At 47.2% G+C, this 112592-nt stretch overlaps 2 protein-coding genes across 5 annotated transcripts; both read left to right on the top strand.

Annotated features, from left to right (window-relative positions):
- The first annotated feature begins 4009 nt into the window (after positions 1-4009).
- DYNC2I1 (dynein 2 intermediate chain 1) lies at positions 4010-41603 on the top strand. Of its 2 annotated transcripts, XM_033098990.1 has the most exons (25): positions 4010-4541; positions 5922-5975; positions 6686-7094; positions 7559-7650; positions 10117-10425; positions 13176-13231; positions 13424-13478; positions 15677-15742; positions 18011-18076; positions 19146-19365; positions 21907-22009; positions 24652-24781; positions 26263-26374; positions 27302-27390; positions 28568-28697; positions 30401-30573; positions 30912-31074; positions 32742-32855; positions 32954-33015; positions 33390-33441; positions 34710-34770; positions 35713-35812; positions 35981-36112; positions 37606-37829; positions 40756-41603. In XM_033098990.1, exons 1-25 carry the CDS (start codon positions 4527-4529, stop codon positions 40928-40930), a joined length of 3162 nt encoding a protein of 1053 aa, XP_032954881.1. In that variant the 5' UTR covers positions 4010-4526; the 3' UTR covers positions 40931-41603. The 2 variants fall into 2 exon arrangements, with proteins under 2 accessions (XP_032954881.1, XP_032954880.1); XM_033098989.1 differs by lacking the exons at positions 37606-37829; positions 40756-41603 and having other exon boundaries at positions 35931-36107.
- Positions 41604-44683: 3080 nt separating this feature from the next.
- On the top strand, positions 44684-109043 carry ESYT2 (extended synaptotagmin 2). Of its 3 annotated transcripts, XM_033098664.1 has the most exons (24): positions 57510-57616; positions 61996-62037; positions 62872-63006; positions 65973-66049; positions 69629-69701; positions 69935-70024; positions 77214-77269; positions 79583-79703; positions 80806-80982; positions 81946-82028; positions 83416-83464; positions 84578-84667; positions 85075-85170; positions 87069-87170; positions 90575-90637; positions 93676-93750; positions 94998-95084; positions 99111-99260; positions 100668-101053; positions 102247-102345; positions 103793-103924; positions 105374-105479; positions 106275-106324; positions 106436-109043. In XM_033098664.1, exons 3-24 carry the CDS (start codon positions 62884-62886, stop codon positions 106479-106481), a joined length of 2331 nt encoding a protein of 776 aa, XP_032954555.1. In that variant the 5' UTR covers positions 57510-57616; positions 61996-62037; positions 62872-62883; the 3' UTR covers positions 106482-109043. The 3 variants fall into 3 exon arrangements, with proteins under 3 accessions (XP_032954554.1, XP_032954553.1, XP_032954555.1); XM_033098662.1 differs by lacking the exons at positions 57510-57616; positions 87069-87170 and adding an exon at positions 44817-45150; XM_033098663.1 differs by lacking the exons at positions 57510-57616; positions 87069-87170; positions 90575-90637 and adding an exon at positions 44684-45150.
- The last annotated feature ends 3549 nt before the right edge of the window (positions 109044-112592 follow it).

Genomic DNA, 112592 nt, shown 5'->3' on the forward strand with positions numbered 1-112592 from the left:
CCAGGTGTCCCCACAGGTAAATCCCCAGAAATGGACACGTAGCTCTGGGCATTCATGAGGGACGCTGGGCAGGTGCCCCTCTCACCAAGGCGGGGTGGCCCCTCACCCGCAATCCTGAGGGGCGGTGAGTGATTCTTCATCACAGGAGAATTGTAGTTTACAGCTGAGCCCCACACCAACGCAGGTCCTGCTGCAATTTTACAAATTAACTTCTTTATTCTTGGGAAACTGGGACACAACTCAGCCGAGGCCACGGTGACGTGCACAGCAGCCGACCATGTGGCACTTTGAGAGAGGCACCACTCGCATATGGACGTTACAAAGGATCTGGGGCATCTTTTATACAGAAAAGTGTTCTTTGGAAGATGGAAAAAAAATAATTTTCTAAAGGTTTAATAAGGAAAGTGGGGCAGGTACAGCTGGTCGGCAGGTGGTCTCCTCGCCCATGAAAACAGCCCGGAGCCGCCCACCCAGGGGTGCAGCTTCCACGCCAACACTGACCAGCCCCCAGCAATTACTGTGATCTGTTTTGAACTACTTGTATTCAACACCTGGGACTGAAGAAACAGCAGGAAAACAAACTATTACAGTATAGTTAGAAAACAATGAGAGCAAGTCGGACCCCTGTCTCTTTGAAGGTTGTGGGTGATTAAGAAAGTAGCACGTGAACTCAATACTCCTTAAAAACACTCTCCCATGGTTTAAATAATTACAATTATGAGTTGAGCATATGCAAAGGTTGTGCTTTTCAAGTAATAATGTAAATAATTACAATCCTTTCAGATTTAAAGTCAGACGATACACTTAAGTCCCCATTATACAGTGACTTATAAAACTGCAGATCTTTTGCAGTTTTATTCACCTTTTTGCAAATCAAATTTTTCCACAAAACTGTTTTCTTAATTTTTGTAATAAAAATAAATCTAATGTTAAAATTAAACATTTTATTGCATGTACTTAATAAACATAAAATATTTAACATCAGAAATACTTACTGTAGCTTCATTTATAACGGTTCTGCCACTGCTCATGGTAATTTCACATACATATTCATAAACCAATTGTGACAATCTGTAGGAGTGTACAAGGGTGAATTTGATTTGCAAAAGGGTGAATTTGGAGTGCAAAACCTGTATCACCTTTAGGAGAGAAAGGAAGTATGCTTACACGTTTTTAAATTTTTGATTGACGTGTGTTTTTCAGGTCACACGGGTTCTTCCCTGCCATATCGTAGGGATTCTGGAATGACCGGGTAACTATGCAGTAGCTGACAAACCCCAGAGTCTTCATGACAAGATAGTGATATCCCAAAGACCCCTTTGCTAGCAGATAGGAGAGTAAAAGACTGTAAGATGAGGACTGCCAACTAAAGGCTAACCTGCAGTCAGCCCTCTGAGAGGCTAGGAATGACCTCCTGACGTGGACTTTGGGGCAGGAGAGAACATTTGCATGCACCGGGAACTTTGCCAAAGTCGCATAGCAATTCCACTAGGCTGTAAGTTCTGTGAGGGCAAGAACCATATTTATTAACGTTTATCAGCACATCCTCAGGCTAGCACAGTGTCTGGAACAGCACACACCAAAGGAATAAACAAACCTCTGTCCTCCCATCTGAGTCTGTACATAGCTATGTATGCATATATGGGTGTGTTGCTATGGAGATACATGAATATAAATACCTCTCATAAAAACCTTGCTCTAGGGTCTAGAACACTCAACTTTGCTCATGGTCACTGTGGGGACAGAGCCCCAGAGAGCAGGTTCCAGGCTCTCGGCCTCCCAGGGAAAGGTGCTGGCTCGGGTGGTAGATGGCCATCAGCTGTGACTAGTTGGCCATCTGCTGTTACCGGTTAGACATTAGCCACTGATACAACTGCCATGGCTAAGCTAGCAAGGGGCGGAGTGTGGATTGCGGATCGTGTGGCTCCTGCTTCCTGTGTCTCCAACCCAGCCGCCAGTGAGACTATAGTGGTATGACTCCCCTACCTATGGCTCCGTGGGTGTTCCCTTTTGGCCTCACCACGTCCTGTGTTCTTACATGGGGAGCGGGACCGGAGATCCCGCCTGACACCCTGCATGACAGGCACTAAACCTCAAACAAAGGAAGTGGTTTTCCCTTGCTCTTCACCAAATTACATTTTGAAAAGTTGTAAATACTTAAAATGGTGAGTCGCAACCCTCCTTCTATGCAACTGCTTAATGCTCTAATGCCACGCTTCACTCACCTCATAAATAATTGCCTGTGAACACATTAATGAGCATGAGCCTTTCTGTCTTGCAGGCTTTCCTCTAAAGAGTTGTAGAATCACATCCTATAAAGACTTCTGTGAACGCAAGCCCCATAAGAAACTCTGCACATCTGCGATAAAGTGACCTGGGGGTCTAGGGATGTAAAATATACTTAAGTGCCAGCCTTGTATGCCAATCAGCCCCGCCTCAGCTGCCTCTGTGACCCCACTGAATTTCCAGCCCCTTCCTTTTGTTTAACCAGGCCAAGGCAGAACACATCTCCTGCACCAAGTCTAACGGCCCAGCTCCATTTCTAGATTTTTGCTAGTATTTTAGTCTTTATAGATGCAGGGAGAGACATAAGAGTCACGTGTTAGATGGCTGACTGGCTGCAATGCAGGCTGAACTGGTAGGGGCTGGAGTGGAAAAAATAGAATCAAGACATGATTATGTGACAGGAGTTTGTGATTGCACTTGAGAGGTAAGGGAGAAGGGATCAAGGGCCATGCCCAGGTCACTCACGCAGTGTCATGTGGGCAACTTTGTCTAATATAGTATTGGGTGACTTTATCCTTCTATTCAACTAAGAGTCGAAGTTTTTCGAGTATCAGCTGTTTTCTCAGTTGATAGAATGACAGTGGTGAAGAGAATGGCCCTGGACGCTCAGATTGGCCACCAGCCGAGCTGTGTGACCTTAGGCAGGTGAATTAACTTTCTGGCCCTCCATCTCCTCACCTGGGAAGCCTATAATCATGCCTATCTCACGTGGGATGCTATGAGAATGAAGTGAATTACCAAATGGAGTTTTAGTTTGGTGGTTTGGCGCAGTCCCTAAATAAGTCCTAGCTATCATTGAAATTACCTTTCCTGCCTTCCTGTTCTTTATGTTCTTCCTAAGAGCGGATGAGTGGAAATGAAAAAGGCAGGAGTGATATGCTCAAAACCAGAGTATAATTAAATATAAAAAGCTTACTGGGTTTGTTAATTTCTCTACTGAGTAATTGGCCTGTGTAACTGGAGCCAAGTAGATGGATCCATAAAACTGTAAACTGGTTGAGAATAGTATGTGACTCACACATACAATGTCTGCAAAATGGATTTAGTATCTACAGAAAAACCATGATATCCAAGAGCACAGACTATTAGTGATTCAAGCGTTTACTCCTTTTTCTTGTGCAAACATTGAGAGGAATATTTTCTAAGGAGCATTTGCACACTGACTAATGCCAAAGTCTTTGGAACAGAGCTTAATGTCAGTTACAATGCGCCCACTGGAGAAGGACCCGCTTCGCTCCAGTCCTGCATGTTTAAGACCAGCCTTTACTGTAAGCTTCCAACAAGGTAATTCTGATAAAATTCACCAGAGATGCAGAATATCTGCCTTAACGATTCAGTTCTCGTCTCTTTATGTTGTGTAAAAACAGTCATCCTTTCAACAACTACTTTTCCAATTACGTTGATTCCTGTCATTCTCACAGGGCACTTTTATCAAATAACAACAGACGGGTAAATAATCTGTAAAGCGCAAAGCCTTATACAGACGAAAAGCTCTTTTCATGCCCGACGGTAAAGCTGCGAAGACCGACGCTGTTTTAAGGCCTGGACGCACCGCCTTTGCACGATGCTGGTTGGGAGCCTCTGATGATCCACATGGCAGGCGGCAAAGGTGGAGCCGATTAAGCGGCAGCTGATTCGGCCGCCCTGCCTCAATTTCCTCGCTCAGCTTCCTTCCCGCACCGAGCACTGCACAGCCGAACGCAAGACAGGAAGGAGACCGCGCCCCCTCCCTGTGTGCTCAGCGTCAGTCGTTCGGCCCTCCGCTGCTGCGCTAGGAGTCGGACACGCGCGAGCTTTCTGGGGGAGGCCGGGGGACACGCTGGGCAAGAGATCGTTCGGCTTTCCGCGCTCACACCTGCCGGTTGCTAGGAGAAAAACGCCAGTGCGTTGGGGACTGCCGCGGGGCATGCCGGACCAGCGATCGCTCGGCCCTCCGCTGCTCGCGCCTGCCGGTTGCTAGGAGTCGAGGTCGCGCAGGCACGGTGGGCCCGCCGCGGGGCATGCCGGTCCAACGATCGCTCGGCTCTCGGCTACTCATGCCTGCGAGAACGCGCAGGCGCGCTGGCCACTGCCGCGGGGCGTGCCAGGACTACGGTCTTTCGGCCCTCCGCAGCTCTCGCCTGCCGGTTGCTAGGAGTCGGAGACGCCGGCCCTGCTAAGGCTGCGTTGTCGCCGGGTGTCACCCCCGTGTCGTGCTTGGTGCGCGGAGCGCAGCTGGCCTCCCGGGCCTCCGAGTGGCGATGGAGCCCGGAAAGGTGGGTGCACACGGGCTATGCGTCGGTCCGGGCGCGTGGCGGACTCTGCGGGAAGTTTTCGGAACTTGGTTAGCTGGTCCTGTCCCACCAGTGTCTTGTCGCGGGTGGGTCCGGGCCCGACTCCCATCCGTGACGCGCCAAGGTCAGAGGGCGGACGTCGAGGCGTCCCGTTACTGCGGGACGCTGAGGCTCGGGGGCTCGGAGCGGCAGTGGATCGGTGTGCGTACGGTTTCAAAGGCCGTGGAAAATTTACACGCCTCCGCCCACCCTCCACTTAACTTTAAGGCCACCAGCTTCCAGACCTCTGTCATCTTCTTTACCGTTGTCTTCCATTTTCGTAAGTTAGTGTGCAACTTAAGATTTCTGTGATTTGTTGACAGGTTGATTTTTTAAAATTGAAAACCACCAAACACTATAATACGATTATATGAGCAGGACTCACTGCGGAAGTAAGCAATGTGATTGGACCAATAGTGTCTATTGTGGGTCTTTTTTCAGTCATTAATGTTGACATTTGATCATCTCTTCCAAAATGAAAACTCAAGTCTACCTTCACTTCTAGGACATTTTCTGTAGTTATTTCTGTATCTCCTCGTTCTTACTTCATTCTCTCTTTTTGGAACTCTGATTCAGTCTCCTGTTAGATGTTGAGCTCATGGCACATATTTTCCATCTGTCTTTTTCCTCTCTATATCTACATGTATAAAGTTCTCCAACTTTATGGTTTGCTTCATCTACTTAAATGTTTTACTTTGTTAATTTTAATTTTAAGAATTCTTGTTCTCATTGCTCCTTTTGTAGCATGTTTTTACTTGTGCTTATACTATTTAAAAAATCTTTTTGAGGGTATAGCATATGCCTTTTTTAAAATAAAATAACGATTTCTCTTTATTTTCTTGGGTCGTTTTCTTTTAGGGTTATTTTCACTATTTGTTTATCTTGATTCTTTTCTTTCTTATGCTGGTTTTTCTCAAATGCCTGATTGACGTTTCATGTTTATGACTGAAGTACAGGATTAACTAAAGTAAGTTTTTTGAGGAGCAAGGGGCTGGGCACTGACGGGCCACACAGATAGACATGGGGAAGTGAGGAGTGTGTGTTACCTGTGCTTAGCCTGAGCCTTGAAGCAACGTGTCCATTTACATTATGAAGTCGCCAAAGGAACCCATTCTATAATCATTTGTAGGTAACTTTAGAATAGTGAATACGTTTTTAAAATACGTATTTCTATTACTTTTTATTCTGATAGACAGTAATTTCTTGCATATCACGACCAGTTGCCATTGACTAAAATGGCCTGATGAAAAAGCAGCTTATTAGAGCTTACAAAATTGGTTATTTTAAACTTTGAAAATTCCAAATTTATACTTTTCTTTTCAGAGAAGAACCAAAGAGGACACTTGGAAAGCAGATGACCTCAGAAGACACCTTTGGGTAATGTATTTTAAAGGTGTGAGCTGGGTTCCAATTGGACCCTGGGAGGTTTTTTTTGGACAGTTTTACCTGGTTCTCAGCATTGTCCAACTTTGCTTCCATGTGACTCGTTTCAGAGGCATTTTTGACTCAGAGATTAAGCCATGTGGCCAGTAGCTCTGGGGCCGTCCTGAGATAGGGTTTCCTAGACCAGCCAGCATGTCACCACCAGCTCAGTTGAGTTTCTCCTGTGGTTCAGGGCTTGGCCTAGTACCCACTCGTGCACGGCGCGCTCATGTGTGTTTATATGTGTGCGTATGTGTGTGGTCTTTGGTGTTTGTATGTGCGTCTCTGTGTATGCGCATCTGTGTGTGTGGTCTGTACGCGGGTGTGGAGGGAAGTTTGGGGGTTGAGATGGAGACTTCCTGAGAGTTTTCTAACGAGGGTCCTTGTTCTTGGAGGGGACCCGGTGGTTAGTGTCTCTGGGACTTGATGACACAGCTGCAGACCCCCTTCCTAATCCGTGTGGTATGCTAGATTTGATCTGACAACGAACATGAATGTCTTGCAAGCAGATGCCCGTCTCCAGTCCTAAAAATGCTAAGTGTGGCTCCGTCTGCCGTCGGTTTGGAGACTTGGTCCAGGCCCGTCTTGCTGCGGAGGAAGCCAGTGTTTTAAGGTCCCTGTGAGGGCGGCTCTCACGGCCGGAAACCCGTTTCTTTGTCTTGCAGGCTGCACAGTCGGGAAGTCCCAAGGAAGAAAAGAAACACAGAGGAAAGAAGCTGCAGAAGGAGCTGGAAGTCGGTCTCCCTGAACCCCCAGAGCAGAAGCACAGGGACCCCGGCCCCACGTACAGAGAGAAAGTGGCTGAGGGGGACGGCAACACCTGCAGGGAGGCTGCTCGCGGGGAGAGAGACCAAGAGAAGCCACGGGAGAGGAGGCGGGACGCCAGGGACTGGGACAGAGGGAGGCTTCGCGACAAGTCCCGGGAACAGGATGCAGACAAGCCTCAGAATCGAGGCAAAGACCGGGAGAAGGACCGAGACCGCCAGGCGCGCAAGGAGCAGCCCCGGCCAGCGGGCGCACACCGCCACCTGCTGGGCGGGGCGGGGCAGGAGCGGGAGCGCAGCAGGCGCGCAGGTGCGTGTCCCCGCGGGGTCTGTGCCTCCATCTCCCAGGGCTGCATGTGCCGGCGCGTCTGCTGGGCGCGAGCCCCACTTTGTTTTCTCTTCTGCTTTTCATGCCGGGTTTAGCTCTGCATTTGGTTACACACCGTTGTCCGTGTGTGTGCTTTTCACCGTTGTCTCCTTTTGACATTTTTAAAACTCATTTCAGTGAATGGAAGGAGTAACAACTTTCTAGGTAGAGCTTTACTGCTGAAACATATTTCTTATTGCGCCATTGTGATGTCCTTTTTAGTTTAGTTTAGATTTTAGAACTTGCCAACCTTAGGATTGTAGAACGTGTTCTAATTGGAGAGTTTGTGTTCATATGTGTTAACGTATAATTCGTAACTCTGTACAGTAAAGACTGCAGCAAGATGGTAGAAGACCTTTTGATGTGCTCAAGTTTGGGAATGTTACAATTATGTTTTATTTTTGTAGTGAGTAAAGTAAGAACTGAAGACAAGGAAAGGCGAAATGAAGACTCTGAAAGAGGAGATGAAGAGAGAGAAAGAAGATACCGAGAAAGAAAGGTATGCAGACCACAGCCCCAAATCCTGAAAGCAGGGGCATTGTTGGAAAGTTTTGTAACAGTTCAGGGCCTGAGAAAGTTCTCAAGCTTCTGTGTAGTCAAGTATGCTTCCTCTCGCTGGCAAGTGTGTCTCATTCCAACAGTAATAGTCGATTATTTTGGAAAATTTCAAAAATACAAACAAATAAGGAGAAGGAAATAAAAACAAGTCCCCACCCAGAGTAATGTTCAGGTAGAAACCGTACTCAGGACAGAGCAGCGGCTGTTGACCCAGCTCTCCCATCGCGTGGGTACCTGTCCCCAGGAGGCACTGCGTGGGACTCGCGCATCTACAGGCCCTGGCACCTCCCCACATACTGAGGGACACCTGTAGTTATGCATGTGTGTGCATGTGTATGTACAGTAAGCTTTTTTCTTAAGTTAGGTATGCCTGTTCTGTAAACTGTTTACATTTTGAGTGTTTTTCTAAGTTACTTTCTCCATAATGTTATGTCAGTACATTCAGTGACATGGTGCCATGGTTTTTTGGACGCTTTAGTTGCTTCTAAGGTCTTTGATTATAAAACCCCGGGGAGGGGGTTGGGGGGTGCCGGCCCGGTGGCTCAGGTGGTTAGAGCTCCGTGCTCCTAACTCCGAAGGCTGCCGGTTCGATTCCCACATGGGCCAGTGGGCTCTCAACCACAAGGTTGCCAGTTCGATTCCTCGAGTCCCGCAAGGGATGGTGGGCAGCGCCCCCTGCAACTAAAAAAAAATTGAACACGGCATCTTGAGCTGAGCTGCCACTGAGCTCCCGGATGGCTCAGTTGGTTGGAGTGCATCCTCTTTACCACAAGGTTGCCAGTTCAACTCCCTCAAGGGATGGTGGGCTGTGCCCCCTGCAACTAGCAGCGGCAACTGGACCTGGAGCTGAGCTGCACCCTCCACAACTAAGACTGAAAGGACAACTTAAAGCTGAATTAAGATCGAAAGAACAACGACTTGACTTGGAAAAAAAAGTCCTGGAAGTACAAACTGTTCCCCAATAAAGTCCTGTTAAAAAAATAAAATAAAATAAAAATAAAACCCCGGGGGGAGTGAACGTGCCGTGTTTACACCTGCTTATTTCCTCGCGACCGGCTGTGGGGGTGGCCTGGCTTGGTCAGAGCCACTGTGCGCAGAGCTGTCATTGCGTGTTGTTGGGGGTGCTCACCTGTCCTCCATCAGTGTCCTCACCATCGTCACAGCTACTGCTCTTCGCTGACGTGATTCCGAAGGAGGGGTGCTGGGAGCATTTTGTGGGCGTTCACTGTCGGTCACCGCCGTGTGCGTTTGCATCCTTTCTCTCAGACTCTTAGTTACTTCAGAGGACTTTGAAGGTTGGCTCTGCTAGTCGTTGAGGTTGCTGCTGCTTGCTTGGTTTGATTTTTACTTGTGGAATCTCCATGTTCTCCATGTAAGGTTGAAATTATGAAGCAGTCCCATTTGTCCTTCATCTTTCCATTGATGTCATGCTCAGAAGCCCCTTCTCCACGCCAATATTCTGTAGTTTGTTCTGGGGCCTCAGAATTTCTTAACACTGAAATCTTTAATCCCGTGGAGTTTGTTGACAGGCGTCAGGGGTTTCTCAGCGTTTTTTTCCTGGGGAGATGAGCAGAGGGAGGGTCGGGCCATGCACAGGAGGCGTGGAGGGTGAAGCACAGGGTGCTGAGATGGGGAGGGTCCATGACATGCGAACCCTGCGTGGTAGAGGGTGTCTAGGCGTCACCGACAGGGTGTGAACTGAGGGGACCTTAAACGAAGGCAGAAGGCAGAGGACCGTGCAGTTATGGGGTTCTGTGAGGCTGCTGACGGCGCTCGGGAATGGAGGGTGGGCCCCACTGACCACCTGCCCTGCAGGTCAGCAGCCCGCCACTGTGAGACGGCGTCACCCGTTGTTACTGAACACAGAGGCTTGGGGTACAGACGTGACAAAACAATGGTGCCGGATTTAAGATTCTCCCTGTGGGTGGGTGCAGGCGTGTGAAACTCCAAGGGGCAGGAGGCCGCTGGGACATGTTAGGAGGTGCACAGTGCCCTGCCACGGATGTCACACAGGTGTCACGGCAGCGGCTTGCGTGTTGGTGGAGCTCAGGATGCATAGGAGTTGGGGAGAGGGTGACAATGACCAGGACAAGGCTGGAGCAGAGAGGAGGGGCCGGGCCTTGTTTGCCCTGCTGAGGAATGGGGATGTTGTCCTCAGCAGGTGAGGGCAGTGGCTCTTCTGTCACCCTGGTCGTTAGGGCTGGGTGGCCTGCAGCGTCTCCCGGTGGGGCAGTGGGGGTCCCTATCCAGAAGCACGTGATCAGAGTACGTATTTAGGACGGCACCCCAGCAGGATAGAGGACTGGGCGGCAGGGGCAGGTCTGCAGCTCTCCTCACCGTTGTCATAACGTGTAAAAGCCGCGTTCCGTGTGTCACATGCTCACGTTTTTTCAATGTCGCTTCACAGTTGCAGTATGGTGACAGCCAAGACAATCCTCTTAAGTATTGGCTTTATAAAGAAGAAGGTGAAAGGAGGCATGGGAAGCACAAAGAAGCAAACCGGGAAAAGAAACATCGAGAAGAAAGCAGCACAAGGGGAAAAAGAGAGAAGTATTCAAAAGGAAAAAGTAATTCGTACTCTGACAAGGCAGGGGAAGAAAGACGCAAAGAAAAACCACATAAAGAGGCTTTTCATTTTGATGACGAGAGGCACCGAGGGAGCCTGGATAAAAAAGAGAGGTCGTCGAAGGAAGAGCATAAGAAAAGGGAGCCCAAGGTACCGTTTCTGACGCTTGTTGCCTGTATAGCCGTCCCGAGGGCCACACTCCTGGAGTGGGTCTGTCTAAATGTAGCCAGATGGTAACCCTTGGTGCCTGAAATCAGCACCTTGGTAACGTGATTCAGGTCTGGGTTGTGTGCACAGAGATCGCCAATCTTCTGGGAAGTGTGAGCTGAATCTGATTATAGGGCGATTACTTTTATTTTTTTAAATTTTTTTATTTTTTCCCACTTCCCCCACCCTCTGGGTGATTACTTTTATTACAGACTGAGAAGTCTGCCATAAAACTTTCCAATTGAACGTTAAAGAGGAAGCTGACATTTTTTTTAAAGTGGAAGTTAAGTGAATTGTTTAGCAAAATGTTTCAACCAGAATTGGTAGTATAAGTTTGCAAAACAAAGCAAAACAGAACACCCACAAAAAGACTGCTGATTGCAAAGGGTCTACTTTCCTCCAACGCACGCAGGCGGAATTGCTGTGCCTGTTTAGTGTCCCCTGCCCTCATTTTAGTGCCTCCTGTTTTCCTGTGGAGCTTTTTGCTGCGCTGGTTTTCCACTCTGACGTGACTGCGACTTCCTCCTCCTGCCTCTTGGTGGCGCTCCCTCTTGAGGGGCGGGGCTGTGGCTGGTGCCTGCCCACCACCGCGTGGGGATGTCCTTAACACAAAAGCTCCTCAGTAAACACGTGCACACTTCTGCCCCAGGAAAGGTCTTCTGTCGGCTGACAAACTGCCTTTTTCAGATAATTGTTTCCTATTTACTGAGTGCCACTGGGCGAGCCGCTACTGTAGGTGATAAGGACACACTTGTGAAGAACAGGCTTTGTTTTCATGGTGCGTAGACTTTGTTGGGGAAGCTGTGCGATAAGGAAATAAACGAATGAGTACATAGTGCCACATCAGGAGTGGGTAGTGAGCATCATGGAATTCACGTCCTCTGCACTGACATCCAGGCCCTCAAAGTCTACTTTCCAGCTTAATGCTGTGTGAGCTGCTTAGTTGCTGTGGTGGCTGATGTCAGCGGGGCGCTGTTAGCTTCAGCCTGGGACAGCACCCAGGTCTGCCGGCCTCCTCAGTTACCGCTCCCTGCCCTGTCATTTTGGTTTTGTGTGTCTCACTGTGTGCCCCCTCCAGCTTTCGGTTAGATAGAGGGGTGACTCAGCATGGCACATGCAGCAGTGTCTCCTGAAGGCACTGACCAAAGGACTTGGTCAGAAAGACCCCGTGGTGACCCTACGTCTGCTGAGTGTGGGTCCTGCTCCTGGGGAAGTGACATGTCGCATCTCCCTGACGCCGTTTCCAGCCCAGGCCCCTCCAAACCCACCTACGAGGCTGAGAAACAAGGCACTGAGCTCAGGCCCCAGCTCTGCCAGACGCTGGGTGACCGCCTCCCCAGTGTGCTCAGAGGGTGTAATCAGTGGGCCTTACAGGGCGAGTCACGTGGCCGCCTGCAGCCTGAGCACATCCGCGGGCAAGGTCCCTCCAGCGCACGGTCTGCTGTTCCTCTTAGGATTGAGTCTTCTAATGAACTTGGTTACCTTTTCTCCTTCTTTATGTCCAGATAGCCACTAAATGGTAATCGTTTCCTACCCAGCACTCCAGGTTTCGTTCTTTTTCCATTCCAATCTGTTTTATAGACTGATGCCAGACCGTTCTTCCTGTTAAATGTGCGATTATACTTTTTTCTATTAATTTTAAATGATTTTTAAATACAGGAAGAATAAAAACAATTACGATCCCAGACTCAGGTAATCCATTTATATCACGTGTGTACATGCTTGCCATCTTTTTTCCCATCCGTAAATGAACTTTTTAAAGTGCAAAATTGGAAACAAGCTGGTTTTTTCTTTTTATTCTGGGAAATGTGTTTTCATGGCCATCTGGTGTCCTGCCCTGCCTTGTGTTCCTAACCTCATTTACTTCATCAGTAGCCTAATAGTGAGTGCTCAGGTCACTGGTATGTTTCTGGTACCACAAATTATTCTATGAGGAACGGAGTGAAAGTCTTAATACATGTCTTTGATCGTTCTCTAGGAATCATTTCCTAGGAGTAGGATTTATAGGTGAAAGAAAGTGAGTATTTTTGGCTCCTTTTTTGGCTTTTGGTCTGTGTGTGTCACCCTCCAGACTGACCTTTCCTGGTGGTGAGTGAAGCTGCATTCCTCTGCCCTGGGCTTCGGGGTAAATCCCGGGTCTGCAGCCTTTCTAGTGCTGGGCAGGCACCGCCCCTGCTGCTGGGGTCCTTGCAGTGGGGTGGGGGACACCGTCCTGGCCACACGCCCCCACGCCTGCTTCCTGCCAGCGCTCACTCAGCCCGTGTCTGTTTACACAACCTAAGGGTTTTTATTACTAAAAACCCACTTAATTTAAGAGCACATTGTTTAATTTCTTTTCTGCAGGTACATAGATCTGTGAAATAGCCATATTCCATATGTTTGAAAGTTTATAATTTTAAGACTGAAAAAAACTAGTCATATTTATCTGAAAACAATCTGAAATGGATGACTACAAATTTCTTTTATTACTGAGATAATATGTAATCACCCTGGAGTGTACCTTTATTCATCTCCCTTACATAAATTACCTAATTAACATAAATACCAGTAAAAACAGTCATTTCAAGACATGCCTGTAGCATCACTGCTGCTGCTAAGTTTTGAATCCATGCATGTTGTGCAGAGTTTACTAATACCGGTTGATTCATTATGGTATGCTGATGAATGGTTATGGAAATGTTTTTGTTTGACAGAATGGTGAGCACAGGAACCGAGGTGGAAGTTCAAAGAGAGACGGGACTGGCAGCCAGTAAGGAATATGCGTCCTTCGGTTGGCTGTTACGTATAACACTTCTTATAGAATGCTTTAAAGGGAATTTTTCTTGTTGCGCCTAATTATAGCCAGTAAATGAAAATGAATTATATGTCATTTACTCTATTGTTTTATTTTGTCAGTATTCATTTAAAACTAACTGTGCTTTTGATCGTATTTGCTTTGTAGGCATGTGGAGAGTTTAGTAAAGAATAATGGAAAAGATGAAGACTCAAGAAGGAAGGTAAGACACTTGACATTGACTTTCCTGTGCAATATGGTGACCCGTCATCTCAGTGTCGTTTTCCCTGAAAGGGGAGCCTGAGCCAGACTTTGTTTGCAAATGGTCTGTTTGAGTGGTAATTCCTGGAGGCACATAAGAGACACACTTTAGATTAAAAGACTCAAATAGCTTGAAAGAGAATAAATGGACCATCAAACCACAACTGTAACAGCCTGACTGGATGTCCTAGTGTCAGACAAAAATTGACTGAGACAGAAAGTACAGCGAGAGGTAGAGGGACGTGTTACAATGATAAAGTAATGAGCTTGGCAGGAAGAGGCAACACTGAGAAATGAATACGCCCTAACAAAAGAACCACAAAATACAAGAAGCAGAACCCGACAGAATAAAAGGGAGCAGTAGAAAATTCCGTAGTGAAGGAGACTTTAGCACCCCCTGTCACTAATGGAGCAACAGCAGCACTTCATGCTAACAAAGTAGACAGCTCAGATGAAGGGACAAGTTCCTGGAAGTTGTGAAGTGTTGAAACTGCCTCAAGAAGAAGTGCAACGTTTGAGCAGACCTCTGCTAAGTAAAGACATCTGCGTTAGTATTAAAAACCTTCCCACAAAGAGGCCCAGGCCGTATGTCCTCCCTGAGCCATACTCTCAAAGAGTTGTTGTTCATACTCACACACGCATAGTGCCCCCTCAGGGATTTGTGTTGTGTTCTGATTCTGGGTCTGTGTGCACGTGTGCACTGAGACTCACGCGTGCTGCTCTTTTCACCGAGTGGATCAACACTTCCAGCCTTTTCTCTTTGTGCCGTCTTCGTAATTACCCTCTGAACAGTCTCCATAATGATCATTTAATAACTATCAAATGGTGTACTGTGGTGTGGTAATTATCATCAAAGCGTTCTCCTCGTTTCTTGTTTTGTTATTATAGATGAGGTGGCCGGCAGATTTTGGCTTCTGTTATTTCTAAAGAATAATTTTTTTCTTTCTTTGATAGTTACCTGAAACCCATGTCCCTTTGACATTTTGTGCCATATTTTTATGTCTCTTTATTTCACACCCATGCCCACAGAGTTTTACATAAAATTAGGTTGCACAGCATGCATTGTTTTGATGTGGGCACGTTTTATTCATTTACTTACTACCTGACTACAGCCACACCTAAGGAAAAAAGTTAGCCTGATACACATTTCCTCCCATATAATCTTTTTTCTCATGTCTTTGAGGTATGTTTGGTTTTTTGATGCCTTTTTTCTGTTATACACGTATAATGTGTTTCCCAACTCGTTGTGGAAATCCCTTCATTTCTAATGACACAGATCTCTCATACTTTCTGTAGATAAATTTGTTGAAGTGGAATTATTGGACACAAATACATAATTTTAAAAAACATTTTCCTTATGTTATCCAAGATTTTTATAAGCTCTCAGCATTGTTCACTAGAATTATAACGTGAGCCACATTTGTAATTTTAGATTTTCTAGCAGTCACATTAAAAAACTGAAAAAGAAACAAAATCAATTTAATAATATTATATAATCCAATATTTCTTAAACATTGTCCTTTGAATATGGAATCAATAAAAGAAACTCCCAATGAGACATTTTACATTCTTTTTTCACCAAAGGAGCAAACTGTGTGGCCCTTTTGCCCCTCAGGAGTACAGAGTAACAGTGAAGACACTGGACAGCTGGCTGTGACTGCCCCTGGGGCTCATGCTGTGTAGTGCCATCGTGGGGCTGTCTGGGTTAGCTCTTCCCTTGTAGGTGCCTGGAGAGCCTCCAGCACACCAGGATAGTTTTCTGGACACAAGGAAAACTCTTCATTTTCTTCATGGGAATCCCCTGTGCTGCCCCCAGTTTTATGCACAGACTAGTTTGGAGCAGTGACGTCTAAGACCTGTGCCTTCCTCCCCCAGTGTCCACAGTAGGGACCATCATCAGCCTCCCATGCTGGTGCAGTGCTATTTTATCCGCTCTTCTCACTGGCTCTAGGAAGTACGTACCATGATGTGCCCATTGCTAAGATGGGAAAACCGAGGCACAGAGGAGGTTACTTGCCTAGGCCACCTTGTTTGTACACCTCAGAGCCGGGACCTGGGTCCCTAACTGCTGAGGGCAGCACCTCCCTGGGAGGAGCGGGTGAGCTGTGTGGGTGCCCTTAGACCCCCTGCTGGCTGATGCCGCTGTGCTCTGTCCCGCAGCACAGCCGTGACGAGGTCTCCTCAGCGTGGCCAGAGACTCAGAGGCAAGGATGTGAAGAAACTGAGGTGAGGGGAGAGTGTGCTGGCCACACTCACGTTCTCTCGTGTTTCCCTGCACTCATCGCACCAGGGTGGCTGTCTCCTTTTGGACAACAGTACGTTGGAATGAAGGGCGGGAAGAGGAGTTATGTGACGCGTGCTCACACTTGGTTGGTCGTCGTGTGGGAGGCAGTCTGGGTCACAGGGCAGGAGGGAGGTGACTCACTTGCTGGGCGTGCGGCCCCCTCCCCTCCTCATGGCAGAGCTTCAGGGGGTGGGTGGGCTGAGTGAGCAGCCGACCTGCTCACCTCTGCGTCGGAGTTTGAGAAGTTTCTGAACAGAGACATCATGAAACACATGACTAGGCCGCTGTCAGTGAGAAACGTTCCAGGTGACAGAACTTTTAGAAACGTGTGCCAGACCAGAGAGCAGGGCACTGGCACGGTGGTCGTGGAGGAGAGGCCTCGGTGACTGCAGAGTCTGTGCAGGACGTACGGGGAGGCCCACGGGGCTGCGTGTGGTGCCGTGGGGAAGGGCGCTGAGCTCTTGGGTCGACACCGTCTTGTCAGCGTGCACCCTGGGGGCTGACGTGCTTGCTGAGAGGGTGAGAAGTGACTGCACATGGCAGTCACGGGGTTGCAGGGACCTGGGACACAGGTGAGCGGGCGAGGCTGGAACTGTTCACAGCGCCTGCACAGCGTGTGTTCTCTTACACACCAGCAGGTGTCCTGTTTGTGCGACAGATACATACGTCCTTCCCTGTGACTTGACACGACCGTGTGCTAACAGGACCTTTTCATGGGGCAGTTTTTCCTACAAAGTATTTGCTCAAAGTAATGCCACCCAGCCAGCCCCACCCTGGCCCTCGGCGTGGCGCACAGTGGCTCATGTGTGGCACTAAGTGTGCGCCTGTGAGGAGCAGCTGGCCGCTGGCCTGGCCCTGGTCCCCGACAGTGTCCAGGATCAGCGCTCACTTAGGGGGGGGGGAGGGGGGCGGGGGACTCAATGGGGCAGGTGTGGCTGAGGCCCCCAGCCTCTCGCCTGAGCTGTGACCAAGCCATGCTGACATTCCGCTTCCCGCCCTCCCCTGATCCTCGCTCCCTCTGCCCCCGTGTTGCACCATGGCTCTGACATCTCCCCCGATCTTTCCCTGAAAACCCGGAGCGTTTCCTCCTTGCCCCAAGCTCAGGTCCCCTCTGTTCACCTGGATTCTCGCAGACGCTCACCAGCCCCTGGAGTCCACAGGCACCATAGGCCCTGTTCACGGTTGCTGTTCTCCCTCCGCCTGGATGGGAACGAGGCCTTCGGCCCATGTGTGGTGTGTTGGGCCGTCTGCCATAGGCTGCTGAGAGCTTGAAAGCGCGTGTGGTGTGATCAGGTTTCTTAGAAGGATATCTGTGGATGAGGGGACCAGCAGGGGTGACGGGTGCTGGACTGGAGAGGGGAGCGGCCTGGAGGGATACAGAGGATGGTCCCAGGTGGGGTGTGCAGGGCCTGTGCGACAGGAGGTGCAGGGTGGCCAGGGACGAGGACATGGGAGAGCACGGGGAGAGGAGGAGCAGCTCTGGGGAGAAAACATGAGTTTTCTAGACACAGATTTTGTTTCTGGCATCCTCTTAGCCTGGAAACCTGGAATGGGCTCTCAGTTGTCCTGACAGATGGCTTAGGGTGGCCCAGACCTCCAACTGAGCACACCTCCCACTGTAGGACTTGGCAGGTCCCTCTCTTCATCCCCAGGTAGCAGGTGATGAAATTCAGGCTTGGAGGGGTTAGGTGACGTGCCGAGGGCACTTGGATTCTGAGGGGCAGGCCAGGGTTTGAGCAGCTTGCGTTCCCCTGAATGCCAAGGATGGGACATGCTGAGTAAGCCTCCGCCCCTGCAACCCTGTTGGTATTTCAGTTGTTGGAGCATGTGACAATTCAGGCGGGATGTGGACTGACATGCGTGTCTATTCTTGACGATGCACACGTGGGGATGTGTTCAGGGGTAGCCAACGAAATAGGGAGAGGCATTGCCGCAAGTTGGGGATTTATTTGTATAATACTTTTTTTTCCCTTTGACCATTCGAGTTACAGAAATTTCTCAAAAAGGATGTGTTACTGTTTTCTCTTTCTGGTCATACGTATAACTTAGCAAATTCTTAAAGAATGTGAAGTTAGGTTAGCTTAGTTTCCTAAACACTTACTCTTTTAAGTTAACAAGTTCAAATCAGTCTTAGAAAACGTGTTTGCAATCTGTTTGCAAGATTCAAATTTATGATTTAATGTTTTTATGTGTTTGATTTTTAATTCTAGGAAATTGAAAAGGAAGTCATTGACTTAGAAAATGTTGGAACTGATGAATATACAGCCGATTTTGAAGTATGTATAAAGGTTAACATTTTTCTTGGCTTAAAAATAATTTGTTCTTAAAACCAGCTTACGTACAGTTTCAATCTCGTTAGTTAAGTTACTCCTTTTGTTCATTGATGTTGCTCCTGAGCTCACTGAATTGCCTGTCTCAGTTTTCTGGTATCTTGTTGAGCTTCTTTGTGGCTGCAGTCTTGAATTGTGTGTCATGTAAATCACAGTCGGCTCCGGCTTTGAGATTGGTTTCTGCAGACGTGCCGTCCTCTGTGTGTGCTACCTTGCTGCCTTGGTTCACGTACTTGATGGATTGTTCTGTGCCAGGGAATTGGAGGTGTGGGGCTGTTTTCTGGGTTAGGTACCGGTTTGATCTTGACATCAGCAGGTTTTTGTTTTCAGGAGATGGCGCTCGAGAGCAGGGTTTGGTTTTCTCTTACCTGCTCTGCTTGCACCTCTGGGGTCAGTGGGGGACATCCTGGTGGTCCTGGAAATTGACTCCTGGGTGACGAGCATGGTGGGTGCCTTCACTGTGTCAGGTTGCCTCGGTCTTGGGGTACCACCACTGTGGTGGGGGGATGTGGTCGGTGGGGGTGGTGGGGTCGCAAGCCTGTCTTTTGCCGCTGGCGCCCTGTGCTGTAGCCAGGAGGCCTTAGATGTGTCTCCGCTGAAGCACCCCTTGTTCCGTTACAATGGGGGCGGGGAGCTGGATTCTTGGCAGCAATGCTGCTTCTGCCCCTTACCCTGCTCTGCCCTGGCCGGCTCCTCCTCTGCTGCCCCCTCAGCTGGGGCCATGGCGGCTGTTGCACTGCGTCTGCGGACACCGTCCCTGTCCTTCCCCAGCCGCCCCCCCATGCGTTCCAGTGCCCACACCTTCAGATGTATTGGTGCACGGACCTCTCAGGTGCACGTGTGTGTTGAGCAGAGGGACCTTTTCTGGATCATACATGTGCAATTTGTGAATGTCAGAAGAGAGAAAAAGGGGCCTTCTCCCTCCACCATGATGCTGATGTCTGTCTGATTTCTGTGAGTGTTCTTGAAAGTCAGTTTGTCTTAAAGCCTCTAAGAGCATCCTTGTTATTTGTAGGACTATGAAGACGACTTTGAGGTCTGTGATGGAGAGGAGGATGATAACACCAGTGAGCCAGAATCTGGAGACAAGGTCGAAGAACTTCCTCTCGCCAGGAAAAGGGAGATACAGGAAATTCAAAAAGCCATTGATGCAGAGAATGAAAGGATTGGCGAGCTGTCCTCCAAGCTGCTTCAGGAGCAAGATCACGTGGGGTGTCGGCGGGACTCAGGGCCAGGTACATGCATGAACGCTCAGGGTCCGTGCTGCCACGGCGGGGCCGCCATCTAGCCCGCTGACAGTCACACAGCACTTCCTGCGTGCGAGGCACTGGAGGGACAGTGGTAACTGAGCTCAGGATCAGGTCCCAGAGGAGCTGCAGACCGGCCGGGTGGCGCCCCCAGTCCTGTCCCTCCCTGTGCCGTCCGCCTGACTGTCTGCAGCACGTGCTCTTGTCTTTCTGAGGCTCAGAAGCGTGGGCAGGTGAGCACCTTTGTGAGGTGGCACAGGGTCAGGGGCTTGGCCCGCCAGGCGTGTTTCTAAGTGAGCCTTGAGTTCCCAGCGATTTTCTTTATGAAATTTGAAGTGTTTTTGGTCAGAAATTCTTGGCATCTGGTTATGATAAAGTTACTTGTGAGAAGTGTAGGGGTAAATATTTTAAAATCCCTTTAAGGGAAAAATAGGACATTCTGATAAAAAAAATCAATAAAAATAGCACAATACACCAAATATGACAATATTAAAATTATTATTGGATAATATGCTACTTTATCTGGTAAATCATTAGTAATTAGTAAGGTTGATTATGTCCAGTAGCTAACACGATGCAATGACCCAAATGACAGGGAGAGCAGTCACTGCCTGCATTGTGCAGGTCGCACAGGTAGGAGACGTGAGCGGTGTGTGCTGATGTACAGAGTACTCTCGAAATTTAGAGCTAAACACCATGTTTGAAGCTGAGTGGCTGTCGTGGTGGCAGCAAGGGTCCCCCTGACTTCTCTCCGTGCAGCAGCACTCGGGGGCTCCGTGATGGCACCCACAGCCTCCTGCCCTCGGGGAGTTGCCCCCAAATGTGCGGGTTCTGTTCTTAAGTTCCTGGTTTCCTTTGCTGATCTGTGAGTGACCGTCGTCTTATTCACATCCTACAGTGTGCTGAGCATTCAGCCTGTCAGAGCTTGATGTACAAGATTAGAATTTGCAGTCCCGTTAAGGCATTACTTTTTGTTACATTTTTATTTGAAAGAATGACTCAGTGTGCTGTACGTTGCCATCCAGTTAGAGCTGCCCTGGAGGCTGCCCCTTCATGTTGAGACAGCCTGGCTGAGCCAAGGAACCGTCGCTGCTGCAGGAGGTGGCACGGTGAAGCCTGACCCCTGACTGAGAGTGTGACCTTGGCAGTGACGGAGCCTGTCTGCCTCAGTGTCCTTTCTGTAAAATAAGGGAAGGCGTTCTTTGGGGTTGTTGTGAGGAGAACTAAACAGGCTGATATGTGTAAAGTGCTTCAGAGTGGAGTGTGAGTGAGTGCGAGGCCTGTGCAGCCGCCACCATCCGCTGGCTGATGGACGGCTTGTCTGTCCTGAGTGTCCGGCCCGCCATGGCGGTGTTGTTCCTAGGCCACAGCTGCCACTTGTGCGGAGGACCTGCTAGCTCACGAGGTGCGCACCGGCCCCGTTCAGGACACTGGGAACCTGGGGTGAGTCACTTGCCCCGCGCACTAGGTTCCGCCATAGTATTAGAAAGCTCTCACGGACCTGCAAAAGGTGCACTGTTTGCTCGGCCAGCGAGTACTTCTGGGGTGTTGACCCCTGGCACTTGTGGGCGTGCTGCATGGGTGTCTTTATTCGAGGCTCTGTCCTGTGACTTTCACTACCACCCAGGCTCCTCATTTTTAAAGCTGGAGCAGGATTTAGTAGCGATCTCTTAGTGTCTCTAGGGTGCATTACAGCTGGCAGACGTCTTCTCAGACACGTCCTGCTGTTGTCCTCATGACCGTCCTGTGGTATGTGTGACAGATGAGGGAGTGGACAGTCACAGGGCAAGTGGTGGGCAGAGCGGGGCTCCACGCGTCCCTCTGTGTCACTGGTCTCATGAACTTGATGCACGTGAGGGAGGGTGCTGTTCCTGCTCTTGGGTGAGTTCAAGCACACACCCAGAGGGGATGGGACACAAGGGAAAGAAACACGAAACGAGCGTGTGGGGTCGAGTGTGTGGGGAAGCCACAGATGCCCTGAGAGGGCAGAGGCGAGCCCGGACAGTCTGCCCACGGTGCGGTGGTTGCCCTTCGCACAGGAGCCTTTTTGGCCGTCACGTCACTGGTTCAGTCTGACCACCTCTGTGCACATGCCAGCCTTTCACGCCTTGGCTGCCCGTCTTTGACACAGTAGATGATCCGGCAGCAGCTAGATCTGTTTTTGCTTTTTTGGATATTCATGTCCCAGTTCCCTTCCGGGAGTAGACACTTCAGCGGGGAGGTGGGGAGCGTGGGGTGCGAGCACAGGACTGCGTCTTGTATGAATTTTTAAATATTTCTAAAACTCGTAATCGTGTGATAGGCACATCCACAGCAAATTTTGCCTTGTTGCCTGGGAGTTGTAGACAAGGTGAGCAGAAGCAGGCCCCTTAAGTGCTTGTGGGTGTGCACTGGTGTTCTCAGTGTTACGTGTGTGTGTGTAAAGACCATCGAGCACAGTTGTTACATTTGCTTCTAATTTTTACTCAATTTTCTCGGCTTGAAAGAAATATTTCAGCTTCACAAAAATACCTGTTTTTTTTGGTACAGATGCAAACATTTCCCCTCCCAGAGCCCCGGTTTGTGGAATTTTTGTGGATTTTGCTACAGCCTCCCACCGTCAGAAGAATCGGAGTCAGGCCCTTAAGCAGAAGTAGGTGTACTAGGAAATTGGCGAAACGTACAGTGGAGTTTCACTATACTTTTCTCTAGCGTTCTCTACACACATGGAGCTTTTCACTTTTCACTTTGGTTCACTGCTGACTGTTCAGTACCTTCTTTAACGTGTGCTGCGTTTCTCTGTCTCCCGGCTGTGACGTTGACAGCAGGTGTGTACACTCAGCGTCTAGTGTTGGTTCCTCGAGTTACCCTGGGCGTCACCCAGTTCGGCTGACGCAGCCCGACTCGCGCTCACTGGCCCGCCCGTGGCCAGAAACCCACGTGAGTTGTGTCAATCCTGGCCCTCCTGCCCCTTGGGGTCGCCCCACTCGAGGGCAGTCAGCGCCAATGGCCACCCAGTGCTGGGATGCCGCTGTGTGTTCAGAGCCGGCGGCTGAGGCCCTGGCACTGACCATGGGAGGCGCTGAGGTCTTGTCCCCTCGGTATCAGGCGCTATGCTCTGCCTGGGATCAGCGCCCTCGGTCCTTGCAGCCCCATCTGAGGGACAAGGAGGGTGAGGCTCCCTCCGGGTCCCGGCTGCTGAATGTGACGCTGTGTTTCGGCCCAGGGCTGCCAGACGCCCAAGTCCATGCTTCCAGTGACTGTACGTTTAGGAATCTGTCAATTTTACATGGTGATGACAGTCAAAGGATGTAGTTGTAAGTCCTGCTTTAATGCAGGGTCCACTGCATTAAACCCAAATATGATTTAGGGGTAAATGTAAAATTAAATACTTTTTTAAAAAGTGGGTATAAAAGCATCATCTCATCTAGATCAGTACGTGGCTGTAGGAAGTATTCAGTACATTTTGCTAAATGAACAAATAAATCATTAATGAACGAATAATTACTAACAAAATGAGCAGTTTTCACAGCGTTACTGTCCTCATATTTTGGGCCTCCTGCTGAGGTACTAGAACCAGTTTCTGCCATTGTGGCTTGGTTTTTTGTGTTTGTTTTGTTTTGACCTAAGTCAAGTCTTAGACATGAAATGTGATTTAACACAATTTTTACGAACTCAGAAACAATCAGAACTACACAGTCTATTGTTTTGGCATGTATAAATATGAGATATTTTAATGTCTCATTAATATTTCTCATTATAAATATGATAAACATAATATTAATATCATATTATAAATATGATGTATTTTAAAAAGCAAGAAGAAGACAGCCACCAAAGTCCATGCAGCAGCTATTGTGAGTGGTGGGTGTTTGAGGGTGGGGCCCTATGCGGGCTCAGGCTGTTGGTTTTCTGGGTCTGTGATTGGGGCCTCAGGTCCTAGGGTGTTAACTGTGTTACATATGTAACGTGCAAGCATGTTACATGAATTCTTTTGCCGAATAGGGGAGGTTTTAAGAAACGGTAATATTTAAGTGTTGGTGGGGATGCAGAGAAAAGTTTGCAATAAATTAGCTCAACCTTTCCCAAGGCAGTTTTCTATCATATAGCAAATATATCTACTAACCAGTAGTAACTGTTAAGGATTATATAATGTGAAAAATGTTCCAGTGATGAACAAAGCATGTCATGCGAAAGGGGACTTCTGCTTCTTTCTGGGAAGGAGTAGGTTGTATCAGAGAAACACTCCTGCTAAAAACAGCTGTGTGAGCTGGATTAAAATAAACAGAAATAGATGATTGCATACACTGGGGACGACCAAGACGGCGGGACCCGAAGGCCTAGGTGCTGGAGAGACGGGACACGTCCCGGGACCCCTCTTTTCCTGCTGCTTCTCCACCCAGGAGCTTGCTGCTCTCTCTCAGGGCAGGAGTTAGAGCGGTGCCAGGACGTGTGGCAGCCTCCCTGAAGGAGAGCGCCCCCTGTCTGTGAGCCCAGGCTGTAGCTGACACCCCGAGGGCCTGGGCTCTGGGAAACGGACCTAGCCCTGCTGACGTCCCCAGGCCCTGCCTGTACTCCAACGGCCAGAAGAAAATTCAGTAATTTTGGGAGGAAAATGACAATATCCAGAGTTTCTATAGTTTTTCTGTACAGTGCCTGACTTTCAGTGAATTACTAGGCATACCAAGAGTTAGGATGAAATAACCAAAAACTAAGGAGAAAAAGAGTAGTGATAGACCCATATGTGACCCAGGCAGTGCAGTTATCAGATACAGATGCTACAATTGCTGTGAGTAATACATTGAAGACAACAGATGAAAAATGGTTAATTTTAGCAGAACATTGAAATCTAGGAGAGGATCAAGGAAATTCTAGACAGACCCCCCCCCACACACACACACACCAAAAGAAAAAAATTGAAAAAAACAACTAAAATGAAGAATTCGGTGATGAGTTTAGCAGCAAATCCTGGAAATGACAAGGTTAGTGAGCCAGAAGAGAGGACAGTGGGAAGTGTTGAGATCAAAGCACAGAGATACAGAAGGATGGAAATATACAGAAAACACTGTCAGAGAAGATGAGACAGTGAAAGTAAGGTAACGTGTGTGAGAGAGTCCCAGCCGGGAAAAGAGGAGGAGGAGGCACGAGAAATCTTCAGGAACCCTGGGGTTTCTCGATCTCGATGAAATCTGTCAAACTAACTTGAAGGAACCGTAGGGTTCCTTATACTCGCCTGTACTTCCCTTCGTATATTATTCAATTTCATTTTTGTCTTGTTTCCCATCTATCTGAAAGGATGCGCAGTACAAAACTGCTTCGGCTTATCGACTTGGATTTTTCATGCACATTCTCTCTCTTGGATCTGCCACCAGTAAATGAATATGACATGTATATCAGAAACTTCGGGAAAAAAAATACCAAGCAGGTTGGTAAGAGGTGTTAACTCAGACAGCACGCAGGTGCAGTCCAATCAGGTAAAGCTGTGCCGTGTGTACTTGTTCAGGAATCTTGGGGTTTGGGACTGGCATGGGAAGAACATGGACTTGAGGAAGAGGGGACCCTTCATCATGGGGTGCTCATCACCCTAGAAGGGTTTGCAGACGTCCACGGGGCCCGCCCCCACGCTGTGAGCACAGCTTTATGGGGAGCAGAATGTCACCTTTGGGTCCCCTGCTGGAGTTCCTGGTGAGCGTGTGGCTGCCCTACTTGTGTGAAATCCTACAATGCAAGGGTCTCCCAAGTACTGTGCAGACAGCGCTTCCCCAGCTGCCCATGTCTGACTGGCCTCAGCACCCATTGTGTCTGTCCCATTGTGCCACTGCTGCCTCACCACTCTCAGTGTGCCCGGCCACTCAGTGGCCCCTCGCCGGGCCCTTCCGTCACCTGCCTGTCTATTCTCTGTCCCCTCGCCGGGCCCTCCCGTCACCTGCCTGTCTATTCTCTGTCCCCTCGCCGGGCCCTCCCGTCACCTGCCTGTCTATTCTCTGTCCCCTCGCCGGGCCCTCCCGTCACCTTCCTGTCTATTGTCTGTCCCCTCGCCGGGCCCTTCCGTCACCTGCCTGTCTATTCTCTGTCCCCTCGCCGGGCCCTCCCGTCACCTGCCTGTCTATTTTCTGTCACCTCGCCAGGCCCTCCCGTCACCTGCTGTGTGTGCCTCATGTCCATGGCCTGTTCTCAAGGTGGACCCTTCCATAACAACTTACACCGAATCCCCTCTTATTCCTAAGTTGCCACAACCCATCCCACACATTTTTGTACATCCCTGGGAGTGTTTCTTGCCATTAATTTTGTGGTAGTCCCACTTCCCGAAGTTTGAAGTGAGAGATCACCTCTCACATTTTCCTTATGTCTCTGTGAGTGGCACCGGTCGACAGGCCTGTGGAGGCATCCAGTCAGTAACGCTCTTTCAGTAGGAAGAGTGCCACAGGGCAGAGCTCAGGAAGCTGACGGGCTCATCCCGTCTTTGGGGCTGACTCACCCTGACCTCGAGCAGATGATCTAATTTCTCTGCTTGTTTTCCTTATCTCTGAACTGTCAGTACCAAAAGTGTCTTGAAGGTACTGAAGCAAGTACCTTTTTAAAATAAAAAAAGTGCCTTTGATTTTGCAAAGCCGGTCTGTTCTGAAAAAAGAGGGTATCAGTGGGCAAGGCAGTAATATTTTCAAACCAAAGCTAAATTGTTTGATGTGACTTTTTGAAGACACTTTTGAAAAGTGGGCCTATGTATAGCAAATGTTTAAGACACACAGTCTTTGCATGATTGTTACTTATGCCGTGGTCCGTGTTTTGACAAACCACGCAGACTGCGTTAGTAACTGCAAACATTTTGCTTGTGTGTTGAGTCAGTACTGAGACATGGCTGTGAGGCCAAGACCAGTGCTGACTACAGCACACCTCTGTTTTTAGGCGTATGTTCAGTGTAATGAAGATAATGTTGAGCGAGATATTCAGACTGAGGCGGTCGACACCAGGGACGCGTGGACCCAGCACCCAGGAGAAGGCACGGCTGTATCTGGCGGTAAACAGCCTTTTGCCCCTGACCTTTGAAAATTCAATGTCTTTACATTATTTTCGGTGTTGTGTTCACGATGACATGTCTTGTTCTTTCTTCTTACATCTTTCTCTTGAGGGAGCTTGTGAGCATGTGACTGTGGAAATACCCAGTGTTCTTTATGGGAACAAACTAGCTTTGCGGACCAGTAGCGTGAGCAGTGAGCTGGAGGCCAGGCCTGGGCTCTGGCCCAGGTGTATCACACTTTTATTTCTCAACAGAACAAAAGAGTCTGCATTCCAAGCAAGCAGTTTCCAGAGGGGCTTCTGGAACGCTCTCTGCTTTTAACTGGGGCAGAGTCTGTTCTCAGTAGTAGAGGCTTCCGTGCATTAAGTGCAGTCTGCAGACACGGTGCATTGATGTAGATGGAAGGTTCCAGAGTCGTGTCCTGCACGCACTGGGTTCTCTTCAGGTCCTGTGTGCCATGTGCCACGTTCCCGCTTGTTGTCATTCTGAGGCGTTATCTCTGCTCGGGAAAGCCTCACCCTAAGAAATCATATACCGAAATGTGACACTTGATAATTCAATCGATGCCTTTAACCATTTTCCTTGATGCCTGTAAGTAGGGCTGGCTCTGTTCGCAGACTTCATATAAAACAAGATGCAGTTGTTTTTTAAATAAATTTGTTGGGGTGTCATAGGTCAGTGAGGCTGTGTGAGTCCAGTGCCCGGCGCTGTGGTAATGACATCTGCTCCCTGCCCCGTCTAGGCGCCTTCTGTCAGGTGCAGTTCCTAAAATAGTCAGTAGGAGATCCAGAGACTAAAACGTGGAATTTCTGATGCTCCTTTGGAGTTCCTCCTGTTCATTGTAGGTAGGGCCTCTGAGCTCCAGGGTGTGTGATGCGTGACTGTGTTAGTCACCTTGGTTGGTTTTCACTGACGTCGTCTTTTTAGGGAGCGAGAGCAGAGACCTGACTGATGCGGTGGGTCCACCGAAGGTCGACACGCTGAGACTGTCCAGCTTTCTCCAGGCGGCCTGCCAGGTGCGTGCTTGGTGAGACCTGTCACGTGGCCCAAGCCCTGCCACTGTGCCTCGGACTCTGCATCTTAGTATGAGTTGCTTACATTCTGAAGTACACGTAGACTAAAACACTGACATGTTAAGTAGGCACGGCAAGGCAAGCATACATCGAGGGTATTTGAAACTAATAAGCTCATGATTTTTTAAACTGCTCCTGGAAATTTTCAGAATACACGCAGAGATAAAGGGAACGGTGTGGAGAACCTCAGGTACTTCAGCAGGTCAAGCTGTCTCATCTGAGCCTCCCTCACCCACCACCTGCCCCCTCGATTCTTGTGACACAAGTGACAGTGACCTTACCATTCCCTCCTGGATGCTCCCATCGACTCCAGGGGAAGGATGGACATTAGTGGCATGTCTGACAGCCAGTCCAGAGCTGGCTCGGTCCCCGGCCGCCTCACAGGTTTGCACAGAAGCAGTCTGCATGTGACGTAGCAGCCGTGTGGCCAGTGTGCTCTGGGCGGGCGGCACTTCCTGCCCACGCCTCTGTCACACTCGTGCTCACACAGTGTACACTAATGAGCTGCTCTTTCAGTGTGAGCTCCTGGGGACCTCAGAGGAGGGGGCAGGTGGATGCAGGTGTTGAACAGGGAAGGTGGCTACAGGAGGAAGGAAGTGAGGACCGTGCGACCCTGGCCTCCCAGCTGTCCCCGTTTCCTCCACCAACCTCCTCAGCCGTGCGTTAGTGCCACACTGGTTGTTTCTCCTGAGTCTGTGTCCCCTCGGCCGTCACCCTGACCACGGCCATCAGAGCAGTGGCAGTGCTCTGCTGCCCATCCTGGGTCCTCGCCGTCACGCGGTGGTCGTGTGTGGATGAAGCTGCTTTACACCCTTGTTTAGTCAAGAAAAGTTGCATGGTCCGCCTGTTATTTTAGCACAGTCTTTACCAGAAAAACGATATGGCTGGTCCTCCTGGCTCCTGAGGCACTTGGCTAATGCAGGTTCACCTGCTAGTTTCTGCTGTGCAGACGGAACAGTATAATTCCACTCTGTTACTTTTTATGGCATCTCAGAGTTAGGCAGTTACCTTAAGCTTAGCATGGGTACAGTGAATGGGCAGCAGCGTGTGTCTGTTTCTTGTAAAAGGGAGACATCCAGTACTGACTGAGTGTTGGCTGACGGCTTGCTGTCTTTGACAGGTGGTTACAGTCTTGCTGGAAGAGGACCGTATGGTAGCGGCACCCGGCTGCAGCCCCGGGGCACGGGGTGGCACCCTGCCCTTCAGCGACAGCGCCGCCCAGCTCGACACCTGCCTGCCGTTCCTGCAGCGTAAGCGGTCGCCCCGTCTGTTAATGCTCAGTAAACCTCTGTGTAGAAACCATGCCCTTTCCTCCCATCCTGGGTGAGTCATGGGCTTAGTGCGCGTGAGCAGAGCTCTGACATGTGGTCAGCCTGCCGTGAGTGGGGCATTGAGCCCTGACGAGTGCTCGGCCACGGCCCGAAGGGGGCTCTGCAGGGTGGGAATGAGTGACAGCCCTAAGTGAAAGGGGCTGCGTGTCTGTTCTAAGGCGGTTTCTTTTCCTGTTCACTTCCCAGTATCCCTGGGTTTCCTGGAGGAGAGGAGCTGGTTGCCCCCGGCGTGCTCAGGGCCTGCTGTGGGGGCGGGCAGCAGGCTCAGCGCCTCTTGTGGGTCCTTGGGCTCCAGCTGTAACTCCATCTGAGCTCTCAGAACAGGTTCTCAGTGCACGAGGCCCTGGTCAGACAGGACATGTAGGCACGTCCAGCCGTTTCGGTCTGTTTAAGCAAGCTCTGCACGACCGAGCTCCAGCTTCTTAGCTGGTCACCACTTTGCTGGCCCCTGGCTGTGTGCAGGGGGAAAGGGAACGTGGTAACACTGGTGCCCACTTCGCCTGCTGCTCCCAGGCCCGTGGTGCCCCTTGTTCTAGATGTTTCCTCTGTCCTAGCTGCTGTCTGGAAATTTACACTCATACATGTTCCTCTGCATTTATGAAATAAATGCAAATAACGAAAACAGCATTATTAGTTTTAAAAACTCATGTTTGGGGGGAGTGTTTTTGTATTTAAAATATGAATTACCCTGTTGGAAAAGCATTGTGTCTGTGGTGCTCAGGATGCGATGTGCACGTGCCCACTGCCATCTTTTCTGGAGCTGCTGTGGGAGGTGCCCAGCGGGCCTGACAGCACCTGTGCGGGTGACACATGCTGCTAGAGCCCTCATGAGGGACAGTGGTGCATGTTTGTCCCTCCAGGACAGGCCCTTTCTGTCAGGGGAGTGACTTCCACTCGTGAACAGAGGGACGTTTTCCTTGTTTGTTTGCTGTTGTGTTTTAGTGAAATAATTGTGAGGTGACAGGAGGATAGGAGATTGGGGTGACAGGTGTGTGACAGAGTGGGTCGTTCACCCACCTTGGGCACTGGGGCCTTGGTCCCAATACAGACGTCTGCACTGTCACCACTGACCGTGCAGCAGAGGGATGCAGCCTGCACGGTCCTGCTCATCCGTTGTTGACAAATGCTCAGCGAGTGTGGACAGACAGACATCCTGCTGGGGCAGACAGACTACCGACTGGCTAACAAGGGAAATGTATAGGCTGTTGGAAGGGGCGTGTTCTAAGGAGAAAAATAAAGTGGGTCAGGGAAAGGAAGTGTCATGGCAGGTGACCACCATCCCTGATGGAGGGGTGCCCACGGGCCCCCTGGGTGGCTTGGCTCCTGCCATGCTGGGCAACCTGGTAGTGGGGAGCTCGTGGACAACGGAAGAAGCGCTCCCCTCTCACTGTACTTGCTGAGTGGGAAGCGGTGTTTCTCAGCCACAGCGTGAGGCTGCTTTGGACAGTTGTCCAGAAGCGCCCTGGCCACTCATCACACCCCGGCTTCAGGCTTGTGCGGCTTTGAAAGGCACATGTTCGTTTCTTCATTAAGCTGGAATTTGGGCATTCTGAAGTGTGTTCACTTAACATGGGTTCTGGTGGATCACTGAAATGCAGAAATGTTTTCCTTTTTGTCCCTAGATCGAAAAGTGTCCTTCTTGCACGCCTCTCCGGCTCAGAGACAGACAGTGGTGTCCGTGCACGGCCGGCTGGCTGAGGCACGTGCCTCCCCGCTGGACGGCAGCTACGTGCTGTGTGTGTGGGACATCTGGCAGCGCTGCGGGCCGCAGAAGGTCCTGGTCTGTGAGTCAGAGGTACAGCGCGGGCGCCGTGGGCTTTCCGAGACACGGGCGCGGTGTCGGGGATGGGAACGTGCGAGGTCGCTTCTCTGCCTTCCCGGCCGCCTTCAGCTCTGCCCATGCAGGTGTGAGGAGCCTCTGAGCGCCACGGGGAAGTGGCCACAGGCTTAATGAAAATATTGCCACCCTGGGCACAGCTCTGCGGTCCCAGGAGTTACTTTCTGCCTCCACTGCTTGGCTCATGGATGTTTTAGAGGTTTCTTAACATGCTTGAGAGTTTCAGTCTGTAGTGCCACACGTTTCCTGGCCCCTGGTTGATGCGTGGGAGAGCAGAGCTTTCTGTGTGTCTCTAGGTCACGTGCTGCTGCCTGAGCCCCGTCAAGGCCTTCCTGCTGTTTGCGGGAACCGCACATGGCTCGGTGGTTGTGTGGGACCTGAGAGAGGACTCTCGGATGCATCGCTACGTGAAGCTGAGTGATTGCAGCTGGACGTTCCGGACGGCCACGTTTTCCACAGGTCAGTGACACCCCTGCCTCAGGCGTCTTCGACATCAGCCCGACAGGTTCCGGGTTCGAGAAGTCTGGCGTTTCTTGGCATTCATTGTTCTGGCTACAAGGGGTGGGATGTGACCTATGGGCAAAAGAGGTGTTTGACAAACAGAAACTAAAACCCGGCCGGGTGACGTGGAGCTGGCGACCAGCAGGTTGCAGTGTCCCTGTTCTGACAGGCGTGTGGCCCTATGTCACTGCGGTGCTGACCTGCGTCCTGCTGATGACACAGGATGTGCAGCTCTTGTTGGGTTTTAAGAGTCTTTTGTATGTTCTAGAAACCAGTCTTGGATTGAAGTCTTTACAGACATTTTTTCCCAGTCTGTGGCTTGTCTTCTCATTCTCTTAGACTTTGTTTTCCTAATCACTCCTCCTTGAAATTTTAATGCCACACATACTGTGTATCTGTTTGTGTGCAATGTGTGCTGTGTACATAAAAAGAGGAAGGTTTTTTTTTTTGTCTCCAACAACCAGTTGGCCCTTTGGGGGCAATATTGTGCTTTTGAGAATGTTGAATTGGCACGTACCTCATGGGTTTGAAGCTATTGTTTAAAAATGTGCATTTTTTAATTGCTACTCATTTTACTCATTAACCTTTGAATTCACCACTGTGTTTGACACACTAAAACTCTCAAGTTTTGAAACTAGAAATATGAATAAATGACTCCATTAACATACTTGTAGACTTTTCTTTGGCCATCTACACCTGCAAAGTTTCAGTGGGCTGCCCGGGAGAGAGGACCGGGGGGGCTTGTCTGCAGACCCCACGCCCACACCCAGGCCACAGCGTCAGCCCAGGCTCATCGGGTGGGAGCTGTCACTTAGTCTTCATCTCTGAGATGCTTTTATCTTTTCTTCAGGTTCTTTCCTGAGTTCAAACCAACTCTCACCTGGTTCCTGTCTGCTTTTTAAATCTGTTTCTGTTCTGGGTTTCTGATTCCACGTGTTGCTGTGTGTTTGTTTGCTTTACACATGCAAATACTTTTCGAGGTGATAAGGTTGGAAGTTTGTCTTCTATTCCATGTGTTTTTAGAGGAGAATTTTCATCGGCTGAGACGCTTGGGTTTGCATTTCCCGATTTCTTCTTACAGGCGTTTCATGTGGAGTTTGTCTCCTTGTTTCTACTCCTGGACATTTAATAACGGATACTGTGGTCAGAGGGGCTTTGTTGCACTGGGTTGCGGAGTGTTGGGTCTCCCATGGGTGGCAGGGCTGTGCGTCTGCCTGCACTGTCAACCCCGCGCTGCTGTCTGAGGCCCTCCTCCCTCCCCCGTTGTCCCCTCTGTCCTGCTTCCCATTCCAGCCCCATCGGCTCGGGCTGCTGAGGGGCCCAGGGTCCTGCCTTGGGAGTTGGATCCTCCCTGTGGTTCCCAGCCCGTGTTCGCAGCCCCCTCTCGCCAGGGAGGATCTTAACCCCCCCCCCGCCGTCCGTACCTGTAGACGCGACACATGTGGCAGCTCATTGCAATGGCTGCCATCGCTCTTGTCACTGGGTCTCTTTAATGGCAACACTGAAGGCGATTCGTGTTGGTCTGGTGGCTTTGGGGAGCACGTGTCCCAGGAGCAGGCTAATATTGATTGTGTTTCCGTGACTTACTGCTTAACTTACGCACGGCTGTGTGCCTTTCACCCTAGATGGCATCCTTACGTCTGTAAACCACCGCAGCCCTCTGCAAGCAGTAGAACCTGTCTCAGTGTCTGTCTACAAAAAACAGAGTTTTGTATTTTCACCCTTTTCTTCTCAAGAAGGTACGTGGTCCTTCACTTCTGTACGGTCCTTACTTCAAGATAGGAAATGCGCTTTCCTTGTTCACCAGCCCCTTGGTCTCTCTGTCTGTTCTCATTAGAAATGTCAGGTCTGTCATTCCACGTTGCTTCCTTGGATGACGGCGGGGTCCTCAACATGTGGGTGAGTGGGATGCACCATCTGTATGCACTGACCCTGTGACCTGCCAGTGTCCAGGGAGCTGGGAGCATGAGGGCAGAGGCCTCCTGCAGGGTCCTGGAGGGCTGGGAGTGAACCGGGTCAGAACTCGCTGCAGGTGCTGCGCTGAGGCTTTGTCCATTGGCCGGCCACTGAGGGGACAGAAATGGTCAGAGGTCACAGGAAGGGGTTTGTGACATTTAAAATGCTCGTTCTGAGGTAGTGCTCATTCTTTCTTCTGGAGCAATCATATTTCTACACCTAACACAGCATACTGTCTTCATTAGTATGATGCTTTGCTTAGATTGTTTCATCATTGTACGATGTATTAACACTCATTTTCAACATTCTGTTTTTAGGTGGTTGTGGAATTACCAAAGGCAGATATTGCAGGTTCAATAAGTGATTTAGGTAACTATTAAATTAAAAAACCTAATTTTAGTCAGTGTCTGCTAAAGATACCAATAACTGCTTTGAACAATAGGCAACTAGCTACTGAAAAACGAGTGTAAAGTTGCATCTTTATAACCTTGTCCACCATCTCACAAGCACCTCAGGTAGAGTGACTGAGTGACATTCTGGCTGAGTGTTTTCATTTCAGCAAGGTTAAAAATTGTGTTTATGCCTGTGTGTCACTCTGTTCCCTCCGTTGTAAGTTAGGGGCGTCGGGGTGGTTCCAAGCTCTGTCCTATGTGTGTTAGATTAGTGGCCGGTCACAGAACTCAGCCCATGCTGGGAAATAATCAGCCATCTTTCCTTTAGTCACTGCTGAAGTGTTCTCTGAGCAAGCTGGGTCCATCCTGGGTGGCAGCAAACAGGGTGACAGGACTGGCACTGCCCCGGGAGTGTGGGTTCAGGGGACATGTCATCGCTAGGCTGGGAGGGGTGCTTGTCAAGGGCTGCGGGCCCAGGTCAGCGGCGCCTTCCCAGGGGAGGTGACATCTGGGCCGTCCAGGGGAGCAGCATGCCAGGAAGTCGGGGGCACTTTCCAGTCTGTGAACGGCAACACTGAACATTGTTGCATCAGAGTGTCCAGTGACGGGCATCAGGACTGTAGAAAGAGCCCCGTGCTATGTCATTGCAGTCACCCTTTCTACTGCAAGGTGACCTTAGTACACCCTCTTCAAGGCAGTCCCTTGCCCCCAGTCTGGGTTTCAGTATGCATACATTTCTAGGGTCCCCTTCACAGTCATTACTGAAAAGGAGGTTGGTATTGGGAGTAGACAAAGGGAGCAGATGGCAGAGGGGTCAGACTTGTGGCCATGGGCGCTTGGGGGCGAGGGGAGTGGCCGGGAGGAGGGTAGAGCTGAGTCCCCACAGTGGCAGGCGCAGGGCGGGTGTCGTGGTTGGGAAGGGCTGTCCCATCACCTGCACTTGTGTTGGGATCTGAGGTGTGTTCAATGCGGATATTCTTTGCTTAGTGTGCTGCCCTTATTTTACCACATCTAATCCTGTGAGGACTCCTGGATCCTGACTCCACAAGGCTCGGAGCTGCATGGCTCCCCCAGGGCGTTTTCAGGAGCCCTCCCAGCGTCAGGAGGCCTGCTCAGACCCACCTGGTTCCGATCCTACCTCCTAACACAGACACTTAAGCAATGAAAGATGACCCCAGGCCTGGAGTTGGGCTTAGGATGAACTTGCATGAAGAGACGCACTGATTCTCAGTTCTCCGCTTGTAGGGTTGATACCTGGAGGGCGGATAAAGCTGGTGCACAGCGCTGTGGTCCTGCTGAGTGACAGGTATGACCCTTGCTCTGAGCTCAATCCCCCATCACAGGCCCGTCCCCCACAGGAGGGGTGGCCTTGGGTAGTTGCATGCGTGCGTGGTAAGCGGGAGCCTGGGGGAGGGTGGCAGTGAAGATCCTGCATTGTGTTCTTGTTAAATAGTTTATAATTAACGAGTTAGTGTGAAAATACAGTTGCTGAGTGTGGAACTAACATTTTTTCCATCTTATAAATTGGTACCATTTCACTATTTTTCATCCACTATTGATACAACCCTGAAGTTAAACATAATTAGATGAATTTCAGGAATGAGAAACATTGACATGAAAGTTTAATTCAGAAGTTTAGATTTCTGCTTTTACTGATACAACTTAATATAACATAAGAATTCTTATTAAACATACCAGTATCGTTTGTGGTATTTACATGTTCCATGTGAATTTATTTCTGGAAGAAATCTGTTCTTGTCCCCTACTTCAGTCAGTCGCTAACTATCAGCATGGAATTTACCCTTGAAAATTTTTATTATTAGCCTGACTCCTCCTCAGTCAGAATACTTGTGTGTTGTGCTAATGTGCTCGTACAGACTGTAAATCACCTTTAGTTGATTTAAGTACGATTAACAAAGAATCAGCTTGTTTAAGAAGTCATCTAATACATTAACAGCCAACCAGTGGGTGGTCCCTGGGCTAGTGAGACCCCCAGATCTCCTGTAGGGACGCAGACAAGTAAACACAGTAGTTATTGCAGGTTGGCCTCCTGTGTGTCAGAGGAATGGAGCTTAGTGGGACGAGGCTTTTGTGGTGACAGTAGCAGACAAGTGGGAAGCAGATTTCAGAATCGGGAAAAGAACAGTGGCCTGTTGCATAGGGATGATGGGGGGAGTGGCCAGCGCGGTACCATCGCTTCCTTGTGGTTTTCAAACGACCGTCTGTTCATTTTGTTGTTTTTTTCCAGCCTTTCCCATAAAGGTTACAAATTTTGGGGGTCCACACAAACACTGAATGTCAAGTTTCTGCCTTCAGATCCTAATCACTTCATTGTTGGCACCGACATGGTAATCGTTAAACCTCATTCCATAACTCGTTCTTCTTTCCTAGAGTTGCTTGATAAATATCCTCATTAAAGACTGTTACTGTTTGCTTTTATTATACCATTGTTTAAATTGTTTCAAGACTAGCAGCTTTATGCAGCCCTGTCCCTGGCCCTCTTGTTGGGTTACTAGGGTCTGATAAGCCATGGCACCAGGCAGGACTGGAGAGCGTCACCCAGACTGTTCAAACCCCGGCACCGTGGCGTGTGCCCTGTGAAAGTGAATGTGATTGATTTCTCACCGTTTGGAGAACCAGTATTCTTGGTAAGAAAGTCTGTTTTTAAAGCCCCAGCTCTGTTTGGGCAGCAAAGCGCTTGTCGTGATCTGCTGGAATTCTTTGGGTTGCTTATGGCCGGTGCACCAGTGGGCTCGCGTGCAGACGTCTCGGCACAAGTCACTCCTTGGCTTTCTCAAGGCCCTACCTGTGCAGCTCATCCCACGTAGCTGCTGAGTAGATCTTCCTAAAACCTTTGATTCTTAGTTTCAGTCTCACAGAAGAGTTATAAGAACAGCACAAGGGTTCCTGCCCACACGGCACACACGTGTGGTCCCTCTGTGTCGATTTGCGTGCTGTAACTGTATGACAGGAAGCTGTAGGAATGGTGTCCGACCCGAACTGGTTGGGTGCTGGTTTCTGTGTCCTCCTGACATCAGCCTGTCTGCCCTTCCTTGCTCTTTGGTACAATAAGCCCGGAGGCAGCCATTTCTCCAAGTTGTCCTGGCTCCTGGTAGAAAAGCTAGAAACCAAGTTCTGGGCAGTCAGACGCGCTGGTTGTGCCTCACAGTGTCGCCACTAGAGGGCGCCCACGGCCACACCTGTAATTTGGGGTACCCTCCTACAGCGGGAAGCCGGCTCCACCAAAACACAGAGCCTTTTGTGACGGTGACTGAGACCTCTACTTTTTTTTGAGTATGTGAAGGATTAACTATATTGAGTAAAACAAAAAAGCTTCTCTAAGCTAAAAATTGGTCTTTTCCTAAGCAAGCTTTGTTTTATGGAAACTTCAACCCAAGGGGTTATATGAGTATGTTATTGGTGCAAACATATGTAATTGTTTAGTTTTTTTTAAAAGATTTTATTGGGGAAGGGGAACAGGACTTCAATGGGGAACAGTGTGTACCTCCAGGACTTTTTCCAAGTCAAGTTGCTGTCCCCTCAACCCTTAGCTGTGGAGGGCACAGCCCAGCTCATCCAATTGCCTTTGTTAGTTGCAGGAGGCACAGCCCACCATCCCTTGTGGGAGTCTAGGAGTAGAACCGGCAACCCTGTGGTTGAGAGCCCACGCTCCAACCAACCGGCCCATGTGCACTGGCCCATGTGGGAATCGAACCGGCAGCCTTCGGCGTTAGGAGCACAGAACTCCAACCGCCTGAGCCACCGTGCCAGCCCCATATGTAATTGTTTTTAAAGGTGGCTTATTTATATCCATGGAGGCAGTCTGAATGGCTTATGCTTTAATCAGCAAGATTGAACTTTGTTAAAAACATCTATTTTCATATTCATTGACTACTAGCCGTTTTGGGAAGGGGGGCAAAGTGTATCCGTCTCCATGGTGAGTGTTCATCTTTGCATTTTGGAAGGACAGATTTAATGTTATAATTTAACGTTTGCAAAACAAACAGTAACCCAATTTTGTTTTCCTGTACAAACTAAAGAAAGCTAGCGGTCTGAAAAGTTTCCCTGACTGCTGAGATTGGGTAAAACAGAGAAAAGAACCAGGATGAACAGTCTCCCCACTTCTCTCCCCCCCCCCCAGGCCGGCTGTTCTGATGGAAGCATCCGGCTACACCAGCTGACGTCCGAGCACCCTGTCATGCAGTGGAGTGACAGCACGGGGGGCCGCGCCGTCACAGGCCTGCAGTGGTCCCTAACGAGAGCAGCCGTGTTCCTGGCCCAGGATGACTCCTCCTGTGTGTATCTTTGGGACCTCCTGGAGAGCGACCTGGGTCCAGTAGCCAAGCAGCTCGTCTCTCCAGACAGGTGAGTGAGGCGTCGTCACGGGCAGTTCTCACACAAGCGTCACTGATGGTCTTTCTCACTTAATTTACACATAAGTTTGCTACACTTAGATTGTAGTTATTTAAATTTAAGTATTTTTATATTTCTAAATTTAAGTAATATTTTAAGAACCAATTTAAAGTGTCTTTATTTCATACTTAGTTTGGAATCGTCTAGATTAAAGAATTCATACTGTACTGTTTCTCCATTGTCGTCATTCTGTAAATAAAAGAAGAAACTGTGAGCTTGTTCGTTATGTTCGTTTACTAGTGTTACACGTTCAGAGTGTACCTGAGTGACAGAGCACACTCCTGCGTTCTAGGAACGGTTGTTACATGGGAATCAGCAGGTCACATCCTGTCACTGCAGTGGTGTCCCTGTGCCCTGAGTGGTGTCACAGTCACACCGGCCGTGTAGTCTCCACATGGATGCCTCTGGAACCCATTCATGCGAATGTGGGACGGGGCTCACCAAGGACGTGCTTTCAGTAATTCCTTGTCTTGTTTTACTAATTAGAAGTTGAAATATTTATAAAAGCTTTCATTATGAAGGGTTCTCTCTTGACCCCACTTTGTCTACTCGCCTATCTTTTTTCTTGATATTTTATATTTCGATAGTACTCCTACTGTGAAGGCTTATAACCCGGGGAGGACGATGGACCACCCGACTGTAAAAGTGTTCCAAAACAGAAAATAGTTTGGCAGAGTGTTAGGGACAAACTGACAAGACCTGAAAAAAATTAAGAATTGCAATTATGTAGTTCAAGTACTAAGTATATGTATTATTCAAATTATTTAAAAAAATCATCAAAATTCAGACTGTGATTCACATATAAACACATAGTATACATGCAGTTTATTCCAAAAAGCTTGTCAGTTATTTAATAAGAAAAGTAAATGTTCATCAAACTGCTGCAGGCACCAGGTGAACCATTCGGTGGGCTCTCGTCCTTGTGGGGCAAGATGGATAATGAAAGAACAAAGGCACGCAGGTCCCACAGTGTGTGAGGGGGAGAAATGAGCAGGGAGGGGCCAGGACTTTAAGTGAATAGGGAAGGACAGTCTGACTGAGAAGGGGACGTTTGGGCAAAGACTAGGAACAGGGGCCTTGGGACAGGCCCACCAGTCCTGGGGCCAGGAGAAGCGGGCAGCAGCAGGCCTGGCAGTGCTGGTCGGTGCCGGTCGGTCAGTGTGTCCAGACCTCAGGAGGGCAGATGGGCTGAAGCCCCGCAGAGCAGGGAGGCTGTCAGGCAGAGGAAGCAGAGAAGAGGCTTCTGAAGTTGTCTGGAACATTCTCCCTGGGTACCTCCTGTCTCGGTGGCTAGCAGCAGTGTTTAAGAAGTAATCACAGAAAGTGCTCACTTAATTTTCCCTAGCTGTAAAGAAAAGCAGAAGACACCAACAGAGCTTAAAAGGCAGGCTTTTCGATAGAAGACTGCAGTTACAGAGTTGATGAAATGATAGTGATAACTGACCCGCTTGTCCGCGGCCTGGAAGAGGGTGGGTGGTTGGCACGTGGCCGCAGGCGCTGCTCTGGGCCGAGGAGGGGGTGCTGGCAGTGCCTGGGAGCCCGGGCTGTGGTGTCCTCTTCTGCCCTCTTTGCTGGGACTCTGTCCGGTGCACAATCCCAGCCCATTTTCAACTGGGCAGCGATCATACCGACTGGTGTTTCTATGTCTACTTTAATGTTTTCAAATCGAGATGGTTTAGTGATGGGCTGTGTTCTCCTCACGCCTTGTGTCCCATGCCGGGAAACCTTTCCTGTCTGCCGCCATTATTGCTGTTTCTGAGTTTGAGGACATTGCGCTCCCACTGTGTCACTAGTAACTGAACGTCAGTGTTAAAGTGTCAGCAGTTAGTGAAAACCCAGACTTGTAATTTTTCAAGATTTGCTCGTTTGTGGTCTTATGAGGGCTGAGCTGTCACCTGCCCCCCACTCCGAACAGTGTCGTGGCTCTCAGAGCCAGGCAGCGATGGCGTGGACTGCAGTGCCGCAGAGGGGCCCGGTCAGCTCCCTGCATGGCAAGTGCGGGCGCGGAAATGCGCTGTGGCCAGGGCCCGTCACGGGTGCTTAGGTTGTGGGGCCCAGTTTACGGAGTAGCAGCAGGCAGTCAGGCCTGGCTGGGACTCTCCTGTCCTGCTGCTGTCTGGATCCCTCCAGATCCTGGCTCCTGTGCGGTGCAGGTGCCGGCGGCCCGGGTGCTGTCGAGAAGAGGCAGGTATGAGGCCCAGCGGGGTTAAAGCTGGGATGAGTGTGAGAATGGGATCCTGGGTGCCACGGGGCCCCTGACAGAATTAGGCGTAGTTGGGAGACGGAGGAGGTGATGGGGGTGACAGAACTGAGCCAAGTCTTAAAGGGTAATGGAGGTGACCAGGGGAAGAAGACGGGTGGACAGTGTCCAGAGAAGTGCCGGTGTGGGAACTGGCATCTGGGACGCCTGCTGCCTTGAGGACATGGGGTGAGTGTTGGGTCTGTCAGCTGGGAAGAGGGGCAGTGAGATTAGAGATGGGTCAGGGGGAGGGGACGGTGAAATGACACAGACCAGGGTCCTGGCTGTTGGGGTGGCTCCAGGTGTCTTGTGGGCATTGGTGACAGATGGTGTTGCCGTTGATGGGAGGAGCAACCCAGACGGACAGGTCTGGAGCTCAGGGCATGGGGTGGCTGGACAACAGGCGTGTCAGTGCCTGACCTCAGTCCTCAAGCAACAGTCACAGGCAGTCAGTCCAGCAGCCGACTCAGAAATCAGTTTTCAAAACCATTTCCGTAGATTTTTATGCGTTTATTGGTGTGCTAACCTTTCATTGTGACCGTTACTGAAATCTATAGAATTTCTCTTCCTTTTCACACCTCCCTTGTTAGATAGAGAATCTGAGACTCACAATCACACAGCTGTGCTTGTTGCTTTCAGGTTAGTGGCCATGGCGGTCGTGGGTGAACCGGAGAAGAACAGCAGTGGCTTCCTGGCCCTGGTGCTGGCCAGAGCCTCGGGCAGCGTGGACGTCCAGTTCTTGAAGAAGGAGTGGGTGAGCCCAGTGGCTGACGAGCAGAGGAGACTGCAGCTGCTTCTGCAAGGAGCTGTTTAGGGCGAGCCTGGGTGCTGTCGAGACGGCCGGGCTGCGAAGGACCAAACGCAGGAGGCTTGATGACACAGCGCGTGCTTTCTGCCTCGCGAGCGTGTACACTTGTGTATATAGGACACATTCTGTACAGGATTCATTTTATGAGTGTGTCCCTCCAGTATTCCCAAGAAATAAATCACTAGTTTTGAAGGGAAACAGCAGACAGTTTTAGTGTATTCTGAGCTTCAGAGGAAATATAGTTCTGTCCAGTATGCTCTTTTCTGAGAATATTTCTATTTATTTTTAGAACAGCCTTAAAATATTGTCAGATTTATTCTAGATTTTAAGCAGTCCACCATGAAGATGTACTTGAATGAACAGCTGTCTTAGCCGTGCGTAAGATGACACACACACAACTTTTTTCCGAGCAGAGGGTTTTCTCTGCCCTTGTTTGTCACTGACCCCCGAACACCTGCTGCAGCGCTCGGTACATATGCAGGGCTCAGGTCTGTGTTAAATGGATGACGGTCTTGTTCCTGTTTCCTCTGCGTCTCCCTAATACTCGTGACAGTCACATCAAAGCGGGAAGTCTGGGGGGCCCTGCTGTTAGTGAACGAGCACATCCGCCCTGTGTCTTTTCTTCTCGCTTGTGACCTCCTTAACAACTGGCCTAGAATAAAGATGGACATTGTTTGTAGGTTTTTACCGTTCAGATTCCACTTTACTGAACATTGTATCTTCCTCTTTTTCTTCGGACCGCCTGTTTGTCCCCGTGTGACCCCGGCGTTCCCCTCAGCACCCGGCTGGTGCTCCTTCTTTCCTTCGCTGACTCCATGTTACCGGGAGGCAGTTTGCTTGGGCTCAGGTCCTTGGAATTGAGGTAGACGGGTTCAAGGGCACTGTGTCATGCATGACACCAAGTCTCTGGCTCCGCGTCACGCCCCGAGTTTGTGACACATCGTCAGGAACTGCTTTTAATGGTACATGTGGCAATACAAGTGTGTCTCTCTCGGTTCTGATTAAAGATTGGAACCCATGTGACTTGCATGTAGGGTGGCCAGCGTTTTGAATCATGCCCGGAAGGTGTCACAAGAGGGCATCCTGTGAGGGCGAGGGGCCTGCATGTCGTCCTAAAGCCTTGGAGACGATGACTTTCTTTGTGCTAAAATTCCCATTGTTTTTTTTGATACCCAGCCGTGTGCTAGGTGAGATGTGAAGCTGTGCCTGTGATTTGTGGCCACCTGAGCGGGCTTCTCTCCCTGTCACTTTCCCTGGCAGCCAGGCCAGGGATCCCTGCCCGCCTCACCCCCAGGCCCACAGCGTTTGTGAGCCCTCATCGCCTCACACCCCTGTGGATACTTTATTCTCTGGGGTTGGTGACACCTTCAGGCTGTCTTCAGAAAGGAAAAGGACACGGGGAAAAAAATCCAACATTTTCCACAGGTTAGGATGACAGAAGCAGAAAGAGGACTCCGTACACAGGCCCGTCTGTGCTCCTACTTTCTGGCTTTCCCTTCGCGAGTCACCCTTCTAGCTCACGATTCCCGCAGACTGTCCCCACGCAGGGGTCCCCAGGCTGCACATGCGTTTGCTGCACGTCATGCTTTGGAAATGGTGGTGCCTTTCCTTCTGCGAGGCTTCCATGTGGGGGCTGGAGTCCATCTGATGAGGGTGGGCCGAATCTGCAACTTGCTGTTTCTTCAGACTTATCTCTGACGTGTGGTTCAGAGTGCATCTTGTTTGTCAGAGGGTTTTCTTCTGTCTGCTCCATCCTCAGCTCAGCGCCCAAAGAGGTCTGCCTCCGACAGGTGACTCCTTACCTGATGTTTGTTGGCCTGTTGGGGGTGGGCTTTCTGTTCTGATAGACCTTCTGTCTAGGCAGGCCCTGGCCTCTGTGTCCCAGGGGTGGTCCTGCCCCTTTCACAGCCATGTCCTGAGCCCAGCCCTCTTCCTGACCCCATCCCCACCAGGGACCCTGGTTTTATAACCTCCCTCCTAGCTGTGTGGTCATTACCAGTGTTCTGAGGGTGACAGGAGCTGCCTTCCCCCACCTCTGTGGGGAGACAGGGTGAAGGTCCAGGAAAGAAGCCTGGAGAGGTGGGCCCCCACACAGGTCACCTGACCCTCGCAGCCAGCGCCTGCCCATGTCCACATGTCTCCTGGCCCTGGGGTCTCCCCAGCCCACTGCTGGGCCAAGGGAGGCGTGAGCGCCCCTCTGCGTGCGTCTGGCCATGGCCTGCCCACCCTCATGGCTTGTTGGCTCTGCTCAGAGCTGGGGGCGCCACGCGGGTCACGGCACGTGCGATGTGAGAACGTGACCACACGGGGGCAGCAAACTGGGCTTCCCCGGGCTTCTCGCAGAGCCCACATCCAGAATTCCAAAAGCAGACACGCGTGCAAGGAGCAATACAGGTTTTGCATTTCAAAATCACCCTTTTGCAAATCAAATTCACCCTTTTGCAGATCAAAGTTTTCCACAAAAGTGTTTTCTTAATCTTCGTAATAAAAATAAATCCAATGTTGTTAAAATTAAACATTCTATTAAACATGCGTTTAATAATAAACATAAAATACTTATTTAACATCAGAAAAAAATTCTTCAGTGGGGTTCATCATTGGAGAGTATGGTGGTAGAAATAATAAAGCGTGTCTCGTCTGACTAACAAGATCACGTACTTCCTGGCTTTTGTGGAGGCTTACACTGTCCAAAACAAACCACACTTCCTCCTGTAATAATCTCTGAAGAAATTCGCAAAAAATATTTGAAGTAGAATGTGCAATTACTTCATGCCACACCATTCCCTGAATATTTATTGCTGCAATTAGGGAAACATTTCGTCCTCTAACCGTTGGCACGGTCACACTTTCCATCGCGCCTTCATTTTTCAAAAAATAAGTTCTGCACAAGAAATATTTTGGCTGATCCATCAAATCATGAACAGTTAGTAGATGTTCTTAATAATCCCGTTGCAAAAATTACTCCTACACATTATAATTATTTTATGAATATATTAAATTACCACGAGTAGCGACGTAACTTATAAATGAAGCTATAAGTAAATAAGCATTTCTGATGTTACATAGTTTATGTTTATTATTAAATACATGCAATGAAATGTTTAATTTTAACATTAACATTGGATTTAATTTATTACAAAGATTAAAAAAACATTTTTGTGGACAAATTTGATCCGCAAAAGGATGAATTTGATTTGCAAAAAGATGAATTTGGAGTGCAAAACCTGTATCAGAACCATTCAGGAGCGTGTGTTTAACATCTTGAAAGTATACTAAGCAGTAACATGCTAAAACTCGGCAAGGGTATGGAACACGCAGGACCGTGCACTTCTTACTCCACACGAGTCGTCCAGGAACCACGTCCCGGAGTATGGAGCCAGCGCAGCCCGACCCAGTCGAGCGGCCCGGCCCGGGAGCCCGCTCCATCCTGACCGGATCCCCCCGTCTTCCCTAGGCCCACAGACGTGTCACGGACCTGTGCCTGCGCTTGGCGGCGTTCCGCAGGGAGAGCCACCAGGCCGGCCGCCGCACAGCCCGTGCTTCTGGGCCTCAGGCCTGGTGGGCCGGCGGCCAGAAGCCGCGCCGCGCCGCGCGATGACGTCGCCCCCAGGCCCCGCCCACTCCCCCAGGGGCTCCGCCGTGCTCCCCTTCCCCGCGATGACGTCAGCAGGCCAGCCCCGCCTGCCCTGCGTGGTACGCGCCCCGAGCCCAGGCCACGCCCGGCTCCCCGGCCCTCCCGCTTCCCCGCCCCGCCCCGCCCGCCCGCCCTGCGCGCTGACGTCACACGCCGCCCGCGGGCGGAAGCGCGGGCGGGCTGTAGCGACGGCGCTGTCCCCTCAGAGGGGCGCTGGCGCGCGGGCTGAGGCGCCGCGGCCGGAACGGGACGCACTCGCGGCGCGGCTGGGCGGCTGGCGATGAGCGACGCCCCGGCCCCGGGCCCCGAGGCCGGCGCTGCCCGGGCCGAGCCGGCCGGAGCGGCGCTGAGCGTGGACGTGGCGGGGCTGTTGGCGCAGCTGGCGCGCAGCTTCGCGCTGCTGCTGCCGGTGTACGCGCTCGGCTACCTGGGCCTGAGCTTCAGCTGGGTGCTGCTGGCCCTCGCGCTGCTCGTGTGGTGCCGGCGCAGCCGCGGCCTGAAGGCGACCCGCCTGTGCCGCGCGCTGGCGCTGCTGGAGGACGAGGAGCGCGCCGTGCGCCTTGGCGTGCGCGCCTGCGACCTGCCGGCCTGGGTGAGTGAGAGGCGCGGAGCCCGGCGCCACCACACCCCGCGTCCCTGCCTCCCGGCCCACACTCGGCTGGACGCCGCTGTCACTGTCACTGCCACCGCCGCCGGGCCTGGGCGCTGTCGGCGCGCCCCCACTTGTCGGAGTCGGGTGTCCTCGGTCGTCGCGGGCCCGCCCGCCCGGTGCCTGTCCCCCGCTGTCCCAGCGCGCGCTGGCTCTCCGCAGACCCCCGTCCAAAAGGCGCCTTTCCTCGTGTCGCCCCCAGTCCCGGGCAGACCTGCGCGGTGAGGTGCGTGGGGTGTCCTGCTGCGGACACGCCCCCGGGCAGCCCCCGGCGTGTGCACCGCCGCGGGCCCAGAAACCGCCCGGGGAGAAACGGGAGTGGCAGCCGGGGCGCGGACGAGTTCATCTTTGTCCTCCGTCCCTGAGAAGGCTGTCCTTGGCCGGTTGTTCCGCGCACACCTGAAGAGCAGTGAGGTCTCCCCGAGGAGCTGCTGATACTAAGATAATGGACAGTCTTTTTTAGCTCTTCGGAAGTAACGTTGTCAGACTGAGCACTGTTACGTGGGTGAACCGGAACGCAGGGCGAACCGAGGGGCAGGGCGCTTAGAAGAGTGGCGCTAATGGGAAGAGCCATGCTATCGATTGTTGTATTGCTACCGCTGGTAATTCTCTGTGTGATTTATTTATGCAGCAGGGAACAAATGGACTTGGCGATCTCAGGCTTTTCTCCTCGCTCCCAGATTCTCCACGGGTTGGTGTCAGTTTCGGACTACAGGAAGTAGCGCTATTTTAAGCTAAATGATGCTCACGCTAGGCTTGGTGTCCACTTCGTGTGACAATGGCCAGCCGGTGCGTTTCGGAAGGCTCAGTTTCTCTTAGATGAGCCCCGTTTCCAAGCATAAGACACTCGGGAAGTAAGGCATGGAGTGTGTGACGCAAGTGCCCTCGGCCAGGCGGAACTTGACGGGTGCTGCTGCGTGTGATGACATAGGCAGGTACTTGGGAGCTGAAAACCGCCAGTACCTGCTGGGCGTGTGGTGCAGGAGTATTTTGGAGAATCAAATAAGTAGACGCAGGAAAGAGGAGGGACGTGTAGAAAACAGGAAGTCAGAGTCGCCAAGGTGGGCAAAGCCGAGACCTTAGGTGCAGCACGTGGGAAGCCGAGGACTTTCAGGTGGCATCTTGTGTCTGTGCTGCACCAGGTAAAAGGGTGCCAGCACGTCACTGCAGACCGATGGGTGAATCAACATCAGGCGGCAGCAGGCTGAACTTCACAGGAACTGGCAGTGCTGACTTTCAGAGGTGGTTATCAGCTGTTGGCTGGTATCAGTTTGCTTGTGAAAACCCTGGTGACAGGCACAAATGCAGTTGCTACCATCCTGAAGGACCCAACAGATTTTTTGCATAGAATAAAAAGGTGATTAGTCAAAGATTCTTTTCCTGGGTTTTTCCTCTGTGTGACTTAAACTGATGAACCGTGGTGTTCATGTCATAGAATAAGGAATTTATATTTTCTCCAAGCTTTTTCACTTGTTTATTCCAAATTTGTATTTGTGCTCATATCACACACATATATACTTAAACATGCCCCACATTGCTAAACACTTCTGGAAGGATCCACACAAAACTAACAGTGATCATATCCAAGAAAGGCGCTAGGAGTCTGGGGTTTGAGGGAGATTTTATATATATATATTTTTTAAATTTTTAATCATAGTTGACATACCGTTTTTTTAATACCTTTTAAATTATAATACCCATGTATTATTTTCATAATAAAACCCGAGAATTACACTTTCTAGAAGCGTGCCCACTATTTTTTTGCTATAGTCAGGTAACAAATCAACAATAGAAGAAGCCATGCATAAGTTAAAATTTATGTATTAGTAGATTTTTGATTTTTACAGTACATGCTTAGGTTCTGGGGTTCTCAACTTTGGGCTGGTATTTTGCTTTGAAGGAGATATATTTGTAGAGATTTTCATAATGTGTCATTAACAACTATGATTCATAGTAGGGCTGGAAGCATAGGAAAATTTGAACTAATGTGGTGCTCACTTCCAACCCCACTTTTGGATATGTTCACTTAACAGTTTTTCTTCTTTTTATTTAGTAAAGTAAAAATTTACACCGGATATGAAACATGAGATAATTAAAGAATATTAATACTTCGAGAAAAATATATACTGTTTTGAATTAAGTCGATTAGAATGTGAAAAATAGCTCTCACTTAACATGTGATAATTCTGTAAGACATCAGCTGCAGCTGTAATGCAAATCCTATTGTTATTCATTCTTCACTTTCTTTTTTCTTTTTCTTTTTTTCACAAACAGGAAAAGCTTGGTAGGTTTGGGTTGATGGATTCAGGACTGGCCTTTTTTGTTGTACCAGTGTCTACCCTATGTTAATTGGGCCCTGGCAAGTTAGACTATGGGTGAAGAATATTCTTGAGTTTTTGTAGAGATGAATAAGAACAATTTTCCATTGCTGTTTTCATTTATTTGAAAAGTTAGAACTTGGTGGGGTGAAGTCTTCCACTGAAAACCAAAACCTTTCCTGGTTTTTCTCCTGTCAGTAAATGCTGACGACTCTGGCTGCAAATAAGTCGCGACCCAAACCTGTCATATACAATATTACTCAACTGTTTTGACAATTGTCCTTTTATTACTCTGATACTTTGATGATTGCGATTTAATGCTGTTCTATACTGTGAGGCACAAGCTTGTCTTTGGGAAAGCTTTATTCTTCTCATAGTTGCTCTGGGAAGTTCAGGAGAATTTAACTGTAACCAAAATTTAATATGTGTAGACTAAGAACCAAACAAACAAAAGAGAAGAATACACTGTAAAGGAAGGGCAAATACTTGCTTTTGTTCAGAGTGTTAATCATTGACTGACACTTTAATGAAGTTTTCTGAAGGCTTGTAACACAGTAGTTGCTGTAACTAAAGCAGGAATCACAGTTTATAGTTGCAACTTTAGCACTTAGATCATGTGCTTTGGGAAAGTGTCCGAGTCCTTATGGCGCTGAAGGGAACATGAGTTTCTGTGTGTGCCTACACTGCTGCTGCAGTTCAAGGAGGGAAGGAGGACTGAGGATTGCACTGCTCACAATGTGAGGTCTACATGCTTCATTAAGTTAGAGCAGAAGGTCCCAGGGTTGCTAGACATAAAGCAGCAAACATCTGTGTTTTAGTTTAAACAATGGATTGCAAGTTAGGATATATGCATTCATCAGCTTGTATGCTCGGGTTTTGGTAATACAAGCTTCTGTTTTCAATGAATATTCATTTCAAGATGGAAGAATATAGAGCTAGGACTGAACTATAATATAAATAAATACATGAATTGAAAATATATGTGATGTATTTATATTAAATTAACATGTCATAGTAAATTATGTAAAGTATAATATGTATTTGTAAAATATAGATCTGAATCCTGTGAAGAACCAACTATGAAAAACTGGCTAGTAATTTGGTGTTCTTGTTAGGCCTAGTGAACCTCTTATCTTTTCTGTAAGTTTTCATGATTACATTGTCACTACATTTAACCTTGAGTAATATCACAGTAATATCATTATGAATATACTAAAAACCATTAAATTGTATACTTTCAATGAGTGAATTCTATGTGAATTTTATCTCCGTAACACTGAGATATACTGCGGCATTGAATTTCTTTTAAAAATAAAGAAGTGAAAAAGGTGATCAGAAACAATACAAAGTAAGTCATAAGTACCTCCTTGCTTATGGAATTCCTGCTAAAACTGTTGCAACTTTTAAAAATTATTGTTCCAACTTAAATTTGGAGACATTTACATTTTAAAGAATGTTTAATGAAAGGGGCGGGCTTCTGAATGGCAAACATTACTAGGTAAATATTTTCACCTTAAACCCAATGTTACTATAAACATTGATGCTGTATTGGCTAACCACATTCTTACTGAATAACACTAGAACTCATGCTTCGTAGATAGAAATACCTTAAATGTGTGTTTTTCTGTGAGTTATTCTCAACTCTTACCTTCCATTCAGGGTATTAGTACATACCATGTCTATTGGAGAAATCTAGCCTATTAGATACATTCTATCATAGCATGAATTTAGAATACACTGCTTGTGCCCTGTTGCCTTTTGTTTTGTTAAATCATTGTCTTTTTAGTTTCCGTGACAATGCTGCCTCAGGTGACTTTTCTTCCTGCATTGAGAGAGCTAAGGACTCGCTATATGTGGAAGTGTAATAGGTCATTGTGCCCTCATGTGTAGATAGAGGTTGGGTGTTGTTGCCCCGACGTGAGTGCCGTGGTGGGTCAGCAGAGAGGGTGGGAGGTGGGCAGTGGTGACAGGTGCCTAGAAACACACTGGTGGACATTTGAGAGTGGAAGGGCGCGGCCTCAGAGTCGGTGGGAACAGCAAGATAAAAGCGCACATTGGGAGGCAGTGTCCCATCCGGAAGGCGCTGTAAGGAGATGATGGGAGGTGGCGCCCGGCTTGTGACTTCCGTGGACCCATGGCTGAGGAGTAGACGTGCTGGGACTGCTCTACCCTTCCCAGGGAGCCCGAGCTGAGCATAAACATAAACACTTCGGCGCCTGGAGAAGGGGGAGAGAGTGACGGTTTCAGAACTAAGCTTGTGAAATCAGAACATGGAAACGCCTGTGCTGTGCATGGCGTTCTCATCTCACTTCAGCTGCCAGAGAACTTGCAGCCAAGATTAGTGCTGGATGGTTGTGCTCTGTCTGCACCAGTGACGTAGCTGCAAGTGCCTGTCCGTCTTCCCGCCGGTAACTGTGGCTTTTACTCCAATGATCTTGCTGCTCCTTAACGACTGAGTCACCACGTGTTCTTTGGGAATTGGGTGGGGCACCGTTCTTACATAAACAGTGCCAGTCGTTGTCTTTTGCATGGAAATATTTTTTCACTTAACACGTTTTATTTACAGATTTGCTCATGGTCTTTCTCCCTGTTGCTAAATTTTCTTCATTTATTTTCCTTAACTGTTACAGAAATACTGTAATTTATTTCAAGGAAACCATTTATTTTGGTGAATTTTTCTTGGAGTCGATAACATTTTACGGAGCTAACCCAGCTTATGTGTAGGGATTACAAACAAGCCTTTACTGATTCATCTCTTCACTCAGCCTACATTTATTAGATGTACACCCTGTTCCAGGTATTGCGCTAGGTGATAGAGACACAGACGTGAGTAGGGCCAGGCGTTACACTCAAGAACTGAGAGCCGGTTCTAACACAGATCTGTGAAGAATATTCGTGTTGGTCGTAGTGTGTTGGTAATTCTTTAAAAGTAAAAGTAATACTACTCATTTTTTTTTAATGCAGGAAAATCGTTTATTCAGGATCATGTGGTTTAAGATTTTAAAGTTTTCTAGACTCACAACTACATATGGAAAAATGAAAGGTATACCTTTCTTAGGCCTTTCAAGTTGTGCAGTGGTATGTTCATTTTTCAAAAATTACACCATTAGAGCATTTTGTACATTTACTATGGTAATAAATAGCTCTTTAAATCAATCTTATTTTCAAACAAAGACTGCGTTGATGAGGATTGAAACTTTCCTGGTGTCTGTTGACCTAGCTGTGCATAAAAGTCCAGTTTGCTGCTCGGCTGTCCCTGCCTGCTTTGCGGTGCTTTGCGGAAGGTGGTTTTACGAGGACAGCGCACACATCTGAGACCCCGCGGTCCAGTGCCGGTGCCTTTGGGGTGGAGGGCATGCCGATGGCAGTATGGAAGCAAAGTCACAGCAGCTCAGCGCGAGTGTACCGTTTGTCCGCACAGTAGCTTCCCGTTTCAAAGAACTCTTTTTATGCCTGGGGTCTACACCTGAGAGTTAGTGATGACCACACAGAGGACACATGTGGAAATACTAATGTGACAATGTGCTTTGTGTTTCGTCTGTTAAGTCGTCCAGCACCTGAGCTTTAAGTGCTTTTATTTGTGCAGTCACTTAGTGAAGTTCTCCTTATGTTTATTTTTAATGAACCTGCCGTTGGGTTTTTATTTCTTCTGTTGTAGCTGGACAGGTTTTAAAAACATAATTTTTCTGGCATGAGAAGAATGCATACTCATTGTAGAACATTTCAAGCTTGGGAGAAGAAAGAAAAAACGTCACCTGCAGTCCCACTAACTAGTGATAACCATTGTAACATTTGGTGATTTTCTGAATCTTTAATGTGTGTGGATGTGCCTGTGTGTTAGGTGTATCCTCACCTGAAGGGGTACATTGTGCGCTTGTCATTGTTCTTCAGAGACGTGACTTTGGTTACTGCCATGTCGTCCATCTTCAGGGAGTACCGCGCTTTATTTAAATGGTGTCTGATGGACAGATTCCAAAAGCGACAATGTTAGCTAGCGTATGGTGAGAAACGATAAAACTGGAGTTTGAGATACTTAATTTTTTGCCCTTTTCAAGTTATGAAAGAATATTTACTCGAGCTATTTATCAGATCTGTCCAAGATACATTAACTGTTTTTGAACCCATGAGAGTAGCATGATAATTTTATAACCAGAAATCTAGCTTTGGAGGGCAGTGTTTGTTTCTAAATGGTGTGGTGTTAAAATCACATGCCTGGTAGATTTACCCAGGTCTCTGCTTATGTAAATAACCTGTAGAAGAAAAGCATTTTTCCTACGTGGAGTCACAGCTTTAATAGCTTTTCTTCTTTTGCTGAGTTGGGATATTAAAGCTTGTTAACAGGTAGAATATTTTAAACTGAAGTAGCACAGAGTTGTGATGGTTACTTTGGAGGTTGCCGAGAAGATTCACTTGTCACTGGCTTTGTCTGAAAATAACCGGCTATGTGACTAGTGTCAGCCGGCAGCTCGGTCACAGAGTGGGTGCTACTGTCACGTTGGTGGCTACCCTCTTGGTGCCAGTCTGACACGTGACGGCCTCGTTGCTTAGGCGCACGGCCATCTGGTGATGTTCATGTCTGAGACCCTTGCTGGCCCCGTGTGATTGGTGAGTCTGTTAGAACCTTAGTTTCCCCATTATCAGATGGGCATTGAAATGAGCCTGACTCCAGTGTGCTTATGAGCCTGGGAGGCTGGGATGAGGGTCATGCTGGGTGAGCGGTCTGAGTGGTTGATGTTCCCCCTTCCAGTGTCCTGCTGCCTGAGTCACTTCTCTTACCCACCTTGCCACCTCCTACCCCCTACAACTGGAGGGAGCACATGAGGCATAGAGCTTCTCCTTGTTTCTGTTTCATTGCGGTTTGTTTATTTTTTGTTGCTAAAATTTTATCTACCATAATGCTTTGTTAGTATTCACAGTCGAAAGTGTTCCTTACCATTTCTCTCTTTTTTTGGTACACACTTAAAGTAATACCTACAGAGCCCACATTATTACCCCTCATCCTCGCTGCTGCTTCTTCCTTACATCAAATGCTGCTCCGAGGACATGGTTCATCTTTGCTCTGCTTGCTGCAGCTGCCCTGATGCAGTGATGGATTATGGATGGTGGATGGAGGATGGATGGATGGATGATGGATAGATGGTGGGTGGATGGATGGGAGGGTGGATGATGGGTGATGGGTGGATGGATGGTGGATGGACGGATGGTGGATGAATGGATGGTGGATGAATGGATGGATGATCAATGGATGGTTTGTGGATGGATGATGGATGGATGGATGATGGATAGATGGTGGGTGGATGGATGGGAGGGTGGATGATGGGTGGATGGATGGTGGATGGACGGATGGTGAATGGATGGATGATGGAAGAATGGTTGATGGGTAGTTGGTGGATGGATGGTTGGTGGATGGTTGGATGGATTGATCATAGATGGGTGGATGGATGGATGGCTGAAAGGCAGAAAGGATGATGTTGACCTCCTGACTGGGAAGGTGTACTATAATTGTGTAAGATAGAGCCATTGCTAGATGCCATGTCCTTCTCTTGGCTGTGATGTATTATTGTGTGGTCACTGTTACTGAATGACAAACAAGTATAAAGGGGGATGTACCGAAGTTTTAGTCTCAAAATCCAGTGCAAATAAATGATTACATTCAGGAAAAAAGTCTTAATGTTTTCAAGTGCCTGATTATGTACTGTTTTTCATTGTGTACAAATAAAGGAATAAAAGGAGAAAACGAGTAGATTTTAAGTTGGTAAATTTCTCTGACTTAATTCTCATAACTCTTGAAATATTTACTATCTGTGTAAGAATGAAATTAAGCTCTTAGGAGTATATAAACCTATTCCTTGAAAATGAAAAATTCACAGTAAAATTTCAACCATGATGTGATTTCTGAATCCATGTAGATGTTTGATATTCCTGCCAGTTCTGTAATTCTAAGGGCTTTTAGAGTTCAAAGTCTCATATAGTTTCTTTTTTTTTTTATAGTAGAACAAAGCTGGAATGATTTCACATAGTATACAGAACAAGTATAATTAATTCAGTACTACAATTACGTATCTATCTCTTAGTCCATTCCAGTGAAAACGTAAGCATGTAAATTTGAATAGTAGCATTTGATTTGAATTTAAAACAAACAACCAGATTGTCTATGTGTTTTAGTAAAGGAGATGAGAAGACATGTTTCCTATTCTTGGACTCATTTTAATTTGTGAGATTGATAGAACTCATGCCAGAACTTCAGCTTTAAATCAAGATTGTCACATAGTTTACTTGTATGACCTTTCTTTTAGCAGTTATAGAAAAAATGTCTACATGACCTTAGAATTTTTAAAAATGTGCTTCAAGTCTTTTTCAAATCTCCATAGACATGCTATATGTAAGGGTTTATTTAATAATAAATCCTTTGACATTAGTATTTTGATGAACGGATATTTAGTTGTTCTTTTGGGTAGAAATTCTGATGTGTCCCGGTTTTTCCTCTGCCACTGAGTGTTAGTCCTGGCTTATGTTCTCTTATCATTCCATGCAAGCCCTGAAACTTAAGTCCCCGGTCAAAAATAAGTGGATGGATGAAGAGTGTATGTAACATAGCAGATATGTTATATGAAATTACAGAAGACCTCAGTGTAAAAATCCTTTAAAGTATACATCCTTTTAGTGAATTACAGATAAGGATTGGTTTTCAAGTAATTTTGGACAGCTTTGTTAGTTTTAGAAGGTATGCTTAAAGGATACACCGGGCTTTTAGATTTTTATTTTACTGGTTCTGATTTACAAAAATAGGTACTGGTCATTCATATAACAAAGAAATAGTAATGAATTGTTGAAGATAAGCATGTTTAAACAAGCACTTGTCAGAAGCGGTACATAAATTTTTTCCCTCTCTGTCACCTCTGCCACTCCTGAGTCCCAAGGAGCCTCACGTCCTTGGAGCTGACGTCTGGCCCAGGCTGTGGCTCTTCACTGTGGTGTCAGCCATCGTTCCTTTTGGCAGCAGCCAGTTCTTATTTCGAACTGTTAGAATTTGAGACAACAGAAGAAAGCAACAAGCTTCCCCTAACTGGTAGGTTTGTGGTGAGCTTGTAAGGGAGGGCTCCAAGTTCCCACCGGCGGTTTCAGGTAGAGGCGGCGCATATGTGCCGCTTCGGCTTCCCCAGTGAAATTTCTCGTTTTCCCTCATGTGAAAAGCACCTAGGGAGAATTTTGACACTGTCTTCTGGTAGGAAAATGCCTTAAACAGTTGGATTTTGCAGTCCTGTCGATGTATTTTAATGTTTTTGTAATGACATTGTTTTTGGTGCTATATCGAGTCTCAGTCAGTCATCCAAAGCCGACCCAAACCACAGAGGAAGTTAGAATGTGGACTGTGAAACAGATTAGCTGCTTTAATGAGATGAAGGAATGGTGTAATGAGTTTCTCCACGCCCCACACCTGACTGACTGTCCCCTCCCATTCATCTCAGCGGGCCACACACATTTGTTTCTGCGTCTGCCATGACTGGAAAGCTCTGGGCGAGAGGCCTGGAGAAGTTCGATGGATCCTGGCTCAGGAGTAAGAGCAGTTCCTGACACTCCTGCGCTGGTGTCCGCTCCTTTCATCACGGCTGCATGTTGGGCCCTCGGGCTCCCTTTGGTTGACTTGTGTGTGAACCAGAAATTTTCTGGGCTATTTTAACTTTCTGCAAGTCTTTTCCCCATTTTCTTTAATTTTAAGACCAATTCATGTGTAGACCAAACAATACTAAACATTTGGAGATTCTTAGTTAGTATCTCACGTTAGGACTTTTTGATAAACCTGCAGCGTGCTTTCAGGCACAGGTGTGTGTTGATTCTTAACAGTTTCCTGAACACAGAGTTTCTCTTGTGATACAACAAATAAAACACAAGTGTCTCATGTTTTCTTAGAACCTATGGTCCTGTTGTCCTGGTCTTGCCTCATCTACTCTAAGTTTTTGAGTATTATTTTAGACAAGGAAACAACTCCTGTGTAGATCTTTTCAATTTGTGGGCTTACGGAGAGCTCGCCGTGTGGTATGGGGAGGTAGGTGACAGTCAGTCAGGTGTACTGGGTGGCGGGGAGGCAAGGTCCTGACCTGCAGGGCCTCTGGCCGCTGACAGACAGGGCTGTGCTCAAGAGGACACACTCAGACCTGCTGTGCTAGGAAAATCAAGCGCCCCTCCCTTCCCCTCAAAATAGTGGAAGAGGTCTTCCACTGGAACCAGTCATTGCTCCAAGTAAGCGTTTGGTGTTTCTTTTCTTTCTTTTTTTTTTCTGAGCTAAGTGCCTAAAAGTCTGTGCAGAAATGAGCAGTGCTGAAATCCTCCATGGAATGAGGAAGAATATGAATAAATGAACCTGATTGACCAGTTTACTATTTGAGGTTTCCTGACATTTGGTTTCTAAAATGATCATTTTATCCATTTATCTTTTGAATTTTACTTAAAGATATTAACTCATCAATGCTTCAGGTGTAATAGATATGTATCTTCCTATTTTTCCCGACACCGATTACCTTATTCTAGCTGTTTTAGTAAGAGAATTTATCGAGAACATTAATTTATGGTGCGTGTTTCAGTGCTGCTGTGGGATTTTCAGAGGCCCTCCCCACAGCCCTGCAACAGACCTGCTGTACCTGCCAGGACAGACCTGGGGTTGCAGGTGCTCGGTGCTGTGCGGCCTTTGGATCGGACTGTGAAGTCCCAACCTGAGCTGTCACAGTATCTCCAACGTGAGTGCTGTTGGAAGACAGTTCTTTTATTTAACTTCAATTTTAAATGTGCCATATTAGGTTTTTGATGGTCAGAAATGGGAAAAATATGATTTCATTAGAAAAGTTTAGCTCTGTATACATTTGTTCCATCTATTTTATGTTCCAGGTATAACAGGGAGGACACGTTAGCGCCCCCTGGGTCTAGTCCACTTACTTCCTCAGTGACCAGAGACAAATAGTTCTCCTTTGTGTCTGGTAGATGGAGCCGTTAGTTATTCAAAGGGTTGTTGTGAGGATTAAATGAGATACTGTAGGCGCCACCCTGGCATACGGTTAATGTTCTGTCTTTGTATATTTAGTTCATTTTTTTCTAAACAAAACAACATTGGTAATATCAACATCACATTAGAATCCAAAATATCCCTTTATTCTTAAGATGAAAAAGGGATTTCTTGGGTAGTGTCAACTTAAATATAATAAAAATTTTAGCAATCACTCAATGATTATTTCTAGTTTGTAGAAATAATATACACTATGAAAACTTATTTTATGATTGGACTTATAAAGGAGATTTAGTGGGTGTTTTTTTGTTGTTGTTGAAAGATAGGATTTAAAACCAAATGATATGTATTCTTGCATTCCTATATGATTTAGAAACGTTTTCTATTTTCCCTGTACATCCCAGTGTTTCTGTGTGATGTTTTGCTATTTTAAATTCTGTTTTGTGGAACATAAGCAGGTGTTTATGAATATGTATTAGTGAAAAGCAGATTTTCAATTTAGTGAACAGAATTAAAATTTTGTAACAGATTTCTGTTCTTCAGTTTCCATATACTCTTTTTCTTTGGCACTTTGAAATCAGCACTGATGTTTCGGCTTCAGCTCTTACCATTCCTCCCATCTCCTAATGTAGTCAGAGTACCTTGCATATGCCATTATTTTTGTGTCAAATCCTCTCTTTTCTTTGCATGCCAAACCCCAGCTCATTCTTTCAGGCCCATCGCATGTACTGTGTTCTTGCCGAATCTCATGGATTCTTCCGGGCAGCGTCAGACCTCCTCTTGCCTGCGTTGTCCTTCCCTCAGGCTGGCGGTCACCTGTCTCCACTCCAGTCCGCTCCACCCGCCTCGAGCTGCCCAAGCTCAGGAGCATGTCTAGTCCTGCGTTGTAGCCTAGTTCTGGGCACAGAGCCAGGCCCAAGTCACTGCCCGAAAAAGGCGCTGCAGCCTGTTCAAAAAGAACCAACTGTACACGTGCTATGGTAGATTAAGGAATGGCATGGTGATGGAAACTCAGTGACAGAGTCAGAATTCGTACCAGTCAGACTGTTTCTGTTCTGGTGCATGACGATGAGAGGAGAAGCTTCACTGTTTCGTAAGTTTAGATTCTGTAGGTGATTCGTGGGACTGGTGTGTGTTTTGCAGGAGCGAAAGGAAAGCTCTGTGGCATTGCTCTGGCTGGAAATGTGACAGGACGAATAGGGGTTTGCTAGCACACTCGCAGGCCTGATCTGAGACATATTCAGTGCTTAGAGAAACCTGATAATGTTAGAGCAGGCAAATGTTTTCATTTGGGGACACTTTCAGGAGTCATTTATCGTATTTAGTCAATAAGGTGTTTGGCTGAACAGAGTTACGCTTTGCCTTTAAAACTTGATGTTTCAGAAAATGTTTCTTTCAAGTGAACTCCAGATTAGATTACTTATGTCCTAAAAGAGCCTTGTTTCTAAGTACCATTCTCTCTAATGCAGTTAAAATACAGCTTCACTTATGGGAATTCTATTTCCACAGAACTGTAAAGTCGTGCAGTGTCTGAACCAGTTCCTTTGGTGGCTGCGCGGCACGTCCCGCCTGGGAGTCCGTGGTCGCTCAGCCATATGCATGGCTGGTCCAGTGCTCTGCGTCTCTGCTGCTGCACACGCATCACATGTTTGCCAGCCTGTCTTTAGGACAGAGTCTTCCAAGTGGGATTGATTAATTGCTGGGTCACAGGGTGGATGCATGTGGAATTTTGTCATCGCTACTTCATTACCGTAGCCCTCCCATGGGAGGGAGTGCGAGTTTAAGTAAACCCATCTTTAAATCGGCCGATTCTTAGTCGTGGGTGCAATACTGGGTCTAGTAACAGTGCTTTATTGTTGAGTTGTTATCGTGTTTACTGAGCTTTGCTATCAGCTGTTTCAGGACCTACTGCACTTAATCTAGAGAGTCTAGATAAATAGATCTCTAAAGACAAAGTGTTCTACTTCTGGCTGTTACCAGTACCTCGTACACTGTAAGGCATGTCACCTGACTTTCAAGCTGTAGTGTTTGGTTGGAGCGTGCCCTGCCGAGAACTGGGCTCTGCGGCCTCTACCCACGTTGCTTCCACGTCCCTCAGGCACAAAGCCCTCAAGAGCACAGGCACCCAAATCTGGCCTTTCATCCCCATTCTGTCACTTAGTAGAATTCGGTAAATTTGGCATGTTAATAGTTCCTATTTGTAGAGTTGTTTTAAGAATTAAGTCAGATAGTATATGTGAATAGTTTTGCCCAGAACCTGCTAACTGCATAGTGGTGCATACTCAGTAAATGGTGGTTACTTTTGTTGTTTCATAGAAGTATAGTTGGGTCAGAAGACTCATGTTGCCCTCGCTGATCTTCCAGAAACCCAGTTCAAGGGAGATTTCTTTTCTGTTGTCTGCCTTCCCTCGTGGCCTGCTCCTCTGAACCTTTTGCATAAAGGGCTTTGAAGAGTGTGTGTCCTTATCGACCACCTTATGCCAGGATTGTAACCATTTGGGTTTTCTGGACCCTGTGAATGTTTGGTGACTTGGTCTGCAAGCAGATTTGCACGCAGTTTTGTGCACGTGGACGCCCGCACTAGACTCCAGCCGGGAGCCTTTCTGGGATGGGGAGTGGGTGGGAATGTGGATTGGTCAAAGCTTTCTCTGTGCGAGGTACAGTACTTGGGGATGTGGTTGTGGGCCTTCTGGGCTGAACAGGAACTCAGTTCTTCAGTGAAACCAAGGAATCTTAAAAACATGAAAACCACTGTGATCCCATTTTCCCTTCTGTAGAAGCAGGAAATCCTGGTGCACATAAACTGCAGAGAAGTAGTTTCTGTGAGGTGTGGAGGGTCAATACATGGCTCCCCACCAGTTATGAACAGGTGCCAGCCACTTCCACCCCACTCGCTGGGAGAAGCTGCAGCCTGTCTGTCTGGCAGGAGCTGAGGCTGTCCTGACCCCTGGTTCCTGGGGGACACGGGGATCCATGTGCAGAGGTGCCGTGCAGCCCCTGCCAGCCCACCGCATTCTCAGCACGCATCTCGTGTCTGCTTTGCTGACTGTTGTGTCACAGACTGCCATTAGGGTCACATACAGTGTTTTGGTTGTTTACTGGCGATAAGGTATAAAGGAACATACCCTGTCACCTCATAATATTTGGCAGAGAAGAAAGGATCTGAAAACAGATAAAAGGGAGGCGTCATTGGCAGCCGCACGCCATCTTGCCGTGATTTCATCAGAGTACACGACAGTCGTACTCACCATAACCCGCTAGCCGAGGGCGTCCTGAGTGTTATCTGGTGTGCGTAATTGTTTATTCTGTGTGGACTTCCAGCATCTGTGCTCAGATTTTATGCTTCAGATGACATTTTTCATTAGAGCTCAAAGAATGTCCAGTAATTATAGTAATGTTCTAACAGGCCATTGAAAAGTGGTCCCAAGTACAGACTGCTGTAAAAAAGCCAAGTGCATGCAGGTTCAGGAGCAGTGTCGTTGCGGAGTGTGGAGCACGCTTCTTTAGCACGCCTCTCTAAAGACAGTCACTTGTTTGTGCACGTGTGCAGTGCGCTGAGCGCGGGGCAGCTATGGGCACACCGCGCTGAGCGGTACAGTGACGTGTGCCACGTGTGGGATTGTGGAGAACCTGAGGGCAGGCACCGCGATGGCGTGGCTAGGTGGTGTGTGATGGGGGCCGTCGAGAGCCGAGTTGAGCTGATCGTAAGGAGGGAAGCAGGGACTAGGTCAGAGGTACACAGCAGAGCCCACCTCTGTAGAGGAGTCATGATTTGAGCCTTGAAGTGGAAACCCCTCTGAACACATAGCAGCCGATGGTCTGGAGGCCACGGGAGCGGCCCTGTTGTGGAGCTGGCAGCTCGAGGTGGTGCCGACAATCACAGGTCCCCAGAAAGCCAGGCCTGCAGAGTCCGTGGCTCTGCCGCGTGCTCTGAAACTAAGAGGAGGAGCAGTGTGAGTGAAGGCGTTCTTGCTGCCCCCAAGTACAGGGTGCTCCGTGGCAGCCTGTGGTCCTTCTGGCGCCACCAGTGGTTGGTTGGATTCAGAGGGACGGGGGCAGAAGGGGAGACCATCTGTCTCCCAGTACATTGCTGCATGGACCACAGGTAACACCTGCTCTAAGGCTTACACACCCCGGAGTGGCAATCCGGTCCCAGTCCTGACCTGACTTTCAGAGTGCTGAGCTGCCTTACTGTAACATGAAGAAATGGCGGGGTACAGCCTGCAGACGAATGGCACATATTTAATTTTGGGACCTAGTATGGCTAGTTGAACGAGCCCTCCGAGTCCCCCCAGCCCCACATGTCCTGTCCTGGGAACGTGCAGTCCTCTCAGCACTCCAGTCCCACTCGGGTAGGTCACACTGGGCCTTGGCCAGTGGTGGTCACCATCTCTTTGGTGTTGTCCCAGATGGGTTCAAGCTAACTTAGGAAAACTTAGGACACTGTAGCCCACTGTCAGGGTTTAGGCAAGAGAAAGGCTTTGCGTCCTGTGGTTTGAGGGTGCAGCCTGCTCAGGCAGGGACATGGGACACGGGGGTCGGGGTTGGCTGGAGCCTGCTGTGGCTTCTCTGGCCAGGGAAAGGCTGCTGCCGGGCCCCCTGTCGTGTTGTACTCTTAGGCGCCAGGCAGGAGAGGCGGAGTTGGTTCTCTAAGAACCTCTTCTTGGGACACCCCCCCTACCCCACCCCTCCTTGCTAACATTCCCAGGTCAGCCCCTCTCAGGCAAAGTATGGAGCGGGGGCTTGTCTTTCACTGGCTACAATACGTGTTACTTAGGAAAGTGTGGCAGTTCCAAAAATCTGAACGTTTTTCAGCACGTGTCAGTCACCAGGACAGACCTGCGTGTGACCCAGTGTCCGTCTAAACCACAAATGTGGTTTCGGAACCTAGTTGTGGCCTGGATGCTTTTTTTAGGATTGAGGCCCTCGAAGGAGAGCGCCCTACCCCAGACAGCTTCAGCCTTCCTCTGCAAGGGCGTTATATTTCAACAGCAAAGAAAATAGTTTTTACCTTTTTTCTAAATAGGCTTCTTTCTACCTCAGCAAACGCTTGTTTTCTCCAGTGGCCACGGGCTACTCATGAAGAAGTCTATTACAATACTCATTTGGGAGGGGGTGGGAGACGGTGTGGAGAGGAGCCAAACCTGGAAAAGCCTCTCCAGCTGGTTTGGGCCAAAGAGGAAACACACAAGGAAAAGGCGGGGTTTCGAAGGCTTTGCGTGCAGGTCCCTGGGGTCCGTGATGACTGCAGAGTCCGCATTCCAGCGAGTGTGCTCCGGGCACAGGGTTGTAGAGAGGGGCTGTGGCATTTGTTGACATTAGATGTTTCTGCTTCCAAGTGTCCTTAGTATGCCAAGTGTCAGGGCAGGGTGTTTTAAACAAGCATTATGTAAACAGTAGGCCTACAATGAGAATACCAGTGGGCTACGTGACTGGAGTCAGTAAGTCACGTGTGTGTTTTTTTTCTCTTAGGTCCATTTTCCAGACACTGAAAGAGCGGAATGGCTAAATAAGGTAAGAGTGCAGAGTCCTGAGTCCCAGACATCATGGGAATTAGGGGATGAGGTGCCATCTTTCCATATTTGGGAGTTGGGATGTTGACACTATGTGAACTCATTTGGACTTAGCAGTTGGCTTCTGCTCCCAAAAGAATGCAGTCATAAATGATACGTTAGTTTGCTTTTCCAAACAGTAAAAACGGGATTTCTGCCATGAGGGAATTAGTGAGGCATTCATGGTTAGATCTTTGGCCTCTGTCTTCTTTCCTGATCAGCTACTGCTCACATCTACTGTGTAATAGTCCTTAAGCCAAGGTTTTGGGAACATTATGATGAAGAGGGAAATGACTCTCCAGAAACCTAGTGACAGAGAATAATCATCTATTTTTATTTAAAAGGTTCTGTTTTTAGATCGGTGTACTTTGAAGTAGATCTCTTTTATCTCCATGTCTTCTGTGTCCTTAGAGCAGTGTAATGAAAAGTAATACTGGGAGTTAGTCCATCAGTAGAGAAACTCATCAAGTGCATCAAGATTATATGGTTGTAGAAAGCTTTTAGCAATGAGTTGGAACCTCGGGATATTTTTTTTTTTTTTGCTATCATTAAATGTGCTGATATGCTAAAATAGAACATTTAACTCAAATAACTAATTCCTGCAACATATTGGTTAATCAATAGTTTGTAAAACATTTTTAAATTTAAAATTGTGTTGAATTTTGCATAACAAAAAGGACCCTCTCCCCTTTAATTTTCAAAAATTCTGGTAAACTGTAGGGGCATAATTTCTCATGATTTAAGTGCACTTTGTGTTACAACATTTTGTTTAACATGAGTTCTTTGTCCTTTCCAGACTGTAAAACATATGTGGCCTTTCATTTGCCAATTCATAGAGAAGTTGTTTCGAGAAACCATCGAACCAGCTGTGCGGGGAGCAAACGCCCACCTCAGCACCTTTAGTTTTACAAAAGTCGACATGGGTCAGCAGGTCAGTTGCTTCTAAGTACCCTTGCTTGTGCACATGGAGAAATTGCTGTGAAGACTTACGGTGCCATGTTCAGTTGTTTCAGGTTCTTTTCTGGAGAACCTTGCTCCCTGGGAAGGTGTGGCGGGTCTCTGCAGCTCCTCCCCGGCCGGGTCTGGCACTGCGTGGGTGCCCGCACTGCGTCTGTCGGGCGTGCTCACTGCCCTCTTTCGCTCACTGTGGTCTTTCAGCTAGTTCAGGTTCACGGGGGCGGGCGGCGGGGGGAGTTCCCTTAGTTCTAGCGTGTCTTTCTACACCACACCCTCTGTCAGAATGACCTCTGTATAGTTTTCAGCAATCTGGTTGGTTGGAAAGGGAGGTTGATATGTGAATTCACATGAAAGGTTCGGTAATTGACAAAGATGTCTACAACTGAGGACTCCAGTGCCGGTCTTGTAGGCATCTAGGCATCGCCGTAATTACATAGGTGAAGGGAAGGTAGATTTGTTCCGAAGATTATGTTACAGGCATACCTTATTTTGTTGTGCTTTACAGACAGTGTGTTTGTATTACACATTGAAGGTTTGTGGCAACCCTGCATCAAGTCCATTGACACCATTTTTCCAACAGGCTCAGATGATGGTTAGCAATTCTTATCAATAAAGTATTTTTAATTAACGGTTGTAAATGTACAACCGTTTTTTAGGCATATGCTATTGCACATTTAACAGACTACAGTATAGTGTAAACATAACTTTTAGAGGCACTGGGAAACCCAAACCTTCACGTGACTTGCTATATTGCAGCGTTCGGTCTGGACCAAACCCACAGCGTGTCCGCGGTCTGCCCGTAGGTGCCAAGGAAAGCTGCTATTCCTAATAGCACTCTGGTGAAAATCTCAGGACTACATCTAAATTAGTTAATCACGGCAAGTTTCCTTTTTTATTCTTTAAGTCACTGTTGACTATAATTAGCAACAGTTTAAGGTAACTTTTTTACTGAGGTGTGGTTGACATAAAACATTATATTAGTGTCTAAGGTAACATTGTTTTATGGACCTAATAAATGTTCAGAGCCCAGTATTTTATCACCCTCCGCAGTTGACAGGCAGTTAGTGCCCGTACGGCGGAGCCAGACGGCGCGCAATCACTGCACCATGTGGCGCAGGTGAGATTGCTTCACCCGGTGGGGTTTTCATGGACGTGGCTGAGGCTTGTGAGACTTGGTTGCTGTGTTGTGTTTGTCCCGGCAGGTCCGTTCCCACCCACACTCTCCAGGTTGCCTTCCCTGGTGGGATGCGGTCTCTGTGCCCAGAGCTCGTGTCGCCTGCAGTTACTGCATGCGGTACGGGCGGACGCCGGTGCGTGGCTGTGTCCTCCAGTGCCAGCGGTGAGCGCACAGGTGCCCGTGCTGTGTCCTTCTGTAGCCAAGATGGTGGCAGCAGATGGATACAAGTTAGAGTGCTGTGTGGGCATGATGCAGAGCGCAGGGCAGGAAATATTTCCCTTTTCGACATCCACGTAAAGTCTTTTCCTGCATATTCTTTTCACAACCCCTTAGCTGGTCCCCTTAAACAGTGTAAAAACCATCCTTAGCCAGAGGCCAGCTGTAGCCTGCAGGCCTCTACACGCAATGTAGGCTTGCTACTACTGGTAGAGACGGAGAGTTTGGAGCCCAGCCAGTTTGCTTTAGGACTATTCGTTTATTTTCATCCCGTGCTTTAACTGAGCTCATCACTGGTGCACAGTGAGAATGTTGGGGGAGTGCTGACTCAGTGAAGGTACATTGTATCGGTTGCACTGACATCTTCCAGGTGCCAGCGGACACCAGGGCCTGCAGAGCCATGAGCTTTGTCCCCGTGGGGTGTCCGAGCTGAGTCCTTCAGGGCCCTCAGGGGGCTCTTCCTTAGTGCTGCTGGGTCATCTGGAGTGGGCCTGGCCTCCCTGCTTCCAGCCTGCCATCTAAGGACGCATTAGAGGAAGGACGCATTCTCGAAGTCACACGTTGAACGAGAGCACTGAGTCCTGAGCTCACCTTCTCTTGTCCCTGCAGTGGACCGACTGTGTCCTTTGTGGTCATCAGTCTGTACTGTCTGAGCTGGTCCCCTTAGGGGAAGCCCGGGACCCTGGGACAGTAGGGAAGGCAGCCTCCCAAAGAAAGACGCAGAGTGTCATCCTGCAGCTCGTTGAGGGTCAGATCTCAGGACACCCAGACTGTCCAAGTAAGCGGTAGCGACCAAAGGGCAGGTATTTCTTCAGCTTGAGTTTTTTTAATGCTCAGATGTTAAGAACGTTCTTAGACATGATCTGAAATTCATAAATGGGAAAAGGTTTTGAAATGATGTTATAAGCAGGTCCTTGAAATGTAACATTTATTGTAATCTGCCTTTTCTTTTTACAGAGTCATTTGATTCAGACTCTATGTCATGTGTTAAGTGTGGAAATTATAAATTATATCTCCAGCTAGTATTTTTGATACACTCAGAAGTCCCATATTTGTGAAAATCTTAAGAAAAGAAAAATTACAAAACATAAAAAAATGAAAGGAGGTTATGTTTCAAACAGTGTAGTCAGCATAGAATAGAGAGAAAGTAAATTGGAAGAGACGAGGGCTGAGGGGCTTGGGAAGGAGCAAACGCCCGTGACTCACGACCCCATGGGCAGCCCGACGCATTGTCTGTCACTCGGCGCTCAGTGCTCGCCGCAGTGTGTGAAGCTCCTCGCTCTCCTGTGTCCTGGAGTTTCACAGGAACCTCGTGAGCTCAACCCCAGTGTTCTCGTCGTCTCACAGACAACAAGACTGAGGAACAGAGGTTAAATAATGCGCCAAAAGTGAGACACCTACTAGGACGCTATGAAAGCAGAGTGTTCATTCCCGATGCTTAAGCTTGTTCTCTTCTGCTCTATGCCCTGTTGCAATGTTTCGTGGTTTGTCGGTTTGTTTTTCTTTTAACATCCCTACATGTTAAAATAAGCTGCCTCTTGTTTCAGCCCCTCAGGATCAATGGTGTTAAGGTGTATACTGAAAATGTGGACAAAAGGCAGATTATTTTGGACCTTCAGATTAGGTAAGTTTATATTTGTATTGTTGTAGTTAATGTCACTTAGCTGTCCCCATAAGGTGGATGGTGTGATGAGCACACTTCTTCCCTGCTGTTTAGTTGGATTTGACCAAATTCTTGATGAAGACCCAATTTTATTTACTTTCTGGGTCTCAGTTCCTAATAGTCTAGATAATTGCCATTCTTAAAACATGTGAAATGAAAGCAACTAAAGGCACTACAAGAAAACTATAAACAAGTATCACTTATAACTATTGATGCCAAAATCCTCAACAAAATAATAGCAAACTGATTTCAGCAGCATGTTGAAAGGATCATACACCACGACCAAGTGGACTTCATTCCTGCGGCTCAGGGATTGTTCAACATGTGAAAATCAATCACTGTGACACACCACATTAATAGAATGAAGGAAGGAAACCACGTGATCATCTCAGTTGATGAAGAAAAAACATTTGATAAAATTCAACACTGTTTCATGATAAAAACACTTAACAAACTAGAAAAGAAGGAAACCACTTCGGCATAAAAGGCATATATGAGGAACAGTATATGAGGCATATATGAGGAAATCCTCAATGAAAGACTGAAAGCTTTTCCTCTAAGACCAAGAACAAGATGCCACTCTCACCACTTGTATTCACAGGGTACCAGAAGGCAGATTAGGTAAGAAGAAAAAGGAAGAACAGGCATCCAGGTTAGAAAGGAAGAAGTGAAATTATTTCTGTTCACAGATGATACAATCTTCTATATAGAAAACCCTGAAGATTCCACAAAAAATTCTCTTAAAACTAATAAACAAATTCAGCAAAGTAAGAATACAAAATCAACATCAAAAAATCAGTTACATTCTATACACCAAGAATGAACAACAAAACGGAAATTAAAACAATGTCACTTACAGTGAATCAAAAAAATAAAATACTTACGAATTAACAAAGGAGGTGGAAGACTCATACAGTGAAAACTACAAAGTATTGCTGTGAGAAAATAAAGAAAGCATAAATAAATGGAAAGACATTCCATGGTCATGGTTTGGAAGACTTCATACTGTTAAGTGTCAACACTAAAAGCAATCTGTAGAATCAGTGCAATCCCTATAATCATACCTGATAAGGGATTGATCTCTAAAATATATAGAGAACTCCTATAACTCAACAACAAAAAAACAAAATAACCTGCCTGAAACATGGGCAAAGGACTTGAATAGACCTTTCTGCAGAGACGAATACAAATGGACAACAGGCACATGAAAAGATGCTCGGCCTCACTAATCATCAGGAAGATGCAGATCAAAACCACAGTGAGATACCACCTTACACCCATGAGGCCAGCTCCTGTGAGGCTCCAACAACAAGAACAAGTGTTGGTGAGGACGTGGAGACATTGGGACCCTCGTGCACTGCAGGTGGAAATGTAAAATAGTGCAGAGGCTGTGGGAAACTGGAGGTTCCTCGAAAACTTAAACATATCATCACATGACCCAGCAACCCCACTTCTGGGTATATGCCCAAAATAATTGAAAATAAGGCCTCAGAGATACTTGTGCACCCGTGTTTATAGCAGCAGCATTCACAACAGCTAAAACACTTCATTGACGGATGAATGGATAAGCAAGAAGTGGTGTATACACTCAATGGAGTATTATTCAGCCATTAAAAAGAAGGAAATCTTGCCATATGCTGCAACATGGATGAACCATGGGAACATTATACTAAATGAAATAAACAAAAGGACAAATTCTGTATGTTCCACTTATATGACATCATAGAGTAATCAAATTCAGAGATAGAAAATAGAATGGTGGTTACCGGGGGCTGAGGGGTTGGGTCGTTAAAGATTAATGGGGACAGTTTAATTGCAGTTTTGCAAGAAAAAGAGCTCTAGGGATGGATGGTGGTGATGCCTGAACAACAGCGTTAACAGGCCTAAGACCACCGAACTGCACTCTTAACAATGGTGGATTTTTTGTTATGTATATTTTATCACAAACAGAATTGGAAAAAAATACATTGAGGTTCTGGCAGATGCCAGAGGCCATGGCTGGCATTAAAAAGGTGGTTTTCTTTGTTTCCTGTCCTCCTTCTTCGTGACCTTGCTCATGGCTTCCTGCACGTGTGTGAGGCCTGATACATGGTTGTGTTTACAGGGCGACTGTGGAAGTGTGCTGACTGATGGACCCGGCTCAGTTTTTTTCTTTTTTTGATCCTTGACTGAGGATCATTTTATTTTCTAACGTCATCTTTGAGTTTCTAAAGTATGTGAACATAGTAAATGGACACAGGTAGTACTAATTCCCTTCATTTTAGAGAAGGACACAGACTGTCTGTAATGATCTTATGTGTAAAAATCTGCATCATTAAAATATTTGGCACTAGTGTGAACACTTGCCGTCAGAGGAACAGAAGAGGAAGCCTCACGACGTCTTTAGTTCGGCTGTGCCCTGGACGAGCTCTCCACCTGGCTAGTGTGAGCTTTGTGAGGTAGGCGCCTGTTCTGCTCCGGCACCGAGGGAGGACTTCACACGCATTCGTTACACAAACGTTTGGATGTGTCAGTTCATGGCTGCCGTTCCACCGATGCAGTCGGACTCGCCTGGTTTTAGTGATAACCACAGGTGCAGACTATGCTGCTCAGATACTCAGGTCTGAAAACACCTGCATTCTGCCTGTCTTGTGTGTTCCAGACAAGGACCTTATCCACATTATTGGCAGTAGAGACGGGGAAGGAGTAATTGAAAGACATTAAGAAATACAATGATCAAGTCTTAGGGTGAAGAAGAGGGACGTGTCAAGATGGTTTCATAATAGATTATTGGTGATTTTACAAACTAGGCAGAGAATCGTGCTCTGTGAGAAGAACGTTAACACCAGGACAATGAATGTTGGAAGGATTTCATCCCAGATGCCTTTGTTAATATTTTGCTCGTGTGCGTAGACATTCTCTGCAGCGTTTGTCAAGCTGCCCGCACATGTTCTCAGGCAGTAGTGTGACATCTTTCATCCGGAGTCAAGGTGGGGGTCAAATCAGATCCCACCCAAAACGTAGTTGACACTTCACGTTTATATTAGGAATAGATGCAAGCCTTCCATTCAGCATCCCACTACATTCATGTTTGTTTCATGTTAATGGTTGAAATGACTTAATCATTGAGAGTCAAATGCTGTCTCGGGGACACTGTTTCTAACCTTTGATGGCACGGAGTGCTGGAGCTCTGCTACGTAGTTTTCCCAGGACGGGGGAGCGCAGGCACAAAATTTACTTGTGGCGAAATAGATCTAGACTTTTCTATGTTTTAAACAAATACATTTGTTTATAAAACAAATCAAAACTACATCCCGTCATAACACTGCTCCAGCATTGCACTTTGGGAAGTAGCACTGGTAATAGTTAAGCCTACAGCAGGTGGCGTGTCCCATTGGAGCCATGATGGCTGCAACCCCGGAGGTGAAATGCTCCCACATGAGCCACAGTTCACAGCTTTGCCGACAGCCCGGTTTGTGCTGCTTTACTATTGTTTTCTTCAGATTGTATGTCTGGTAATGGTGACTAAGAGAATGTAATACAGAACTTTTTCTTTACTAGTTTTGTAGGAAATTGTGAGATTGATTTGGAGATCAAGCGATATTTTTGTAGAGCCGGTGTGCAAAGCATACAGGTAAGCGTTCTTTTAATTTCATAGTCTTCTAAAATTGTCAGTGTTCTGGTCAGAAAGAAAATTGTAAAGTGTTTATGAAGTCGGAATTTGTTTGAAGTTCTGTTTTTATCTGTAGGTTAGATTTGAGAAACCGGAAGTCAGATGCTGAGTCATTCAGGCAGGCGGCGTCGCGTCAGTAAATGGCCTTTGGAGTGGCTGCCTGTGACATGTTCTGGTTTCCCGTCTCAATTTAGATCCATGGGACAATGCGGGTGATCCTGGAGCCGCTGATTGGAGACATGCCCTTGGTGGGGGCCCTGTCCCTCTTCTTCCTCAGGAAACCAGTAAGTCGAGGTGCTGCTCATGCTTCCCTTCTCCCCCTCACTGAGGTGCAAGGGCTCCAGAGGGAGAGGCAGCGCTCTCCTTGGCTCACTTCTATCCCCCGTTCTGCCTGTGAATCCCGTGCGTGCTCACGCTCCTTTAGACCCTGATGGATGGCTCCGTTTCCTTGAATAGATAACTTTTTTTCCTTACTATAAAAATGCCACGTTTGTCACAGAAGTTTTGGAAACAGAGACTTCTTTTTAAGTGTAGGTTTCTAATAGGCATTCAGCACCTATCACTGAGTATTTATAGACACTAGCTCGTTTACTCCTCTTACCGCTGTCGGTACACACGACGTGGTTTCTGTTACTGACCAGGATTGAGAGTCTCATTTGTCCACGCCACAAACCAGTGGGGTTGGAGGCTCTCCGGGACCAGCCTAGTCTGCCAGAGCTGCTGTTCTCGCCCTACGCCACGTGTAGTCCCCCTGCAGCCCCCTCGCCCCCGACAGAGGCTGCCATCATTCCCGTGCAGTGTCTGCAGCTATGCACTGGGCTTTTAAGTCATAAAGATGTTATGATTGAGTTATATTCTAACACTTGGATAACCCATAATGAATGTTACCGTTTTACATTGTTACATACATATGTTACTCCATTTTTGTTCTAAGTAGTCAATACTTATTAGCCACAAAAGTAAGGCAACAAAAATACCCTTCCTATCTAGAATCCTCCCTCTCCCCTGGGTGGCTCCTCCTCACCAGCTCCTGCAGCCTCTGACTGGCGCCCTGCCTTGGCTCTGTCCTCAGGAGACCGCACCACAGGGCGGGCCATCTTCCCAAGGTGCACACTGACCCTCAGGCGTCGGCCGTCTCTCACCTGCAAACAGTTGCCGTAGTCTCAATAGGGTTCTCTCCCAGCCTCGTGTCCTGGCACTGCCCCAGGAGCGTCCCAAGTTCCAGCCACAGGGAAGAGACCGTCCGGGGAGCGCACTGACCCATCATCCCTCACCTGTTTCTTTTCCCAGAATGCCGTCTTGGCCCTTTGTGTCACTCCTTCCCAGGACAGAGGTGTCAGGTTCCCTTCTCACTCCCATGGCGCCCAGATAGGCCTGTGGGCTGTAGCACACTCCTTGCTAACTCTGAGAAAGCCACACCACGTCCGTCTCCGTACAGTTCGGTGTCTGATGGATGAATCGATCTGTTTCTTAGGCACCTCTCCACGAGATTCCATTTTTATAATCTCTGATGCGCCCTTTCTGGAGGTGCCATTAACATGTATATTTTTAAATGGGAATATTTAGTGTATAATTTGATTCAGATAACTTAATACAAATTACTGTTGTTGGGTTTTTAAAATGTGGGTTCATGTAGACCAAACTACACGTGGTACTGTTTTGCATAAAAACAGAAGAATTAAATGTCATCACTTTCTGTTAATATTGACTTTATTCCATTTGCTTTTTATTGCTTAAATAATGGGCTTATTTTTAATGTATTTCAACTACAGTAGTCCCCCCTTCTCCATGGTTTTGCTTTCCGCAGTTTCATTTACCCATGGTCAACCATGATCTGAAAACATTACATGGAAAATTCCAGAAATAAACAGTTCATGAATTTTAAGTTGCATGGCTTTCTGAGCAGCAGTGACGTCTCGTGCTGTCCTGCTCATCCCACGTGGGACGTGACTCATCCCTCCTGTCCCATGTCACCACACTGCACATGCTCCCTGCCTGTTAGTCACTCGTTAGCTGTATTGGTTATCAGATGGACTGTCGCGCTGTCACGGTGCTTGTGTTCAAGTAACTCTTACTGTTATAATTGCTCTGTTTTATTATGAGTTATTGTTGTTAGTCCCTCTCTGCCTAACTTACAAATTAAACTGTATCATAGGGATGTACATATAGGAAAAAGCATAGTGCATGTGGGGTTCGGTACTCTCCGTGGCTTCAGGCATCCACTGGGCGTCGTGGCACGGATCCCCCCAGGTAAGGGGGGACCACTGTACACACAACATGGTACAGTTCAAACGTTATGAAATTTATTAAAATCTTGACAAATGAGGAGATTCATAAATGATTTTAAATGCATGTTTTTCCCCCACATACAAGTTGTTTAAAAGCCAGTATGTTTAAGAAAGTACCTTCAAGAATGGGTGTGAAAACCTGATCTTTAACAAATTGCTATATATTTTTAATTTACAGTAAATTTTTTAAGAATTTAAAGAAAGGCCTTTTTTTTCAGTTTAGAATGGGACAAAATCCACATGTTCCTCAAAACTTAGTGTGGATCTGTCATAGGTATGTTTACCTTAAAAATAACATCATAATATTAACTTCCAAACAAAGTTTCAGTGCTCAGCAGAGAAAGATGAGGCTGTGAAAAGTGTAGAATCATTCATTTCCTTATATGGTGAGTAAAGTCACCAAACATGCCTCAGAGAGAAGGGGATTTTTTTCAGTTACTTTCAACTGGAAAATATGACAACAGAATTCACTGCTGGCTGCCAAGGAATTCTTCTCACTCTAGTGAAATATACAGCTGGAGAGATTTGGGGGTTTTTTCCTTTTCTTTTTTGATTATGCAGATGATTTAGAAGCATAGTGTCAGAGACCTTTATGAAACCTTTGCACATTTTTCTGCTTGTTGATTTCTTCAGATTAGTTTTGATAATGTGCTACTTGTTTAATAAAAAACTAAAACAAATTCTGAAATGATGAACTTTTGGAGTACAGGATAGCATGACGGTTAAATGACAGATGGTTGTCAGACAACCTGGTTCCACCCCTAGTTCTTTCTCTTCCTACTATGTGCTTTGAACATTTTTAAGCCTCAGTTTCCCCGTCTTTAACATGGGGATTACAGTAATACCTACCCACAAGATTAAACTTCAGTGGCTGTAAAACACTTAATACAATGCCAGGCACGTACATGTGCTCAGATTTTTAAGGAATTAAGTATTTTCCTTCATGTCGGTTTAGCATTTTGGTGGGATCCCAACACAGGAGGCCAAGTGTTGGTGAGCACAGGGCGTGGGTGCAGGTTCTGGCAGGAGCCAGAATAAGCCAGTGTCTGCCTTCAGACGTGTCCGTGGAGTTGGCCACTCACTCGTGCTAACTTGGCATTTGGAATCACTCTGGCATATGCTCATAGGGGTGTTTCAGAATCCTCAGGTCTCTCTTAGAACTATACTAAGAGTACCGATTGGGCTAGAGCCTGTGTGGGAGGCCCTTTCCCGAACTTCTCCAGGAGATGGGTGGGGCTTGCTCGGAAGGGTTTATCCTAAGGAGGTGCTCAGCTAGCGGAGGACATGTTCCCTGAGTCTGGACCACAGATGGTGGCAGTAACGTCTCCCTTTTAGAGCGATTGTGAAAAGAAACTGAGTCCTGTTAGCTAGGACTCCAGCAATTGAGGTACCTTATGCAAAGGAGGGGCTTTATGTGAAAATAAAAACAGCATATGTTGGTGGCTCATGAAGCCTATCCAGGGGCTGCAGTGAACTGTAAGGAAGAGACTGCAATGTGGAATTTGAAGCCGTCTTGACTGCCTCTGATGCTGTCACTCCTTTGCTCTCCTCTTTGTTGCTGAGGCCAGCTTTTCTGTCCTCCAGCCCACGTGCCAGAATCAGGGCTGCCAGTGCTCCCAGAGGGCACTGAGCCTTCCTGCCTTCCCTTCATCCTTCCCTTGCCTATTCCAGCTTGATCAGAGCGGCGGGAGAAGGAAGGTTACAGTGTTTGAGTAAGGCTCCCAGGAGCCAAGCCTACGTCCCTGCATAGGAGGCGGCCGTGAGGTAGAGAGGCAGGCGGGCCGGACAGGTCCACACGGGCCACTGGCCTGAGGAAGGTCCCAGACCCACACCTCACACTACGTCACCGGGATACTTTGGGGGTGTTTATCTCGCCAGGTCTTTGGGTTTCTTTTATTTTTTTAAAGAAAAACTATGAATTTATTTTTAAATATATGTCACATGAAAATACTTTGGAAATGGGATAAGTAGATTATTCAACAATACATCTGTACATATCTGACCACCAACATGTGGATATAATTAGAATTTCTACATGATCTTGATGGATTTCTCTGGGTTTCTTGGATCTATCGTTTGAGAGCTGTCACTGGTTTGGACAGTCTCGCCCGTCCCAGGGGTGGGGACGGGAGCTCTGCGTTGTCCTGGCCCGTCCTGGGCCTTGAGGCTCTTACAGTAAACCTGCCCTCGTCTCTGGAGGGTCTTGTGCAGGTGAGTATTGACCCAGCCATCGGGGTCTCTCATGGCCACAGCTTGGGGTGGTGTCCGCCCTCCCCAAGGCACACAGGGTGTCGTCTTCCCTTCCTGCCCCCCAGCAGCAGTGGGCCTTTGCCCTGTGAGCCCCTTCCCCAGGGCTTCTGTTCCTTACAGTGGGAGGCAGGTCTGTGTTTCCAGCAGCAGCTGCTCCCTCTGCAGCCTCGTCCCTGCAGGAAGGGTTCCCTTCGGCTCCCAGTCTTTGCAGCGAGCACACACGGCTCAGCCTCCCGAGTGTCTGGATTGCAAAGGGTTTTCGCTGGCCCACCCACACATGGCCTTCGGCCGTTAGGATCTAGCTGGAATCATGTCACCTGCCCAGTGGTGGCCTCGTCCTCCCATCGAAACTGCCTCTCAGGTAGGGTTTCATGTTGGCTGGTGGCCCTGTCACCTCAGGTCTCCTGTGCACTCAAGAGTGATGTTCTTTCCATTTTCCTCATCCCGAGTGGAAGCTGGAAGTTCCAGGAGCTTTAAAACGTAAGGAAAACATTCTTGACCTTGACCATCAGCCCAACTGACTAATTCAGAAATGCTGGAGAAGGGTGGGGGCTACTGGTGTGTAGTCTTAGGGACTTCCCAGGTGATTCATATTCTGTACTGCAAAAATAGTTGAACTATAACTTTTACTACGTCCATCACACACGCATTATGGAAACACAGAGGGTGAAGCGCATGTCTGGTTTTCATGACATATACGGGCACGCTCGTGTTGTTCCAGGTGAAATGTGACCGTCACTCGTTCTGTTTCTCAGAGGAGCAGCCCAAAGAGGTGACTTCCCGCCTTTGCAGACAGACTCGCTGGCTCTTCAGTTTCCAGAAGCAGAGCTTAGTCATTCAGACGCAGGGCGCGGGCACTCATTCTAGTTCTTACCCCTCCTGGTGGATTCCTCCCTGGGTTCCTGGGCGGGCTTTCCAGACTCAGCTTTCAAACCCCATCACACACACTTGTTCTCACGCTCACACAGTCACACACTTGCTCTCACATGCTCATTCTCACACCTGTTGTCACACTTCCATGGTTACACACTTATTCTCCCACACTCACATATTTTCTCACAATTACACAGTTGTCCTCACACACTCACACGCTCATTCTCACACCCACACATTCATTTGTTCTCACACTCACACGGTTACACACTTCTCACACACGCTCATTTTCACGCTCACCCACCCATTCTCACACTCACCCACATGGTTACATACTTGTTCTTACACTTCCGTACTCATTCTCACACACAGTTACACCCCTTCTCACACGCTCACACTTGTTCTCACACACTCATTCTCATGCTTACACTCATCCTCACATTCATTCCTGGTTGCACGCTCGTTCTCACACAGTTGCACGCTCGTTCTCACACACTCACTCGCTCTCACTCACTGCTCCCTTCTGTCTCCGCTCTGGGTGCTTCCTCTTCCCCAGCCTCCCTGGTGCTCAGAGTCGTGTCAGCTCGGGGCCCTGAACTTGGGGCCCCTGCGTTGGGGGCCTTCTTTCTGGCATTCAGACCTCTTCTTCTCAAACCCAGGTGAGCCCTGGTCTTCCACAAGGCCTGCATCTGCCTCCCTGGCGTTTTGTTTCTCTGAACTTGGGCAGCATTTAAAGGTATCTCGTCATTTTGACGAGGGTCATGCGAGCAGGCCCTCTGTCGCCTGATGAGTTTAGAATCTCTAGGTGGCGTCCCTTCCAGGTGACCTGCCCTTTGGCAGGGCCTCTCATTAGTCCTGGAATGTTTCCTTAAGCTTCCTGATTCACCAAGATGCTGCTGGCCTGGAATCTACTGTTTCTTCAGAATTGCTGGTTCCTCTTAGTGACAGATACATGCAGAGATGATAATCGGGGTGCACGGGCGTGTGGTTGCTCTGGGTGGTCATTGCCTGTAGGCCTGGTCTTCCATAGGGGAGTGAGGGGAAGCAGGAGTTGATACTAACGTGAGCCATGCAGATTCAGGTCTCATGTCTTTTACGCGGAAAAATCATCATCTCCCAGGACTTCAAAAAATTGTTGCTATTTAGTTTTGGTTTTTCCAAAAGAACGTTGATCTTCTAGTTGATACTTATTATAACCATCCCCTTCTCCAAGGACCTTGAGCGGGATTTATTACTCCAGCCACATGGGTCATTGAGATCATGCGGTTTCCTGTGAAATTGGCATTTCTTTGCAAATATAAAGCATGAGGAATTTTATTACATGCAGTACACATTTTGATAGGAAAAGCAGTGTTTCTAATCAGTAGTTTTTACCTGTCCACATCCACTTAATGGAATCTTGGCCAACTATGCAGGGATTATTCTGGGATAAATACCCACTAGAAAAATGAGCAAACAAATAACAAATGTTGAATGGATGGATGGAACATATTCCACGAGTATCAGGAAAATGCAGATTGTAACAGTGATAAAGTACATGTTTTAACTGCCAGATGGACTAGTTTTTAATATCTCTTTTTAGTGAGGCTATAAAGAAAGGACATTTTCATACACTTTTGGTGGCAATATAAATTGGTACAGTATTTCTTTAGGGTAATTAGGTAGCAATTATCAACATAAAAAATGAACATGTATCTTTGACTAAAATGTCTGCCTTTTTAAATTCTAGTTTGCATGGACATGCAAGAACATGTGTGTACAAAGAAATCCAATGATTGTTCACTTAATAAAAGAGAAGTTGTAGATATTCTAAGTGCCCATCCATAGGAGTGTGGGTATATAAATTATATGATTTTACTGGAGAAAACTAGGACATTATCAAAAAAACAAAACAGGCAGCTCTTCATGTACCAACAAGGGATGGTGGCCTTGCTGTTTCACAAAGTGAAAAACTAGGTATGGGGCAGTACTATGTTAACAGAGAAATAAACCTGTATGATTTGACTTGATAATTGGAAATTATTTGGATATTTGATATGTTTTGTCCTTTTTTTAAAAACAGCTTTTAGAAATTAACTGGACAGGACTGACTAATCTTCTCGATATCCCTGGATTGAAGTAAGTATCATGCCATGTCCTGTGGTTGGCTTGTTGATGGTGTGATGTGCATTCTCGTGTCATAGAAACAATGCAAGGCGTTAAGGCCAGTCTCTTCCAGGCAGACTCTCAGCTGACACTCGAGTGAACAGACTGCAGGTGGGTTCTGTTCTCACAACCACGTCTGAGACCGCTGGACCCAAATGCACTAAAGCACAGTGGTTTTAGGACTTCAGACTGAGTCACTCACCCTGCATTTTACGTTTTGTTCATTATGAAGCAGTTTTTCAGTTCTGGTGTTTTAGAATAGTAGTAGCCTTTTAATATCCTACAAATTAGTTTTTAAATTTAGTTTTTATTATTTTCCCAGAAGAAATAAAACTTTAAAAGTGAATATTATGTTTCAAAACTAGCCCTTTCCGGGTTATTTTCGAGCTGTTGCCATTCCTCCTTGGAGGGTAAGTGTCAGTACTGGAGCTGGGAGCGGTGGGAGAGGTGAGAAGCCTGAGGTTCTGCATCGTCCCTGCAGCCCCTTCAGCAGTCTGTAGCAATCCAGGGTCTAAAGCATGACATTTTCTGCAGTGGGCCTATGAAACCATTAAGGGCACATCCCCACTGGGAGAGAAGTTGTGTCACAGTACATCTGCCCTCCGTGATAGGAGGAGACTGTGGACAGCACACCTGTCAGTCACTGCCAAGCCGGTTCTGACAGTGTAGCCTCGAAACCAGCTTTTGCTGGTTTTACTATTGTATTGGAAGGTTAAAATGCATTACTTATTGGTTAAAGTTACATATGTTTCTAATGGGTACTTTGCAAATCTGTGAATTTTCTTTTGCCTAAATTAGCTTAGAAATTAAATTATGGAAGGTTTGGTGTCAGTCTGTTTTTTCTATTCCTGTGTATTTGTTTATGCCCCTGAAATGGCCATTAGAACTTTATTTTGTTTCATTCTTAGGGGAAAATTTGGACTTTAATAAACTGAGGCATAGTGCTAAAAATAATGGTCTTTTTTAGGTACTGTGGTTTAGTGGGAATAGAAAAACACTGTTCTTTCAAAGATCTTTGGAAAGAAATGATAACTTAAAAGATTTGTCACAATGTTCACTAAGATTCTTGGTTGCAAACAACAACCCCAGCTCAAGTGGTGTTTGGTAGTAAGTAAATTAATGAGTGGCGAAATACTGTTTCTTAGACACAGTTGGCTCATTTATTCCCCAAGTGGGGATTGAGCACCTGCTCTGAGCCTGCCCTCATCTTAGTGCTGGGGTGGGTGCAGCCACGCACAAGACAACCGCACATTCCGCTGAGAGGAGCCTGGAGTGTTGTGGGGTGCCTTCAGGCACAGCCAGGTGTTGTCCGAATGATGCTGTGAGGTCTCTCTGTCCAGCTCTTGATTCTGCTCCTCTCCGTGTGGCCTTGTTTCCCGGCAGCTCTTGCTATGAGCTAGCAGCTGCTAGCCTCTTTTCTGCACGCTGAGCAACCTCAGTCAAAAAGGAACCTTTTCCCACTACTAGTTCCAGCAAGTTCCAGGGCTGACCTCCGTTTATCCACACAACCATGAACAAATTCCTGTGTTTCTGATGGTCAGGTTGGGGTCTTGTGCCCACCCCTGGAGGGGGCGGGATTAATGGCAATGTGTCTTTTACTGTACTAATTTTTCGTTTAATTTAAACATTCGCTGTAAATTTTAAACATTCGCTCGTAATATGTATGCTTTTAAGAGTGTTCACGTGCACCTTACTTAATTCTCACATTTACCCCAAAGAATAGGCAAAAACATTAAAAGTGCATGTGTTTCTTTAGCCTCCACATTTTTATCCATATCCTTTAGTTCTCTGTGCAGTGGTACATAGTGTTGTAAAATTGTTCCAGTACTTAGTACCCATGTAAAATGGGAAGTGAGAATAAACTGTAAATCTTTTACTTCCTTGGGAGCTATGTGTATATAACACAAGAGAAATTTAACATGATAAACATGGAAAGGGTAAATGGATGTTACAGTTTTCTCTGAAATATTATGGACATTTGAAATATTTCATGTTAAAAATAGAAATTTAATGAAATGTATATTAGTTATTTAGTGTTAAATCAATGAGAAAGTCTGTAAGCATGTGGGAAATGTAGCCAGAACAGTACCTTCTGTTCTCAGGATGAACCCCACATAGCAGGCACCACAGCAGTGTGACAGTTAAAGGGGTGAACGGCTGGTTTTAGATTTGTGTTGGGGAGTAGACGTCTCAGTCGTGTAAGTGGGGCCCGGTGTCATGTCTGTGGTGCGGTAACTAGCGCTGATGTGTCTGATACCCGTGTTCTTCTTACCTCCCACCTAACAGTGGCTTATCAGATACTATCATTCTGGACATAATTTCAAACTACCTGGTGCTTCCCAATCGAATCACTGTTCCTCTTGTCAGCGAAGTCCAAATCGCCCAGTTGCGGTTCCCGATACCAAAGGTAAGCGCGCCCAGCCTCTGCTAGCACTTAAGCATACCGTGGAGGCACGGTCCCGTCCCTGGGTGTTGTCACTTCCTGTGACTGCCAGTTCTCTCCTAGCAGCGACCCTGTACCGGGGGTCTCGGTGCAGTAGGTAGTCTGTCTGCCGCTCTCTCTAGGAGGTGGCTAGCGTGCATCCAGACCTCAGCCGGGAAGCTCACGTCCTAAAGGACGTGGTGACAGCTGAGTTAGCGTCTCAGAAAACCCACTGTTTGTCCTCATGAGTCGTAACAGCTTCGTGTTAGCAATGGGCACACAGGTGTTCTCTCAGACTGAGAGTGGAATGAAGAACACGGGAGAATAGAAAAGTGTATCTCTTCCTACGCTGAGTGGTCAGGAATATTACCCCGTCATTTCTAAAAAGGGTTTATGGGGAGAATGCCACCCTACCAAAAGACAACCTTACTGCCTTTGTTTGTCTTGAAAGAAATATGATTTGTCACTTACACATTTTAGGAAGAGAGAACTAATTTGAGAGTTTATGAATAGTATGTATTTCAAAGTTTTCGTTAACTGTCTGTAAAACAGGATTAATGTCAGTATTTCATGGGATTGTTCTAGAAATTGAATGATCAGTGCATACCAGGGGCTCAGTAGTAGGTCTGATACATCCTGTAATGTTAGTGTCACTTACGGAAGAACCCAGACAGGGTTGTTCTGTGACCCACGAGACCTGTGTAATCTGCCGTCCTCCTGCCCCCTGTGCGAGCCTGGCTCCTCGGGCTCTTGGAGCAGTCGCCCCGTGCCCTGCGCCCTGCACCCTGGGAGCTGCACCCTGCGCCCTGCGCCCTGTGCCCTGTGCCAGGAGAAGTCTCGCATCAGCAGCCCACACCTCCTCCCTCCTGTCTGAACAGTCCCACTTGCACCCTGTCGTCCTGCTCTGCTTTGGTTCTCCTTAGCACTGTCCCCAGAGGTTTTACACGCTCACTCTGCTGCTTTGCACGAGGAGAGGGTCTCTTTTCTGTTCCCCGTGTGCCGTGTTCTTAGGACGGGCAGCACGCAGCCAGCGGTCGTCGTCTAGGGGAGCTGGGGAGCCATCGTCCCGTTGTCCCCTGCTTTCCAGGGCGTTCTGCGGATACACTTCATTGAAGCTCAGGATCTGCAGGGCAAGGACACGTATCTGAGGGGACTTGTCAAGGGAAAGTCAGACCCCTATGGAGTTATTCGAGTTGGCAACCAGATCTTCCAAAGCAAGGTCATCAAAGAGAACCTTAGTCCAAAGTGGAACGAGGTGTACGAGGTAAGCACATCTTGTCAGCCGCCGGCTTTGTCCCCAACTCGCACCTGAATGTGGTTCATTTAAGCAGCAGTTCTGGTTCTCTTTGCTTTAACTTCCCATCTTTAAAAAGTATTGCACCTTCTGTCCCTCACTCAACAACATTCTTCTCAGGCCAGCACATAAAATTTTAAACCTTAATTACATAAAGCTATCACAATAATAATTGGGAAAATATTTTTCCTAATGTGAAAAATGCTTTATGTTGTTCCAACACATGTACGCATGTGCAAAATGAGATGATGTACTGTTCTGTAAATTTTCTTTTGATACACCGGATATCTGTATATGTCAGTAAATCTACATGGACCCCAGGTGTGATAGCCGTTGACTGAGTCGATCTGTCGTTTCTTTAACCTGAGAGGCCTTGGCTGTTCGGTTCAGCTTTATAGCCGCTGCTGTGCAACTGAAAGGTGGATGGATTTTTCTTCACTGGCCACCTTTTCCCCAGATAAAGCTCCTCAAGGTGGGATTGCTGCACAGAAGTTACATGTGTTTGAAATCACTGATACACTTTTTGCAGAGCTGTTGGGCACTAGTGCAGTTCACGTTCCACCGGTGTCTCCTCCCCTGGCCCCATCTGTGGCCAGAGTCCCCAGTCTCTGAGCGGTGCTTTGGCATTTGTGGCGCTTGGCTCGCCAAGGACCCTCTGAGTGGGGCCTGCACAAGGCTGTGTTGCTGTCCTGTTCGGGCGCCCTTGAGACTGACCCACTGGAAACACACATAACAGACTATTACTATGTGGGCACGTGTTTCCGAATGAGGAGTGTGTGTGGTTGGACAGTGAGACAATGTGAGTGCTTTACGAGGACTTAACCGCTGGAGAAAAATCCAGAAATCCACAGTGATACTTATTACAATGATCACGCTCAGGAGATGACCATGTTAGCAGACATGGGTCCTCATCGCAAGTCGTTCATGTTACAGGCTTTGGTCTACGAGCATCCTGGGCAGGAACTGGAGATCGAGCTCTTTGATGAAGACCCAGATAAGGACGACTTTCTCGGCAGGTAAACCCTTCGCGGCTGCCACACGGAGAGGGCTGCTCTTTCCTTTGAGTCGTCTCTTAACGCTACAACTTCAGAAATATACTCGTGCACGTGTTATATGTATTTTTAAATGGCTTTTGGACATTTGTTTCACCTTAGACTTCCTGAATCATGTTTTATTCCTAATAAGTTGCACATTTAAGTAAGAGAAAGAAAGCTTCTAGATCTGTGTCCCATCACAGCAGTCACTAACCACATGGAGCTATTTCAATGAAACTGATTAAACAAAATGTAAAGATCACTTCTGAGTTGTGCTCGCCCCATTTACAGTGCTCAGGAGCCACGTGTGTCCCCGGCCATCTTGCCGTGCGTGCAGCCTCGCGCTAGACAATAGAGGGGGCTTTTAAACTTTTTCAATTTGTTGGGGTTTTGGGGGCGGGTAGTAATTTATATTGTGCCCACCCACTGAAAAAATAAATGCTGATTTGTTTACTTCAACTGAACAAACAGTACAACTGGAGGGAAAAAAGGAGCTTTAAAAAAAACAAAAAGCTAAAAAAACCACTTTAACCTAATCTTTACATTTAACTGACTTTCCTTTGGCAGAAAAGATATAGGAATAGATGGCATTGGGTGGTTGGCCCCATCAAGAGTAGTCTGTGTGTTACGCTGTGACTTCAAAATTCATTTAATAAAGGAGCAACAGAAAGATTTAAAGCAGGGCAATGAACAGATCTAATTTGCATTTTAGTAAAACCAGTCTGTAGATGGATTGTTGGATGGAGACTGGAGACTGGCAGATCACCAGGAGACTATGTAACAGGGCGGGAGAGAGACGCGAGGGCTTCACGTGAGACAGAGCAGAGGGGCAGAGAAACACAGAGGCAACCATTCTTTGTCAGCTCTGGCTTCTGGGGGTGCTTTCAGTCTTTGAAGTAGAGCAGGCTTATTCAGCGGACATGGAGCAGGCTGTCTGGACATGCTGAGCGAGAGGCCACTGGGGCTCCAGGCACACGATGGTACGGAGTGCGGTGCCAGGTGGGGAAGGCCGTGAAGGCCTCACTCAGGTTCGAGTACTTGAGCTGCAGGAGCATGTTAGACGATGGCTGATAGTCTTGATCATTTCGGCACATTGTAAATACGCGTTGTGGGGAAGACCAGCCTTTTTACAGGTCTGGCCTTGGCTTTGCCAAATTGAGTGCTCTGACCTGCCAGAAATTCAACCCTTCTCTTTTCCTCACCCCTCTTCACACCCTTGGCTGTAAGCTGGAGGAAGCTTTTGGGAGAAGTCTGTTTCCTGATACACTGGGTAGCGTTTTGTACTTTTTCATAGACAAATGCCTGAGGTTTTTTCAGTTGTGACAAATCTGTTAGTGTGACCTAACGTGTTGTGTTGTTCTTTCTGCAGTCTTATGATTGATCTGACTGAAGTTGAGAAGGAGCGCCTGTTAGATGAAGTAAGTTTTCTCTGAGAATTGTTCCATTCAGTGAGCGCGGGCAAGGACCTGCTCCTTCTACCTGCAGGGTGTTCTGGAAGCGTCTCCTCGCCGGCTGAGAGCTTCAGCCTTCTAGTAACAGCAAAGGGAAGAGAAATAGGTTGAAGAGCCCAGTCATACAGTATATACTGAGCACCTCCTGATGGTAAAGATACCAGCACAAGCCAGCTTGATTCAGGCGGGCACGTGCTGTCCTTGGAGAGTCAGGGCAGAGGCCTGGGAGATGCTCCCTAAAAATGGGCGTTCGGAGACAACTGGCATTAGTGGCAGAGCTGGCCAGCACAGTCAGTGGGAAATTGTCACATGAAAGACAGCTGTGAATGCAGTGGGAAGTGACAGGAAGCAAACTACTTCCAGCAGGATATTGCTATCCGAATAAAAAGTACAAAAAAGGAGAAGGTGGTTGTGGCTTCAAAAAGGTGGGGAAGATTTGGGAGGTAAAGCACAGCTGACCAGAGCGCTGTGATCCTGCTTGCAGAGCAGCAAGTACGGTGGCATCCGGTGGGGAAATAGCTGAGTGCCTGCTGCATCCCCTTGCGGGGGGGCCACAGGCCCTGCACTCAGAGCGGTCTCTTCACACGGAGTGTGTGGGGACCCTCTTTGATGACCTGCTCTGTGGTTTGGAAACTCAAACAGCTGCATATTATTTTGTTAATTAGTATATAATGAAGAATAAAAACAAATACGCTAACTTGTTTGATATTGAAATTAGTATTTGGGCTTGATGTCTTACTATGAATGACGTCACAAATTCTGTTCAAGTCTGTACACAGAAGCCTGACAGTACTGGGAGGCGCTTGAATCCTTGTGTGTAAATTAGGGATGAAATAGCACCCACCTCACGGAGCTTTGTTAGAACCCAGTGAGTTAATACTGGAAAGCTTTGAGAATGGTCTCGGGCAGTGGGCGGTGCTGTGCGTGGTCTAGCGGGTGGACCTCAGAGCTGGCTGTGGCGGGATTTGGTCCGTCAGCGTCTGAGAGCTGAGGCTGCATGGAATCACCTGTGACTCTGGTGGGGCCTGTAATCTGAATGTGGATTCAGGCCTTCTGCTGAACTTGTGCTTTTCCCTGCAGTGGTTCACCCTGGATGAGGTCTGCAAGGGGAAGCTGCACTTGAAGCTGGAATGGCTCACGCTCATGCCAGACACCTCCGTCCTGGACAAGGTGCGTGGCTCGAGCAGCTGACGCCCCTGGACCTGCCAGGCTCAGTGTGCACGTCGTGTTGTGCTCCTCAGTGAAGAGACTGCAGCGACCTTTCCGAGTATTGTGCTACAAGTCCCTGCGCGGCAGCATCAGAATATATACAAGACAGGGCCCCCTTTAAGAGATTCACGGGTCATTTGCACCTGCCTCGTGGGCTTTGGAGAGCCGCAGGTCACCTGCGAGCTTCATTCAGCGATTTGTAGTCTTGCCATTAAAAGATGTCCGTTTTCATTCCCTCTGCTTACGGATAGTAGATGGTTGGTTTCCCACATTTCCCGTCTCCTTGAGCATTAGAGGCATGGTCAGGCCGCAGGAGTGTAAAACTTGTGGGAACATGCCTGCTCAGGCTTTCCTCCCGTTCTTCATAGGTGCTTACAGACATCAGAGCCGACAAAAGCCCAGCCAACGACGGTCTTTCCTCTTCCTTGCTGATCTTGTACTTGGATTCGGCGAGGAACCTTCCGGTAGGTAGCACTGTGAGGACTCCCGGGGGTGCTCATTCCTGTTGCTGGTTTCTCTTCACTCCAGCCTGAGTGGCAGGGGGCGGGATACTGTGACTTTCTACTCATACATCTGACTGATCATTCAGGATTCTCAGTGTTACCTTCCTCTGACGTGTTTTGTGAAGGAATCGCCAACACAGAGGAGGTTCCCAGAATTCCCTAGGAGTTGAGGAAGGTGTACTGTAGGAAATCACTAACTATTAGAATTTAGTTGCCTAAAGTATTTATTCTCCATCTGGCACGGGAATAAAACAAGGCAGCTCTGATGACGGACCCAGAGTTCATCGGGGCGGGAAGACGGGACAGTGGTGGGAGGGAGAGTGCTGTGCGGTGCCCCTGGAAGCCTGTCACACACGCGACTGGCTTCTGCGGCTTGCATCAGAATGGTTTACTCTTAGAAAAACACCTGTAAACAGTTCTTGTAGGTCAGGACTGTGACGGGGAGGAGCTCATACGCCTTCCGCCCCGTGAGGCTGCCTGCGACCCCCAGCACCAGACTTGATCCCACTGCTTGGGGCAGAGTGTTCACGACAATCGTACAGTCTTTCTAATGTTTTGAGTGCCTGTTCACTCGTTCGACAGATGGTCGTTCTTGCTTTATTTCATTGTGTCAAAGGCCAGTTTTGTTGAAGGACAGATGACTGCCCCAGGTGCAGGGTGCTTTCCTCCCAGGCTTATAGTAAATGCTCATTCATCAAGAGCATTTGTTCGTGTCTCCCTGTGTCCTCTGCCCCTGTGGAGACAGAGCAGAGCATGTTACTCTGTCCTTGGCCCTGCACCTCAGTGCTTCATGGGACTCCAGTCCTGGCTCCCCGGGGGCACCATGGTCAGGCCGTCTCCTTTATCTCAGAAACACATGCCCTCGTTTCATTCAGCACCTTTCACAGGTTTAAAATTGTGCAATAGTTGGGCTCTGCTCAAAAGCAGAGTAAACGTACTTTGGGTGTTGGTATGCTTTATTTAAAGTTTATTTAAAATCTGATTGATCATCTATTTTTTTCACACTGGAAACATGTAATTGAACTCTTTGTATGTAATTGTATATACAGTTGACCCTTGAACGACGTGGGGGCCAGGGGTGCTAACCCGAAGTCAAAAATCCGTGTGTAACTGACGTCACCCTCCGCATACAAGGGTTCCCAACCTGGGATCGAAAACACAGCTGACCCGAGTGACACAGGCATGAACCGTGCAGGTCCACTGGTGCACCTGTCGTTCAAGGGTCACCTGTAACTGACTCTTTCCATGAAGGTTTCTTGACTGATTATAACTTCTCAGTTCTTAATTTCTCTTACAGTATTGCCTTAACCTTTTGGCCAGCCTTTCAATCTGAAGTTTGTGGCTTTATCTGTTACAAACTCAATCTGGGAAAAGTGGTTTCCTTATTATTTAACTGTTCGTAGCAGTTCCTGTGTGGTAGAACTTTTTATTTCTAACCACAATCATGGCTGTTATCAAGCCTTATAATGCCTGACTGAAGTGAATCTGCTGTGTATTTTAGGAAACAGAGAATAGTATTGGGGAATTGGCAAGAAGGCCCTAGGCCTCTCTTCAGAACTGTTTTATCAGATTAAATTGAAATTTGAGAAACATCACGTGAGAAAAAAAAGATGACTTTGTTAACCTTCTGTTAAAGGGGCACTTTGGGCAGAAGGGTGCTTGGCCGTCAGAGGCGAAGGATCTCTGCCAAACCGCTGCCTGCTGGGCATTTATAGTAAACGGGAGCGACTGCCAGCGGCTCTCCCGCGTTTCGGGGGTTCCTTGACTGCCCTCTGCACTCTTGTGATTAGTGCTTCTTCTGTGCTCATGACCACAATCCATCATTCTGTGCTTTCTCCTCCCATTTCCACTTTCCTAAGAGTATCTACGAGGGAAACTTTGGGTGTGGCTACTTAAAAGAGAGGCGAGCGTCGGGACTAGTGTTTTGTGAAAATACTGCCTCAGTCTATAGAGCACTATTTGTGAGTTCTCCCGTGTTTTCTTCCTTTTGTTTTAATGGAGACTGCTAGAATGTGGACTGGAACTTCTAACCATCTATCAATGGTGGAGTGACGTGGCATGCTTTTTAATTTTCTTGCATGATTTCAGTTGTGTGTGTGTGTGTATGTTTTGTGTTTGTTTTGTAAACTGTGACAGTGCTGTGACTAACACTGGTGATGACATCTGATGATGAGATGAACAAACCTGGTGAGTCATCAAGAAGCCTGAGATTCCTAAACTGCTACTCACCCACCAAAAAATAGAAATGAAAATTCTTCTGAGGAAAAAAACGAAGCCATAATGATTCTGTTGATTTTGTCGTGTTCATCTCAATGTGAGATGTAAATATTTCTTTGCAAGCTTTCAAAAGACTTCGTTAAATCTAATTCCTCCTTCTGACCAAACAAAGAACTGTCTGGACTTGGCTTTCCTTAAAGTCCCAGCTGTGCCGAGGGTGACAGACATTCACCTCTTCCCCTGAAAACTTGACTTTGACATCACTGTTTAACCAGAGTCCCTAAGGGAGAAAAAGATGATGGAGTTTGTGATTGAGCGTCTTTAAAGGAACTTAAAGAATTTCCTGGAGTGGGCAATCGGGTGCTTGTAACCTGTCCGGGCAGCTGGTTTGGATCTCATTGTGTCTGTCTCCCATGGGTCTTGCTCGGGCACCTTGACTCCTGGCACTGTTCTCGGTGCTTTTAGCAGATATTTTTACTTGCTTTGGTGTATGAGGAAGCCACCCAGGGCTTAGTCATTAGTCTAGAGAGTCACCCTTTCGAGACTGAATACTGATTAAATTCAGTCACAGGAGAGGTTCTGAAACCCTCGAACCTGGTCGCGATAGGGCTATGCGTTTCTGAGTTCTCCTTTCTGCTTCCCCACTCATTCTCAGTTTATCCTGACTTTGCGGGGGAGGGGGCAAAACTGGAAGAACAGGTATTTTGTCCCAGTTTACAGCTGAGGAAAATCAAGACCCTGAAGGGTTGGGTGCGCTGTTCAGTCACAGCGACTGTGAACAGTGTGTCTCTTCCCCCACCCTCGCCCCCACACCTGTGCAAGCGTATCGGCATTTGTTTTCTATCACTTTGCACTGAAATGATTTTCTATTTCAGTGTTTCTTAGAGGAAAGTTGTATTGTAAGCTGCTGTAAGTGACAGCATGTACGCCGAATAAAGGGTCAGTCTGTCGCCAGCAGACTTGCTAGGCTGCTTCTCTCCATCCTGTAACTGCTGCTCTGAAAGGAAATTCTTCTGACCTGGTGTCAGGCTCTTGTAATGGCTCTGTAATACTTTGCTACAACATAGCTCGGTTTTGGAAACTATCTTCCTCCCTAGTTACCAAAATCACACACTCTGCCCCATGATGCAAAAACTGGCATCAACATAGTCTCCCATAAAGTAAATTTGAACAGCTTGGTTTTTTTAACCCATTGCTTTTCAATATGAAGTCAGATCAGTGCTTACTGAAAGTGAGCCCTTCACTATTTCTGGTAAAGGTTTTGATGGCTGCCAGCCCATTGCTGTCCGACCTTCTACCTGTTCAAAACACTCTTCAACCCCATAAGTGCATTACCACCAGGGATACTCATCTGAAACTCTTAGCACAATAGGAGTTCACCCAAAACCGGAAACGTCCTCTTTACAATGTGGACGCCCACCTCACTGTCCTCCTTTTGGCATAGTTCAAGGTGGGAATTTCCGAGGAACGTGAGGGTGCTGTCTGACTTCTGGCGGCCGGCTCTGCTCCGCCGGCTTACGGGTTAGCTTAGGTGCTGTGCCCTTCCCACGGGTTCTGCTCTACGACAGTTCAGTTAGTCTCAGGCCACCGTGACCACTTCTCAGAGAAGGGAAGGAGACCCACGGAGCATGAGAGACCCAAGGTCACAGCTAGTAAGTGGCAGAGCTGGATTTGAACTCAGCATGTGACCCAGAGTCCATGTTCTTGACCCGTCCTGTCTGCTCCATCCTAGTACACAGCGAATTGATCACGTTATTCAGTTTCTGGTGCTGTAGGTGGAGTTGATCTAAGCTGGGTGGCGGTTACCCCAGCGTCCACACATGAGGGTGCTGGCTGTGTGATACGGAGGTCCTAGGCAGTGGTCATGCCAGTGCTTTCTCACTAAGAAGCACAGGTGGCTGTTGCTGCCTCCGTTTGGGGTGCGTGGCGTCACGCTGTGCCCTGCTGAGTGCACCTGGATGGCCCTGTCTGTCTCACCCCCAGCTGTGCACCTTCCACAACCTCACACAGCTGCCCTGCACCCCCACCCCACCCACCGCCTCGCTCCTGGCTTTGCTTTACCTGATGCACATCAGGGCACCACGTGCATTTAGTACAGGTCTCGTATATCCAGAGAGCTTCAGAAGGGTTCTGTCTGTCCTCACACCTCAGGGCAGTGGTTCCCCACCTCACCTGTCCAGGCCCCCCACCATGGACCCTGTGGGCCCCGCATTCGAGACCTGTGCAGGCTGCGTCAGCAGCAGGCTGGGCTGAGGCTGGCTTTAGAGCCTTCGGCCACGTGCTTGGTCTCCTCGTCCTGCCCCACCTGCCGCAGTCGTGGAAGGCGGGAGGCTAGTTGTCCGTCTGTCTTCATTATAAAACCTGCTGTTCATAGAAAACTAATCATAAAATTCAGTCGTGTCATTTGAAGTTAATTACAACTAAAATGATAAAATCTTTAATTTCACATGTTAGTCTTTGAAGGAGCTTGCAAAACAACTCAGTCTTACCCTTTTCAGGGCAAGAAAGTAATGAGTTTACAAATTCAATGAAAGTAGGACAAAAAAAACATAATAATAGAACTTTAAAGCCAGGAGAAACTCTTGGGATGCTGTAATCAGCCTCTACATTCCATACTTGGAAAAGAATTGGGGAAGAAGTAGAGAAGGCCCCATCTCTGCTGTGGTTTTGCACAAAGAAAGTAAATTTCAGAAGGAAGGAAAGTAGCACCTGCTATTCTAAGATACAATTTGGCTTGAGAGCAATTGGGGCACCCGTGGCCCATTCTTGGTACCTTAGCTTAATTATAGTTGATATTTTAGGGGTTCATTGAAGCAAAGGATAATAAATAGAACCCTTTCTTAAAGTGTCGCTATTGGATTTTTTGGATCCCAAAGATAAGGGGTGCGGGGGAAGGAATAGTAATCACAGAGGATAAGGAAATGTGTTTCGATATTTATAGACCAAAGGTTCATTCTAAGATAAAATCTTGAGCATAAAGAAGAATTTTACAAATGATTTTTACTGTTTATTTTGTGTAATTCTTAGTGGTTTTCGTTTAAAGGTTTTTTTGTTTGTTCACATAAATTTTCATGTCATTAACCTTACATAAACTCCTCATTGCATGTTTTATTAACCCTTGGTATATTCATTTTCTTCTGACTGAAAGAGTAACCCATTAGAATTTAACCCTGACGTCTTGAAGAAGTCTGCAGTTCAGAAAGCCCTAAAGGTAAACTAATACTTTTCCCTTCGAAAATTAAGTCATATCGAAAGAGATGATGCCTGACTCCTCATGGGTTTATGGACAAATGACCTACCTCCCGTGCTAATTAGGCATTAACACTCTAGGTGGAGAGAGCCTACTTTTGTTACCCACGACTTAGTAGTTAGAAGGATTTTAGTCAACTTGGAAGATAAATGTTATAAAGTTCCAATGTGATAAATTAGGCATCTGTCCTGTTGGCGTTAGGCAGCAATATCTAAGATGGTTTTAAATCATCTATATTTTAGTTGTATTGACAAATTTGTGAAACTGGCAAACTAGAAGTTCTATTTAAAATCTTAAGCAGTGTTCAGATTATGATTGACAGGTGTGCCATGTGGCTGCCATTCAAACATCACCTCTTCCAATATGCTGAGTGAGGCCGTCTCTGACGTGGTGACTTCTGAGCTGTTGGTGCTGCTGGGTTTGGTTGTCACATCTTTCGAGAAGCTTTAAATTTCATTAAATGAGGTATATTGAAAACTAAGCTCCACTCCCTAAAACACCATAAACATATATTCTCTGGCTAACTTGTTAAAAGTTTTCTGTGACTCACAGTGTTTTATTATTTTGATTTCTTTGAACATTTTAGACTTAAATACTGGAGGGGAGGGTTTAAATGTAATTATTTTTTTAAAATTCCATTGAAAGGAATCAGGAATGGTATGTAATCAGCTTCATCTAGAAGGACAAGTTAAATTTCAAAAGTGAGGAAGACTAACAAAGCCTGCTTTGGTGTAATATTTCCTAAGCCCTTCTGGCCCCTTTACCAAGGACATGAGGTGTGGCCTCACAGGAAACTCTTCCCCAGGAGTAAGTTAGTACTGCAGTTGAAATGACTGTTCCCACTGAAACACTGGAAGGAATTACACCAACAGTCTTTCCTCCCCATTTCTGTGATATCTGAACGAAGGCTGTGAAAGCAGACTGTCTGGGTTTGAGTCTCAGCATGGCCACTCATCATTTAATCCTCTGTTATTCTAGAATGGAAGTGAGAGTATCTGAGAGTATATTCTTTCCTGGAGTACTGAGTAAATTAAATAAGATCATACATGTGAAGTGCTCAGTGCAGCCACGATAATGTTTATTTTAATTGTTGTTACATTATCTCATTTAAGCCTCACAACTAGCTTCTGGAGGTGGTATCATGCCCATTTCATAGACATGAAAACTAAGGTTCAACTAGATGAAATGTGTAGGTCTCAGTAATCCAGTGGTAAGGAGCTGAGATGTAAATTCTGGGCAGTAGGAGTTAAGCTCCTATTTTCATTATACTTGTGTCTCTGACCTGTGCTGATTGATGCATTTTGAATGTGGCATTGTGGTTAAAAAAGATAAAAGTGCTTTACCCTTATTTCATAGAATCTAAAACATCATCTGTTTTAAGATACACCATTGTTTTACGTACCACAAAGAAAGAAAGAAAACATGCCAGTTAAGGTTTGATAGTGTTTATTTTAGACTCATTGAAAGTATTTTTAGACTTAAGACAAACATAGATTTTTTTCATGACACTCACATGCATATACACAAGGAAAATATAAGCAAAATAAGTGGGTTAAGGAAGTGGCAGTTATCTTACTACTGCAGTCTCCCCAAAAGCAGATACTTAAAGTCAGGAATTGTGAGTTTCATTGTTTTCAGAGATGTTAGAAATGGAAAGTGTGTCTTAAATTGATAAATACAGTAAGTCTCCAGGAATGAATGGCTACTTTTTGGAGATGAAATAAGTATATTAGTTAAGAAATACACTCAGCTTCTGAATTAAAGACTCAAAAGTAACTAGCTTCCAAAGACAGAAGTTTACTCCCTCCAACGTCAGATTTTGGTGTGGGGCTCTGCCGGGCTCAATACCTCTAGCTAAAAGTGGGGCACTGTGAGGGAGGGAACACCCCTCCTTTTCAGGCCAGACTCACAAGGCCACACCTAACTGCAAGGGAGGTTCAGAAATAGAATCTTTACAGCGGACTTGTGCTCACCTAAAGCTCCAGGGTTGTAATGTTAAAGGAAGAAGGAGAAAATGGACTTAGGGGAAAGTTAGTATTCTGTCACAGTAGTCTATAGCCTTGGATTTTTTTTTTTAACAGTATTTATTTCGTTTTGCAGAATTCATTCCCATCCAAAAGATGAACCAGAAAATAGAGTACCGCAGTAGGTTTGGGCTAGCAGTATTTTACTCCAATAATCATGAATTTGATGTTTATTCTGTCATTGCTGCAGTGTTGAGGATTGACTCTTAAAATTATTTAACTAAAAAAAAAATTGTGACCTTTTAATTATTTTCCACTAACACAGATATTTAACTGCATCTTCTGTGGGGCTAAGTTACAAATAAACCTCATATCCCAAATATGAATATGTGTGTTTTACTATGTTTTCTCCTATCAGTTGTCTATGCTAAAGTATGCTTCTTACCATCTTTTCTTGTTACGTTTATATCTGCTAAAAAATTTAATGTGATTCTGGATCGACATTTATTGTTCCAGTCAAAATTACTTGGCAGCTGGTCAGCAAGATACCTGATAGCTACATGCTTGAATAGAAAATGCTAACTTAAAAACATAGAAACATGTCTCTGACACTTAGTAGTATTTTTATTATTCCAACCAGAGGACTATTCTGAATTACATACTCTTTTACTTTTGTCCTTGCTCATGTTTTTCTGCTACCATTCATTGCACTTTATCTATTTTGCTATCCTAGTAAAATAAATTTTCAGAGCTAAAGTTAACATTAAAGATATTCAGAGGATTTCATTTTTCCAAAGTAGCTTGCTTTAAAAATAAAAGACATTAACATTTAAAAGCTTTGTGCAAATACAAATTTTCCTAATTTATTTCATGGTAGGTGCAGTTATGGGTTTGGGGGTGCTTAGCAGTTGCTTCACTGATGTATCAGAAGTCAATTAAAAAAACTTAATATAAACCAATAATTTCATTTTTAGCAAGCTCATTTCAGGATGTGAATGTTTATTTTGTCTGTTTTTTGTTTTTGTTTTTGGACAGTCAGGGAAGAAAATAAACAGCAACCCAAACCCTCTTGTGCAGATGTCAGTTGGTCACAAGGCACAGGAGAGCAAGGTAAGGCACTGCCATGCTGACCCATTTCCTGGTACGTCACTCTCAATCTTGCCAGTCAGGTGGGGACGTCCGGCGGGTGTTGGTGCAGGTGTCAAGACCATTGATTTCCATATCTTTCTTTTGTTTTCTCAAATCAGTCATTTCACAGATAACCAGCTACTTAGTTTGGTAACAAACATTGTTCGTTTTTTTAAAATAACATTAAAAATAATAGGAATATGCTTTTGCATGATTTCATGGGTAGATGACATGGGATAACCAACGGTGCTTAAAATTGAACAAATACAATTTGGTTTAAGAATTGAGAGAGGGCATTGCTGTTGCTGTATAATGCGCCCTACTTTCCTCATGTGAGAGAAGACATTTCAGGAATTAGTTACAGTTTTATAGGCCACTGTTCACCGTCTGTGGGAGAAGCCTCCTGAATGCAGCACTGGGTAGCCCCGGGGAGGTACAGAGAAGGGCACGAGCAAGCAGAGGGAACCTCCGTCACTGGGGCCTCCGTCACCGGGGCCTCCGTCACTGGGATGGCACACATTGGGGCCTCTATCACTGGGATGACACACACCGGGGCCTCCGTCACTGGGATGACACAGACCGGGGCCTCTGTCACTGGAATGACACGCACCGGGGCCTCCATCACTGGGATGACGCACACCAGGGCCTCCGTCACTGGGATGACGCACACCGGGGCCTCTGTCACCAGGGCCTCCATCACTGGGGCCTCTGTCACTGGGATGACACACACCGGGGCCTCTGTCACTGAGATGACACACACAGGGGCCTCCGTCACTGGGATGACACACACCGGGGCCTCTGTCACTGGAATGACACGCACCGGGGCCTCCATCACTGGGATGACGCACACCAGGGCCTCCGTCACTGGGATGACGCACACCGGGGCCTCTGTCACCAGGGCCTCCATCACTGGGGCCTCTGTCACTGGGATGACACACACCGGGGCCTCTGTCACTGAGATGACACACACAGGGGCCTCCGTCACTGGGATGACACACACCGGGGCCTCCATCACTGAGATGACGCACACAGTGTGATTTCATAGCAGTCTTCATGGCACACTCAAAGCTTTGGACTCTGTCTTTTGAACATTTCCCACAATTAATACATAATAGTACGTGTGTAATAAATGTGTGTCTTGGAATTTAAAGTCATCCTAAGCTTCCAAACACAGTAAATGGATAAATACAGGAAATATCACAGAGCTGATATTGGGATATTTCTTTCAGATTCGGTACAAAACCAACGAACCTGTGTGGGAGGAACACTTCACTTTCTTCATTCACAACCCCAAGCGCCAGGACCTTGAAGTTGAGGTATTTTATTTGCGTTTTTAATATATTTATTGAAATGGAATCAACATACAATGATCCATACATATTTAGTGTACAATTTGTGCGGCTGTCACCATGAGTGCATCTTTGTCAAACTTAGCCCTAAGTGTTTCGTGCCTTTAGATACTGTAAACGTTTTTGTTTTTTCTAATTTTAAACTTTGATTGATTGTTACTAGTATCCAGAAATGCACTTGACTTTTGTACATTAGCATCGTATGGCACATTCCTGCTAAACTGGCTTATTAGTTCCAGTAGCTTTTTTGTGGCTACTTCAGGATTGTCTTTTGCACAGGCGATCATGTTCTCTGCTAATAATGACACCTGCTTCTGTGTTTCTAGCCTCGATGCCCCTTCCTTCCTTTTCTTGTCTTGGTGCCCGGCCCGGCCTGGCCTGGCCTCCACACAAGGCCGATTTTAAGGGGAAGCCGTAGTGCTTCACCAGTAAGCCTGTGTTTCAGGACGTTTCCTTCTTCTCCGACTCCTGGTTTGCTGAGAGTTTTTTCCTGAATGGATGTGGAATTCTATCAAATACTTTTCTACAACTGTTGAGATGATCATCTGGTTTTCCTTTCTAAGTTTGTAAATATGTTGAAATACATTGTTGATATCCAGTGTTAACCTTGCAAACATTTATTTGGGTTTCAATATTTAATGTTAAGAAAACCTTTATTTGGGGATAAGCTCCAGTGGGTCGTACTGTAGTATCCTTCTTATGTATTCTATTTAATTTACTAAAATTTTGTTAAGAATTTTTGCGACTGGGTCTCGAAGGACAGTGATCTAGAATATTTGTGTCTGGGTGATGCTGGCCTCGCAGGATGAGCTAGAGGGTGTTTTCTCCTCATTTTTCTAAGAGTCTGTATAGAATTGTGCTAGCCCACCTGATGACTGGCTCCCTTTATCCCTGTAACGATCCGCTTTTACAGTTACATTTAAGTGATAGTCTGCTCTGAAATCGACTCTGATATTAATGTAGCCATCCCGTCTTTCTTTGTATTGGAGTTCGCATGGTTTGTTTTTCCTACCCTTTTGTTTTTAATCTATTTGTGATTTTATATTGAAAGTTGACTTCTTATAGACAACATACCTACAGTTTAATATTGCTTTTTTATCCAATCTAAGGAATCTTTTAATTTTGACATTTAGGCCATTTATAGTTAATGTTGTTATTGATGTGGTTGGGTTACAGTCTGTCACCATACTACTTGCCCCATTTGTTCCTTGTTCTCTCTCTTTTTCTAATCTGTCTTCTTCTGGATGAATTAAGCATTTTTTATAATTGACGTATCTCCTTGTCTATTCTGATTTGGTGGTGGTGGCAGCTGGGTCTTTGGTACCGTCTACACCTCCCACTGCTCTCTTTAAGCGGGGAACCAGGTTGCAGGGATACAAGACCTCCGTGGCATGCTTCCGTTCCCTCTGCCCAGCATATTTTATTATTTTTGCTTTAAACAATTCTATTTTAAAGAGCTTTTGAAAACATGAGGAAGCATGTCTCCTGTCCAGCCCTGTGTCTCCCCTCCCCCCGCCCCACTATCCATCGCGGCCTCATGGTATCCCGTCCCAGGGCTGCCATCTGCCTTCGCCCACAGGACCCCTTTCAACAGTTCCTGTGGGGTTGGGCTGCGGGTGCTGGACTCCCAGCTTCTGGGCATCTCAGAGGTCTGCCTCACCTCCATTTGTCTTGTGGAAGATATTTTCACAAGATACAACATTTTTGGAGAACATGTTTTTTTTCTTCCACTTTCTTCCATCTTGCTTTGTTTCTGATAAGTCTGCTGCCCTTGAGTTTGTAAAATTTTTGACCATTACTCCCTCAAATATTTCCCCACTTCGTGTCTAATCTACTTTCAGACCCATCCTGTGTATTTTCATCTCAGACGTATTTTTCATCTTTTTAGCTGAGTTTGGATCTCTTTACCTTCCGTGTCTTTCCTTTACCCTCTCGTGTGCTTGTCATGTATGTGAGATAGCTTCTAGTGCTTTGTTACTGCTTCTGACATCTGTGTCACTGCTGGATCTGTTCCTACGAGTGATTTTCACCCTCCTTATGGGTCATATATTCCTGCTTCTTTGGTTGCCTGGTAATTTCCCATTGTAAATTTTACATTATTAGTGCTGGGCTTTTGTGCTCCTTTAATATTTTAGAGCTTTGTTCTCATTTGGGAGGTAAGTTCCTTAGAAATCCTTTGAGCTTTTCGAGGCTTGATTTAAGCTTTGTTAGGCACCCTGACGGCCGTGGTCACACGAGGCCATGCAGCCCAGTGTGATGCTCCACGTGGTACACGCTGTCTCCTCTCTGTCTGCGGCTCTTTGTGCTCTGGGACTTGTCCCCCTGCCCCTCCTGGGCACAGGTCCCTCACATGGGCTGATCAGCTGAAGACACGGGACCCTCGGGGGCCTCCAGCTCTCCTCTTTGGGGCTCTTTCCTCTCTGCTGCTCCCTGAGTTCTTCACCCAGTGTCCTCAGCGAAGGGGAACGCGGGCCTCCATCTGGGATCCCCGTACTTGCACTGTGGCTGGCCATGGTGCGGGCAGTGAGCAGATCAGCTGTCGGACTCACCTCACTTTCTCCAGTCTCAGCAAACTCCTGTGCCCAGGTCTTGTGTTGTCTAGTCTAAATCTCTTATCTGCTGCTATGTAAGTTGAGGTGGGATGATAAATTCAGTTCCTATTACTCCATCATGGTCAGAAGCACAAGTCCTCTGTGTATTTTAAAATATACGCTGCATGTAAAGTACACACTGGGAGGAGATAGAGGGCGTGTCTTTGATGTACGCCTGCCTCTGCTCCAGTGGCGGTATGTTCTGTCCTCCTCTCACGTTCTCCTAGCTCAGAGGACAGTGCTATTCCAAGTGGGTCACACAGCTCCCGGGGCCACACCAGTGGCGGCCTTAGTCACCTTACCGCTCTACGATTCTAGTTCCCATGTTTCTTTTCTGCCCGGCCTCCTGGCCAACATTCACTCTTTGAGTTGTGCAAGGCCTTCGTTTTCTGTTTCCGTTTTCTGTTTTGCTTATATAACTCTGACTTTGCTCCTCAGCCTGTGATACCCTGAGGTCCAAAAAGGGGTATCCTCCCGTGGAGGCTGAGCAGCGGATCACCGTCAAGCACGCCAGGCTTGCCATTATTCTGTGCTTGTGCTTTTGTATTTTACATTCCATTTCACACAATATGTATCTGTCCAGCTAATTTTCATATTTGTTTAGCACATGTTTTCTTCATAAAATAACTTGTAGTTACTGGGTCTTGAATTTAAAAAATAAGTTTCAAAGTTCAGTAAACATGACCATAGTTACTTCTTCTAAAAATCCTTTTGGATTACAGTTTAAAAAGAAATTAGCAGTCAGGCTTTCAGGTTTTCATGTGTAGTTAGCTTCTTTGACCATTTGCTTATAGCTCCTGAGACCGCTAAAGTTCTTACTCTATTTCGTTAAACTATTTTGTATTAAACAATCTAACAAGAATAATACCTGTTACAGAGGTAATACCGGAGGTTATTATTCAGGAGACAGAAATTGCCATGCATTTAAAGTAGATATATTGTAAAATTTTAAAACAACCATGTAGATTTTGAGCAGGGAAGGCTTAAAAGACACTTAGAAATGTTTTTTCTCCAACATACCTGTTACCAGTAGAAACTTGACACCTGGTTACAAATGTGTATTGTCACCATTTTCATAGGGTGTAAGACATTTCTTTCTAATCTTCAGGTTTGTGGAGATTGGGTTCTGGTAACAGATTCATAGTAACATGATGTTCTTTTTTGTGCTCATAATTGTGTGATGAGGAAGTGGCAGATACATGTGATGTGGATACATTGTAGCATCACTCGTTACAATGTTTTATGTCTTCAGAAGGAGGTTTTCTACTGTGTTGAACATTTATGGAAACACCACTTAGAGGGAGATGGTGGAAGTATGTTTTTTAAAGGCTGGATTTTGGACCTTTCTACGTTTCCTGTGTGTCCCTTCGGAGCTCAGTGTGCTTTGTTATGTGTGTCGCAGGTCAAAGACGAACAGCATCAGTGTTCCCTAGGGAGCCTGAAGCTCCCTCTCAGTCAGCTGCTCACCAGCGATGATATGACCATGAACCAGCGATTCCAGCTCAGTAATTCAGGCCCCAACAGCACTCTGAAGATGAAGATTGCCCTCAGGGTACTGTCTCTCCCACAGGAAACACGGGAGGGGTGGGGAACGGGCCTCAGTGGTGCTGCTCTTAGGCACTGCCCACGGCGGGCGGGGGCAGGCACATGGCTGGGTGGTGATCGTGGTGCTGACGCCATGCCAGGGGTGACAGGCAGGCACCTGTATGGGGAGCATGGGTTATCCTGCATCTTGTGGGAGCTCAGTGGGAGATAGCTGAGGCTTCCATGCAGACATGCAACAGAAGCAGTGTTTCCAGATTGCTTGAGCAGGCCCAGGGTGCTCATTCTGCTTCCACACGAATCCAGCCAACCGGTTTTCTATCCTTTAGCCAAGCAAGTGTTGCTATGTGGATCACTAAAGTTTTCTGCTAGGGTTAAGCTTTTAAAGCCATCCAGAAGAGAGAATTTAATAAAACTCTACAAGATGGTAGAAATTACAGAAAAAAAATTTGTCCAAAATAGACAATAATTCATTTGTAAGTACCTAAGGAAATGTTGAAAATAAAACGCAAATTCACTAATTTAAAAAATGCAAACTAAAATGAAGAGCCAATGTTTTTAAAAAATTAAAGCAAACAGTGTGTAGAGGGTGCAGTGGAAATGGTTTCCTTGAACCTGTCAGGACGCTGGGTGTGCACAGTGTTTCCAGAAAGGACTGCAGTGTCTCCAGTGAGTCAGAGAGCCCCTTGCACCAGGGACCCTTCCTCTGGAAATCGGACTTTTTGTAATAATGCAGAATTTGGGGAGGCCGTGAACATGACGATGATGGCTGCAGCTTTATTTTGTAAAAGTGAGGGAAGCTTCCAGCCATCACAGTCACCCCGGAATGAGGAGTTTAGAGAGTATAGACTGTGCCCAGTGGAATATTGTGTGTGTTAAAAGTAAATATTAACACCTATCAAAGTGAACGATTCATGTGCTCTCACAAGCTGAGGGCACGAGGGCTGCGCCTGCACCAATGTGGGTATTTGGGGTAATCTTGCTGGGCAGAGGTGTTTTTGACTCTCATCCTTCGCCAGGTTTGCTGGTGGAGACCTCCTGTGTAGTCTAAGGTGGGAGACTACCTGTGTAGGATGAGGGATGAGACCACCAGCCTGCAGTTCAGGCTCTTCCAACAATAACATCACCTACAACTGTGCAGAAATGCATGCAAATGGAAGAGGCTGAAAATACACAGAATTGACATTTACATCACAGATTTGATAACTTTGATTACTTAAACTTTCCTTTTTCAAACTTTCTGTAATATTGTAGTACTTTAATAATAGGATAGCTGAACAGATAGACTAGATTGTTTTTAATGTTTAGTGCCAAGTTATAAAGAAATACTTGCGAATAAATATATCTACAGTGTTAATTGTATCAGGCCGTTACCAGTGTCACTGATTTTAATTTCAGGTTTATTTCCACCTTCTAGATACTCCACCTGGAAAAGCAAGAACGGTCTCCAGACCACCAACACTCTGCTCAAGTAAAGCGACCCTCTGTTTCCAAACAAGGGAGAAAAATATCTGTCAGATCGCAGACGACTGCATCGCCAGTTGCTGGTGACAGCAACACAGCCCCATCCATACCAGTCGCTGGGGGCAGTGATAAGCCTGGCATGGAGGAGAGAGCTCAGCCTGCGGAGGCCAGCTCTCCAGGGCCGCGAGACCTGGGCAGAAGCGCCTCCAGCCTCCAGGTGGGCGCCGCCTGCTCCCCCAGCCACATGTTCGTCAAGGAGCCCACCCCCAGCATTGCCTCGGACATATCGCTGCCCATTGCCACTCAGGAGCTCCGGCAGAGGCTGCGGCAACTCGAGAAGTGAGTGGACGCTGCCTGCGTTCTTGTCAGGCGGCCACATCTGCGGACTGTGGTCCGCAGTTAGTCGAGAGCCCTGGCAGGGTGGGGGGGGAAGACAGCACCCTTTCCCTCACTGAGTCACTTTCAAAGTCAAGCCTGCAGTTTTCTAGGGCCTACTGTTTGGGTCAGTTAAGGACTAGAACACGATGGGTAGCAGGTCCCATGAACAGGAGAGTCTCGGAAGCTCCTGCGTGCCCGTCCTCAGACCAGGGAGGCAGAGGGTGGAGCTGACCTTGGATCTGAATGTGGCGATTGGCATCTGTTGTGCAGGACTGGGGCCTGTTCCTTCATGTTTGGTGAACACCCATTCCTGGGCCCCTGTCGCTTTGTCCGTCTCTGGGTGTTGGTGTTGACTTCTTACGCTCCATGACTCATGGCTGCATTCAGGGTTCTTTAGATAAGGAAGTGAAATAGTGTGCGGTTGTCACAGCTTCACATATTACCTTTTCTTCTCAGCGGAAGGAACAAAGTTGCTTTTGAGATACTTCCTGCTGTTTGTTGCTGTAGGAGGCATGTGAGTGGTCAGAAGTGGAGCGGAGGGGAAGCGTGTGCCCGTGGGGGCTGGCCAGAGGCACACGTGTGCAGCCCTGACTACACTCACAGTCCACTTGTCTCCTTCACACTTGTCACGTCCACTCGTGCAGAACAAAGACATCAGTCCCTCCCTCTCTTGTTCCAAAGGAAGTAGAATTTTAAATAAGAAACCACTTTTTCTCAGGAGCTAACTTAGAGGAGCTGCCGAGTTGGTCTTGGGGGACACTGAGCCAGGCAGTCGTTAGTTGTCTTGCAGTCTGTGCTTCAACCTCGAGAGAGAAATCGAGGCAGGTGTTGCGATCTCATCAGATGTCTGTCGTGTGTGGTTTTGAGAAAAGATGCACGCACATGGCAGTTACGGTCCAAAGAACGCAGCACTGATGTGCCTCGTCTTACTTTGGGCCCTAAATGAGAACGCTGTCAGCTTTGAATGAGTTACATTGAACCCTAGTTGGAATATGAGTTCGACTGATTGATTGAAATCTTCCAAGGTTTCCTTTGTGTTTGAATTCGTGGGTAATGTGACTGCTCGTTGTCTGCGTGAGTGAATGTGACCTAACAGTGACTCGGGGCCTCGTCGGATCCGAGGGGAGCTGTGACTTCTTGCTTTGCTTCCTTAGTGGGACGACGCTGGGACAGTCCCCGCTGGGGCAGATCCAGCTGACAGTCCGGCACAGCTCGCAGAGAAACAAGCTGGTGGTCGTCGTGCACGCCTGCAGGTGAGCGGCATGGCCCCTGGGTGGCTGTCCCACAGGGCAGGGGACACTGGCTCTGGCTTTCCACACAGGTCGCTTGGTTTCCTTTTTGAAGAACAAAGCAGCAATTAGATGTACTGTAATCCTGGTACTCAGTTTTTATTCCTTTTTTGTTCTTAGCTTTTCATCATAAACATTTTCTATTCCTGTCCATTTGGTTGGTTTGCAACACTCCATTGAAGGGTAGTTTATGTAACCCTCCCTAGTATTGGGTGTTTAGATGGTCAGTGGTACATGCAACACGGTAATGAACATATTTTTCTTTTATTAAAGTGTCTTTTGGGGATTAAATTTTCAGGAGAAAATTTCTATCAATTCAGAGGATCCGGGCCAAGCTCCTGGTATCACGGTGGGTGTGGCCTTAGTCTTTCAAGAAGGTGCAGCAGCTGAGGTCGGCACCAGTGGTGCAGGGTGCCGTTCCCCACGTCAGGACGTTTTAACTTGTGCAGTGTCCTGTGCACCGGTGGCCGCGGGAGGGCAGTGTGGCTTCCACCTGTATTTGCTCGATGATGGCGTAGAGCTGTTTTTCTCTTATGTGACTTGTTTGTCTCCACAGTAGTTGTGATATAAATATGTTTATGTAATTCTTTGGATCTTAGAAAAGGCCATTGGAAACACAGGAAAGTAAAATTAGTGACATTTAGAAATAGAACTATAAGTGTAGAGTTCAGTTCAGTGCACATGTGCTGAGCAGCTTGTATGTCCCTGCTCCTGAGATGGTCTCTGTGGGGATACAGGGCCAGAAGACTGTTTTAGGGGCCTCTAACCAAACAACCCCCAGCCAGATTTTCAGGTCCATCAGTAAGTGACTATTTTGAAGTGGTTGCATCTAATTGATATAAACGAGAGTTAAGTTCCTATGGCATATTTCTGGTCTCAAAACGTCACCCAGCTGCTAAATAAAGACTGAAAACACCTCTGATATTAAACATTGAAATAAATGTGAGCTCTACATACATTTAAGAAAGATGAATAAAAACAGGTGAGATCATTCTCTTCCAACCTTCTGACTCCAGTTCAGGCTCTCAGAGGCTGGAGCCTCTCCCTGCAGCTCAGGGCACCAGGCGGGACCCAGCCCTGAACAGGACGCTCTTCCCTCGCAGGGTCACATACCCCTACACCCACACCCACACCCACACTCACCAGGCTGGGACAGTTTAGACATGCCATCACCTCACCTGGACCTCTTTGGGATGTGGAAGGGAACCGGAGTCCCCAGAGAAAACCCCTAAGACATGGGGGAGACGTGCACACTGCACCCCGACAGTGGCCCTGGCCGGGAATCCATTTTTTTCTCAACATTGTAACAGAACGATGTTACTTGAGGACCTGCTCTAATACATTTGAATGCGGTGCTAATTGTCGGCTTCCTAGATTCTGACGCCTGCTGTTGTTTGGTTTGTGTTACCAGAAATCTCATTGCCTTCTCTGAGGACGGCTCTGATCCCTATGTCCGCATGTATTTGTTACCAGACAAGAGGAGGTCAGGAAGGAGAAAAACCCACGTGTCCAAGAAAACACTGAACCCTGTGTTTGATCAGAGGTATGGACTTGACTCAGTAGGCAGACTGGAGTTAGGAAGGCCAGTCAGTGCCTTCGAGTGACTGAAGCGTTTAAGCTGCACACGGCTGAGAAGTAAAATGAGAGAAAGTCCAAGTTAGCAGGCGTAAACTTGGTAAGATTAGGATTCTGAACTTCCTGTAGGAGTGCTGCACGTGATAGATACAAGTTGTACACGTGGGCAGGGGAGGGCCAGTGATGAAATAAAGACAAAAGGGTGGGTGACCCTGAAGAGCTGTCAGTTGTGGACTTAATGACTGTTGATATTTACTGAGTTACAAATCAGAACTGAGAATATTAAAATACATGTATTTTTAAAAATAACAATAATGAACCTATAACATCTTAAAATTTGACATTTTTCTGAAAAACAACTAGTTTTCAAAACAGTTTTAAAAATTAATGACCAGAGCAGCATTATTGTTGGACCTTTTTGCAGTTCTCTTAGCGTTCTGGCTTGCTAGGGGCTCCGGCTGCTCCTGAGGCCAGTCTGATGTGGTGACCTCCCCAGAGGGTCCCCCGGCCACACGTAGAGCCCTGGTCTGTGCAGATTCACCATCCTACTTCAGAGTCCTCTGTAGCTAACAACCCAGCCTTCTAAGAAACAATTCAGTTGAATGGTGTGAATATCTACTAATTCAGTTTCATTTCATCTTTAAGGATACTGGTCAGTTACCGTTTTTACTGACTGGCCTGTGCACACTGTATGTGTCCTGTTCTTACTTGGCTGCAGCATTTAAGTTTGGAGACCCGTCATGTGGTCTGGGTCGCTAATTGCTGTAGCTCCATTGGCAAGCCGGCCACACCCCAGCCCTGGCTCTGGAGGCCTCAAGCGCTCAGGCCTCTGCTTTGCCAGAGACCCTGCTGCACGCCGGCCACACTCCAGCCGGTTTCCAAGACCCACTCCCCCAAAGGCCTGTCAGTTGGTGGCATCTGACTTGAGCCATTGAAAAAGGTGTTGCAGACCTCCTTCCTTCCACGAAGCCAGGCCACAGGGTACTTTTATTTAGTTCACTCATGCAGGCTTTGAAGTGACTCTCCTCTAGTCTTCAGGCCTGGGCGAGTGACCCAGTCTGGATGTCCCCACTGTGACACACATAACATCCACTGTCCCACTGGTTAATAGCCAGAAAGAATCAGGCATGTGTGTTCACTGAACCCCTGCCCCATACATAAGAGCGCCTGGCAGTAGGCTTTTCACGTGTTTAGGATGCCAGAGTCTTCTCTTATGTTTGGAAAATATGAAAAATAATTGGGTTTTGCATATTCATGAAATGCCAAACCCAAACATCTAGCAGGAGAACTCAGTTTTATAACAAACATACAACGTAACATTTGGCATGGTCTCATGAGCAGAAATGGCATTTTTCAGTCACAATTAAATGCAGCAAGATGGCGGCAATATTAAGGAAGGCCTTGTTCTCTCTTGCAGCTTTGATTTTAGCGTTTCGTTACCAGACGTGCAGAGGAGGACGCTGGACGTCGCCGTGAAGAACAGTGGCGGCTTCCTGTCCAAAGACAAAGGGCTTCTTGGCAAAGTAAGTGAGAAGGTCCTTGATGGGCTCCTACACTTGGTACAAATTCAACCCTCAACCCCAAGTGCGTCGTTTTAGGCCAACTTACATAAGTAGAAAGGGGGACAGCGCTGAGGTTAATGCATGTTAATAAAGCAGTGGGTCGTGAAAGACATCAGCGAAACAGCAGTACTCTCTGAAGATACCTTAAGTGATTTGCATTGTTTTACATATTCATATCATTGGCATATTAGTCATACTAATACCGTGACCTTACAGTTGGATAGAAAGTTAATTTTTAAATAAAAATTACTTTTCAAGGATCACAAGGAAAGTGTACCCAGTGGGATGGTATTCTACAGTTCCACTTTGTCGACTAACCAGCTGATTTTCCCCTAACAAATATTTGGCTTTATTTCTCTGAATTTCTGCTCGTCTTTGCCCGTAGTCACATTTAAACTCTTGCCTAAGATGATACGTTACTTAGTAGTGTACGTAGGAGATAAGTTAGGGAGGAGGAATCTTGAGTTGTTGGTGCCATTATGGCACACGAGCCATGTCCCTATAAATCATGCCCACGGATGCTTCATAATCACCTGATTTCAGGACAGCTGGATATAGGAAGGACCTCTGGGATATATATGGTGGACCATGTAGCTCGTAGGGCAGCCTGAAGGTAGAAAGATTAAAGAATGAGAGACTCGGTAATGGAGACTTCCACACCTCCGGGCTAGGACAGAAGACTGGAGATGGGAAGGAGTGGTAAAAGGTCCACAGGAATTACTTCAACCCACTTCTCAAACGCTTTCTAACCCACAGGTGCTGGTTGGTCTGGCCTCTGAAGAACTCGCCAAAGGCTGGACACAGTGGTGAGTGTCCCCGCCACACATGACAAACCAATAAGCTGATCCCCCCTATGTTCTTTCAGTAGCGCTTTCCACAGCTGACCGCGTGTTGTTGTCATCTTTCTGTGCTCCCAGGTATGACCTCACGGAAGACGGGACGAGACCACACATGGTGACGTAGGCGTGGGTGCGCGAGGAGCCCTCCTTGGCATCTGCCCAGCCTGTGTGCTGGGATGCACCCTCCCACGGACACAGCGATGCTATTTTTCTACTTTTCATGTATTGGTTATACATACCTTCCTAGTTTTATAAAACTGGTTGATGTTTTAGGCATATTTGGCCAATATTATGGTTAAATTTTGTATGTTTGATTTCCTCTAGTACTTTGCCAGTTACTAGAGTGTACAATAGGACAGCGGTTATTATTGTGTTTTGTTAATCTGTATGTCAGTTGTATCTACTAGATGCAGATTCCTGTATATGCTTTATTATTGCCTTGCTTTGTATAGCACTGAGGCTCACTATGCCATGTAAATAGACTCTATTTTTTATAATCTCTACATGCTGGTTTGAATTCAAAAGAAAACTGATTAAGGAAAATGTATATTTTTTCTTTTAAAACTTATTAAATTCTTATGAGAAATAATCTTTTTGTCTTTGCAGGAAAAAGTTCTCAGTGGCTTATTTTGTGCTCTTTCTTTTTAAAAAGAAAAGGTGAAAGATTATTAAATATTAGTATATTTCTGCCCATTACCAATGAAAGAAAATATTCAAGATTTAACACTTTCATGAATATAAAGATGTGTTATTGAGAAGTCGGTCGAAGTGCTTCTAAGGAAAAGTGTTACATTGCTGAGTAGCGTAAAATATTAAAGGAATGGTCATGGTTCATAAATCATAGTGTACTAATCTGAAATTTCTTACATAAAATGAAATGTCTTAAGTTTAATTGCTTGTTGTAACTTATTCATGAAATAGTGCACAGATACCCAGCTACACTTTTTCTAAAATATAGTGCAGACTGTTCAATGTTAGCAGTTAGGCTGTTATGAAATAGCCCATCATGAGCTTGTTAACTTCCCATGTTCTCCCGGCCTGTAAAGAAAGACAGGCTGACACTGTCACCATCACTGACGGCGGTGAGGTAACTCGGGGTGAGTGTTAGGAAGCTGTGCTAAACACTGAAAGCTGACTCCTGCCTTCGTCCGTGTGGCATCACGCGCAGGACAGGTTGCCAGAGCTCTTGGTGCACAGGCCTCCTCGGGGCCCGCGGTGGCGGCACAGTGGCTGTCGGTTGTAAACCACCATTTCCTGGGTGTCCTTACTTCATGCCATGACTGACCTCACTGTTGGAATATTACACAGTTTGTATTCTGGAATATATTTTTCTTCTTAGATTATTAAAAGCATGTTTTACACCTCAGAGTCTCGAAGGGCAGTGTGGTGAGCTGTGCGTGCCATAAGTGAAGGGTGCGCACATGCAGACAGCCTTAAGTGCTTTAAGCTGGACGATGAGGGTGACTTCCTGAGCCATAAGAACATTCTCAAGTCATTGGGGAAATAGCGCTTACCGCCGGCAATGGGAGCTCTTGTCAGAAAGCTTACATGGGCTTTGACTGCTTACGTGATGGACCACACGTGCCCAAGTGCCTGCAGGGACACCGACTTCCTTCTCTGCACTCCTGCTCCCAGCGGGTTGACATTTTGTTTCATTTACGCTTTGAACCCTGGGCATGTTTACAATGGAGCCTGCAGCCGCTGTTTCCTGCATAACGTGCAGGAGGACTTTTACGGAGGTGTGTGTGTACATGAAGCACTTGGCTGGGCCATCTCAGTAGTGTGAGAAAGACAGGTAATTACTCACTAAATCTAGGTGCCTGCCGATGGTGTCTGATTGAAGATGTTTCACAAATTAGGCCTGTTGGAGGGCGTCTGAGAAGAAACACTCATTGCAATTTGGCATGAAATAATCTATACTAACATCTTAAATTGTTGACTTTTATAACCATGAGCTTCATGTTTTCGAGTATTTTAATTGATGGGATGCTTTGTTTCAGAATGTGGGCGAAGTGACTACCATGAGAGGTACCAAGCCTATGAGCTGCAGGTTCCCAGGCCCCTGGCAGAGGGAGGGAAAGGAAGCCAGGGCTCGGTTCCTTCCAGGCACCCTAGAACACCTCCTGGCGAGATTCTGTCGCGGTGTCAGAAAGCCGTCATTCTGAGGGAGAGGGCGAGAGTTCCCCTGCCCTGACGATGGTGCCCTCTGAGTTCTCTGTGCTCAGCTCCAGTTCTTAAGAACCAATTCATCTGGAGAAAGGGAACTGGAGCTGTTCAGCGTCCAGCCAAACCAGTGCAGGGAAATTCACTTGGATGAATTTGAATTGTTAGTTTGTACATGTGGGTTGCTTGTTCTGTGCCTTAAAATACAAAGTATAAATAAAAGTCTCAGATGAAAACAAGAAGCCTAGGAGTTGTATTTACCGCAAAGAATGTTCTATACAGGAGAGTTCCTTTTACAGATACTCTTCATCAAGGGCTCAGCCCTTCTTTCTCAAGAACCTAAGCCAAATGCAAAGCTGTGCGTTTAAACTGCTTGTTTGTTACTTTGACTCCAATTCTAGCTGGATCACCCACTGCAAGTAGAAAACCGCGGAGGGTTTTTATTGTAGAATGTCCTAATTTTGTTCAGCTAATTTTACATGACAGTGCATGTATTTATTCAATAAACTTTTATGTTAGCTCACTTGTGAATTGTTTTTCCTTTGTCTTTTGAAATTAAAATTCTAGTGTGGGACCAGATAATCTGAAAAGTAAATACGAGATCTCATTCATATTTGCCATTTGTGAGTTCTTTTCTTGGTGTTGTCCCCTTTTCTCCTTCTAACTGGGTTCTCATGTGCCCACCTTAGACCGTGGGTTTTGAAAACCACTCCTCTGAGAGATAATTATGAGGAGGAAATACAGTCTTTAAATGTGCTTCATGCTACAGCACTGAGAAGTAATGAAACAGACGTTTTTTGAACAAATGGAGGGGAAATACCGGAGGTGTCCATTGCTGGGGTTGGAACTGACTCATTGAGCCCGAGGAGGGCTCGGCCGCTGGGCACACAGCAGAGCCATTACGGAGCCGCCCTGGCAGGGCCCATGAAGGACAGCGGGAGGCCTTCACCTCAAACCCCTGACTCCCCACTGGCTCAAAATGGGGGGCTTAAAGGTGAAACATGAGTAACCTGGGTAAGGGGTCCAGGGTCATGGGCTGTGCTGATTGGTCAGTTCTGTGCGAGCCTCAGCGGGTTGGTTTCGCTCCTGGCGGTGTCTTCTGTGGGGTCTCTGACCAGGTGGTCTTCCTGCCTGCAGAGTTCTGTGAGATACCTTGGGATTCTAAGTGGTGTTATTGTAACAATAAAACAGACCTGCGCCTCTTGTGCTTCACAGGCCAGATTCTTCCATTATCTTAAGCAAAGTGTAGCTTTACATTCTCCCTGAAACTTTTACAGACAGGCCTCCAGGCTCCAGGACCCAACAACACTCTGAGAAGGTTAATTTCATAATCTTAACTAAAAGCTAGGTTCTGGTATAGAGCCTTCTGGGGTGGGCTGTGGGTTTCGAGTCCCATGGGTGCTGCAGTCCTGCTCTGGGCCCTGGCGGTCGGCGCTGGCCTCTCTAGGGTCTGGTGCTCTAGATCCCCTACCTTACTGCCTCTAACTAGCTCTGCTAGAGCAAGCTCTGCTCTAACTAGACCGAGTACCAGAGCAACACAGGTTTGGGTTCTGGTCCCTTTTTTAGTTTTACTCTGCATTCAGCTTAATCCCGCGGATACTCCGTGGTTTCCAACTTTCTATCTCCAATACAGACCTTGCTGCTGAGCTCAAGAACAGTTGACCCAGCTGCCTCCTCCTTACCCCCCTGCACTTGGAGGCCTCAGTGTTCCTGTCTGTCTGTGTCTCTAGGTGCTTGAGCCAGAGACCTCCACCATCCCGAAGCCTCCCTCTGCCTCTCCCCAAATGCAGGCGCCAAGTCCTTTAGTTCTGCTTGAGAATATATCCACTTCAACTACTGTCTCTTGACTCCAAGCCATTGCCTTTCCTGATGACCAGTCATCTGCCAGCGGTCGAGCATTAGCCCCTCGCTCCCACCCCTGCGTGCTCCACACAACAGCCAAAGGGATCCTTCCAAGCAAATGGAACTGGTTAGTCTCCTGTTCCCCATTGCTCTGAGAGAAGACACGGCACTGAGGCCCTGACCTCCCAGCTTCATTTCCTCCCGGGACCTTCGTCTCTGACGCTTCCTCTCGCTTTTCAGACTCCCCACCCTGCTTCCCATCTCAGTGCCCCCACCTGCTCTTCCTCGGAACATAGTGGATGGAACAGGATGCAGAGCAAGAGTCCTGGGGCGACCTGACCTACTTCCCGTCTACAGGATCACCTGTTCTGGACATTTCATTCGAATGGGTCACACACCATGTGGCCTTTTGTGTCTGCTGCTCTCACTGAGCCTCGTGTCTTGGGGTTGGGGCCTCGCTCCTTTTTACAGCTAACGCTCCAGGGTATGGATGGATCCCATCTCCTTCGTCCACTTGTCTGTTGGGGACATGGGCTATGTCCACTTTGGGGCATGCTGTGCATTGGGGTAGGGGCAGTGATCATCTGTGTTGGTTGTTGTGCTTGGAAGGAAGCTGACAAGGCGCCTGAGCCCACCGTGCAGCGCTCGGTCGCTGGGGGGTCAGCATCAGCCAGGACAGCAGCATTATCGATCTGATGCTTGTGCCACTCAGGTTTCCTCCTCCATCTTTTCTGAGCTGCACTTCCGACCTTTACATTTGCATCACAGGGGACCCTAATACTAATTAAGAATTAGTAATGCCCAGCATATTACACAGCGTATTAGGTCCCCCAATCCTCTGGCCTGATTGTCCCAGACAAACTCTAGGCTTCCTATTTTCCCCTTCTTCCACCTCCCCACCCAACTCTGATTCAAGCCGTTGTTTCTCAGTCTAGTTGTGTAGGACACAGCTCCCTGGCCCATGCTGGTATTATGAGCCTTGCACTCCCCCTGGCTGAGGCAGTCGGTCACTCACAGCAGCTCAAGGCAGAGCTCGCCCTCTGGCTGCTCCTCCCAGCACCTGGTAGCTCAGCTCCAGGGGGAGCTGTTGTTCACAATCTTAACTGTAGAGGGCGCAGCTCACTGGCCCATGCGGGAATCGAACTGGTGACCACCGCGTTAGGAGCATGGTGCTCCTGAGCCTCCCCTGCCCGCTTCCTAGTCTTGTTTATAAGCAGCTCAGGAAACCCTAACAGGCCCTTGAGAAGGCTCTGCCCTGGACCATCCTTCTCTCCTTGAGTTACCCACTGGGGAGACCCCACCCCTGCCCTGGGAGGTGCTAAGCCTCCCCAAGGACCCAGGAGGAAGAGGAAGGTGGATAGCTCATCTCCCCTTCAAGCTTTCCAAGGTCACCACGTCGGAGGTGCATGCAAATTCCCGGAAGGAAAGGTCGGGAATGGTCTTGAAGGAGAACCTAGGAGGGGGAAGGATAAACGCGGGACCTCCCCAGAATCCAAAGGGCTCTGATCTGTGCGCCCCATTCTCAGCCTGGCTCAGCGGTCTCACTTCACCTTCCCCTGTGTCTCTACCCAACTGAGTGGGTGACAAAAGGAGGTGAGCCTACAGCATGTGCCCAGCCTTCACCCTCCCGCCCCCCCAGCGGTTCCCTGGGGGAGGTGTCTCTCTCAATCGGGTGCAGCAGGTGTCTTGTGGGGCCTGTCGGTTCGGTTCCCTGGGGTCCCGGGGCAAGTGTGGACCTTGAGCTTCCATTACTTCTGCCTTTTCTTTAATTTTTGTTCAAATACACCCTCATTTCCCAAGTTCAAACTTTTAGAGATAGTACAGTGTAAAACCAAAGAAAGAAAGGACGTGTTCCTGCCACCGCTGCCTCCTGCGTAAGCCAGGAGCCCTCCCTCTTTCTCGGAATCCGTGACTCAAGCCGCTGGGGAGCGTCAGCCGCCAGGGACCCACCGCTTGGCCCTTCACGCCGCTCCACCTGCAGGTTCCGCCAGAATGGCTGAGAAATGGTCCTTGTAATAGCCGTATAGTAAGTTTTTAAGTTACTAGCAGTGGCCACTTGCTGTTTTAGCTTATTTTCCCAGTTACAATTATGATTAAATTACAAATTTTGTGTTTTTTCACTCGGCAGAAAATATTTCTGGCTATTTCTGGGAGGCTAATCAGGAAGCTGCTAACAGCGGGTTCCTTTTGAATCACAGACTGCGGGAGAGGGGTGCTGCTCTGAGGGGAG

This window comes from Rhinolophus ferrumequinum, chromosome 26 (assembly GCF_004115265.2).
Source record: "Rhinolophus ferrumequinum isolate MPI-CBG mRhiFer1 chromosome 26, mRhiFer1_v1.p, whole genome shotgun sequence".
NCBI lineage: Eukaryota > Metazoa > Chordata > Mammalia > Chiroptera > Rhinolophidae > Rhinolophus > Rhinolophus ferrumequinum.

Excerpts from the sequence above, each read along its gene's own strand:
- DYNC2I1 (XM_033098990.1), top strand. Across the intron at positions 5,976-6,685 it reads ACCTCAGAAGACACCTTTGG|GCTGCACAGTCGGGAAGTCC; the intron begins GTAATGTATTTT and ends TTTGTCTTGCAG. Across the intron at positions 24,782-26,262 it reads GGAAAAAAAATACCAAGCAG|GCGTATGTTCAGTGTAATGA; the intron begins GTTGGTAAGAGG and ends CTCTGTTTTTAG.
- ESYT2 (XM_033098662.1), top strand. The coding sequence starts at position 44,839 with ATGAGCGACGCCCCGGCCCCGGGCCCCGAGGCCGGCGCTGCCCGGGCC. Across the intron at positions 101,054-102,246 it reads AGGCTGCGGCAACTCGAGAA|TGGGACGACGCTGGGACAGT; the intron begins GTGAGTGGACGC and ends TTGCTTCCTTAG. Across the intron at positions 106,325-106,435 it reads GCCAAAGGCTGGACACAGTG|GTATGACCTCACGGAAGACG; the intron begins GTGAGTGTCCCC and ends CTGTGCTCCCAG.